General features: G+C 50.5%; 2 protein-coding genes and 1 long non-coding RNA gene across 7 annotated transcripts; 1 reads left to right on the top strand and 2 right to left on the bottom strand.

Annotated features, from left to right (window-relative positions):
• Positions 1 to 31585: 31585 nt before the first annotated feature.
• LOC116942235 (AP-3 complex subunit delta-1-like) lies at positions 31586 to 95320 on the bottom strand. Of its 5 annotated transcripts, none has more exons than XM_076065790.1 (34): positions 93438 to 95320; positions 79904 to 79999; positions 78431 to 78511; positions 76808 to 76888; positions 75467 to 75574; positions 74653 to 74782; positions 73607 to 73746; positions 72704 to 72777; positions 70646 to 70666; positions 66133 to 66182; positions 59990 to 60039; positions 57041 to 57089; positions 56191 to 56336; positions 55156 to 55304; positions 54176 to 54385; positions 52456 to 52705; positions 52033 to 52178; positions 51729 to 51897; positions 51211 to 51282; positions 50696 to 50765; positions 49034 to 49236; positions 46157 to 46236; positions 44610 to 44799; positions 44054 to 44176; positions 42503 to 42556; positions 41379 to 41438; positions 39580 to 40095; positions 38876 to 38923; positions 37508 to 37700; positions 36505 to 36593; positions 35974 to 36059; positions 34456 to 34577; positions 33837 to 33919; positions 31586 to 32606 (listed from the first exon to the last, which is right to left on the bottom strand). In XM_076065790.1, the coding sequence occupies exons 1-34, from the start codon at positions 93531 to 93533 to the stop codon at positions 32511 to 32513; spliced, it is 4131 nt and encodes a 1376-aa protein (XP_075921905.1). In that variant the 5' UTR covers positions 93534 to 95320; the 3' UTR covers positions 31586 to 32510. The 5 variants fall into 5 exon arrangements, with proteins under 5 accessions (XP_075921905.1, XP_075921928.1, XP_075921966.1 ...); XM_076065813.1 differs by having other exon boundaries at positions 44054 to 44173; XM_076065851.1 differs by having other exon boundaries at positions 59990 to 60018.
• A 6919-nt stretch (positions 95321 to 102239) lies between these two features.
• On the top strand, positions 102240 to 111307 carry LOC116943253 (guanine nucleotide-binding protein G(I)/G(S)/G(O) subunit gamma-10-like). The gene is made up of 3 exons (XM_032955961.2): positions 102240 to 102479; positions 109944 to 110096; positions 110780 to 111307. Exons 1-2 carry the CDS (start codon positions 102396 to 102398, stop codon positions 110067 to 110069), a joined length of 210 nt encoding a protein of 69 aa, XP_032811852.1. The 5' UTR covers positions 102240 to 102395; the 3' UTR covers positions 110070 to 110096; positions 110780 to 111307.
• A 1491-nt stretch (positions 111308 to 112798) lies between these two features.
• Positions 112799 to 113547, bottom strand: LOC142929887 (uncharacterized). Its single transcript, XR_012946007.1, has 2 exons — positions 113428 to 113547; positions 112799 to 113366 (listed from the first exon to the last, which is right to left on the bottom strand). It is a non-coding gene; the product is annotated as an uncharacterized LOC142929887 (long non-coding RNA).
• Between the last annotated feature and the right edge of the window lie 30632 nt (positions 113548 to 144179).

The following is a 144179-nucleotide window of genomic DNA, read 5'->3' as shown; positions in this document are numbered from 1 at the left end:
GCTTGTGCTACTGGGATAATCCGGCGCTGTCTTCAACACAACACCCACCAAACCCATCGCACAACCACACACAAGACAAAGATTTCCCTCGTGTGGCCTGAACAGACTGTAGGGGAAAGTGCTGCTAGCGAGCAGCACCTATGAAGGCCGGCACGGCACACGAGGGGGTGGGTGGCCAACACCACGCCCGGCCGCCTTTGTCTCCCCAGTGGTGATGTTTACACACCCCACCAGGTACTCATTTGAGGCCCAATCGACCTAGGGGAGGCCCGGGACCGGTTCAGATAATCGTCACCGGCGTTGAACATGAGCGGGAATCGAACTCGGGTGGCCGGGTTCGTAGCGGCACAACGTGCTAACCGCTACACGACCACACTCACACACAACCACACTCACACAACCACACACACACACACCACACACACACCACACTCACACACACCCACACTCACACACGACCACACTCACACACAACCACACTCACACAAACACACACATACACCCACACAACCACACTCACACACAACCACACTCACACACAACCACACTCACACAAACACACACATACACCCACACAACCACACCCACACAACCACACTCACACACAACCACACTCACACAACTACACACACACACCACACACACACCACACTCACACACACCCACACTCACACAACCACACCCACACAACCACACTCACACACAACCACACTCACACACAACCGCACTCACACACAACCACACTCACACACAACCACACTCACACAACCACACATACTCACACACAACCACACTCACACACAACCACACTCACACACCCACCCACACACACAACTGCACACAACCACACTCACACACAATCACACTCACACACCCACACACACACACCCACACAACCACACTCACACACAACCACACTCACACACAACCACACACACAACCACACAACCACACTCACACACAACCACACTCACACACAACCACATTCACACAACCACACACACACAACCACACACCAATCTACACAACCACACACACCCATACAACCACACTCACACACACACAACCACACACACATTCACACACACAACTACACACACACACAACCACACTCACACACCGACACATCCGCACACCCACACGACCACACTCACACAACCACACTCACACACCCACAATCACACACACAACCACACTCACACACCCACACAACCACACACCCACAATCACACACACAACCACACTCACACACCCACACAACCACACTCACACATCCACAATCACACTCACACAACCACACACCCACAATCACACACTCACACACCCACACATCCGCACACCCACACAACCACACACCCACACAACACACAACACACACAACCACACTCACACACCCACACATCCGCACACACACACAACCACACTCACACACCGACACATCCGCACACCCGCACAACCAATCTACCCGGCAGGTGCTCTACGAGTTCACGCCCGTGGTGGGCATGGTGCTGGCCAACGCAAAAATCGTCGCCTTCCTCCTGACGCGACGCCGACGCCAGGTCCTGGCGGACAGCGCCGGCGGCGGTGCCGGCGGCGGCTGCGGCAGCGCGCGACGCCTCGTCCGCCAGGTGCGCGCCGCCAAAGTGCTCGTCCTCCTGGCGCTCCTCTTCGTGCTCTGCTGGGGCACGCACGTCCTCGTGTCGATGTTCTTCGCCCTCGACAAGGTCGCCGTGCTCGCGGCCCGCGTCGTCGGAATGCTGCACTCGGTGTGCAGCCCGTACCTCGTCGTCGTCGGGAACCGCGGAATGCGCAGCCGACTCTGGGCCGCGCTCGGACGCGGAGGAGGAGGAGGTGGAGGAGGTGGCCGGGTCGGGGGGTGGTGGCGGCGGCGGTGGAGGTCGGTGGCGGTGGAGCCGAGCAGCAGGAGGAGTGGCGACGGCTGTGGTACCGACGGACGTGGTGGTGGTGGTGGTGGACGTGGTGGTGGACGTGGTGGTGGTAGGTCGAGGGTGGACGTGGAGCTGCCGCCCGTTCACGCGGACGGGCTACAGAGCTCCATCAGCTTCAGCCAGCAGCTGCGCATGGCGAGTCTGTGAGGCGGGAGGAGGAGGAGGAAGAGGAGAGAGGAGGAGGAGGAGATGGATCGCCGTGGCTGCGGATGACGGTCAGGGTGCAGTGGAGCAGCGGTCTTGAGTTTCCGATCGGGGAGTCGTCGGATCGACAGGGGGTGGGGACAAGCAGAGCACTGTGCCGTTACGGGCCTGTGTGCATGAACTTCTTTCGCACCGTGCGTAGCCAAACCGCGCTCATCGGAGGTGCGGTGGGGGGAGAGAGGGGAGGGAGGGGAGGGAGGCACAACAAACTAAGCACGGAAAGCACCTCTAAAGAAATTAATTTTCCATGTGGATGATTTTAAAGTTACAGAGCTCCGGCGGCGTCCAAAATATCGGACGGAAGACCGCGTTCCAGACGGACGCAGAAGCAGCGCATCCGAAAGCGCCGCGCGATGCGGTGACCACCATCCTTGTTCGACGCTCATGATCGGGGCAGTGTGTGCGTATGTACTTTGAACTTCTTTCGCACCGTACGTAGCAAAAACTGCGGTCATCGGAGGTGCGGTGCGGGGTGGGACAACAGCCTGAACACACAAAAAGAAGTTATAAAGAGGATTTGTTTTCAATCTGATCCAGGCACGCCGTGGCTGGGGCGATGCAGCCAGGGCCGGGTGAATGTTACGAGAATCCTGCATATCGCAAAACTATTTATTATTCTATGTAAAAAGAAAAAAAGATATATATTCGACTCAATGTAAATGCATCACTCTCTAGGCTCATTTCTTCAAACAAACTATTACATTATTTAAAAAAAAACTATCTTTAGCTGTTCAATCTGGAATGGGGGGGGGGGTGCAAACTTTAAATAAACTCTAAACTTTTTTTTATTTTTAACAAGGTAAGGCCCACTGATCGATAGAGCTCACGTTCTCTTCCAGAAGCGACCTGGCTATCACGAATGATGGCGAAACGAAGCGGCTCATCGTCACTCGGAAATTCACAACAGCCAAAGACTCGAGACGCGTGATTCTAAACGTGGAGGGGAAAAGCCGGAAGACCCGGAGGGAAATCCACGCGACCACGGGGAGAGAGAGAGACACCGCAAACTTCAAATATAGAGCAGCAGGCGTCAGGGTGGGGATCGAACCCACGACCTCCTGTACACCAGGCGAAGTAGTTAACATCTCCTAGCCACCGTGATGATGAGAGAGACACCGCAAACTCCAAATATACAGCAGCAGCAGCAGCAGGCGTCAGGGTGGGGATCGAACCCACGACCTCCTGTATACCAGGCGAAGTAGTTAACATCTCCTAGCCACCGTGACGATAATGATGAGAGACACCGCAAACTCCAAATATACAGTAGCAGCAGCAGGCGTCAGGGTCGGGATCGAACCCACGACCTCCTGTATACCAGCCGAGGTAGTTAACATCTCCTAGCCACCGTGATGATGATGATGAGAGACACGCAAACTCCAAATATACAGCAGTAGGCGTCAGGGTCGGGGTCGAACCCACGACCTCCTGTGTACCGGGCGAGGTAGTTAACATCTCCTAGCCACCGTGATGATGATGAGAGAGAGACACCGCAAACTCCAAATATACAGCAGCAGGCATCAGGGTCGGGATCGAACCCACAACCTCCTGTGTACCAGGCGAGGTAGTTAACATCTCCTAGCCACCGTGATGATGATGATGAGAGACACGCAAACTCCAAATATACAGCAGCAGGCGTCAGGGTCGGGATCGAACCCACGACCTCCTGTATACCAGGCGAGGTGGTTAACATCTCCTAGCCACCGTGACGATGACGAGAGAGAGAGACGAGCACCAATTGATCGAGGCTCAAAAGAAATCCGTCCCTTGGTGTGGACCAATCAGTTTCAAGGACAATGCATATATTATCATAGTATGTTTTTTTGTTTGCATTTTGACTGCAGGTATTGTGGTTAATGCAGACATGAATCCTCGTAAAAAAAGGTTTCAGTTATGTTGCCAGTAAAAAAGGGGAAACCCCTATTATCAGATTTTGGTACTGGCAAAGGAGGTCTAATGAAGTTTTCTTAACGTGGAAATTTATAGCAGCAAAATAATGTAAATAACATAGAGGCGTGTTTCACGAGGCTTTGCGGAGGTGTGGCCGCCAGGGCGATGGGGGTCAGGCCGGGTGTCTCTCGAAAGCAGTGGACGCCTTCGATGAGTGGATCTGGAAAGTCGACGTTGAGCGAACGATGATGCCCGCGGAGTTCCAGACGCCGGTGGCTGTGGCACGGAAACACAGTAACCATGCGCCTGGCTCCTTGGGTGTAGAGAGGAGGAGGAGGATGAGGGTGGCGCTGATGCTGATGCTGGGGGGAGTTCCAACCTCCGTGAGCTGTTAGTGCAGCAGGAGAGACAGGAGAGCGGGGAGAGACGCGGTGACTTCGCTACGGAGACACTAACCCACGGCATTGACCATGGGCCTGGCTGCTTGGGTGTAGAGAGGAGGAGGTTGAGAGTGGCTGTGGAGAGTTCCACCGTGATTTGGAAGTCGAGGGTGTTTTTTTTGTCCTGTTTAGATTCGACTCGGGTTCACCTTTGAGCTCGGATTCGCTTCTCAACATCGGCGGTCACTGCACGCCTTGGGGGGGGGGGCGATTCCTCTGCAGGCGAGACTCGCATCGCTTTGTGAGATTTTAACAATAAAAAAAACTGCCGTTGAATTTTTCCACACGATCCGTGTCCGATTTGCGCCACTCCGCGTGTCACACACTGTGTGTCACACTCTGTATAACACTCTGTATAACACACTGTGTGTCACACTCTGTATAACACTCTGTATAACACACTGTGTGTGTCACACTCTGTATAACACTCTGTATAACACACTGTGTGTCACACTCTGTATAACACTCTGTATAACACACTGTGTGTCACACTCTGTGTAACACTCTGTGTGTTACACACTCCGTGTGTCGCACTGTATGTCGCACTGTGTGTCACACTCTGTATAACACTCTGTGTGTCACACTGTGTGTCACACTGTGTATCACACACTAAGTGTGACACACAGTGTGTATCACACACTGTGTGTCACGCACTCCGCGTGTCACGCTCACCGTGTGTCACGCTGTCCGTGTGTAACGCTGTCCGTGTGTAACGCTGTCCGTATGTCACGCTGTCCGTGTGTAACGCTGTCCGTGTGTAACGCTGTCCGTGTGTCACGCTGTCCGTGTGTCACGCGCTCCGTGTGTCACGCGCTCCGTGTGTCACGCTGTCCGTGTGTCACGGACTCCGTGTGTCACGCTCCCCGTGTGTCACGCACTCCGCGTGTCACGCACTCCGTGTGTCACGCTGTCCGTGTGTCACTCTCTCCGTGTGTCACGCACTCCGTGGTGTGTCACGCTCTCCGCGTGTCACGCGCTCCGCGTGTTCCACCGGCACGCGATAGCCGCGACAGCCGCGCTCAAAGTCATTATTTGGTTCTCGAGCAAACGAACGCAAAAAAAAATTCCGTCAACCAGTTCGCAATCCTCCGGTCAGCGGTTTCGATTCGCCCGCGTTAATTCGATCTCACGGACGACGAAATAAAATCAAGTAACAACAACAAAATTTCACCTATCGCCTCGTGCCGAGTGGCCATCGAGGACACGCGAACACGACGCTCAACGGGGCTGAGCCCCGCGAAATGAAACCCGGCCCACTGACAAAGACGACGAAGTCGAGAAACTCGACGACGGTCCAACTCCAGAGGGCCCTTCTCGTCCCGACCAGGAGAAGGCGAGAGGCTGGGCGCGTCGACCCGTCGCGAAAGGGTTTTTGGACACGTACGGTGCGAAATAAGTTCGATCGTTCGTGCGATTCCCATCCATTCAGGGCGTAAACAGAAAGAATAATACAAAAACAAAAACACAAAGATCTCTCTATAGCCTGTGACAGACTGCAGGGGCAAGTGCTGTTAGCGAGCACCTACTAAGGCCGGAACGTTACACGAGGGGGTGGGTGGCCAGCACCACGCCCGACCGCCTTTGTCTCCCCAGTGGCGATGTTTACTACACACCGCACCAGGTCACTCATTTGAGGCTGAGTCGACCTAGGGGAGGCCCAGGACCGGTTCAGATAATCGTCACCGGTGTTCGTGGCCGTGAGCGGGAATCGAACTCGGGTCGCACGGGTTCATAGCGCAGCGCGCTAACCGTTGCACCACCGCTCCCCATGACACAACAAAAAACACGCAAATGGGGAGCGCGTGGCGCATTTTTCAGGGTGAAAACGTGGGATCCATTTGCGATGCAGCGGAAATGATCATCATCATTATTATTATTACACCCGGCACTTTGAAGGCCCCCCACCTGTAAACCGCACCACCACCACAACCACAACCACCGCCGCGCATCCACTCCCAATTAAACGCAAACCACCAAACAAAGACAAAGGTCCCCCGTGTAGGCTTAACAGACTTGTTGGGGGCAAGTGCTGTTAGCGAGCAGCACGAAGGTGGTGGTGGGTGACCAGCACCCGGCCGCCTTCGTCTCCCCAGCGGCGATGTTTTTACTACAAACCGCACCAGGTACTCATTTGAGGCTGCTCTGTAGAGCAGCCGTTTGCGTGGCGCGCTGTTTGGTCAGGAAATCGATTTCTGAGTCGAGGCTATTGGGGGAGGGGGGGGGGTGACCGGTCACGTGAATGAATTATTAATTCACATTGTGGGTGGGGCTAGCTAGGTTGGCGAATAATTCACATTGTATATGAATAATGCATTTGCATTGTGAATAATTCACTCACATTGTGAGTGGGGCTAGCTAAGTTAGTGAATAATTCACATTGTGCATGTATAATGAATTCACGTGAAATAATTGATAATTCACATTGTGAATGGGGTTAGCTAGGTTGTGGAATAATTCACATTAAGGATGGATAATTAATTCATAATGTTAATTAATTGTTCATTCACATTGTGAGTGGGGCTAGCTCGGTTTGGTTTGAATACATTTTTCCATTCACGACTACTCCACTCAGCTACCCCAATACAACATTAAAACGACGAGCGTCGCCCCTGATGCTTTCATCTAAACCCCGTACGACAGAAGTGAGAAGATGAAACGTCAATTGATTTATCAATCAATCCAAACGAACCACGCGTTACCCTGACGAGGGCAGATCGTAGCGTTGGAGGAACGACAAACGCCAATTTTGGAATCGTAAGAGCAATGCTTTTTAGGCTCATAATGCACGCGTAGCACCATCGATTATTACGTTTCATGAAGTTGGGTGGTGGGGACAGGAATCGGAACACCCGCACCTCTGATTAGCGCAGTCGGCTACGTACGGGGGCCACATACTGCCCGTAGACCAACACTGCCCGTAGACCAACACTGCCCGTAGACCAACACTGCCCGAGACTCAACACTGCTGGTAGACCAACACTGCCCGTAGACCAACACTGCCTGTAGACTCAACACTGCCCGTAGACCAACACTGTCTGTAGACTAACACTGCATGTAGACCAACACTGCCCATAGACTCAACACTGCCCGTAGACCAACACTGCCCGTAGACCAACACTGCCCCTGGCACCAACACTGCCCGTAGACCAGTGGTTCTTAACCTTGTTGGAGGTACCGAACCCCACCAGTTTCATATGCGCATTCACCGAACCCCTCTTTAGTGAAAAATAAAATGTGATTTTTTTCAAATTCAAGACATAGATATGTTTTTTACTGGTACACAAAATGAGCCGTGCATGAACATTACCTTGTTCAAAGAATAAAACCAACACAATGCATAAACTCACAACAAATTTCGATTTAAAGCTTTCGTGACTGCAATGATTCATCTTCTTTGGTTCTTTCGGTAAAGTCATGTAGAATGAGAATAAAATAATAAATTGATAAAATAAAATAACACAATAATATTCTCACGACGTTTCGGCCACAACACAAGCTGCCTTCATCAGGTGAAGGGGGCGAGACTGTCTGGTAGGACAGCGCTGGAGTGAGAGAGCCACGTTCAGATCACGGCTTTTAAGCTGTGTGAGAGGAACAAAGAGCCTTGACGAAGGAATTAGCATAAAATTTAGCATTGATATGGCTGAATGATTAGCTTGTGACTGGTCACAGAAATAGCTATGTTAAAAGTTAAAGCATACACATCCGCAGAGGCACCCATTGTTAAAAGGAATTAGCATAGAATTTAGCATTGAAATAGCTAAGTTAAGGCATACACATCCGCAGAGGCACCCCTTGACAATGGGATTAGCATAGAATTTAGCATTGAAATGGCTGAGTGATTCGCTTGTAACTGCTACAGAAATGGTTACGTTGAAGTCAGAGCATACACATTCACCGAGGCACTTAGTACAAATCAAACAGGAGAATTTAGCATTGAAATAACTAGGCGAATGTAGCATTGAAATAACTGGGTGATTTGCTAGTGACTGGTCACAGAAATGACTACACATCTGAGCTATTCATAGTACTATATAGTGAACCAATACAAACTAAAATATAAATTACCTTCATGTTATCAATAAACTCTATATTCTCCAATCAGCTAAGCTACCAACCATAAGTCGTTATATATCACAATGCTATATGGCGAAAAAATGGGTGGATTCTTACCCTCAAATTTCCGTACCACGGATAGCTACGGGCCCCGTTCAGACGGACGAGTTCGTCCATGGTCGGAACAGAGGAGGGGGAGAGAGACAGCTGCGAAGCCCTAGTATACTCCATGTTGTAAACCATACCATTAACCGTGGTGTGAGAGGTATTAAGAGGCAATGCTGGCGAAAGAGCTGCGGTCTGAAGGTCATCGTAAAATTACAATTAATTAAGAACAGAAATGATTTAACACATCTTTCCAGTGGTTACTAAGCCTGAATCCATCTTCTCGGTTGAAATTGTCTCTGTGCTTGTATATGTGAATGGCCTCATGAACGAATCTCTCATGGTTGCCAGTTGGTTTGCAAAGAACCTCCGTCTTGGAGAAGTCAATGTCATGTGAGACAATTTCAACCGAGAAGATGGATTCAGGCTTAGTAACCACTGGAAAGATGTGTTAAATCATTTCTGTTCTTAATTAATTGTAATTTTACGATGACCTTCAGACCGCAGCTCTTTCGCCAGCATTGCCTCTTAATACCTCTCACACCACGGTTAATGGTATGGTTTACAACATGGAGTATACTAGGGCTTCGCAGCTGTCTCTCTCCCCCTCCTCTGTTCCGACCATGGACGAACTCGTCCGTCTGAACGGGGCCCGTAGCTATCCGTGGTACGGAAATTTGAGGGTAAGAATCCACCCATTTTTTCGCCATATAGCATTGTGATATATAACGACTTATGGTTGGTAGCTTAGCTGATTGGAGAATATAGAGTTTATTGATAACATGAAGGTAATTTATATTTTAGTTTTTATTGGTTCACTATATAGTACTGTGAATAGCTCAGATGTGTAGTCATTTCTGTGACCAGTCACTAGCAAATCACCCAGTTATTTCAATGCTAAATTCGCCTAGTTATTTCAATGCTAAATTCTCCTGTTTGATTTGTACTAAGTGCCTCGGTGAATGTGTATGCTCTGACTTCAACGTAACTATTTCTGTAGCAGTTACAAGCGAATCACTCAGCCATTTCAATGCTAAATTCTATGCTAATCCCATTGTCAAGGGGTGCCTCTGCGGATGTGTATGCCTTAACTTAGCTATTTCAATGCTAAATTCTATGCTAATTCCTTTTAACAATGGGTGCCTCTGCGGATGTGTATGCTTTAACTTTTAACATAGCTATTTCTGTGACCAGTCACAAGCTAATCATTCAGCCATTTCAATGCTAAATTTTATGCTAATTCCTTCGTCAAGGCTCTTTGTTCCTCTCACACAGCTTAAAAGCCGTGATCTGAACGTGGCTCTCTCACTCCAGCGCTGTCCTACCAGACAGTCTCGCCCCCTTCACCTGATGAAGGCCGCTTGTGTTGTGGCCGAAACGTCGTGAGAATATTATTGTGTTATTTTATTTTATCAATTTATTATTTTATTCTCATTCTACGTGACTTTACCGAAAGAACCAAAGAAGATCACAACAAATTACATACCTGGAAATCAATGTGACTTCTGCTGTTGCCTTTGAGAGATCAGTTCAGATATGCGTGGCTTCACCTTGGCAAGTGCCACTCTCATGTCATTTTCACAGCAAAGTCTGTTCCTTTTCTTCGTTTTTATGTCCAGCATCCTCGAAAAGGATTGCTCACAAAGATATGTTGTAACAAATGGTATAAAAAAAATCCAGGGCTTTCTTAGCAATAACTGGATACTTGTTCATTTGTCGACACCAAAACGTTGCGAGCGTTGTTGTTCTGAAGAGTTGCTGTTGAACCTGGCTCTGCTGAATTTCAATGATTTCGTCGAGGAATTCATCATTGACATCTGCTGTTTCAACAGCAAACGTGAACGGCTGTCTCACCCATGCTGGATATGACTCTCTTGTAGGGAAATATCCGTCGAGAGACTTTGCAAGCTCATCTAAGTGCGTGGCAATTGTTTGCTTCAGTTCCGTGGATACAGAAATATCTCCGATTCCAGACACATCTTCGATCTTACTTGCACAGTCGTCCAGAAGCGGGAAGTTTGCGAAGTTATTGTTCTCTGTTCGTCGTTTCCATAACGGTAGCTTTTTTTGAAAAGCCTTCAGGTGTTCTTCCGCTTCCATGATATTGACTCCACCACCCTGCATCTGCTGATTGAGATGATTGAGAGCTGCGAATATATCAGCCATGTACGCTAAAATGAGAATGAACTCAGGATTTTTGAAGCAATCTGCATGGCAGTGTTGGTGCTCTTGCAAAAACAGGGTTAATTCCACACGCATGGCAAAAACACGATTCAGCACCTGTCCCCGGGATAACCACCGAATATTAGAATGGAGCAGAAGTACCTCAAATTCAGAGCCCATTTCTTTACACAGCTCACTGAAGATGCGGTGCCTCAGAGCACTTTTTCGCACATAGTTCACACATTCCACCACAGTTTTTAATACTTCTGTCATTTTTGGAGGTAAGGTTTTTGTTGCCAACGCATGCCTGTGCAGAATACAATGCGTCACAATGATGTGTGGTGCATCGGCCTTTACTAGCGCACCAAAACCAGACTTTCTTCCCAGCATGACTGGAGCTCCGTCCGTACAAACTGCAGAAACCATATCCCATGAAAGATTGTTGTCTCTGAAGAAGTCATCCACAAGCTTCTTCACATCGGCTGCCTTCGTTGTTGTTGTTGTAAGAGGCTTACAAAATAAAAACTCTTCTTTTATCATGTCGTCTTTCACATAGCGTACAAAAACAGCAAGCTGGCTTAGATCAGAAACGTCTGTGGTTTCGTCGAGTTGAAGGCTGAATTTTGCCGGGCTTGAAATCAGATCCGCGACTACTTGAGCCAAGATGTCTTTACTCATGTCTTCTATTCTGTCACTGACGGTGTCATTTGAAAGGGGAATTTGGGATAATTTACCTTCGGCCGCTGTTCCGAGTATCAGATTCGCCATCTTTAATGCAGCTGGTTTCACAAGTGTTTCACCAATGGTGTGTGGCTTGCCCTGCTTTGCGATCAGGTAAGCAACTTCGTACGATGCTGTCAGGATCGGTTTGTTAACAGGTACAAATCCAAGAGCAGGCAGAGTGGCCCTTTCATCGAATCTGGCTCTCTTCACCCTGAATTCAGCAAGTGTTGTGTTCTTGTATTCCCCGTCTCCATGCAGCTTCAAGAAGTGTTCCTTTAGTTTTGCCGGTGCAAGACTAGAGTTGCTCAACTTGGCGTTGCAAATCATGCAGATAGGACGCTCACTCCCATCAGGTTCCGTGATACATGAGAATCCATGTTGTACATATTCGTCCGACCACTTTCTTCTTTTGCCCGACATAGTATGGATAAAATATTAAAGAAATCACACGACGTACGACAACAACAGTCACACGTTGACTACTGAGTACGCACTAAATTCCCCGCAACGCTGATTGGCCAAGCAGTGTAGCATGATCATCTGCAGCCAGTGATGGCCAAGCGGGCCGTGTGTGTCATCACAAATTTACACAATAATTCAAGTGTGTCCGGACCTCCGTGGCGGGGGCTCTGCCGAACCCCTGAGATCGACTCACCGAACCCCTGGGGTTCGATCGAACCCAGGTTAAGAACCACTGCCGTAGACCAACACTGCCCGTAGACCAACACTGTCCTAGACTCAACACTGCCCTAGACTCAACACTGCCCGTAGACTCAACACTGCCCGTAGACTAACACTGCCCTAGACTCAACACTGCACGTAGACTCAACACTGCCCTAAACTCAACACTGCACGTAGACTCAACACTGCCCTAGACTCAACACTGCCCGTAGACCAACACTGCCCTAGACTCAACACTGCCCGTAGACCAACACTGCCCGTAGACCAACACTGCCCGTAGACTCAACACTGCCTGTAGACCAACACTGCTCGTAGACCAACACTGCCCGTAGACCAACACTGGCCTAGACTCAACACTGCCCATAGACTCAACACTGCCCGTAGACCAACACTGCCCGTAGACCAACACTGCCCGTAGACTCAACACTGCCCGTAGACTCAACACTGCCCGTAGACCAACACTGCCCGTAGACCAACACTGCCCGTAGACCAACACTGCCCGTAGACGAACACTGCCCATAGACCAACACTGCCCGTAGACCAACACTGCCCGTAGGCCAACACTGCCCTAGACTCAACACTGCCCATAGACCAACACTGCCGGTAGACCAACACTGCCCGTAGACGAACACTGCCCATAGACCAACACTGCCCGTAGACCAACACTGCCCAAAGACCAACACTGCCCTAGACTCAACACTGCCCGTAGACCAACACTGCCGGTAGACCAACACTGCCCGTAGACGAACACTGCCCATAGACCAACACTGCCCGTAGACCAACACTGCCCGTAGGCCAACACTGCCCGTAGACCAACACTGCCCGTAGACTCAACACTGCCCTAGACTCAACACTGCCCGTAGGCCAACACTGCCCGTAGACCAACACTGCCCTAGACTCAACACTGCCCGTAGACCAACACTGCCCGTAGACCAACACTGCCCGTAGACCAACACTGCCCATAGACCAACACTGCCCGTAGACCAACACTGCCCTAGACTCAACACTGCCCGTAGACCAACACTGCCCGTAGACCAACACTGCCCATAGACCAACACTGCCCATAGACCAACACTGCCCGTAGACCAACACTGCCCGTAGACCAACACTGCCCGTAGACCAACACTGCCCATAGACCAACACTGCCCTAGACTCAACACTGCCCGTAGACCAACACTGCCCGTAGACCAACACTGCCCTAGACTCAACACTGCCCGTAGACCAACACTGCCCGTAGACCAACACTGCCCGTAGACCAACACTGCACGTAGACTCAACACTGCACGTAGACTCAACACTGCACGTAGACTCAACACTGCCCGTAGACCAACACTGCCCGTAGACCGACACTGCTGGTAGACCAACACTGCCCCGTAGACTCAACACTGCTGGTAGACCAACACTGCCCTAGACTCAACACTGCCCGTAGACCAACACTGCCCATAGACCAACACTGCCCATAGACCAACACTGCCCGTAGACCAACACTGCCCTAGACTCAACACTGCCCGTAGACCAACACTGCCCGTAGACCAACACTGCCCATAGACCAACACTGCCCATAGACCAACACTGCCCGTAGACCAACACTGCCCGTAGACCAACACTGCCCATCGACCAACACTGCCCATAGACCAACACTGCCCTAGACTCAACACTGCCCGTAGACCAACACTGCCCGTAGACCAACACTGCCCTAGACTCAACACTGCCCGTAGACCAACACTGCCCGTAGACCAACACTGCCCGTAGACCAACACTGCACGTAGACTCAACACTGCACGTAGACTCAACACTGCACGTAGACTCAACACTGCCCGTAGACCAACACTGCCCGTAGACCGACACTGCTGGTAGACCAACACTGCCCGTAGACTCAACACTGCTGGTAGACCAACACTGCCCTAGACTCAACACTGCCCGTAGACCAACACTGCCCATAGACCAACACTGCCCATAGACCAACACTGCCCGTAGACCAACACTGCCCTAGACTCAACACTGCCCGTAGACCAACACTGCCCGTAGACCAACACTGCCCATAGACCAACACTGCCCATAGACCAACACTGCCCGTAGACCAACACTGCCCGTAGACCAACACTGCCCGTAGACCAACACTGCCCATAGACCAACACTGCCCTAGACTCAACACTGCCCGTAGACCAACACTGCCCGTAGACCAACACTGCCTAGACTCAACACTGCCCGTAGACCAACACTGCCCGTAGACCAACACTGCCCGTAGACCAACACTGCACGTAGACTCAACACTGCACGTAGACTCAACACTGCACGTAGACTCAACACTGCCCGTAGACCAACACTGCCCGTAGACCGACACTGCTGGTAGACCAACACTGCCCGTAGACTCAACACTGCTGGTAGACCAACACTGCCCTAGACTCAACACTGCCCGTAGACCAACACTGCCCATAGACCAACACTGCCCATAGACCAACACTGCCCGTAGACCAACACTGCCCTAGACTCAACACTGCCCGTAGACCAACACTGCCCATAGACCAACACTGCCCATAGACCAACACTGCCCGTAGACCAACACTGCCGTAGACTCAACACTGCCCGTAGACCAACACTGCCCTATACTCAACACTGCCCGTAGACCAACACTGCCGTAGACTCAACACTGCCCATAGACTCAACAATGCCCTAGACTCAACACTGCCCTAGACTCAACACTGCCCGTAGACCAACACTGCCCGTAGACCAACACTGCCCTATACTCAACACTGCCCATAGACTCAACAATGCCCTAGACTCAACACTGCCCTAGACTCAACACTGCCCGTAGACCAACACTGCCCGTAGACTCAACACTGCCCGTAGACCGACACTGCCCGTCAAGGTCGCAGCGTGCAAAAGAGTCGGCGAAAATTACTCCGTCAATTGCAGAGCCGTGAACTTTCTTCGCTGCCTTTCACGATGTACACGTCTACCGAAAGGGGACTTCAAGAGGTTTATTTTTGGTGTCTAAAAAAAACAAAGAACTCCCCCCACCCCCACCCCTCCCTCCACCACCAACACATTTCCTCGAAAGTCACAAAAATGCGAGAAATTCCTCCCCCCCCCCCAAAAAAAATATAAGAACACCGCGATAACGATTCGAGAAATGTCTCCAGCGACCACTTTAAAGGGACGCGTGCCTGCTGCAGCCAGAGGTGACGACGAATCAATCGAAACGCGGTACTCACCGAGACAAGCTACCTACGAAGGCAATTAGCACCAACGCAGGCCAACACCATGTCCGGCCGCCTTTGTCTCCCCATAGCTGATTTTGTTTTGAACACACCGCACCGGGTTACGAATGTGAGGCTGACACGACCTAGGGGAGGCCCAGCACCGGTTCAGATCATTAATCGTCACTGGTGGTGTTCCGTGAGCGGGAATCGAACTCTGGTTACCTGGGTTCGCAACGCAGCGCGCTGAGCACTACATTGTACTACACCTCCCTCCATACACACACACTCACTCCGTGTCTCTCTCTCCCACACACACACAGACACTCACTCCGTGTCTCTCTCTCCCACACACACACACACAGACACTCACCCCGTATCTCTCTCTCCCACACACACACACTCACCCCGTGTCTCTATCACACACACAGACACTCACCCCGTGTCTCTCTCACACACACACACAGACACTCACCCCGTGTCTCTCTCTCACACACACACAGACACTCACCCCGTGTCTCTCTCACACAGACACTCACTCGTGTCTCTCTCACACACACACACACAGACACTCACCCCGTGTCTCTCTCTCACACACACACACAGACACACAGACACGCACCCCGTGTCTCTCACAGACACACACAGACACGCACCCCGTGTCTCTATCACACACACACTCACCCCGTGTCTCTCACACACACACACAGACACTCACCCCGTGTCTCTCTCACACACACACAGACACTCACCCCGTGTCTCTCACACACACACACAGACACTCACCCGTGTCTCTCTCACACACACACACAGACACTCACTCGTGTCTCTCTCTCACACACACACACAGACAGTCACCCGTGTCTCTATCACACACACACACAGACACGCACCCCGTGTCTCTATCACACACACACACAGACACGCACCCCGTGTCTCTCTCTCACACACACACAGACACGCACCCCGTGTCTCTCTCTCACACACACACAGACACTCACCCGTGTCTCTCTCTCACACACACACAGACACGCACCCGTGTCTCTCTCTCTCACACACACACAGACACTCACCCCATGTCTCTCTCACACACACACACAGACACTCACCCGTGTCTCTCTCTCTCACACACACACAGACACTCACCCCGTGTCTCTCTCTCTCACACACACAGACACGCACCCCGTGTCTCTATCACACACACACTCACCCCGTGTCTCTCTCACACACAGACACAGACACTCACCCCGTGTCTCTCTCACACACAGACACTCACCCCGTGTCTCTATCACACAGACACTCACCCCGTGTCTCTCACACACACACACACAGACACTCACCCCGTGTCTCTATCACACACACACTCACCCCGTGTCTCTCTCACACACACACACACACAGACACTCACCCCGTGTCTCTCTCACACACAGACACTCACTCCGTGTCTCTCTCTCTCACACACAGACATTCACCCCGTGTCTCTCTCACACACACACACAGACACTCACCCGTGTCTCTCTCACACACACACACTCACCCCGTGTCTCTCTCACACACACACACAGACACTCACCCCGTGTCTCTCACACACACACACACAGACACTCACCCGTGTCTCTCACACACACACACACAGACACTCACCCGTGTCTCTCTCACACACACACACACAGACACTCACCCCGTGTCTCTCTCTCACACACACAGACACGTGTTGGTGGCCACCCTGCAGTGTCAATGGCGAATGTGTTGAGGTGTTGTGCTTGCTGTCAATTTCTGCTTTTGCAACCACCGCCAACGCAGCAGCAGCATCACCCAATCACATTTCACTTTTTATATTGATATTCTGGGTCATGTTCTGCGTATTTGAACCTTATGGCGAGACCCCGGGGTCCCATAAGCCCCCGGCTCTCGCATAAAACATTATAATGTAAACATTATATTATAATGGCAACATTATATTATAATGGAAACAAAAACGTTTCTTTTTTCCACCAATGGGTTTGAAGGATGGTGGCAAGTGTTGTCTTGTTAAACTAATGCCTTTGAAACTGAAAACTACTTAACTGCGGTACCTCTATTTAAATACACGAGCGAAAATAATAATTTACACCCCTCTGTCAAACATCGTGTTTCTCAGTGTGGATTTGTGAACATACTTTATTAACGGTACATGAAAGAGTACGCGTTTTCAATGCGCTGTTCATATTGTAACAAGCGTTTGCCCCAATGTTACTCTACAGATTAACGGGTCGCCGCTCCTCTTATCCGCATCGATACGAGCGGTATGTGGGGACTATGGCTTAACCGCAACAAATAAAATAAAAACCTATCTGCACAGATGCATACGGACAAGAGGAGTAACATCAACCGGGAGGAATTCACGGTGCAACGTATCTCATCTGTTAAATATCTGCAGGTATTAGGATTGTCATCGAATGATCCTGGCTGCAGACATTTGGTAGGTCACAAACAATAATAATGAAGATAAGAGAACAGTTCCACTGTATCATGCAAACCGTGATGACAGATAAAGGACTTTAGTCGTGTAGGCAGTTTGAGCAGCTTTGGATCAGACTTATTATGATCCTTTTCTAGATTTGAAGCTTTCGTGACTACAAGGATCCATACTCTTTGGTTCTATTCGGTAAAGTCACGTAGGTAAAAAAATAAAACAACAAAAATCACGACTTTTCGGCCACAACACAAGTCGCCTTCTTCAGGTGAAGGAACAGAACTGTCGGGACGACAGTGATCCTGCCCGTACCCGAGCATGGAGTGCATTCGCTTGTCCAGCTCTTCTGCGCATTCATCCTCGCTGTTGCCGCTGCTGCTGGTGCTTGGACGGCACACGACACGACAACAGAACGATCCGCGGCCCGGTGGGTCGCGGCGTTTATGTTGGGCGGTGGGACGGAGTCGCCAAAAATACATCGATTAGATCTTGATTTAAAGCTTTCGTGACATTGGTTAATTACGATTTTGACGTCTGTTGATTCGAGACTCCGGGGTCCCGCCGCAAGGATCGTTTTAAGTCCTCTCATCCACGCGCTCCTCCGTCCGTCTCTCTCTCTCTCTCTGTGCAACTTGAACGCAATCTAATCGAGTAGTGCTCGTACGATTGGATTTGTGCATTGTGAGTCCTGGAACGCATTTGTGTCGGAGGAGGAGACTGGGGGTCCTTGTTCAATACACGTGTAGAGGTGTTAACTACTCACTGTTCGGTAACCTGCATTGCCACCAGGTATCAAGGAGGCAGTGCAGCGTTACCTCTGTGTACATAACGGTTGGGGTCAGGCGAGGTGAAGTGGATCGTAGCCACAGTTTGGTAAGAACCAATCAGACAGTTCCACGTGGGAATGTGGGATTGGTTAGACCTGGCCACAAACGGGTATAAGAAGGGTGAGCGCGCAGAGCGCGGGGAGTTCTCTCCCTACACGAAGACCGAAGCCCGGGCTGAAGCCTAGCTAGGACCCTGGACCCAGCCTTCCAGCCCTTCTGAGGGCTAAGGCTCGGCGTATCCAGTGGTCAAGACCCACCGGGCCAGCGGTGGGTCAGATAGCCTCCCATAGGTCCCAGCCGGAGGACTCTAGGCTAGCGGTGGACGTGTGAGTAAGTCCTGCCAAGATAGGAGGCTGTACCTCCTTAGGTTAGGAAAAGACTTGTGTGTAAGTCCTGCCAAGATAGGAGGCTGTACCTCCTTAGGTTAGGAAGAGACCTGTGTGTAGGTCACGCTAAGTCCGGAGGCTGTACCTTCTTAGGGTATCGGGTGAGGGGACCGTATACACCTTTGTGTGTTAAGGACTGTGTAAGAGAAGAATTACAATAAACAGTGTGCTTCATAAGAAGTTTATTCGTCATTATAAACACTACACAAACATCCTGGCTCCCGGCATGGGAACGTGGAGTGTTTTCACCACTGAGCCTAGGGCGGCCATAGGAGCGCCGCCCGACACTCGTGTTTATATGCGGGGGGGGGGGGGGTGAGGCAATTCGATTCCTGGAAAAATAATACATTCTGTTTCTCGATGGGTTCATTATCGATCCATTCATTGATCGAATTAAGGCCTCAATCCGCCAGCGAAGACATCGCGTTCTCAATTGCAGAGAGGTGCCGAGCTCTACGCACGTGTGTAGTGTACGTTGAACTTCTTTCGCACCGTACGTAGCCAACCGTGCTAATCGGAGGTGCGGGGGAAGGACAATAAACTGGGGGTCTCTGTGTGAATCTATGGGTCTCCCTCTGTGGGAGCCTATTGATCTCTGTGTGAGTCTATGGGTCTCTGTGTTAGTCTATGCATCTCTGTGTGAGCCTATGGGTCTCTGTGTGAATCTATGGGTCTCCCTCTGTGGGAGCCTATTGATCTCTGTGTGAGTCTATGGGTCTCTGTGTTAGTCTATGAATCTCTGTGTGAGTCTATGGGTCTCTGTGTTAGTCTATGAATTTCTGTGTAAGTCTATGAGCCTCTGTGTGAGTCGATGAATCTCTGAGTCTATGGGTCTCTGTGTGAATCTATGGGTCTCCCTCTGGGAGCCTATGCATCTCTGAGTCTATGGGTCTCTGTGTGAATCTATGAGTTTCTGTGTGAGTCTATGGGTCTCTGTGTGAGTCTATGAGTCTCTGTGTGAGTCTATGGGTCTCTGTGTGAGTATATGGGTCTCTGTGTGAGTCTATGAATCTCTGTGTGATTCTATGGGTCTCTGTGTGAGTCTATGGGTCTCCCTCTGTGGGAGGCTATGCATCTCTGAGTCTATGGGTCTCTGTGTTAGTCTATGAATCTGTGTAAGTCTATGGGTCTCTGTGTGAGTCGATGAATCTCTGTGTGAGTCTATGGGTCTCTGTGTGAATCTATGGGTCTCCCTCTGGGAGCCTATGCATCTCTGAGTCTATGGGTCTCTGTGTGAGTCTATGAGTCTCTGTGTGAGTCTATGGGTCTCTGTGTGAGTCTATGGGTCTCTGTGTGAGTCTATGAGTCTCTGTGTGAGTCTATGGGTCTCTGTGTGAGTCTATGGGTATCTGTGTGAGTCTATGGGTCTCTGTGTGAGTCTATGAATCTATGTGTGTCTATGGGTCTCTGCGTGAGTCTATGGGTCTCTGTGTGAGTCTATGGGTCTCTGTGTGAGTCTATGGGTCTCTGTGTGAGTCTATGAATCTACGTGTGTCTATGGGTCTCTGCGTGAGTCTATGGGTCTCTGTGTGAGTCTATGGGTCTGTGTGTGAGTCTATGGTTCTGTGTGTGAATCTATGGGTCTCTGTGTGATTCTATGGGTCTCTGTGTGAGTCTATGTGCGTTGAACTTCTTTCGCACCGTACGAAGCCAACCGCGCTAATCGGAGGTGCAGCGTTGAGTCTCTGGGGCAGTTTTAGAAGCACTGCGTCTCCATCCAGATCGATGGAGACCCTTGAAGATGCGTAGACATAACGGAGGAAGAACATGCAGACTCACACCGTTACGCACTCTGCACACACAGAGGGAGAACGGATTTACTCAGACACACATTCACAAATTCTTAACACACTGCAGAACGTGGAGAGAGAGGGAAAAAAACAATTTCACTATTTTTTCTAGATTTGAAGTTTTCGTGACTGCAAGGTTCCATACTCTTTGGTTCTTTCGGCAAAGTCACGTAGGTAGAAAAAAATAAAAAATATTTTTTTAAAAATAACTGAAAAAATAAAATTAACAAATGTATTTTTTTTTACATTTTCTTTCACCTACGTGACTTTTCTATTTGACCAGGTAAGGTCCCACTGAGCTACGTAGCTCTTATTCAGAATCTACCTGCCCATCACAAATGACAGCTCAACGAAGTGGGCTTATCATCATCATCATCACCACGTGGAAATTGATATTATACTGGTAAGAAACGTACTAGACTGGAAGCCCAACCGGGATTAATTCACAGGAAGCAGGTGATTAATTGTGTATGTCCGTGGATGTCTGTCCACGTGTATCCGGACACCCGGATAAAATGGGAGGGGTGGGGCTGGGTGGAGAGGGGAGGGTGGGGAGGGTGGGGAGGGGCTGGGGAGGGGAGGGTGGGGAGGGGCTGGGTGGGGAGGGTGGGGAGGGTGAGGCTGGGTGGGGAGTGGGGAGGGTGGGGCTGGGTGGGGGGTGGGAGGGGTGGGGCTGGGTGGGGAGGGGCTGGTCACCCCGTGGTGCCCTTATAAAACTCAACGTATAACCTACTCACGCCGGCTTGTGCCTGCCCTCACAGTCGGGCATATTTGCGGAATACACCACGTGGTGCCACCGTTGACCCTGGCCATTACCCGAGCAACCCAACGTTCCTACCAGCTCCCTCCGCAGGAATGTTTGGTGACGCCTCCTACTAATCACGGGGATCTTTAACGTCCACCGCCGAGATAGGAGACAGGTGGGGTGCCAAGCTCACTCTTCAAAAACCCGCAGTATTAACGAGGGCTGCCGCTGGGCTCGAACCCCGTGGGAGGTTCACGCTAGATTTAAGTACCACCTTGCACTCAGAGCTGTGCGTGGCCAGGGTTCGAACTCGGGTTGCTTGTGTTCTAGGGCAGCGCGCGAACCACTGGACATGGCTCAGACCAAACAAAGATCCGCCGTATAGCCTTGACAGACTGTTGGGGCAAGTGCTGTTCACAAGCGCACCTATGAGGACCGGCACGGCACGCGAGAGGCTGGATTGGCCAGCGCCACGCCCGACCGCCTTTGTCTCCCCCGGTGGCGATGTTTATTACACACCACGCTAGGTCCTCATTTGAGGCCGAGTCGACTTAAGGTGAGGCCCAGGACCGGTTCAGATGATCTTCACTGGCATTGGCCCGCGAGCGGGAATCGAACTCGGCTCGCCGCTCTCGCGCAAAGCCAAAGATCCTCCATATATCCTGCAACAGATTGTCCGGGCAAAGTGCTGTTAGCGAGCACCTATGAAGGCCGGGAGGGCACACTCTCTCTCACACACACATACGCCAACAAACGCAGACACACACACATTAATGCGACAAGCACGGTTACAATTAAGACGATATTATTTGATATTTAAGTACAGATGAAATACAAAAAAAGATAACTCTCTCTGCAATAACTTTACAGATTGGGGGGGTGGGGGGGGTGGGTGTTGTGGGGTGCGTGGGTGGTGTGGGTGGGGTGTGAGTGAGTGGTGTGGGTGGGTGGTGTGGGTGGGGTGTGGGTGTGCAACAAGGAATCTAGAGACCCCCCTGAAGGTCAGATAAGTGAACCATTGTTTACGGATTGTACCATAAGCCCCTTAAGGGAAACAAACACCCTGGAAAGCCTCTGGCAGCTGAGTCTCAGGACTCCTCCTCTCAAGAGGATCCTGCCCTCAAACATTTGGCCAAATCCCCACCGGGGAAAAGTGCGAATGTATTTATTGCGTACGAGCGTTAAAACACGACAACCCCGACGTCTAGATTTGAAGCTTTCGTCACTGCAGGATTCGCCATACTCTTTGGTTCTTTCGGTAAAGTCACGTGGGTAGAAAAATAAAATAAAACAAATTAACAGATCGCGGCAGTTCCACTGCTGGGTTATTTTTTTGCGCCTGAGGACGACCGCTTGTGCTGCGATCGAAGCGTCGTGATTTCTTATTTCCTGTTTTATTTTATTTTTCTACCCACGTGACTTTACCGAAAGATCCAAAGAGCATGGAACCCCAACGTCCTTACTCGGCGTACCTATTTACACTCGCGCGCAAGGGCCAGCAACCCCGCTCGCTGTACCGCCACCGGCACGCCCCCCACTCGCCAACCCTGCAGTGCCATCGTCTCGCCCGCCCGCCCGCCCGCTCGCTCGCTCGCTCGCAGAATCTCTGCGCGATCCACCAACCAACCCCACCTCCCCGTGAACCACCAACGCGGCGCCGGAGCGAATCCTTTGCAGAAAAGAAGGTATCGCGCGACAGGGCCGGTGTTCTTTTCATTGCAAGGCCAATGGGGGGCCCTGGTGGCCTTTAGTGCGGGCCCACGACAATCCACAAACAACAACAGTCGCCAATCGCTACTAAAGTGGCGGTGACGCCACCACGGCGCCTGTGCCAGGCTACGTGCACGTTGAGGCCACGTGAAGTGTCGAACGCCCGCCGGCAGGTCACGGAGCAGACCCAGCAGGTGCCAACGGGTCGACTGACTGAGATGACCGAGACGACTGGCTGATGCACCACCTGTGCCACCCTACTGTGCCAACTTGCTGCGTTTTAGTCCGCCGGGCGCTCCGCTCGTTGTTGTGAGAGCGTCGCTCCTCCGCCCTCCGTTGTTGTTGGCGGGCGACTGCCTCCAACTGCCCAGTAGCAGCGTCCTTCACAAAACAGTGACAGCAACATCCACCATCATCGTGCTGCTGTCAACCCCCCCTCCAACACCCCAAAAAAAATTGGTTTCCAATGTGTGTCGGGCACCTCGCACACTGCTGCTGTCTCATCGACCAAAGCGCCCCCCCCCCCCCCCCCCGACTAAAAATGAACAAAGAACACTGGGATAGAGGCGACAGCCCTGCACGATCGCCGCTCGCAGTGCTGCCCGTCACTGCTGGCTGGGGAAAGAAAATCAAAAACCCGGAGACCACAGACTGAGAGAGAGAGCGTGGGGTGGGGGGAAGTTCTTGACGGTATCCATGGCCTATGCCTTTTCACGACCTGGAAGGAGGTGGCGAGTACCCACACTTTAGGGGCCGTCCATAAATGACGTCACGCACCTTGGGGGGGGGGGGCGGGGTCAGACATTTGTGACGATGTGTGACGAGGAGGGGGGAGGGTTTGAGAACTGTGACGTCACATCAAAATGCGCAACTTTAAATAAATATAGACAACACGTTCCACTTAAGGAATTGGTAATCGTTTCTAGTGGACTTTTAGTAATGAATGTACTCGCTGGCATATGTGTGAATACTCTTTGGTTCTATTGGGTAAAGTCACGTAGGTATTTTATTTTCACCTACGTGACTTTACCCAATAGAACCAAAGAGTATGGATCCTAGCAGTCACGAAAGCTTTAAATCTAGAATATGTGTGAATGTTCAAACGGCACGGCTGTCTAAGTCACTACATGGTACATTTGCCCTCATTTCTCAGTTACAAGGTAAAACTGCAGCCCTGAAATTCCTTTCCTAATCAGAGGGAGCTTTAGAGGGTATGTGGTCTACACTTCCACACTGATCAAATGTCTTGGCAGAGGTGGGTGTACCCACACGTTACCCCACCACATGTTACCTACTAATCTACTAACTGGTGTACCCATTTATACTTCTGGGTGAACAGGCAAAGTGATGGAAGAAAAATGTACCAATTGTGTCAACTGCCGTGCTGGGATATCGAAACGAACTGGGACATTTTTTGACTTAAAGCTTTCGTGACTGCAGGGATTCATATTCTTGGTTCTTTCGGTAAAGTCACGTAGAAGGGAAACAATAAAATAATGAAAATATAAAGCAATACAATTTTCTTGCTGTGGTTTTCACACCTGATGATGATTGCTTGTGTTGCAGTCGAAACGTCGTGAGAATTTTATTGTTTTATATTTTATTAATTGTTTCCCTTCTACGTGACTTTACCGAAAGAAGCAAGAATACGTTCTACTTAATACACCGGGGGTATTACCTGCAGTGTTTTTTTGTATTTGTAACTTTGTGCACCACTGCTAACGCTGCAGTAGCAATCACCACCAGAAAATATGTTGAATGCACTTTTAAAAAAATTCCTATATCTCCCCCCCCCCCTCCCTTAGTGATGAGGGTTATGGGGCCGGGAGCTAGCTAGTTCGATCATTCGTGAATTCCATCAATTCAGGGGTAAACAGAAAGAATGATAAACACACACACACACAAATGGGGTGCACGTGCGCGCATTATGCAGCGTGAAAACGTGGGATCCATTTGCGATTGAGCGGAATAATAATTATTATTATTCCCGGCACTTTCAAGGCCCCCACTTGGAAACCGCACAAGCATCACCACCGCCGCCGCGCATCGTCTCCCATTTAACGCAAACCACCAAAGACAAAGATCCCCCGTGTAGCCTTAACAGACTGTTGGGGCGAGTGCTGTTTAGCGAGCACCTATGAAGGCCGGCACGGCACACGAGGGGATGGGTGGCCAGCGCCACGCCCCACCGCCTTTGTCTCCCCCAGTGGCGATGTTCACTACACACCGCACCAGGTACTCTCTGAGGCTGAGTCGACCTAGGGGGCGGCCCAGGACCGGTTCAGATAATCGTCACCGGTGTTGGCCGTGAGCGGGAATCGAGCGTCCAGGTTAGTTGCGCTGCGCACGAACCACTGCGCCACCGCTCCCCACCACCACCAACATCGTCGGATCCAATCAAATGGGGGGGGGGAGGAAGAAAAAAAACAGCCACGAAGGGCCCCGTTTAGAGAAAATCGGGACGCAATTTATCCCGACGCGGCGACATTCGGCGTTTAGCCAAAGTCCCCTCTTCTGCTCGGGCAACAACAAATCAGCCTTGAGCGAGAACCCTTCCGCTCCTTCCTCCTCTCCCCGTCAACCCGATTACGTCCTGTCCCATTATCGCTCAGCTCAAGCCTCTTCCCCACGTCCTGTCCCATTATCGCTCAGCTCAAGCCTCTTCCCCACGTTCGCTGAGACGACCTGCGAGTCGCAGGCCCGTTTGGTGCGCGTCCCCGTTCCGGACTCCTGAATCTCGGATCCCGTAAATTTTACATAGAGGAGGCGCGTAACAGCGCCGCTGTTTTTCTTTAAAAAAAAGACGTCGTTACTCACCGCAGAGAACTGTGGCGACACGACCGCTCCACACTCTTGGATAGCCGGCGCGCCAAACTGCGTCAAACACCCCCCCCCCCCCCCCCCCACGGCCGTTTTACTTTGGATTCCGTTCGGGGAAAGGGTTAAGTTATCTTGGTCCACGCCGTTACGTAGCCCCAAGGCGCTTATTAAGCTTCCCCTCCCTCTACGCATGACCCTCACCCGCCTCCCCGAGAGCACAGAGCCGAGAGACGGAAATCAATGCACGGAATTATCTCGCAAGAGATGTCAACTACCTCGCCTGGTATACAGGAGGTCGTGGGTTCGATCCCGACCCTAGCGCCTGCTGCTGCTGTATGTTTGGAGTCTGCGGTGTCTCTCTCATCATCATCACGGTGGCTAGGAGATGTTAACTACCTCGCCTGGAGTACAGGAGGTCGTGGGTTCGTGATGTTCGATCCCGACCATGACGCCTGCTGCATATTTGGAGTTCGCGCGTCTCTCGCTCGCTCGCTCTCGCTCTCTCCGTGGTCGCGTGGATTTTTTTTCTCCGGGTCCTCTCCGGTTTCCCCACAGCCGCATTGAGAATCGACATCACGCGCGCTCAAGAGGATTTGGCTTCCGCGATGGATGTCTCCTTTTCAGGACTGTTCCGTGACGTTATTCACTCAAGAACCACCGTCTCCGTATTCGCCGAGTGCATCGCGGCGGCTCTTTGAAATATCGAGGTATATTTCTATATATATACACACACGTGGCCAGATTTGCCGCCTGCAACAGTCGACGATCAGACGTGGCAACCGAGCCCTCTATTACGGCAACGTCATCGTCCACGTGACGGATCGAGAGACCGCTCGCGTGCACTGCCAACTCGGCGGACGAGCTGCGTCTTGCTGCTGGACAGGCTACGGGTGGGTCGGGAAGGGCTGTGGGGGGGGGTCACAGGTAGCACGAAACAACAACGTAGTCATCGTCGGCGTCGCACGCCACCGTTACTATCGACGACAGCGGCCAGCTTCGAGCGGTCCCCCCCCCGCCAGGTCTCGTTGGCGTGGCGCCGCTGGGGGGGGGGGGGCGAAACCCGCGGCGTCGCGAAGTCGCGAGATCGAGCGCTGTCCGGGGTGGATAAAATGAGGAACCGCTTTGCGGGAATTTGATGGGCGGCGGTTGGCGTATATCGGGGGCGAGACGGGTTCACGCCAACGCCGCTGGAAAGTGGAACCGTGGAATTTTGCGCCGACGAATGTGGCAGCGCCACACCCAATGCTTGTTCAAGCAAAGGAAGTCACACACACACGCAAGGCTTGTGATGAGCTACTGTTTTTTATTTTACCCCAGAAAAGTCTCGGCTGAGCCGAGTTTCTAGGAGCATTCCTGATTGTTAGGCATGTGTGGCAAATGTTCTTTATGTATATATTTTGTTTCTCAAGTATTGCAGCTCGGCGTGGGAGAGAACTCGGAGCCACCGGCAGAGAACCTACACTCGCCAAGACGGAGGAAGAGACCAACACTCGCCAACAAGCCGCACAAGATACACCCGCGAGCTACTTGCTGTGCTGTCTCACCAGGGCGATAATCTCAGCGCGCGAGCCACCAACCTCGCGCCCCCAACTCCCCGATGGAACGGAACGCGTCCCCCACTGCGGAGGAGATGGAGCGATGAAATCTGTTACGTGGGGGTTATTACCATCGCAGGATAGCGAGGGACGGTAGCGGCTTAGGGGGGGGGAGGCCTTCATCCAGCAGTGGATTGAACGTGGCCGACGCCGACGAGTGTCGTGAGATGCGACAGCATCTTGGACGCTCCGTGAACCGCTGTTATTATTGCTGCGAAGCTTAACATTGAAACCATAACCCTCGTGCGTGTTGCACGATGCCCTTCTGGGGAAGCGCTAACGTGAGATGGCGGGATGACGATGATGTAAACGTGGACCCTTTGGAGGGTGTCTCTAGACGAGCTGTGGGTTTTCTAGCATCGGGAAGCAAGCGATGGCGAAGGTGAGGCGTTCCGGTTCAACGTTGCCAACCGAGCGACCACCTCTCTCCGGCTCGGGGCCATTCGTTTTTGACCGGTGTCTGCCACTCTCATTCGACACGGGGGCATCTTTGTCTCCTACCCATGGGACGCGATGCGGGTGGGCGATGGGCAGCGACATCAAAATCTAATCGCGGTTTACCCCTCGATTTGCGAAGAGTTGCGGTTTTAGGGAATCCCGCGTTGACGCAGATTTGCGATATCGCGGAAGGCTTTTCGATGGACGAAATCTAGAATTTCCACCGGTCGACGAAGTTTTCGCTACAGTGGGGGGTTGGTGGGGGGGCGTAGCGTCGCTAGCCACCTGCGACAGTGTCACGCTGTGCCCCCCCGCAGCTCCACACAGTAAACGCCTCCACATCACCGCTCCCCAGTCATTCACACAACATGCGGCAGATCCTTTTGGCGAGTTCCCTGAAAAATGTTAATAATTATTCTTGTATTGTTAAAATCGCTTTAGAATACATTCTTCATTATTCTTTTTGTATTATGGGAAGTGACATAGGTGCATATAGGTTTAAGGTTAGGAGTTGAGTTAGAAGGACCGTCCGAATTTAATGGGAAAAGCCATCCCCCCCCTCGATTCACGAAATGTCATTGATTTTTTTGAAGAACGCATGTCCCCCCTTTTCGTGGAATCGAAGCGATACCTGCCAACTGCTCTGACGATCCACGACACAGGCGAAAACCGGCGCAACGGTGGCGAGACGTTAACCACCTCGCCCAACATACAGGTCGTGGGTTCGATCCCGACCCCGACGCATGCCTGTTGTATATTTGGAGTTTGCGGTGTCTCTCCCTCCACGTGGCCGTGTGAATTTTTCTCCGGGTCCTCCGGCTTTTTCACCTCCACGTTGAGGATCGACATCGCACGTTTGAGAGTATTTCACACCACGTAATTAAGCCACTTCCTTGAGCTATCATTTGTGATGGCCAGGGTCGCTTCTGAAAAAGAGCTATTATAGCTCAGTTGGGGCCCTTACCTGGTAAAAAAAAAATTAAAAAACTAATTTGACTGTATGCCTTAACTTAGCTATTTCAATGCTAAATTCTATGCTAATTCCTTTAACAATGGGTGCCTCTGCGGATGTGTATGCTTTAACTTTTAACATAGCTATTTCTGTGACCAGTCACAAGCTAATCATTCAGCCATTTCAATGCTAAATTATATGCTAATTCCTTTGTCAAGGCGCTTTGTTCCTCTCACACAGCTTAAAGGCCGTGATCTGAACGTGGCTCTTTCACTCCAGCGCTGTCCTACCAGACAGTCTCGCCCCTTCACCTGATGAAGGCCGCTTGTGTTGTGGCCGAAACGTCGTGAGAATATTATTGTGTTATTTTATTTTATCAATTTATTATTTTATTCTCATTCTACGTGGTGACTTTACCGAAAGAACCAAAGAAGAACTAATTTGACCTCTCGGGGGTCATCACGGCCACAACGCAAATCGACGGCCGCTAAAAACTTAAGGCGTAAGCAGCACACGGCCGTCACCGCGCGGAGCGACTGCAACGACGTTCACGCCGACGATGCCCCCACCGACAAACGCGACACCGGCACACGGCCGCGAAGCGAAAGTCATCAATGGACTCCGATCCAACCGACGGCGTCCAATAACGGCGAAGCCGGTATGAAAATAACAAAAACCTTTTTTTGCGTAGGGTGACGACGACGGTCTTGCAACGGCGAGGCTGCAAGATGCGGCTCGGACGCCACTGAAGGCGATCGGGAATTTTTTTATTATTATTATTGCATTTGTAGTGTCACAGGACGTCAGAGAGAGAGAGAGGGGGGGGGGGGGGGTAGGTACGCAGCCTTGAATGGCCAGCGACAGGAATTTGCTCGCGTATTTATTGATACGGATTTAATAACACGCTCCCCCCCCCCCACCCCGCTCCCCCCCCCCCCCCGCCACCCACCACCACAGGGGCTTTGCATAGTATTGCGGGTTTTTCATTCCCACGAAAGCATCGTGGCCTGAGCATTTAATGGTCTCGGCGCGAGACGAGAGGGGCGCGCGGCGTTGGGTCGTCGGGAGCTACCCGCGCTGCTTGGGGGAAAAACAACGAACGGATGAACGTCGAGCGAACGAATTGGGCGTTGGCGAACGGGCACGCGAATCCTTCGGCGTGCGTTCTTTGACTTCAACACTTCCGAGAGGAAAAGACGACGAATGATCATCAGGTTCACGAGCACAACGCGCTAATTAATGCAACGAACGAAGGAATGATTTGGGTGTTGCGAGACGCGAGAGGGAGATCGAGAAGATAGAAGGTTAAACAGTAATCGGGTGTATACCAGTGCCCTCCAGTCTATTGCATTTATGAATATCAAGTCCTTCCCCGCCCCCCCCTCCCCCCCCCATTCTCTTTTGGTGCCGTCTTAAATCAAATAAGAAATGGAGGCTAAAAAAAAACCGTGACACAAAAAAAATCAAACACAAACCGGAGAGAGAAAGAAAAAACTCGACTCTCCACCGTCGAGAGGAAGACGACAAAACGACAATCCGAGATGCCGTGACGCTTGTGGCACCCTGCTAGACGGGGGGACAAAAAACGAAGAACCTTTGAGAGACCCCCCCGGCTTCGTGGGGTGGTGGGGGGGGGGTAAGCAAAGGTGAGAAGGAAGAGCGGAATCAACGGGCAACGCCACAAAATTCGCACAATGGCCCTTGGTGTCCCCCGATTAGGGTTGCCTTCATCTAGCAGCGGAATGAGAATGGGCGAAGGCTGACGACGACGACGGTGACGGCGGCGGCTTTCCACCCAACATCTCTTCCGTCTTCGTGACCAACATCCGCGTGGTCGATCTGCTCATCCGTGTATTTTGCGAGGGCCTTAAAACAAAAGGCGCCAAAAACCCCGACATTTAACGACGCGTATTCCCCCTCCGGTGGCGGTGGGGGTGGCGGGGTCGATAAAACGAGTACCACATTGTGAGAAACCAACAGCTCTAGATGGTCTGCACCCCCTGGCCTCCCCCGCCACACCCCCCCCCTGCCATCGCAACACCCCGGCCTCTTACGAAGCCCCCTTGTGGAAGACTTAAACACCCACTTTTATTTCCCTCCACTGGCTCACCTGAGCCAGGGACCGCCGCCCACCCACCCCCCCCCCCCACTACCGACCCCCAGCCGGCTATTCGGAATACCAAACCTCGCGAGACTTCCCGTTCGGCTTCGGGGGGGGGGGTAGGGGAAATGGTGTGCGGAGGTACGGGGTCATGCGAAGAGGCTAACCGCCTCCACCCTTGCAGGGGAGGTGGTCACCTGCCAAAGCCTCTAGGGCAGCGTTTCTTCATGGCAAGGCCCACGGTGCCACTTGGCGGCCCCTGGCGGACTTTAAGTGCGGCCCACCGACGGTGCGGGTACCCCTCCACCCACCCGACAATAGACAAAATGTGAAAAGACACCCCCCCCCCCGACACACCCCCACACACCCCCACCCCCCCATCATCGTCACGCTGTCAAACCCCCGGGCGGAGCCCTCGCACTGATGCCTTAACTCTGAAAATGAGTGAAGAACACCGCTAAAGGGGTACCACCTTTGTGTGGTGGAGGAATGGACTGGAACTTCCCCTGCCCCCCACATCCCCCCCCCACCTACCCCCCAACTGGGCCGGGTGTCACGTAGTCCACCAAGCTAAGCTCTGCAAATGTGTCCTTGAGGTACGGAACGGCGTAACAAGGGCCCCCCTGAGCACCCCGCGTCGAGCTCAGAGCAGGCGCCGTCGATTGTACGAGCAGGCGTGTGCAGGGTTCGTGTGATGGGGGGGGGGGACCCGGATGGGTAGCGAATCAACAGGCACCCCCCCCACCCCTCCCCCCCAACCCTGAGATGTTGTGCACGGTGCACGGAGGAGGTACGAGGCTGGCGCGGGGGAGATGGCGCCGAGCCATGCGGCAGGTGCGGCCGTGGTGTCGCGAGCGTGCGGGGGGGGGTGCAGTGGGTGGTTACTTGGGTGAGTGTGTGGGTGCCTGAGTGAATAGGAAAGTAAAATTGTGGCTGTGTGAGCCGCGTGGGTCTGTGAGTGAGTAGAGTGGGCGGGCGAGTGCAGTGGGCGGGCGAGTGCCGTGGGCGGGCGAGTGCATGCGTGGGTGAGTGAGTGAGTGGGTGGGTGAGTGGGTGGACAGGTAAGAGTGTGGCTGTGTGGGTCGCGTTGGTCGGTGAGTGGGTAGGTGGACGAGTGAGACTGTGAGTCGGTGAGAGTGGGCAGATGGGTGGTTGAGTTGACGGGTGGGCGAGTGGGCGAGTGAGTGAGCGAGCGAGCGAGTGGGTAGTTGAAAGATTAATTAAATTGGCGAGGAGGAGGAAGGGGTCGCGGCATCGGAGGACCCCGGGCTCGGCACGCGCCGTCACGAGCCGCCGAGCGTGAGCTTGAGCTCATCCAGGACGTTCGACAGCAACGCGTGGTCGCTGCTCTTCCCGTCCACCGACACCATGGAGCCCTCCTGAGCCACCGGCCAGGGGGCGGGGGCGGCGGTGAGGGGGGGGGGGGAGAAATGGATCAATGCGTGCGGCCGTGGTCAGATGTTAATACACCTCGCCCGGTATACAGGAGGTTGTGGGTTTGATCCCGACCCTGACGCCTCTATTGCGTGCTTCTCCCCGTTGTTGCGTGGATTGTCTCCAGGTTCTGCGGTTTTTCCCCCCCCAGATTTAGATTCAACATCATGCGTTTTATAGTATTTGCCAGCTATAAATTTGCACGTGATAAGCCACTTCATTGAGCTATCGTCTGTGGGCACTTCTGAAAAAGGCCTACAACAGCTCATTGGGCCTTACCAAGTAAAAAAAAAGTTTATCTGAAGGCCCAAACTGCTGAAATTTACCACTCCCCCTCCCCACCGCATCTGCCACATGAGAGTAATGTTCTAATAATAGGGTTTTTCCCCTTTTTTCTGGCAACAAAACTGATACCTTTTTAACAAGGATTCATGTCTGCATTAACCACAATACCTGCAGTCAAAATGCTCGACCAGATGACGCCTTTTGAGCACCAATTGGGTCGAGGCTCAAAAGAAAGCCGTTCCTTGGTGTGGACCAATCAGTTTCAAGGACAATGCATATATTATCATAGTATGTCTTTTTTGTTTGCATTTTGACTGCAGGTATTGTGGTTAATGCAGACATGATTCCCTGCGAAAAGGTTTCAGTTTTGTTGCTAAAAAAAAAGGGGAAAAACCCTATTATTACATTTTGGAACTGGCAAAGGAGGTCTTATGATGTAGAGTAATGCTCATCGCGCAACAGTCAGACCCATATTTTAACCGTCAGAGTTGGGATTTAGCCAAATTGTATGCATGTATGTATGTTGAATTTCTTTAGCAGAGTATGCAGCCAACCGTGCACGGAGGTGCGTGGGATGGACAACTAAACGAAAAAAAAACACAGTTCTAAAAAAATTAGTTTTTTCAATATAGATTAAAAAATGCATAGCTCCAGTGGCTTCCTAATAATCGGAAGGAAGAGCGAAAGGAAGAGATGGCGAGCCAAAAGCCGCCGCTGCGAGGATGACCGGAGTTTGTTTGATGGTGGTTCCTGCTCATTGACGAGACCGGCAAGGCACTGGTGCTTCAAATTAAGTAGCGCTCGGCTCGTGAAGATGCAACAAAGCTCCCGACGACACGGGCTACAAAGTGACGCTCACGTGGATTCTGAGGACATGAGCAGGGACTCACCGCAAGCTTGAGCAGCAGACACACGGGGTGATCCTGGATGGAGCGGCTGTAGAGCGACGCGCAATTTCCCAAGCGCTCCACCACTGGCGGGACAAACGTCATCGTCATCACCATCTTTGTCATAGCAATCGTCGTCGTCATCATCACCGTCGGCATCACTATCATCATCGTCGTCGTCGTCGTCGTCACCGTCGTCGTCACCGTCGTCGTCATCACCGTCATCGTCATCACCGTCGTCGTCGTCGTCATCGTTGTCATCATCACCGTCATCGTCGTCGTCATCATCACCGTCGTCTTCGTCGTGATCATCACCGTCATTGTCGTCATCACCGTCGTCGTCGTCGTCATCATCACCGTCGTCGTCGTCATCATCATCACCGTCATCGTCGTCATCATCATCACCGTCGTTGTCGTCATCATCACCGTCATCATCATCACCGTCGTCGTCATCATCATCACCGTCATCATCATCACCGTCATCGTCGTCATCATCACCGTCGTCATCATCATCATCACCGTCGTCGTCGTCATCATCATCACCGTCGTCGTCGTTACCATCACCATCGAGCGAGGGAGGGAGCAAGGAAGGGGGGCGAGGGGGGGGGAGGGAGCCACTAACCGGAGAATCGGTGCAGGAGGCAGACGCGGGCAAGCAGCACGGCGAAAGGCTGCGTGACGCCGCTCGTGCGCAGCGTCGCCGACCTGAGCTCTCCGCCGCCCAACAGCTCCGCAAACGCCTCGCTGCACCGCCACAGGGCACACGGCACGGACCGCGAACGCGGTGACCTCCGTCGGACGGGTGTCTCCGGGCAGTAGACTGGCAAACCCGGACTGATACGGTATTTAGACAAGACTGAAGGACCGGTCCCGGTCCCCCGATAAGATCTCTTGGCGATAGAGCGACGGGTCTCTACCAGGGGGGGTCTCTCTCTCGAGAGCCGCTGTTCTTTTGAACTTTTTTTTGGGCTTCTGTACCCCCCCCCTCCTCCTTGCCGAATTTTGTTTTCAACCGAGTAACCCCCCCCCCCTTGCCTGACCCAACACGGTTCTGCGAAAGTAAATGTGTGAATAATGAAGATCAATATTTGAACCAATTGTGAGGTATATCCTAACTAGAAACTGCAAGCGAATTCCAAAAATTGAGAATGCAACGGACGCTCTGCTCTGCATGCGTGACGCAATTTGTTCGCGCTGGTTGGCTACTCGTGGAAACCCACATTGTGAACCATCAATGAGTTTAGAAAGGTCTTTGACATCGCTCTAGGTTACCATATATTGAATTGAATGTTATCGTAGTTATTTTATATTGGCAGATTCGTATGCGACTTAGTCACCAAACGACTCCCACGTACGATTATAATTTCACACATTTATAAAGTCACCTCGCGTACCCCCTGGGATAGTGCCACGTACCGCCAGGGGTCCCCCGCATACCCCTGGTTGTGAGCCACTGCTCTAGGCGATAGAATGATAAACTGGTCTTTGCCGGAGTCTTTCGACAAGACTGATAGACCAATCTCTACTGGAGTCTCTGGGCAACAGACAGGCAGGCAGACATAGGCAACATACAGGCAGACAGACTGGTCTCTTCTGGAGTCTCTAGGCAACAGGCAGACAGACTGGTTTCTTCTGGAGTCTCTAGGCAACAGACAGACAGGCAGACAGACTGGTCTCTCATGAAGTCTCTAGGCAACATACAGACAGGCAGACAGACTGGTCTCTTCTGGAGTCTCTAGGCAACAGGCAGAGAGGCAGACAGACTGGTCTCTTCTGGAGTCTCTAGGCAACAGACAGACAGGCAGACAGACTGGTCTCTTCTGGAGTCTCTAGGCAACAGGCAGACAGGCAGACAGACTGGTCTCTTCTGGAGTCTCTAGGCAACAGGCAGACAGACTGGTCTCTCATGGAGTCTCTAGGCAACAGACAGACAGGCAGACAGACTGGTCTCTTCTGGAGTCTCTAGGCAACAGGCAGACAAGCAGACAGACTGGTCTCTCATGGAGTCTCTAGGCAACAGACAGACAGGCAGACAGACTGGTCTCTTCTGGAGTCTCTAGGCAAGAGACAGGCAGACCGCTCTCCGTTGTACTCTAGGAAATAGCCAGCAGCACTGCTACCGATGGGCCGGGCGCCTCACCTGTGGCAGGAGGTGGTGAGAAGGTACGACGAGCAGGTGAATTGTAGCGTGAAGTCCAGCTTCTCGTGCGAGGAGCCATCCTCCGTCTGCACGCACACACAAAAAAGACCCCCCCCCCCCCGTAGAGCCTCTAACATACTATTGGAACAAGTGCTGTTTACGAGTAGCACCTATGAAGGCCGGCACTGCATACGAGGGAGGGTGGACGACTGAGCACCATGCCCAGCCGCCTTTGTCTCCATTGTGGCGACGTTTAGACAGCGCACCAGATGTGCATTTGAAGCTGGGTCGACCTAGGGGAGGCCCAGGACCGGTGCAGATAATCGTTGCTGGCGTGAGCGGGACTCGAACCCGGGTAGCCGGTCTCTTAGCGTGGCCCGCCCGAGTGCACGAGTATCAGTGCCGCGTCTCCGGGTGACGCTGCCCCCCCGGGCCGTTCGCGCGTGTGTGTGCGTGTGTGTGTGTGTGCATGTGCGCGTATGCGCGTGTGCGCGCGCCTGCGTGCGCGATCGTGCGTGCGAGGGGCCTCACCTTGACCATGAACGCGAGAGAGCCCTTGAGCTTCTGCGGCATCACGATGGACTGGACGTTGAATGCGACGTGCATCTCGTTCGAGACGCCTGCGGGAGCGCAGAGAAACATTGCGGTAACGTGAACGGTCGCCCGCCTCACGCGCACTCATCTGCGTGAAAGGGTTCGTGTGAGGGAGTGTGTGAGCGTGCGACCGCGAGAGGGTGCGTGCGAGTTCGTGAGGGAATTCGTGCGAGTGTGTCTGCGTAGCGGTTAGCAGCTAGCAGCTGCGCCACGAACCAGGTGACATGGGTTCGATCCCCGCATCCAGGCCAACAACACGGCCATCACAGGTGCTCGCTAACAGCACTTGCCCCAACAGTCTTGTTCAGGCTACTGCGGAGAATCTTTCGTCTTTGTAATTGTGCGAGGGTTTGTGTGTGTGTGAGTGTGTGTGCGTGCACGAGAGGGTGCGTGACCGTGCGTGAGGGAGCGTGCGAGCGCTCGTGCGAGTGTCAGTCCACACGGGCCGCTGCAGCTGGACAAAGGAGGTTCCACACCGGGACTTCGACATTCACCTCCACATTAGCACGGTTTGGCTACGTACGGTGCGAACGAAGTTCGACACATACACACACACACACACAGGTGGCTTGAGCGAGTCGAGGTGGTGGAGAGGCGAGTGGCGGAGGCATACATGGGCGAGTGACAACAACAACAACAATGGCAAACGACGCCGCATCGTTACCACTAAGCTGCTCAAAGTAGCCCCCTCCCGCACCTCCCATTAGCACGGTTGGCTACGTGCGGTGCGAAAGAAAGTTCAGCATACGTACGCACACCCCCATGGACGAACACTGCCCATAGACTCAACACGTACATTTAGGCTTCGGGCCCGCTGTACGCACGCTCGTTCAACGCCCGAGAGAGAGACGGGCGGCTGGAGGGGCACTGGGGGCTAAGGTGGAGGGGGCTGGGGGATTGGGAGGGTGTTAGGGGGGGGGAGGGTCGCAGTGGCGCTCACCGGCGGGCAGTTGGAAGGGGACCGCGATCCCATCGTGTGCCGTGGCGCCGGGCGGCCTCAGCAGCCTCATGTTGAGCGAGTCGAGGACGTTGAGCTCCATGGACTTGAGCTGGGCCTCGCCCTTGTTGGCCACGATGAGCGACACGACCACCTTGCTGCCGCCGCTGCTCACGTCGCCCTGGACGTCGTACGTCTACGCGCGAGCGGCGAGCGGTGGGGGTCGCGGGGATGAGTGGCGACGTGTAGGGACGAGACAAAGATCCTCCCCCCCCCTCCCCCTATCCTTTTACTGTCAATAGGAGCCCGGTACAGAGCGCAAACCGCGACGTGGGTTGGGGGTTGGGGGGGGTACAGAAACTCCGCAGACCTCAGTCACGAACACTATGGACACCGGGGTTTAAGGAAGCGGCTACTAATTTAAGACCGAGTCGACCTATGGGAGATGGGGGGGGGGGGGGGGGGCCGGGACCGGTCCAGGTAATCGCCGCTGGCATTGGTGGCCGTGAGCGGGAATGGAACTCGGGTCGCCGGGTTCGCAGGGCAGCGCGCTCTCCGCTGCACACCGCCGCTCCCCAGACGCACAAAGGCAAACGAAAGACGCGCGCATCGAATCCTGCACCCGTTACGAAGACTCGGGCTACCAGGCCGACAGTTTTACCTCTCCGCGCGGTGCGAACCACAACATACCTATTTTTAGTTTTTATTTTAGCAGGTCAAATTTTTCGGCGAGCGACCCAGTCACAACTGATAGCTCAAAGAGGTGGTTTAACACGTGCAATTTTATAGCGGGCAAATAAACGCTCTAAACTCGGAGAAAAAATGCACGCGGCCACGGGGAAAGAAGCACGCAAACTCCAAATATACGGCAGCACGCATCGTCAAGGTCGGGATCGAACCCACGACCTCCTGTATACCTGGCGAGGTAGTCAACATCTCCTAGCCACCGTGGCGCCCCCACTGCTACATGAAGGTCACCCCTAAGCCGTCACCATCCCATCGCTCTCGGTCTCTCGATGACAACAATGAACCCAGCTTCCCCGCGCCGTGTTGGGTCACCGGCATTGTTTAGTTACCATACTTCACCACGCTGGTGAGTGCAGTGCAGGTGGTGAGCCCGGGGATCGGTGCAGACACAGGGCTCGCCACTGATCTTAGCCGTGGTCTGAAATCAAACCTCGGATCGATTGATTCGTGGCGCAGTGCTCCAATCACCGCGCCACCGCTCCTCCCACCCCGAGGAGGTAGTGAACCTCAAGAGGTTCATCAAGACCCGGTAAAGATTCACGAAGATGTTCAAGTGTCTCTCTCTCTCTCTTTAAAGTGCTACAACCCAACCCTGAATTGTGGGGATCAGATCTCGGACCTTACCAACTTGAGGTGGGAGTTCTCGGCCAGAAGCTTGTATCTGGACATCGGCTGGGGAAATAAGCGACAGACCAAAAAACACGGAATATCAGACTCCATTTGTCAGATAAGAAGATGCTTCTGCATCGTATGTTTGTTGAACTTCTTTCGCACCGTACGTATCCAACCGTGCTAATCGGAGGTGCGGTGGGGGAAGGCCAACAAACTAAACATAAAAATTCGCTATAAAGAAATCGGCTTTCAATCTAGATGGGTTCAAAGTGCACAACTCCAGTGGCTTACTCATGTCGGAATAAAGGGCATTCCAGAAGGAAAGCGCACGATGCGGTGACCGCCTTTGTTCGATGGCCGAGCCAAAAGCCGCTGCTGCGAGGATGACCGGAGTTCGGGTGATGCTGGTTTATGCCCGTTACAAGATCAGCCAAAGTATTAACGCGTCAGACATTGTGCGTCCACAAACGTGGAAACTGCCCAACCTGACGACGCGCGCTACTCAGTGCCGGGCGATACAGGCTTCAACCAGGCGGGTGAGTTTTTCTCCAACGCTGAGACCGTGATGGCGGCATTAAGATGTAAAAAGTGGGCCGGGGCTGTGGGAGGGAGGGGATCGGCCAGCTAACCCCATTATACCGAGCCCTGTGGCGTGAGGTCGACCCCCGCGCGTTAACCCCCTTCGCCGTGGGACCCGCGCGCAATGCGAGGCTTACAGGCAGCGAGACGGGCAGCTCATCCCCGTTCTGCAGGGGGGCGGCCTTTCCAGGCGACGAGGCCTTCTCTTCTCGGCTCTTCGGGCTCTTACGGGACGACTCGCCATCCTCTTCCCGGCTCTTCCGGCTCTTACGGGACGACTCGCCATCTTCTTCCCGGCTCTTCCGGCTCTTACGGGACGACTCGCCATCTTCTTCGCGGCTCTTCCGGCTCTTACGGGACGACTCGCCATCCTCTTCCCGGCTCTTCCGGCTCTTCCGAGATGAGTTTCCGTCTTCTTCCCTGCTCTTCCGGGATGACTTACTGTTCCCGTCCCTGCTCTTCCGGCTTTTCCGGGACGTGTCCCCCTCTTCCTCGTGACTTTCGGAGCTCTTCCGGCTCTTCTGCGATGACGAACCCTCCTCCTTGCGGCCCTTTCGGCTTTTCTGGGGTGGTTCCTCCACCTCTTGCAAACTCTCCCGGCTCTCCCCAGGGGTCGTGACCTCCTCTTCGTCCTCCTCGTGCCTCTTCTTGCTCTGTAAAACGAACCAGAAAAGCCACCGTTGGCTAAGAGCGTTGAGAAGAGAGAGCAGAGTGGAGAGCTAGTGAGAGAGACAGCTAGTGAGAGAGACAGCCAGTGAGAGAGATAGCCAGTGAGAGAGACAGCCAGTGAGAGAGAGAGCTAGTGAGAGAGAGAGAGCTAGTGAGAGAGACAGTTAGTGAGAGAGACAGCTAGTGAGAGAGACAGTTATTGAGAGACAGCTCGCGAGAGAGACAACTCGCGAGAGAGACAGTTAGTGAGAGAGACAGCTCGCGAGAGAGACAGCTCGCGAGAGAGACAGCTCGCGAGACAGACAGCTAGTGAGAGAGACAGCTCGTGATAGAGACAGCTCGCGATAGAGACAGCTCGCGATAGAGACAGGTGGAATGAGAGGGACAGGTGGAGTGAGAGGGACAGTTAGTGAGAGAGACAGGTCGCGAGAGAGATGGCCAGTGCGAGAGACAGCTAGTGAGAGAGACAGCTCTCGAGAGAAACAGTTCGCGAGAGAGACAGCTCGCGAGAGAGACAGCTCGCGAGAGAGGCAGCTCGCGAGAGAGACAGCTCGCGAGAGAGACAGTTCGCGAGAGAGACAGCTCGCGAGAGAGACAGCTCGCGATAGAGACAACTCGCGAGAGAGACAGCTCGCGAGAGAGAGAGTTCGCGAGAGAGACAACTCGCGAGAGAGACAGCTCGCGATAGAGACAGGTGGAATGAGAGGGACAGGTGGAGTGAGAGGGACAGGTGGAGTGAGAGGGACAGTTAGTGAGAGAGACAGCTCGTGAGAGAGACAGCTAGCGAGAGAGACAGTTCGCGAGAGAGAGTTCGCGAGAGAGACAGTTCGCGAGAGAGACAACTCGCGAAAGAGACAGCTCGCGAGAGAGACAGTTAGTGAGATAGACAGCTCGCGAGAGAGACAGGTGGAATGAGAGGGGCAGGTGGAGTGAGAGGGACAGGTGGAGTGAGAGGGACAGGTGGAATGAGAGGGACAGGTGGAGTGAGAGGGACAGCTCGCGATAGAGACAGGTGGAGTGAGAGGGACAGGTGGAGCGAGAGGGACAGGTGGAGCGAGAGGGACAGGTGGAGCGAGAGGGACAGGTGGAGCGAGAGGGACAGGTGGAGCGAGAGGGACAGGTGGAGCGAGAGGGACAGGTGGAGCGAGAGGGACAGGTGGAGCGAGAGGGACAGGTGGAGCGAGAGGGACAGGTGGAGCGAGAGAGACAGGTGGAGCGAGAGGGACAGGTGGAGCGAGAGGGACAGGTGGAGTGAGAGGGACCCTACGTTGTCCGCGACTTCCGGCTCGTGTCCTGCTGAAGGCGCCGTGCTCTCTATAAACTCGTACTGCAAGACACAACGACAAAGACGACGATGAAGTTGCGCAACAAGTAACGTATGTTGAGCCTCTTTCGCACCGTACGTAGCCAAGCCTGCTAATCGGAGGTGCGGGGGAAGGACAACGAACTAACACACAAAGAGAGTTTCGATGCCGTGGGAAGGAGTGGCCACGCCGTGGTGGGAAGGCCTTCGCCCAACAGTGGATAGAACACGACCGATGATAATTAATTAGTTTTGCAAGCAGAATTTGTGAATGACGTCGAAGGTTCAGTACCTCCGGTCTCTCTCTCTCTCTTAGACACGTGTGGAATGGCACTGGAGTAAAGGGCTGGGCGGGCAATCGACAAGTCACGAGTTTAAATGCCGGTTAGGCGTCGACTCAATCCATCATCATCACATCATGTAGATGTAGTACCACTTAGTGGGACGGTGCTCTTCCTTCGGAAATACGAGCCACTACTGTGGAAAATGTGGAAATTACACCGCTGGTTTAGGGGCTGCATACGGAGAGGAGCACTGACCAATTTTGCTTGTTTGGGCAGGGAGAAAGGCGGACCGGAACATAGCTTGCCTTAAACTAAAAAGCCGCATGTCTACAGCAACACGTATTCTTAACCCTTTTCCCCGTTCCGATGACGTAACGTAACTGTACGTCATCGGAACGGAATGAAAACTAAAACAAAATAACTTCAACCGTACGTTTTCAGGTCAGAAAGACGTGCCGAGGGCTCCCACAAGGCTATGCGGGGAGGGCTGTGTGGCACAGTTTTGGCGCCAGCTATCACAGAGCGACGGTCGTGTCGCTACGGTTGTCTGCGGCGAGGACGGCGTCTTTAAAAACGACGGCGCTACTACGCCTCTCTGAATAAAATTCACGCTGAGCCGCTCGCGCGTTCCGAGATTCAGCGGTTGAACGGGACACCCAGAGTCGTCTTGGAATGGGAAAGGGTAAACTAGACGCACGTGCATTCTTAACTACAGCCACATGTATCATTAACTACAGGGACATATATTCTTCATTACAGGCACATGCAACCTTAACCACATGCACGTGCAGCAAGGTGAACTACCTTGGCTTTGGAGGGAGACACTGCGTCCGACAGCCAGAAATCCAAATCGTTCAGCTGTGGAGAGCAGAGACCACCAATACACACACACAAAGGTGAAGCAATGTGAGGTCTGTGCATGTGTGCTGCGTGTGGTGCATACAATGCGTTTGTGCTGTGTGAGTGTCATGCGTGCGTGATGTGGGCTGTGCATGCGAGGTGTGTGCTGTGCGTGCGGTGTGCGTGCTGTGTATGTGCGCTGTGTGTGCGCGTGGGTGTGCGTGTGCGTGCGTGTGTGGGGACCAGTAATGTATAGCGTTTAGCACGCTGCCCTACAAACCCGGCGACCCGTGTTCGATTCCTGCTCATGGCCAACACCAGTGACGATTATCTAAATCGGTCTTGGGCCTCCCCTAGGTCGATTCAGCCTCAAATGAGTACCTGCCACAGTGTGTGAACATCGCTACTGGGGAGACAAAGGCGGTGCTGGCCACCCACCCACTCGTGTGCCGTGCCGGCCTTCACAGGTACTCGCTAACAGCACTTGTCCCAACAGTCTGTTAAGCCTCTATGGGGGATCTTTGTCTTTATTTTTTGTGGTGTGCTGTGTGTGTGCACTGTGCGTGGGCGCTGTGTGCGTGTACACGTGCTGTGTGTGTGTGCCCGCTGCGTGTGTGTGCGCGCTGTGTGTGTGCGTGCGCTCTGTGTGCGTGTGCTGTTGCTGTGTGTGTATGGTCTATATCAGGGGGTGAGAAACCTCTTCCTTACCAACACCCAAAAGAGGAATTTAAATTTCCTTTTGTGTGCCGCACATTAAACACACAACTCACTATGTTGCAATGTCAAATCTGCCACGATGCTACACTATGCTAAAATCCCAGTAGCTTTGGTTTTAGTCCTAGCAAATTCCTGGCAAATGGAATCTCAAAACTATCATTCATTGAGCCTCTTATGGCTTAAACAAACTAATATTATAAGGAGAGCGTCTGTGTAAACTGCTCTAACAGCAACAACAGTTGGACACCCTACAGAGGTTGGTGGGGGGGGGGCGCAGAATGGTTCAGGATTCTTAAAAAATTGCGTCAGGATCACCGAGCCGGACACACACCTAATGGAATCCGGGCTTCAAACGCCTGCGATTAAACCGAGTTGGGTTCTCAAGTGATGGGCTCAGCCCAATTATGAAACGACTGAGTAAAGAATAATTAATAAACCATCGCATCAAATGCGGTTTCTCAATTGATTCAGCATTTATTTGACAGGTGACAAATAGCTACACAGCAGCAGGGTTCTACGGGGGAGGTTGCACCTCCACCTCGTGAAGACAAGATGTAATTGAAGGGGATCTCAGAACTAGCTCTGTGAAACCATCTTTCCGCAATATGTCATTCTCCAACAGGGGGGCGAGAGTTCCCAACGGAAATCTCTTCCCCCTCAAGCCACGGCGACAACGAAACAGCACGAACGCCACAAAACACACATCACCGTGACACTACAGGTTCGGTAGTCCTGACCTGAGAGGGGGCAAATGTACAGGGACCCAGAGGTCAAAGATCAAGTGGGCGAAGGTCGTACGTCTGCATTGGCGGGCGTGCTTGTGCCGCCCTCTCCCTCGCCGGCCGCCCCCCTGGGCTCCGGGTCATGCGACACGGCCACTGCCTTCTTGTCCCCGTGCGAGCCGTGCCTCTTCCGCTCCTTCTGCCACAAACCCCGCGTCAATGGTAACGACGATACAACGATGACGGTCATGATGCAACGATCACTGTTATGACAATCCAACACGAGTAGGTAAACGCACGGGTAAAGACTGCTCGATTCGATCATCGGGTTTGTTTCTAAGGCTGGGGGTCAGGTTTAGGGTTTCTGGTTGGAGTCAGGTTCAGGGTCGGAATCAGGTTGATGGTTCTGGTTGGAGTCAAGTTGATGGTTTATAGTCAGGTTTAGGGTTTCTGCTTGGAGTCAGGTCTATGGTTCTCGCTGGAGTCGGGTTTAGGGTTTTGGGTGGGGTCAGGCTTAGAGTTCTGCGTGGGATCAGGTTTAGGGTTCCGGCTGGAGTCGGGTTTGGCACGAGCATTAGGGAGTGCAAGACAGAATGAATGCGTCAAACGTCGGTGGGAAGAGAAGATCAAACCTTGTCCTTTTTGCTCTTCTTCCTGTCCTTGTCCTTGTCTTTGCCCTTGTCCTTCTCCTTGCTCTTCCTCTTCTCCTTGTCCTTGCCCTTGTCTTTGCTGCCCATCTTGCCCGGCTGCACGGGGCTCTCGCTGTCCGGCGAGACGATGCGGTGAGTCTTCACCGGCAGCTTGTCGCCGTCGGTCAGCGGCCTGGAAAGCGAGCAGAGGCATCGTCGTGTATCGCCCGAGAAAATACCCACGTGTCGCCTGCTTCACGGTGGATGCTAAAAGATCCCGCGGCGTCGTTCGCAAAGAGTGAGGCCACTGTGTACCGGCGTCACGGTCCCTATTTGGACGTATTGGCGGTACACCGGTGAAGCATAACACACCGGTCCCTCGCAAAAGAGTTCTGACGATGTTGCTGCTGCCCTTGGGCGAGCTGCAGAACTCTCTATCAGAAGTTGCCTTAGATGCAGCAGCTGCTTTCCCTTTCGAACGCGTGACGCGAGTCGTAATCTTTCGATGACACCGTCCGCCGAGAAACGATTCCGGAAAACGATTCGGGGAACCGTCCGACCGAGCCTAGGGCACGGGGAGTCAAATCTGGCTTTGGAACACGGAGCAGCCGATTGTCATCAGGCTGGGTGCTTGCGATAATGCAACAGACTGTGAAGCTTCGTGTTCAGCTGCTCATAAACGTTTGTCTTCCGACCGCTTTGACATAACGAGATCTTATTTTGACACACCACCACGCATGATTTTCGGACTGGGGTTGCGAATCGCGGGAAACTAAATTATTATTGTGAAAAACGTGCTTTTTTATATATATATATACCGTGCACCCGTATGGCACCAATACGTTCATATGCCTAATTTGAATGACAGTCCGCAAATTACTCGGTCGGGATATTACATCGAAAATCATGGGGGGCCCCCCCTGCAGATAAAACTTGTCAGGACTCTCGTGCAAAGCAAGTCGTGGGAGTCAAGCGAGGCTTTCTTGGGTTAACAAGCGTAGCAGTAGTAGTAGTAGTAATAAAGGTGAGTTGGGAGTGCTTGTGAAAAAACAGAAGCTGACGATGAAAAGCGACGCGTATGCTCATTATCAAATTCTATTTTCCCCACAATTAGCACCGCAGCCTGCTCTCACTCGCTTCCTTTGTTTAAATACTGTTTCCGAGGATGAACACGCTGGTTGTTTACGATCGTGAAGGGGCGCCGTGGTGGCGAGATGTTAACTACACTCACCTGGTATATAGGAGGAGGTCGTGGGTTCAATCCCCGACGCCTGCTGTATATTTGGAGTTTGCGTGTCTCTCTCTCCCCTGTGGTCGCGTGGATTTTTTTTCCGGGTCCTCCGGTTTCTCCCTCCACATTTACAATCAACGTGCGTGTTTTGGCTCCTGCTATAAATGTCCACATGATGATAAGCCACTTTGTTGCGCTATCGCTTGTGACCAGGTCGCTTGCGAAAAAGAGCTGTAAGGGCTCAGCAGGCCTTACCTGATCAAAAAAAAAATATATGTTCCAGTTTAGTTTTAGTTTAACATGAAGTGAAAATACTCACTTGTCCAAATCCATGTCCAGAGCTCTGTAGGGGTCTTTGGGGTCGAACCTCTTATCTTCATCGTCACTGGGGAGGGCGTCCTGGGTCAACACGAACATCGCAGAGCTTAGCCGGGAGACGTCTCCCGGGGGGAGACGGGCGCTGCGCCAGTGAGCAGCGATTTAATTTAAAAAACTACGGCGGTGGCATGGGGATGAAGCGGCCCAGCAGCATGAGTCACCGCCGCGGTGCTGAATGTTTGTTCACCGCATCAGGCGCTGGCTTAAAGATGAGTTGGCTCATGGGGGACGGCTAGGCCATGTTCGGGTGGGGGGGGGAGAAACTCCAAAGCGCAACGTACACAAAGACAAAGCATCCCCACCTTCCTATAGCCTTTAACAGACTGCAGGGGGCAAGTGCCGTTCGTGAGCACCTACGAAGGCCGGCGTGTCTCTCCAGGACTGATGCTTACACACTTGCGCTAGGTACTCATTTAAAACTGAGTCGACCTGGGGGGAAGTCCAGGACCGGTTCAGATATTCGTCACCGATGTTGGTTGCGAGTGAATAGGACATTGGAATTAGAATCTTTATTTATCCTGGAGAAATCAGATGAGCTATGAAGCTCTCTTTCACAGATGTCCAGTAGGGGCGAAAGTAGCCATCGAATGGGTTTATAGCGCAGTGCACTAATGACCGCTCACACACACACACTCTCTTGCAAATGTTCATTCACACGTGCACATCCAAAAACAGATAAACACATATCGCCTCTCACAAGCACACACCCCTATGCGCACAGTAAACAGACCTCCAATTACACAAAGATCCCCCGTGTAGCCTTTAAAGGACTGTTTGGGCAAGTGCTATTAGGGAGCACCTATGAAGGCCGGCATGGCACACGATGAGGTGGGTGACCAACACCACGCCCGGTCGCCTTTGTCTTCCTATTGTAAATGTTTACACACCGCACCAGGTACTAATTTAACGGCGGAGTCGACCTTGGGGAGGCCTCAGAACCGGATCTGATCATTGTCACTGGTGTTGGCCGTGAGCGTGAATCGAACTCGGGTCACCGGGTTCGTAGTGCAGCGTAGCGCTAACCGCGACACTACCGCTCCCCACAAACGCACGCTGTTAATTGGCTGAGCACGAATCGACTTCGGGTCGCCAGGTTCGTAGCGCAGCATGCTAACCGCTTCCCTACCGCTCCAATCACACACCCAGCAAGAGACGCACGCACATGCACAACCGACCCATCCACATACACACAGGCACACATCCTCAACAACAACAGCCGTCTTTCCCTATGAAGTGGCGGTGACGTCACCGCAGCTCTTGTGCTAGATTCGGTGCACCTTAAGGTCACGTGAAGTACGTATAAAACCACGGAATATCAGAGCAGCGAGGGAGACTCCATTTGTCAGGTAAGAAGATGCTTCTGCATCGTATGTTTGTTGAACTTCTTTCGGACCGTACGTAGCCAAACGTGGTAATTGGAGGTGTGGGGGAAGGACAACAAACTAAACACAAAAAGCAGTTAGAAAAAAAATGTCAATATATTTTTAAAAATGCATAGCCCCAATGCCTTTCTAATATCGGAAGTATAAACGTTCCCGACGGCCACAGAAGCGCATCTTAAAGCGCGCGATGCAGTAACGACAAGAGGTCGCGGGACAGACCCAGATCTTGTGTGTTGACCAACTGAGATGACGGACAGATGCCTCCACCTGTGATCCTCACTGTGCCACCTCGCTGCATATTATCCGCGTGCACACACCAGGTCGCCTTTGCAGACGATAAATTGTTGCGTTTGTTCCATCTCCTGGTTAAGTGAAAGGGGCCTCACTGATCAGCCTGGCACTAACCCACAAAGATCCCCCCCCCGTATAGCCTTAACAAACTGTTGGGGCAAGCGCTGTTTGTGAGCACCAATGAAGGCTGGCACAGCTCACGAGGAGGGTGGGTGGCCAGCACCATGCCCGGCCGCCTTGTCTCCTTCGCACCACACGCATGCACATGCACACGCACGCACACACGCATGCACGCGCATGCACCACCCGGCAGTGACATCATCATGGCGCTTGTGCCAGGCTATATGCATGTTAAGGCCACGTGAAGTATCGAACACCCGCTGGCAGGAGGTCACGGGAAAGACCCAGGTGCCATGGATTGAGATGACTGGCCGATACACCACCTGTGCCCCCTACTGTGCCGACCTGCTGTGTTTTAGCCACCCGGTGTTCCGCTCGTTTTTGTGAACGTCACTCCTCTGCCCTCCATTGTTGCTAGAGGGCGACTGCCTCCAACTGCCCAGTAGCAGCATCCTTCTCGAGCCTCCTCCACAGAGGCCGATCTTGACACCGCTGGTACCAGTCATTGGTAAGTCCACTCAGCTCCACGTCCTCCTGTACCACATCACTCAATCTCTTCTCTAGCCCCTGGCACGCCCGTTTAGCCCCTTCTATCCGGCTGAACAAAAACTATTAAGGTGGCTGGGCATGCGGGCTACATGACCCAGCCAACGCAGCCTTGCCTTCCGGAGGAGCTCACCAATGGGACTTTGTCCAGATCTTTCAAAAATGTATGAGCTCCTCACACAATCCAGCCTGGTTAAACCCAGGATCGATCGTAGGCAGGCCAGCCTAAATGTTTCTAACCGCCGAAAATGTTCCATTCGGGGGATCCACGTTTCGCAAGCATAGAGAAGGGAGAGCATGACTGTGGTCGAGAAGACCCGAAGCTTTGTGTGGTGCAACAGACCGGGTAGCTTGCACACGCACACACGCACACGCACACACACGCACACACACACACACACGCGCGGGCGCACATGCGCACGCACACACACACGCGCGGGCGCACACACGCACGCGCACACACACGTGTGCGCAAGCACCTCGGGCATCTCCTCGGTTACGATGTCGACCGTCTGCGCCGGCGCGATGTCCTCCTCGCTCTCGGCCGTGTGGTGCCGCCGCCTTCGCCGCCGCCCGTCCTTGTCGCCCTTGCGACGCGGCTCCCCCCCGCCCGCCGCGGTGCGCTGCTTCCGTCGCCGCTCCTCCTCCTGCCGCGCCAGCTGCTCCGACGACGCGTGCAACCCTGGGCGGGCCGATTGGCGAAACGCAAAACCGCGTGTCGTCCGACGCTCGTCGTCCCCCTCTCGAAGTCGGCAAGGCTCAAATTATTGCAACTCGCTACTCTACGGGACGTCTGGCAAAAAAAAAAAAGCATTAACAAAGCCGTCGTGTGTACAACATTCTCTGGCTCGTGCCGTGACGGGTAATGGAAAATTCCAAACGTGTCCGTCCGGTGCTCGCCGAGCTGCATTGGTTTCTGGCAGCCGAAAGAATACGTTAAAAGGTCGCGCTCATTACACACCGAGTGCTTGCCATGAATGAACCACAACACAACTTGCTGATCTCGTCAAAGACGAGCATAAATCGTCACATGAACTCTCACGGTCATCCTCGTAGCACGTCCGAAAGCGCATCGTGCGCTTTCAGACGCGCTTCTGCGGCCACCGGGAATGTTCTTCCTACGGATATTAGGAAGTTTTTAAAGCTAGATTTGAAACGAATTTCTTTAGTTGAGTTTGTTGTCCTTCCCCCGCACCTCCGATGAGCATAGTTGGCTTCGTATGTTGCGAAACAAGTTCAACATACATACACACAAACAAACAGAAGAGGAGGTCTTTGACTTGACGTCACGGGAAGCTCGTGGATAAACAACCTCAATTATAATTTTGTGCCCATCTAAAATCCGTATCTTCGAGAGAGGGTCCTCGCTCGTAACATTTGGCACCGATTCAACAAGAGAAACACTGCGTGTTGAAACCGGTACTGAGTTTTGTTATGCTCCAACTGAATCAATGCCACTGAAATCGTGTAATTCCAGAAGGCCACGCGGCTGATGGATTGTGTCAGAAATACTTGAAAAAAATGTTCACGTGAAAGTTGCTATTTTGGGAGCCATGGTGGCGAGATGTTAACGCCCTCGCCTGGTGTGCAGGCGGTCATGGGTTTGATCCCGACCCAGACCGCCTTCTGTATATTTGGAGTTTGTGTGTCTCTCGCTCCGTGGTCGCGTGGATTTTTCTCCGGGTCCTCCGGTTTTTCCCTCCACGTTTAAAATCAACATCACTCGTTCATCGAGCATTTGGCCGCTATACCATTTTCACGCTATAAGCTACTTGGTTGAGCTATCATTTGTGATAGCCAGGTCACTTCTGAAAAAAAGATATTCATAGCTCACAGTGTGCCTTACCTGGTGAAATAAATAGTTTAGTTTATAGTTTAGTTCATTCAAACGACAGCCACAGACAAAGGAGGAGGCCGGCTATCCTGGCGGAGACCCTCACCTGTCCTGGATGACGACCGACCCCACCTGCTTCAACTGCCGTTCGGCGAGACTCGGGATGAGGCCATCATGCGCAGAGGGCTGTCGTGGATCAATATAACGGGGAGAGCACACGTGCGCGCTGGCACGAGGGAGAGACAACCGCACGCGCAGGGCCCGCGGGCTGCATGTTGGCGAAGGCGGGAGGGGGGGGCGCGCCTACCTGGCATTTTGAGCGGCACGGCGAGGTCAATCTCCACGACGGGGATGTGATTCACTCCTGGCGAGGAGTTCTAGAGGACAAAAGGACAAAGGCAAAGATCCCCCGTATAGCCTGAACAGACTGTTGGGGCAAGTGCTGATTGCGAGCAACTATGAAGGCCGGCACGGCGCACGAGGGGGTGGGTGGCCAACACCATCCCAGGCCATCTTTGCCTCCACAAGTGGTGATGTTTACACACCGCAACAGGTACTCAATTTGATGCCGATAATCGTCACTGGTGTTGGTCGTGAGCGCGAATCGAACTCGGGTCGTCGGGTTCGTAGCGCAGTGTGCTAACCATTACGCTACCGTTCCGCTGCGCCCACCGACACAAAGTACAAAGATCAGCAGCACCATGTGATGGCCAAATGTGTGCACACATCCATAATGTGAAGACATCACACGTGAGGTAGTAAGCGGCTCACTAGCACTCTAGTACACGGGGGGGGGGGGGGGAGGCGGGGTCGGTTACGGACCTTTTGGTGGGAGGGAGAGCTCTTGATGTAGTAGGGATTGCTCTCCTGATCCCGCTTGCGCTGCTCCCGCATCTGAAGGTGGAGGGAGGGACAAAAACACGCAGTCAGTTCAGCTTCTCACGATGCCGAGTTCCAGACCGCAAAACTTCCCACAATGTCTCGCATGCAGCAAAACATCCCACAATTCCGCGCCGACGTCATTGGAACGGAACCGGAAGAAGTAAACTAAAATAACTTCATCGGTACTGAGGGTCCCAAGAGGCCATGCAGGCGATGCGTGCGACACAGTTTGGTGCCGGCTATCACGGAATGCGGTCGTGTCGCTGCGGTCCTCTGCGGTAACAATATCTTTAAAAACAGCGGCGTTTCGCCTCTGTAAATAAAACTAACGATAGCCGCTTGCGCATTCCGAGATTCGGCGGCGAACGGGACCCCATCCTGCAACTTGCAGTCGTCTCCGAAAGGGTTAATAAAAGCTATCCATGGGGGGATATCTTTGTTCTTTGTGTGCAAGTTGCCTTGTTCATCTCGTCCTTGCTGGGCTCCGGCTGCCGCGGTTGACTCAGCTCGTTGTGATCCTCCAAGATTGCTCGTCTCCGCTTGCCCTCGTTCTCCCCGTCCACCCTGTCCTCCTCGTCCTCCTCGCTTCCCGACGAGGGCTCATTAATCCAGCTGTCCAGGTCCAGCCTGGACAACGACAACGACGACAACAATAACAACCGCTGTTCGCCACTAAGCGGTGGCGGTGATTTCACCACGGCGCTGGTGCAGGGGGTAGTGCAAGCGTTATAGGCGTGGTTAGGGTCAGCACTGCGGTCTCACCCGTCCGGGATGGGGACTTTCTTCTGGGCCTTGGGCGCCACGGGGTTGAGTTCCCCGGAGAAGAGGGTAGCTACCTCCGCCACCACAGCCACTTCCTTCTCGTGCAGCTTCTGCACGTAGCGCACCAGCTGCAGCACGCCCGACGCCTGCACGCGGCACACACAACACACGCCGCCGATTAGCATGGCTGGGCTACGTACGGTGCGAAAGAAGTTCAACATACACACCATAATACACGAGCCACTTCATGAGCGAGGTGCCGAGGAAAACCGAAAAATAGACAGGACACAGGCGACACGCACACCGCACCAATGCCACCCACCCCCACCCCGCCCCCCCCCCCCCCTCCAAAATCTCGTCGGATCTCAGAAGCCAAGCAGGGGCTGAGCGCTGGACAGGCGCTCGCACGCGGTGACGACTCACCCTCTCCTGCACCTCCAGGTCGCCGTTGTTCACAAACGGTGGCAGGCGGTCGGCCATGAGGCTGACGAGGTCGGCGAGGCCGCTGCTGGCGTCGTCGTTGGGGTCGGGGTCGCGACCCGACAGCGACCCCAGCAGCCAGGCGAAGAGCTTGGCGGAATTGTGCACGTACACGGCCTGGACGTGGCCGGGCAGCGTGCACACGCGCGGGCGCAGGAGGGCCTCAAGGGTCACACGCGGCTCCTCCAGGTGCCTGCAATCAGACGAAGGTCAGTCTCTTGTCCTTCCCCGCACCCCCGAATAGCACGGTTGGCTGTGCACGGTGCGCGCAAAAGAAGTTCAACATGCATGCATGCATGCATACGGAAGATCCCCCCACCCCCGCCCCCAACTGCCGCCACGTAGCCTTTTAGGATCGGTGGGAGCAAGAGCTGCAAAATATTTTTTTATTCCACATCCTCCCTCACGTAATACATTGCAACATTGTGACGTTTCCGGGCGGTGATACGAGGACCATCGACAGTATCAGGCACACCGGACTCACTAGAGCAGGGGAGGGGGGAGGGGAGGAAGGGATTTTCTTTGGGGGAGGGGTGGGAGGTTGGACGGTCATTGCCGTTCTGGGTTCAGGTGTTTAAGGGGCAAGAGCTGTGAGCGATGGGTGGGTGGGAGGGTGGCTAGCACCACGCGCGGCCACCTTCGTCTTCCCCCAGTGCTGATGTATGCACATGGCGCCAAGTGCTCATTGAAGACTGAGTCGACCCAAAAGGAAGGCCCAAAGGACCGGTCAAAAGAAAATTGGTCTTGACTTAAAGCTTTCGCGACTGCAGGAATTCATACTCTTTGGGTCAATATTTACTCTTTGGGTCTTTCGGTAAAGTCACGTAGAGTATATATTGGTCTTGAGCGGGAATCGCCATTCAGCAGGCTAAACACTATGCTACCGCTGTGCACTATGTGACTGCACACGTGGGTCAGCGGTTGGGCAAGCAGATATACAACTTGGGTCACCGCGGGGCCATCAGGAATGTGGGTAGAAAGGGGAAACTAAAACTAAACTATTTTTTTTTATTTTACCAGCTAAGGCCCCACTGAGCTATGTAGATCTTTTCCAGAAGTGACCTGGCCACACATGATAGCACAACGAAGTGGCTTATTGTGTGGAAATTGATAGCAGCCAAATACTCCATGAGTGCACGTCGATTTTAATTGTAGAGGGAAAAAACCAGAGGACCCGGAGAAAAATCCACGCGACCACGGTAAGAGAGAGAAAACTCCAAATATACAGCAGGCGTCAGGGTCGGGATCGAACCCACCACCTCCTGTATACCAGGCGAGGAAGTTAACATCTCCTAGCCACCTTGGCACCCGAAGGGGAAAGGGGAAATGTGAGTGAGGAGTCCTGTGGTTGGCGGGGGGGCAAGCGGAGATGGGGGACACGCGAAGACAGAAGGGGGACGTAGGCCGTAGAGGTGGGGGGTGGGGGGCAGGTCAGAGGGTACCAGTGAGTCGGGTCGTTTGAGGGGAGACACGGGGGACATGCAAGGACAGAAGCAGGGGGAGAGGTGTGCGGAGGGGGGGGGAAAGCGGAGACGGGGACACGCGAAGACAGGAGAGGGACGTGGGGCACAGAGGTCGGGGTATGGGGGGACAGGGGCGGGGGAGGCAAGGGGGTACACACAGGGCGGGGGGCGCGGGGGGGGGGGGGGAGATCGCTGCTCACTCTGCAAACTCCCCGCAGATCCAGGCGGCGGCCGAGAGGACGTCGGCGAGCCCTCGCTGGGGACCCTCGTCCAGCAGCAGCGCCATCTGCCGCACGGCGAAGGGGCGCACGGCACGCACGCGCACCGCCACGTCCTGCAGCTGCGAGGCGACGCGCGGCCCGTGCCGCGTGCCCTTCAGCCGAGTCAGCTCCACCAGCACGCTCACGTACCTACACACATACACACACACACACACCCGCTCACGTACTTACCACACACGCTCACGTACACACACACACACGCACACGCTCACGTACCTACACACATACAAGAGAACGTACACACACGCTCACGTACTTACACACACACACACGCTCACGTACCTACACACACACACACACGCTCACGTACTTACACACATACAAGAGAACGTACACACACACGCTCACGTACTTACACACACACACGCTCACGTACTTACACACACACACACACACGCTCACGTACCTACACACACACACACACACGCTCACGTACTTACACACACACACACGCTCACGTACCTACACACATACACACACGCTCACGTACTTACACACACACACGCCCACGTACTTACACGCACACACACGCTCACGTACCTACACACACACGCTCACGTACCTACACACACACACACATGCTCATGTACCTACGCAACAACAACAACCGTCATTCGCCACTAAGTGGTGGTGATGTCACCACGGCGCTTGTGGCTGGATATGTGAACGTTGAGGCTACGTGAAGTGTTTGAATGCCCGCTGGCAGGAGGTCACGGGAAAGGCCCGGGTGCCATTCGGTCGTCTGACTGAGATGACTGGCCGAAGCACCACCTGTGCCCATCACTGTGCGTTTTAGCCGCCTGGCGCTTCGCTCGTTTTTGTGAGTGTCGCTCCTTACTGCACGTGCGTGGGCAGGCGGGGGGGGGGTGGGGGGAAGGCGAGGGCGGCGGGGAACTGACCACTCAAAGTTGGTGACGTGCTGATAGTTGGACTGGCTGCAGATGTCGATGATCTTGGTGAGCAGCTCGTCGCGGTAGGTCGTGCCCTCCGCCTTGTCCACGTGAGACATCAGCTTCTTCACGATCTCCATCAGGTTCTTCTTGGAGACCTGCGGCGAGTGGAGAGGGCAGGGAGGGGTGGGGGGGGGGGCACGCGGGGGATGCGATCATTGTCGGCCCCAAAACAGAGCAATGACCGGCCAGACAATACGATGGGCGGATGAAGTGGGGGGGGAGGGGTCACAGGTGAGGTCGCCAGGTAATAGTCAAGACAGACCCGACTCTGATGGACTCTCCGAATAATAGCCAGCTAGACGTACCTATCTGGTGGAATCTCTCGACAAAAGACAAACAGACCGGTCTCCGATGGGGTCTCTTAGCTGATGGACTTTGAGGTACCTACTGGTCCTTGATGGAGTGTCCGAACAACGTAAAGACACACCGGTCCCTGATGGGGCCTATTAAACCACAGGTCTCTTGGAGGATCTCAGACCAGTCTCTGATGGGGTCCAGATATAAACAAAGACAAATATCCCCCAGATAGCCTTTGACAGGCGGTTGGAGAAAGTGCTGTTAGTGAGCACCTAAGAAGAGGCTGGCAAGGCACCACGTCTGGTCACCTTTGTCTCCCTAGTGGCGATGGTTACACCTGCAACTAGGTACTCATTTGAGGCCGAGTCGACCTAGGGGAGGCCCGGGAGCAGTTCAGATATTCATTGCTGGTGGCGGGGAGCCGGAGTTGAGCTCGGGATGCAGGATTTGTAGCGCACTGCGCGTTAACCACCACGCTACCGCTCCCTACTGGAACAACAACCGCCATTCGCTACTAAGTGGCGGTGACGTCACCACGGCGCTTGTGCCAGGCTATATGCACTTTAAGGCCATGTGAAGTGTCGAACACTCACTGGTAGGAGGTCAAGGGATAGATCCAGGTGCCATGGGTAGACTGACCGAAATGACTGGCTCCCCACGGCACGCACACACGCACGCACGCACCATGCCGTAGAGCAGGTCCAGGGCACGTAGGCGGATCGACTCGTCCTTGCCGTCCAGGCACTGCAGGATGAGGTCCTTGTGCGGTTGCACGGCCTTGGGGTGCGAGATTAGGATCCTGGACATGGCGAGCAGCCCCAAGTACTTCACTGGCTCAGGGGGGGGAAAAACACAAAGACGGACAAAACCGGTGAGCCCTCGCTCATAATCAGAATATTTATTTATCCTGGAGGAATCTGATGAGCTCTAAAGCTCCTTTTCACAGATGTCCAGTAGGAGCGGATCAGAACGTTACAACAATGAACAATTCAAAAGCACGATAGGCGTGCAAAGTATAGGAAAGGTAAACAAATCACTAATACAAAAATATATACGAAACTAAACTATTTTACGTAGAAGGGAAACAATAAAATAATAAAAATATAAAACAAAAGAACCAAGAATATGAATCCCTGCAGTCACGAAAGCTTTAAGTAAAAATGTAAACGATTTCATTTTAGCAGGTAAAGCTCACCGAGTATTTAGCTTCTTTTTCAGAAGGGACCTGGCCACAAATGATAGCTCAACGAAGTGGCGGCTTATCACGTGAAAATGTATCATAGCAGCCAAATAATCTAAATCATGTAAACGCATATTTCTAAATGTGGAGGGAAACACCGGAAGACCCGGAGAAAAAATCCACGCGACCACAGGGAGAAACATGCAAACTCCAAATAAACAGGCGTCACTGTCGGGATCGAACTCACAACCCTCCTGTATACCAGGCAAGGGAATAAACATCTCGTCACTGAGGAGTCACCACGTCTAAAGGAGTCATCGATTCGGTTTACGAGCGAGAAGAACGACGACTCACAGTTCTGGTCGGAGTCTTCGATGAGAATTCGTAGTTTCTGCACACAGAGCTGAGGGAACGGGGTTATCCGCACACACACACACACTCCGTTAAACAAAGACAAACATCCCCTGTTCGCCTTCAACAGACTGTTTGGGCAAAAGTGCTGTTAGTGAGTAGCACCTATGAAGGTCAGCATGGCACACAAAGGGGATGGGTGGCCAACACCACGCCTGGCGATGTTCACATTGCACCGAGTACTGATTTGAGGCTGAGTCAACCTATGGGAGGCCGAGGACCAGTTCAGATAATCGTCACTGGTGTTGGTGACCCTGTCAAGAAAACAAACACTATTGTTCTCCATAATTGCTCGCGAAAGCCTACGTGTTAAACTGACTATTGTTCTCCCGTTTATTTTGTCACTCGTCGCTATTGTTCTCTCCTTTGTTCTGTATCTTGACGCTATTGTTCTATGTTCTGTATCTTGACGCTAGTGTTCTCTCCTTTGTTCTGTATCGTGTCGCTATTGTTCTCTCGTTTGTTCTGTATCTTGTCGCTATTGTTCTGTATCTTGTCGCTATTGTTCTTGGTTGTTCTGTATCTTGTCGCTATTGTTCTGTATCTTGACGCTATTGTTCTATGTTCTGTATCTTGACGCTAGTGTTCTCTCCTTTGTTCTGTATCGTGTCGCTATTGTTCTCTCCTTTGTTCTGTATCTTGACGCTATTGTTCTATGTTCTGTATCTTGACGCTATTGTTCTCTCCTTAGTTCTGTATCGTGTCGCTCTTGTTCTATCCTTTGTTCTGTATCTTGTCGCTATTGTTCTCCTATGTTCTGTATCTTGACGCTATTATTCTCTCCTTTGTTCTGTATCATGTTGCTACTGTTCTCTCGTTTGTTCTGTATCTTTTCGCTATTGTTCTCGTTCGTTCTGTATCGTCGCTATTGTTCTGTATCTTGTCGCTATTGTTCTTGGTTGTTCTGTATCTTGTCGCTATTGTTCTGTATCTTGTCGCTATTGTTCTCTCCTTTGTTCTGTATCTTGACGCTATTGTTCTATGTTCTGTATCTTGACGCTATTGTTCTCTCCTTTGTTCTGTATCGTGTTGCTACTGTTCTCTTGTTTGTTCTGTATCTTGTCGCTATTGTTCTCGTTCGTTCTGTATCATCTCTATAGTTATCGTTTATTAGCCCCCAAAATAACACAATCTAATCATACAATTGAATGTAGATGTAGTGACGTAAATGGAGTCACTATGGCGTTTAGCGCCAGCTACTGTCACAAGAGTGGAACTGTGCGTCTTGAACCTCTCTCTGGTACCAGAGTAGCTATGGCATGCAAGCGGGCCCTAGGGGGCATGGTTCTGGTGATGACCAGAGAGAAGGCAAGTGAGGACGTGACAGTCTGGGTAAACCCGAGAGGGCACGTGACCGAGACAGGGTAGCGAGGGGGCCCAAAGGGTGGCTTGAGGGACACGTGGTGCTCGGTCGAGAACCTTCTGGCGAGATCCAGAAGGGGGCGTTGCCGAAGGCCGAGCGAGGCCACGCTCGGGAACATAAAAGGGAGGTCCCGAGAGCAATCGCGGCTGTCTGCTCAAATGTAACCCATCGGTGCTACGTCTCTTCGATCCTCGGTCTTCGGTCTTTACGCTTGGCATCGTGGGTCAGGCAGTGTGTTAGCCGACTGACCCGGTTATGTAGTTACCCCGTTGTGGTCTAGTTAACGTGTTGTTACGTTTAAGTAGTAGCCCTGTTGGGGCCGTGTAATAAACGTGTTGCCTCCAAGTTCAAGTGTGTGCCTCCGTGGAACCCACTACACAGGCATTGTTTTTAGAGTCTTAGATTACAAGATACAGTGAGTTAGAGTCTCTGAATTACAATTGCAATCCAAAAGTAATTCCTTGCTTTTAAAGGGCCAGGCTATCACATTAGACATATTTTGACACGAAATATGGCTTGGGGAGTCTTGGCTTTAGCAGTGGTGGTTTCATCATCACAGGATGCAGACAGAAGGCATTGAAAGTATGGCATTATGATGGGATAGTGATTAAAAGCGTCGGGATTACAAATGTAATTCAGAAGTAATCCTTTGCTTTCAAACAAATTATGTTATGAAAACTCAACACATTCATAAATAACACTGCAATGGCTCTTCTTCATATCATAATAATTTCTACCAAGGGTCCATTGCACCAAACGTCGTCTTTACGTATTTTTATCCCGTTTAAGGCCGCAGTGCTATTCAGAACCAGAATATTTCTTTATACTGGAGGAATCTGATGAGCTATAAGGCTCTTTTTCACACATGTCCAGTAAGTGTTGATGTTTATTGTTGTTAATTGTGCTTGTACACCACTGCCAACGCAGCAGCAGCGCCATCACCAAATTGTTGAACGGGGAAATGCATCACACCACGGAAGCATTGAACAATGTGAACAAAATACTCCGAAAGTCCAGGATTAAATTAACATTGCATTTTAAGCAATAGCCCTACAATTGCACATGACAGGCACAGTAATCGACCTCTAATGTAGAGAGCGTGCATGCCATAGGAGAATGGTGTACATACCTTGCATCTGGATGTACCGCACTCAAAATAAATGAAAAATATAAAAGAGCAAAGTCACATTTCAAAGGAGGGAAGAAAATGGTCACGGTCTCGAGGTCGAGTCTCAGTCGGAGCGGCACTGAGCGGGGTTAGAGGTCAGGGGCAGGTCAAAGGGGGGTTAATCGTCCAGATTCAAATATATACGAGTGGCCACGTGCGAGGGTCAGAATTAAGATCATTGTGGGGAGGGGGGGTGGTGGGGGTGGTCAAGGGAGGGGTAATGGGAAGTGTTCAGTCCGGGTCAGAGTTCAGATCATTGGGTGGGGGGAGGGGGGTCATGGGAGGGTTTCAGTCCAGGAGGTTATATTTATATGTCAAGGAGGTATTAGGGTCAAGGGGGTCGTCATCATCTTTCCTTTACCTGGATGCTAGCATTGTGGTCCGGGATCCCTGAAGATAAGGAAACGAGAACTGTGGTCATGACACGGAGGGAGGCAAGGAGAGAGCGGGGAAGGGGGGGGGGGCGCGAGCGTTAGTGAGAGACCCCCGCTCCCGTGCCAGCAGCTAGGAGGACAGGAGACGCGCCACGGCTATCGTCCACACACACACACACGTGTGCATGCGTGCGTGCACGCTTGCACACAGGCACGGGGCTAGAGTGGGCCATAGTTCCAGGGAGGCTGGGGGCCTTCCTGCCTGGGCTACTTGGACTGTCTGATTAGCGAAGCTCAGTGGGCTGGGGGGGTCGGGTCGTGTGGCACAAAGTAGTGCCGGCTCTGCGGCATTTTTTATTATTTCGATTACGTTTTTGCTGCTGTGAATTTCCACACAATGATAAGCCACTTCGTTGAGCTATCATTTGTGACGAGGTCACTTCTGAAAAATAAGCGAATAGCTAAGTGGGCTTAGTAAGATTTAAAAAATGTTTAGTTTTATCCTCCGGTATAAATAAATATTCTGATAAGCTGAGAGGGGCATTGTGGGAAATACCCACCATGCCACGAATTTAACTCCGGGGTGGTGGTGGGGGAGGTTACCTGTGGCCCATGGGCTGGATGTGGCCCAGAACTTAATTTAATAAGACCCAAGGCCATCTGAGGCCCTACCTCTTCAAAATGGCCCACAAACGATATTTTTTCACCATTGCAGGCATCTTACCCGCACGAATCAGCTCTTAGAATTGGGAATATTTTCAACCTGACAAACACTGATTTCTAATTTTAGAGCAGTCACACCTCTCACTGCAAGGCTCTCTTGCAGTGCCAGATGTAACCGAGGTGCGTGTGAAAACGCGTGGCACCGCCAAGGTATTTAAAACCCCACTGGGCTTTTAAATACCTTCCAACTCTAGTCTCTGTGTGCGTGGACGATACCGAAGATGCGCCGTGCAATCATTCGACAGATAGAGTTCACACACTCGTCTCGACCACCACATACTCTCGGCCCCAGGTCCGACCGGGCCTAATCAAATGATTTATTTGAGCCCTGCCCAGTAGCGGGCGTCAGCCACTGGTTGCTATCGGGTGTGCAGGCTGTGCAACTGCGCCGGCACCTACAGGCCTGGGGGGCGGGGGGATGGGGACTCAGGCACCGGGCTACGAAAAAGGAGAGAAATTTGACCCATTTTTATTCCTTGTACCAGGGCGGCCCGTGCCAAAAATGGGGGGTTAGCCGAACGGTATCCGAATTTCATCCATGGGTCGCGGAATCCCTTTCGTGACCAATTGTACAATGCATGCATTAGGCTGAAGGAAATATGGAAACGATGTGCCGAGCACACGTGTTAGAATTGGGGGTGGGTGGGGGTGATCAGAACGGACCGAGGGAGAATTGGGGTGGTCGGGTGAGTTGCGAAGGCATCTGTTGTTGCACAGAAAGTCTCGAAACGCGAACCGAGCGGCGATTGGCCAGAGAGACCGACAGACATCGTGCACATTTTTTTACGACAGCGACACCGTCACCTTGAATCACCGTGAGCCCAAAGCGCAAAGCCCTGGCTGCGAAGCAAAGCAAAACACTGCTCCAAGTTATAATCGGCCACGCACCCAACACCTAGGACCCCTCTAAGTCGGGACTCACCGAGGCTTTCCGGGACAAATTCGTGACATTATTTTATTGGTGGAGTTATTATCATTACTCTTTTGGAAAAAGAAGAGCAGCGGTCGTGCACTGGTCAAAGCGCTGTGCACCACGGCCAGCATCGGTGGAAAGTGACACCCAAGCAACAGTCTTGGGCTTTTGCTCCTGTCAACAACCCACCCACAATAACCAACGTGGTGAGCTATAGTCAAACAACCTCCTACGACGTGGGTGGGTGGGGGGCCACAGCCATTATGAGCCTGTGCAAGACACCCTGCGCCAGGTATCAAACCCAGGCTCGGAGATGATTGAGCTCAGTGCTCTCAGCAGGAAGCTAAAAATTATAAAGAGAAGCGTGGCAATTTTTTTGCAGCCAAGCAAGCGCAGTTGGATTTAGAGAAAGGCGAGAGGGAGACAGCCACACGGTCGGACAAACCAAGCGTCGTCAGCAGCCAAAAGAATCGGTGAAGGTTTACGGCAGGGGCAGCAGCAGCAACAACAGCAGCAGCAGCAACTTATATCACGACAGCAACAACGACATTCCTCCAACGTCATTCGCACATGAATTCACCCTGTGAGCAAGTCCGAATGTTTGTTCATCACGCACTCTTACGAGTCCAGTCCATCGCCAATGCCCCATGTTGGCCGCACAGGGTAAGCTCTTTTGGAATAACGACACCGGTTTTAAGACCGTTGCAAAAAAATAATAACTAGCTCAGACTCGAGGATGGATCCCGAACATCGACCGGTCATTACTGGTAGAGTGGTGCTGCGGTCAGAGCGAACAACCCTCACACGAGGAAGGTCGTCTTGGGGGGCGGCTGGGCGGTGGGAGGGGTAGGGTGGGGGGGTGGTGGGGTCATGGGGTGGGGGGCTGGTGAGAGTGGTGGGGTGGTGGGAGTGCTGTGGTGGTAGGCTGGTGTCGTGGTGGAATGGGGGGCTGTTGGGGTGGTGGAGTGATGGGATGGGGCTGCTGGGGTGGTGGGCGTGGTGATGAGTGGTGGGGTGGGGGGCTGGTGGGGTAGTGGAACAGAGGGCAGGTGAAGTGGTTGGAGAAGTAGGGTGGTGGGGTGGGTTGTTCACAACAAATCAACAAAATGAGTACCCCCACATATATGAATGTACCGCAACCCACCACCACCACCACGGGAATGTGTAATTTCCACCAATTACTGAGGATGTCAACGTCGCCAATGCTGGTTTGCTCAGGCAGACTCTGCTGTAACTTACACAGCATTACAATACACAAGCACGTGTCCATTACGTGGCTAGGGCTCTACTGCGCGCTGTCAAAAGCAGCCCTCCACCCCTCCCGTTCTCCCAGCACAGACGCAGCCCCTCAGTTGGGGAAGAGCCCTGGAAGGAGGCATAGCAGGATGTCCCGATACTATTTTTTTTATTTTACCAGACAAGGCCCCACTGAGCTATGTAGATATTTTTTTTCCAGAAGCGACCTGGCTATCACAAATGATAGCTCAACAAAAGTGGATTACCGCCGTGTGCAAATTTACAGTAGCATCCAAATACTCGAAACGCGTGATGTTGATTCTAAATGTGGATGGGAAAACCGGAGGACCCAGAGGAAAATCTATGCAAACTCCAAATATGCAGGCGTCAGGGCCGAGACCAAACCCATGACCTCCTGTATTCCAGGCGAGATCATAAACATCTCGCCACCATGGTGCCCCACTGTCTGCATGCCGTCTGTATTCTTTCCGTCGTCACCAATTTCATCCCGATTGTGCTTTTCGGCGTCATGTCAGGAGTCGATAAAGTCGGTTCTCTTGCAGAGCAGTTCAACTATTTGTGGTAGAGAATGGCCCACAGAAGTGGATATCATAGCGCTGCCTCCTGAGATCCTTGCATATGAAAGAGAATTGTTCGTCGAATGGCACTCAATCTTACATTGTTTGATACAGCACCACGATATAATGCATTATTTTTATTGAATTATATTTTGCCATCCTAATTCTGTTACTCTAGTCCAGGGGTGGGGAACCTTTTTTCTGCCAAGGGCCATTTGGTTATTTATAACATCATTCGCGGGCCATACAAAATTATCAACTTCAAATTTAGCCTGTTATATTTGGTCAAACATTTAATTAACTCGCCCCTAATGCGATGGCTGGAACTGCTTCTCTTTGGCGAGGCGTGTGATGATGTTAGCTGGTATTGACGATGTCGCTACTCGCAACTGCTTTCCCAGGTTTGCTCCTAGATTTATTGAATTTCGAGTCCCGCCTGCGGTTGCCTTGGCAGGGCCACACCAAATGATTTTGCGGGCCTCACTCGGCCCGTGGGTCGGACGTTCCCCACCCCTGGTCTAGCCAAATGGGGATCTCATCTACAGCTGGGCAGGCAGCTTCAACGAGTGGCTCACTCGCTGTTTGCGCATCTTTAGTAGTCAAGTCTGGACCGAATCCCATTATGTTTCATCGACCGTTATTAATGAGATGAGGGCCCACTGTGATTCTCAATATTTCATTGACAAGGGATACCGTAACTAATATTGTAACGGTCACTTCATAATATTGCAATTGTAATTACTTTATATTCTTAGTTTTTTCGGTAAAGTCACGTTGAAGGGAAACAACAAAATAATAAAAAATATATAAAACAATAAAAAAAATTCTCACGACGTTTCAACCATAACTCAAACGGTCGTCTTCAGGTGTGTTGGTTTGCATGAATTTATTTTTAAACGGCGCATTTATTTATTAATAAGAAAAAAACGTTAGCGCCACACGCAACGATTTGGCAGTTTATTTAGGACTAGTCCATCTATATTCTGAAAAGAGGAGGGGGGAGACGAAATTTTGATTGTTCACGCTTACAGTGGCTTTCAGACAGCATACATTATAAAAAATTTCGTCTCCCCCCTCCTCTTTTCAGAATATAGATGGACTAGTCCTAAATAAACTGCCAAATCGTTGCGCGTGGCGCTAACGTTTTTTTATAAATAAATAAATGCGCCGTTTAAAAATAAATTTATGCAAACCAACACACCTGAAGACGACCGTTTGAGTTATGGTCGAAACGTCGTGAGATTTTTTTTTATTGTTTTATATATTTTTTATTATTTTGTTGTTTCCCTTCAACGTGACTTTACCGAAAAAACTAAGAATATGAATTACTGCAGTCACGAAAGCTTTAAATCAAAATGTAATTACTTTATCGTAACTGTAATCAGAGAACAGCTTTTATAATCACTGTCATGTAATGAGCAGGCATGTGCCGTCCAGCAGATGCAGCATCTCATCTTCAGCACGCGTCGTCCCGTGTTTGTACGCATGTACGTACGGAGAACTTCTTTCGCGCCGTACGTAGCCAACCGTGTTACTCGGGAGGATGCGGAGGAAGGCCAACAACTAAACACAAAAAGCAGCTCTGAAGAAGTGAGTTCTCAATATAGACGATTCAAAAGTGCATAGCTCCAGTGGCTTCATAATATTGGCAGTAAAAAGCGTTCCAGACGGCCGCAGAAGCGCATCTGAAGGCGCGCGATGCGGCGGCGACCGTCTTTTTGTTCGACGGCCAGCCGGCAGCCGCACGTAGCCGGCCGCGCTAATTGGAGGTGGGGGAAGAGAACGGAAATGTGTCTGCCGTACCAGTCCCAGTCGCGTCCGCGGAGCCTGACGGAGCAGTTTCGTTTGCCCCGTCCTGTGCTCCACCACCGTCGTGGGTTCCGTGGCCGAGTTTCCCACGTCACTTCGCTACGTGTTTGGTATCTTGCGTGTCCCATGCACCCCCCCCCCCCCCACCGTGCTCCATCCCCCCGATTAACTGTCACGTGCCCCCACCCTGTGCCCCCCCCCCGTTTGACGCGTCCTGTTTCTGCCCCCCCCTCCCCCCCCCGTGCCTCACCCCACCCCAAAGTGTCACACGTCCACCCCCCTTGCTTTGTGGAGTCATCTACAACATTAACAGTGCTTCGTGTCTCATCTCCACCCCCCCCCACCCCTTGTTTCGTGTGTCCAGCTATCTGTGCCACGGGGGCCCCCTTTGTGCGAGCATTTGTGGCCAGGTCGCTTCTGAAATATAAGCTCATAGTTCAGTGGGCTTTACCTGGCAAGATAAAAAAAAAAGTTTAGTTTTATATATATGTACAATTTAAAATTTGTTTACCTTCGCAATACTCTGCACTCCCTATCGTGCTTTGTTTGTTGTTGTTGTTGTAGCGTTCTGACTCAGCCCGGACTGGACATCTGTGAAAAGGAGCTTTACAGCTCATCGGATTCCTCCAGCATAGCAGTTCTGATTCCCTGTTCAGCGTCATGTGCACCCCTGATCGCCGTGTCCTGCGCCCTGCTATCTCTACCACGTGTCCTCTCTGTTCAGTGTTCTGTTAACCCTGCTGCCATGTGAGCCCCGCCCCCACCACAACCCCCCCCCCCGTCTTATTGCGGTATCATGTGCCGCCCTATTAACCGTGCCCACCACCCCCCCTCCCCGCCCCCGCAGCATTCTGTCACCGCGCTGCCGTACCTGCGATGACGGTGTTGACGCACTCGTACAGCAGCGACATTGCCGACGTGCTGCCAACACAGAGATCGGGGGGGGGGGGGGGCACTCGAGTTAGCAACCGATCAACGCCGAGCACAACGGGTGGTGACGCTAACCGATCTCCCGCCCGTCCACCCCCAGCGCGAACCGGCCTGCGCGGCTGCAAGCCAGGGGGTGGGGGTGCTTTAAGATGGAGGCGCAGCCACGACTGATTGCCGTCCGCGCACCCTACGGCAAAGCAGGGTTCTTCAACTGGAACTCCCCCCCCGCGGGCAACATCTGATCTGTGCAAGCTCTTGGAGCGGCTCGCCGAGAGATATGGCTCGCCCAGAGAAACGGTGTTCAGTTTATTGTCCTTCCCCCAACACCTCCAGATTAGCACGGTTGTCCAAGTGCGGTGCGAAAGAAGTTCAACATACGTACGTACGTATGGCTCGCCGAGACAAACGAAACAAGAGATAGAGAGACGTACGCATGTACGTTGGAACTTCTTTCGAACCGTTACGTAGCCAACCATGCTAATCGGAGATGCGGGGGGGGGAAGGACAACAAACTAAACACAAAATGAACAAGAGAGAGATAAGAAAGCGCTGTAGACAAGAGATAGACATTAGGAAGATAAGAGATAAATTAAAGTTAGAGATGAGAGTGCAGTGCCACAAGTGATATAATTCAGTGAGAAGCAAGAGAGATGAACAACGGATAGACAAGAAACGACTGTAGTTACGGCTTATCGTTAATGAAAGATAGTGGTCACATGCTCCACGACGTAGTGACATACGATCGCCACTTGGCCTGCCAGTGCAGGCACAGTTTTTTTTTGTTGCGATCCAAATAAAGTTGAAGAACCCCTCTCTCGGATGATGATGTGCGTCCGCGTGCAACGCTCGCTCCGCACGCCTGCTTCGCGCGCGCTGCCCAAATCACCGCTCTTCCTGGCACCGAGTCGCCGGACGTGTCAATTCTGGGTCACCGAGTCGGAGGTCAGGGGTCGGACACCAAATTACGCGCGTGCGTTTGTTGAGCTCCTGCTGCAACGTACGTAGCCAACCGTGCCGATCGGAGGTGCGGGACAAAAACAACTCGATCACGAAATTGGCTTTGCGCCTGTTTAAATGGCTTGGCGCCTGTATTAAATGAGCGTCAATTCAGGGAGACGTTCCACTTACGGTGTTTTGGGGAAAACGGCTGCGGCGTCAGGCGACGCGGTTTTTGCACGTTCCCGCACGCTCTGCTACGAGACCCGTTACGTTTAGCCGCACGGCAGTCAAGCCGGCGTTTTTTTTTCTCCCACTTCTCAAAGAGTCGGACTGCGTAGAAACGACACGGGACACAAACATTTCATGCGGTGGCCTGTTGCTCCGTCACTTGCGACGGGGCCTAAATCAGTCAACTCGCGAACACTTGAGGACCGCCATTGAGTCACGGGTAGCCAAAAACCCAGATTCAAACTCAGCATTCCCAGCAGTGCCAGCTTGGCTATACCTGCGAAGCCGATTTACAATCGCGGGCCGCAGAAACAAACCCAAATTCGAAACCTACAATATCAGCGGTACAAGCTTGCATGTCTCTGACCTCCGAGCAGCGCACCCACTCTGCCAGCCACCTCATTCTATCTAGATTTGAAGTTTTCGTGACTGCAGGGATCCATACTCTTTGGTTCTTTCGGTAAAATCACGTAGCAATCATCATCAGGTGTGGTTTTCCCACCTGATGATGATTGCTTGTGTTGCGATCGAAACGTGGTGAATTATTTTTTTTTTTAACTTATTTTTGTATACCTACGTGACTAATACCGAAAAAAACCAAAGAGTATAACAGCCACCTCATCTTTTTTTCTGAATCTTTCACGTGTTTTTTTTGTCTCCTAATATTGCTCTTGTGCTTCGGCAGGGTGACCGGAATTTGGAGACTGAGTTTTTTCAGTGAGCAGACTTAAACTAAGCAATTTTATTTATTTATTTTACCAGGTAAGGCCCAGACTGAGCTACATGTAGAGCTCTTCTTCAGAAGTGACCTGGCCACAAACGGATGGCTCAACGGAGCGGCTAATCGCGTGGAAATGTATCGCAGCCAGAAAAAGCTCAAAACGCACGTCTCTAAAAATGTGCAGGGAAACACCGGAGGGGGAGAACATGCAAACTCCAGGGTTGGCATCGAACCCACAACCTCCTGCATACCAGGCGAGGTAGTTAACATCTCCTAGCCACCGCAGGCAGCGAGCGAGCGGGCGGGCGAGATGCTGAGCGCAGTGGCTGTGATTAATGCTAACGACAGCATAAAAGCTGCAACTGCAGCAGCAGCAATGCAGCCTGGTGTAGTAATAATCTCTGGCCGACTAAAACACGACATGGATTTCGCTTAGGCCACCCGATCCAAAATCAATTATGAAACACTGTAAACCACCGTGCCCAAATATAAATAACTAAATATTTTTTTTTAAACTTTTTATTTTACCGGGTAAGGCCCACTGAGATATATAGCTCATTTTTTAGAAGGGACCTGGCCATTACAAATGATAGCTCAACAAAATGGCTCATCATTTGGAATAGTTCTAGCAATAGCCAAATACTCCAAACACGTGGATGTTGTTTCTAAACGTGGAGGGAAAAACCGGAGGACCCGAAGAAAAATCCACACGACAAAGGGGGAGAGAGAGAGAGAGAGACACGCAAACTCCAAATATACAACAGGCGTCAGGGTCGGCATTGAACCCACGATCGTTCTGCATACCAGGCAAGGTAGTTAACATCTGGCCACCGTGGCGCCCCATTACTTAGCTATGCGCGAGCCACCAGAGATTATGGCGCACGTAATGCCCGCAAACAACGCAGGGTCAATTTGTTACGGGATGAAGGCCTCCTCCACCATGCCGCGCCAGTCATGGTTGCCGTTTCGATCATACTTCACCGCGCTGGTCAGTGCACTTTGGGGGTAATGGGGAAACCGGTTAAGATAATGGTCAACACCGATAATAGCTACGGGCCTTCGTTTGAAGTCGGGTTATGCCAGATTACGGTGATTATTTGATTGCCCATGGCGACTTAATCCACCTTGGTGATGAATAAATATTTCATTACATGGCAGGGGGAATGTTTATGAATTCGGCCGGGCAGCACCGCCAGTCACTTCCTGGACGCTGGTCGGCTTGGCCTATCATCATCATCACCATCGTCATCATCCCTCCAGTGTCGATCAAATGAGCACCACGTTGCGCTTTCGCGACCAATATCATTAGTTACGAGTGCAGCACACCGGTGTGTTGGAGAGAAAATCCACATTTAAATGTTGTGGATTTGCTCTCCAACACACAACCTGTGTGCTGTACTAGTAACGAATTGACATGTTCCGTTTACGTGACAAACCTTGGCTGTGTCGGGTGGTGGCGGGTTTAACCCAAATAAACCTATATTATGGAAGTCAACAATGTTCGTCTTATGAAGAAACTGCCCCTCCCAATCCCCATATGGTGATGCAATTCTAGTCAATTAAACCCTTTCCTTAGACGTGAGCAAGTTGCAGGATTGGTGTCCCGTTCACCGCCGAATCTCGGAACGGGCAAGCGGTTTTAGCTTTAATTTGATTTAGAAGCGGCGTAGTGCCGTTGTTTTTCAAGACATTGTGCTCACCGCAGAGAACCGTAGCGGCACGACCACACTCTACGATAGCTGGTGCCAAACTGTGCCACACGCCCTTCCACATGGCGTTTTACCGATGACGTAAACATACGTACATGTACGTCATTGGAATTGGAAAGGGTTAATGGCTCAACACATTGTTATCACCATACCTATACGCTGTGGCCAACCATGGCATCGTAGCTATCAGATACAATGCCGGCGGGTATCGCACAGCCCGAGTACAGTCAACTCTCAATTATCTTGAGTAACGGAGGAAGAGGGGGCAGCTCGGATGACTCGAAGAGCACGGACAATTCCAAAACGTTTGCACATTAGGCTATGCGAACATATGTCCTGCACACCTAAAGTAGGACTTGAGGCGAAAAATGTTCTCGTTGCTTTTTTAAAGCGTTCAGTTGCCTTACAGACGTGTTTGCGGTCACGCAGGCACAGCTACAGACCCTCGGCGAGCGAGGAGCAGCCAATAATGAAACCATGCAAGTAAAAAAACATCTCAGGCATATTAACTCGCAAGCTCAATAATCTGCCAGTGGATCATCGATAGTTAAACTGTACTGCACATTGCGGGGGGGGGGGGGGGTGGTAACCCATCCGATAGATGGCCACACCAAAGCCCTCCTTGGGCTTGGGAAAGAGGCACGACGGGACCAGGCTGCAAGGGGCCGTGAAGCTCAAGCGACGCGCCACGACGTGGGATAGCACGGCAGGAGGGAGAGACGGAAGGATGAGAGCGTGGTGGAGTAGAGGAGGGGGGGGGATGCACTACTCACGGACGAATAGAGAGAGGCTCGGGGGGGGGGGTAATGAGTGAGAGAGAGAGCGGGTGAGTTTCTGCGTCTCAGCAGCATACTCACATTGTCGAGACGCTTTGCCGGCTAATGCAGGCACACACGCACACACACACACGCACGCACACGCATAGGTCCACGGACATACAGGCACGCGCGCACACGCTCGCGCACACGCTCGCGTACATACAGGCACGCGTGTACAAACACGTGTGTACAAACACGCGCAACAAAATCGACCTCAGCGGTAACGAGCGAACAGGGTGGAGGGGAAGGGAGTGTTACAGAGAGACAGCGATCACGACAACAGCAACGAGGAGCGCGCGTGTGCCGCGCATAATATCGGCGAGCACTCAGCGTGCACGTGTTCAACTAAAGGTGTAGGTGTGTGCGTGTGTTGTGGGGAGCGGTGGTGTAGCGGTTAGCGCTACGCTGCGCTACGAATCCGGCGACCCGAGTTCGATTCCAACTCACGGCCAACACCAGTGACGATTATCTGAACCGGTCCCGGGCCTTCTCTAGGTCAACTCAGGCTCAAATGAGTACCTGCTGCGGTGTGTAAACATCGCCACTGGGGAGACAAAGGCGGTCGGGTGTGGTGCTGGCCACCCACCCCCTCGTGTGCCGTGCCAGCCTTCATAGGTGCTTGCTAACAGCATTTGCCCCAACAGTCTGTCCAAGCTATAGGAGGGGATCTTTGTTGTGAGGAGCAGTGGCGCAGGGGTTAGCATGCTGCGCTACGAACCGGACGACCCAAGTTCGATTCCCGTTCACAGTTAACACCAGTGACGATTATTTGAACTGGTCCTCGGCATCCTGTTGGTCGACTCGACCTCAAATGAGTACCTGGTGCGGTATGTAAACATCGCTCACAACAACGAGCGGAGCGACGGGCGCTAAAACATAGCAAATTGGCTCAGTAGAGGGCACAGGTGGTGCATCTGCCAGTCATCTCAGTCAATCAACCCGTGACCTCCTGCCAGCAGCGAGCATTGTACAGTTCACGTGAAGGGCCTAAAAGTGCACCTAGCCTGGCATAAGCGCCGTGGTGATGTTAGTGGCGAACGGCGGTGGTTGTTGTTGTAGGCAGCGGTCTATACCCATCTCGTCTGTGTGCGTGCGGCGTGCGCTGGACATCTGTGAAAAATAGCTTCATAGCTGATCGTATTTCTCCAGGATAAGCTAATAAATCTTATTCTGAACCATGAACAATCTATTTCTTATTCTTGGTTCTTTCGGTAAAGTCACGTAGAAGGGAAACAATAAAATAATACAAATATAAAGCAATAACATTCTCACGACGTTTCGACTGCAACACAAGCAATCAATCATCATACCTGATGATGATTGCTTGTGTTACAGTCGAAACATCATCACACCTGATGATGATTGCTTGTGTTACAGTCGAAACGTCGTGAGAGTTTTATTGTTTTATATTTTTATTATTTTATTGTTTCCCTTCTACGTGACTTTACCGAAAGAACCAAGAATATGAATCCCTGCAGTCACGAAAGCTTTAAATCAAAATCTATTTCTTGATGACAAGTGCCTCCACAAGTTGAGACCATCTCATGGTCCTGCAATGTAAACACAGCCTGTGTCTGTAGCTCCTGTGCACGAGCCGATTTCGACGCTCCCATCTCTTTGGTAGATTTGGTCTTCGCGGTTCTGTTACCTCGGTCGGCTGCCGCTCGCTCAATCGACATTTTCGACCACCAAGCGTCGCCTGCCCAAGCCCACCGACTTTTTTGTCAACAGTCAATGCGACATCTCGAACCCATGGTGCGTTCTCCGATCCACGCGTTCCACATGCTGCTTCTCAGTACGATTCCAAAGCATGCAGCTTGGCGTGCATGCAGCTTGGCGTGCATATATTCGTGCATATATTTTTCAAGTGTTGTTTTTTTTTACAACCTCCAGGTCTCAGAAACCATACCTCAAGCGATGTTTCTATATTTTTTTTTTTTTAACAAACGGCAGATCTCAGAAACCATACGCAAAAGGCCGGTTGAATCAGTGTGGACACAGGTGTCAGTGCGCGCGCACGCGACTGTGCGTCGGTGGGGTATGCACACACAAGCGTGGGGCTGCGCGTTTGCATGCCCCGTCGTGAACGCCACTCACCTGTGAATGAGGTTGGTGAGAGGCTCGATGAGTTTCTTTCCCAGCCGCGGCTCCAGGGGAGTGAGCGACGCAAACTGCAAGCACAGAGAGAACGCAAAACACCAAACAGCCCCCGGGCGTTCATTTCCGGACCGAGTTGACCTACGCGTTGGGGGCGGTCCCCCACCGGATGTCCGTCGTGGGTCCATTCGCAATTGGGGGAAACGAACCCAAAAGCGGAATAAACACGAGTCACTTCAGGAATTCATCTGCTTGGTTCTTTCGGTAAAGTCACGTAGAATGGAAATAAAATAATTAAAATAAATAAAAATAAAATAAAATTCTCACGACGTTTCGGCCACAACACAAGTGGCCTTCTTCAGGTGAAGGTACAGAACTGTCGGGACGACAGCGCTTTGTCGTGGCCGAAACGTCGTGAGAATTTTATTTTATTATGTTTCATTTTTATTATTTTATTTCCATTCTACGTGGTGACTTTACCGAAAGAACCAAGAAGATGAATCCCTGCAGTCACGAAAGCTTTAAATAGAAATTTCACTTCAGGAAGTTTAACACGTAGGCCTTTCGCGACTGATACGATCCACAATAGAGGTTTTTCTGGGTGTGCTGGACTAGTCACGAATTGGCAAAACTTACGAATTGGCTGTGTCGGGTGGTGGCGGGTTTAATGACACATTGATAAATTCACGCAAACTAACCCAACAGAAAAAAAAAAACCTGCACTACGGATGATATTGGTCGCGAAAGCCTACGTGTTCAAGTCGCTACACTACCGATCCCCACAAATTAACCCCCAAACACCAACGTGGCGCGGGGATGGCCTTTACGCAGTTGCAGTCGTTATTTGATAATTATTCCAAGGAGGTAAGGTAGGCGAGCGGCGGTGGAGAGGGGGGATCTCACCAGTTTGATAATCTTAATGAGGACCCAGTTGTTGGTGGACGAGGTCATGAGCTTGAAGAACAGCGGCGCCAGCGAGAGGTAATTCTTTGGGTTCCTCCGCGCCAGCTCACAGATCACGTTCATCGCCGCCGACTGCACGCCTACGCACGCAGGGAGCGGACAGCGCCGCCGAGCCGTCACCGTGGTTACGCGACAGGCGGCGCCGGGCCCCACCACCGTCGCCGGCCCGAACGCAGGGCTCAGTTAATTGAGGGCGGAGGTCGTTGTCTTGAGAGAGGACCGTTTGGGTTCGGCAATTTAAACACGTAGGAGGCTTTCGCGACCGGTATGATTCACAAGCCAAGGTTTTCTCGGGTTAGATCGCGTAAATGTGTGTTGTTAAACCCGCCACCACCCGACACGGCCAACCGGTGTGCTGAAGTAGTAACTAACTGGCAGGTTTTGTTTACGGGACAAACCTTGATAATTGGAGGCGTCGGGTGGTGGTGGGTAAACGACACATTATTGTTTGGGTCGGCATTAAGCATGAAGTTCAATGTTTGGAGTCAGGGGTCGGGGTCAGTCTTACGAGGTTGGGGTGAGGTTTAATTGGCACGGTTGGCTACGTACAACCGCGAAAAAAAAGTTCAACATACATGCATACAGTAATAGGTTTTACCCTTTTAACTGCATACAATTCAAGTGACCGGGTCAAGTCTGTGGCGAGATGTTAACTACCTCGCCTGATATACAGGAGATCATGAGTTCTATCCCGAACATGACGCCTGCTTTATATTTGGAGTTTGCGTGACCTCGCTCCCCGTGGTGGTGTGGATTTTTATCCGGGTCCTCTGGTTTTTTTCCCACCACATTTAGAATCGACATGCGCTGACTGACCATTTGTGGCCAGGTCGCTTCTGAAAAAATAAGAGCTACAGAGCTCAGTAGGCCTTACCTGGTAAAATTCAAAACAGTTTAGATGTGTCAGCTAATATGTCGTGTCTATATGGGGTCGCGGTGCTCCGGGATCGCGAGGGGGTGGGGGGAGGGGGGGGGTCAAGCCGTGCCTGGGTCTGGGTCCTCCAGTTTCTCCTTGAGACGAGGGAATGCCGGGCGGAGCGACTCGGGGTACTTGAGGAACACCTTGTACATGATGAGCACCGCCTTCTTGCGGATGTACGGGCGCGTCGACGACATCTGCAGCACATCACGCGGAAATCCCCCGTGTGCCCTTACAATCGCACCTCAGATTAGCATGGTTGGCTACGTACGGTGCGAAAGAAGTTCACCGTACACGCATACGTACGTCATCGTCACTAACCTGCTTCCCTTCCTTCCTTAAAACAACCCATCTCTTCTCCCTAGCCCAGGGGTCGGCAACCAACGTAACAAGAGGAGGTTTTTGTTTTTCTAATTCGGTAAAAGACTCAAGAGCCGCCAATGCATGCGAATACGCCACACGTGCGTTTGGAGCAATGTTCTTCACTGCAAGGCCCGCGGGCAACTGGCAGCCCCTGGTGGCCTTTAAGTGCGGCCCCTGACAATACACAAACGTGACAATAACCCCCCATCAACGGGCTGCTGTCAAACCCAATAGTTTCAAATGTGTGGCGGCCCTCACACTGATGTCTTATCGGCGAAGTGGCCCCCCTCCGAAAATTAGAGAAAAAACACCGGTTTAGATTACTTGGCTGCTACTACAACAAGCCACTACATCAAGCCATCATTCATCAATTCTGGGCCCTACCTGGTCAAAAATAAAAACAGTCCCAGGGACCTGAACCTAGAAAATCTGGTTTCCGGTTAAGTTGCTCGGATAAAGACATCGGCTCCTGAGAGGGAGACCAGACGCCCGCGCAGCGCCAAGACCGGGACTCTCACCAGGGTCATGATGTCGTTGGCGAGGTCGCGGGCGAGGTCGTGGGTCATGAAGCACGCCATGCCCGTGAGCGCCAGGCCGGCGTCGTACTGATTTTGACTACTCAGGTCCTGCATGACGAGCGAGCGTTACCACACGCACGTTGTTGTCACACACGCGAGACTACACACGCGCAATTGTATTTTCACGCACACGAGATGTGAGCACAATTTAACGAGACCTAAAACAAAGAAGTGACAAACTTGATTTGAAGCTTTCATGACTGCAGGAATTACTCTTTGGTTCTTTCGGTAAAGTCACGTAGAAATAAAATAAAATAAATAATAGAATACGACGTTTCGATTGCAACACAAGCAACCGTCATCAGGTGTGAATGCAAGCTCGGAGAGACACACAGACACAGAGAGAGAGAGACAAACACAGAGAGACACAGAGAGAGAGAGACACAGAGAGACAGACAAACACAAACACGGGGAGACACATACAGAGAGACAAACACAGACACGGAGAAACACACACAGAGAGAGAGACAAACACAGACAAGGAGAGAAACACATACACAGAGAAAGAGACAGAGAGAGACACACATCCAAAGAGAGAGAGACACATACACAGACACACATACAAAGAGAGAGAGACACATACACAGAGAGAGAGACACATACACATAGAGAGAGACACATACACAGAGAGAGACACAAAGAGACACACAGAGACAAACACAGAGGAGAGACACACGTGTGTCTGTCCTCTGCGTGTGTCTCTCTCTCTGTGTTTGTCTCTCTTTCTCTGTATATGTGTCTCTCTATGAGCTTGCATTCACACCTGATCATGGTTGCTTCTGTTGCAATCGAAACGTCGTATTCTATTATTTATTTTATTTCTACGTGACTTTACCGAAAGAACAAAAGAGTAAAGAAATAACAATCGAGTTACTCAATCACATACGTCCTGATTTTAAAGACAGTCACTGCATCGTGCGCTTTTAGATGCGCTTCTGCGGCCGTCTGGAACGCTCTTCCGATATAGCAACTCACTGAAGCTATCCCCCTTTTAAATATAGATTGAAAACGAATTTCTTTAGCACTGCTTTTTGTGTTTAGTTTGTTGTCATTCCCCCCGCACCTCCGATTAGCACGGTTGGCGAGGCATGGTGCAGTTGGCTACGTACAGGACCAGGTAAAGCCCATTGAGCGATAGAACACTTTTTCAGAAGCGACCTGGCTGCAAATGAAAGCTTAACGAAGTGGCTTACCACGTGCACATTGTTAAACATACGAAGGCAAAAGTTGATTGTATTGAGTGTGGCGAGTGATGATTGTATTGAGCGTGGCGAGCGTCACCTTGCGGATCATGTTGGTTGTGAGCATCAGGACGTCGGTGCCCTCGTGGAACGACTGCGATGCCGCCATGTATCCAATGCGCTGAGACATGCAAGCAGCAGAGAGAGAGAGCACGGTGATTACAGCTATGTATTATTACTATAGCTAATGTATACACACATTGTGTGTATACAAAGACAAAGATCCGCCGTGTAGCCTTAATAGGATGCAGGGGCAGATGCTGTGAGCGAGCAGCACCAATGAAGGCCGGCACGGCACACGAGGGGGTGGGTGGCCAGCACCACGTCTGGCCGCCTTTGTCTCCCCAGTGGCGATGTTTACACACCGCACCAGGTACTCATATGCGGCTGAGTCGACCTCGGGGAGGCCCGGTTCAGATAATCGCCACTGGTGTTGGCCGTGATCTCGGGTCTTGCTCTCCACTCACACACGCTCGCACACATAGTATATACACGCACACATTCACATTACACACACAGTATGTACACTCATGCAAACACACACTCTCACCCAGGCCACAAACATACGCTAAGAGGTAAAGGGGCAGCCCTGCAATTTGCTTGCTCAGGCCACTGCTGGCGGAGCACTCGAGGGATGCTCTGGGGAGCCCCTCTACAGCGGCACTGGCTGGTGCAGGCGCTCCCCCGCAAGGCCGTGGAATCGCTCCGCAAAACTGTTGCATGTGTAGTGGCATAGCGCTGGCTGCTGGCGAAAAAGGGGAACTGCGGTGTGCGGCAGAACTCGAGTCAGCAGGCCACGATATATACGAGAGGGGGACATCTAGGGGAAAGGTCACAGAAGGGGCCCATCGGGAAGCCCCGGGAACCCACGAGAATGTTCCAGAAGGGGGGCGTGGCCGGGGCGGAGCAAGGCCACGCTGAGAGTATAAGAGGGGCCCCCCCTGTGCGGAACCTCGTGGTTGTTGCTGGGAGTGGGATCCCCCGTCGTGCTGCTCAAGTCTAGCGTCGTCACCTTCTCGTCGTCATCACCATCTCCTCGTCGTCACCATCTCCTCGTCGTCCTCTCAGTCTTCGTCATCCCGGGGCGCTGCTAGTCAGACAGCCTACCAACTGTTCTAAGTAGTGCTGCCGACAACAGAAGGTCTTAATAATAATAGTGTGCACCCACATAGGGGTGTGTGTTATCCCGATGGTGCTTGTTAAATAAAGAAGTGGCCCCAAGTCTTACTGTCTCCGAGTTGAGTCACTACACATGCATGTGAGATTTTTTTTCATCATTCACCACGCGCAAATATTTTCACCGCGCCGCAAAAATGCGCTCGGGTTTTGACAGCGACAGTCTGCGGGTCCAGGAATCTTGGGAACCACTGCTCTGCTGTGCTCAAAATAATGACCATGGTAAATATGAGTGAGCTATACGCTGAATAATACAGCGAAGAGCTTTACGAAGCCTCCCTCTGCGAGTCTGTGCGTTGAACTTCTTTCGCGACCGTACGTAGCCAACCGTGCTAATCGGAGGTGCGAGACGAGCGGGTGACCTCTGGACCACGACTCCAGGGCACTCACCATTACCCCACGGCAGCGCCTCTCCAGTGTGTACACACGCACACAAGGTGTTTACGACTGCACGGTAATGATTCAGGGCAGCTGCGCCTCCCCTCACCTTGTGCGTGAATTTCGCTGAACTCATGACCTCGATGACGTTGAAGGCTGCCCAGCTGATGTCGTAGCCCTGCATCTGAAGCTGCACGTCATCGACATCACCACCACCATCATCGTTATCAGCATTATCAGGATCAGTAGCGACATTGTGATCAACATCGTGGTCAACATTCGCAGCAGGAATAGCAGCAACATCGGTAGCAGCATCGCCAAGTGTCAGCATCTTGGGCCTCTGAGTAGCGATTGGACATTGACCTGTCATTTTGGAAATTTTATCGCGTTGTAAATTGTTTATTTACTATTATGAACAGCAGGAGTTAGAGCTGCAATGGCAACGCCAACAGCATCATTAACAGCATCATCAGGAGCACGAACATCACCAATATCATCAGCAAGCATCATTATATTATTCAGACCAACGACACAAGACAAATATCTACCATCAAGCCATAGACTCTTGGGAGAAATGCTTCAAATGAGCAACAGTGGAAGGCCGGCACAGTGCACGATCGGGTGATGTGTGGCCAGCATCACGCCAGGCCGCCTTTGTCTTCCCAGTACCGATATGTATAAAACACATCAAGTATGTACTTCGCACAATACATAGCCAACCGTGCTCATTCATCAACCACACCAGGTACTCACTGAAGGCTGAGTTAGTTGACCTTGGGGAGATCCTAGAACGGTTCAGCCATCATGTGTCACCGATAGGTTACCCATGGCCAGGTATCAAAAACCAATGTCGCTGGGTTTGCAGCACCATCCTGTGGTTACTTCTCACTCTCTAGAAATTGCAAGTAGGTTTCCCGGAAGGTCATTCTCATCGGGACTGCACGTACAGTTGGGTCTCACCTGTAGCACCACATTCTGTCTCGTTCGCGCGCACAGGATTTAAAATCGATTCCCCCACCACTCGTGGAATTAAATCAATAGCTAACCATCGAATAAAGAGTCACCGCAACGCACGCTTTCACGATACGTTTCTGCCGGTCATCTGGAACACTCTTCCTTGCAAAATGACGAAGCCGCTCTTTAATCTAGATTTAACAATAATTTATTTAAAACTTATTTTTGTGTTTAGTTTGTTGTCCTTCCCCCGCACCTCCGATTAGCACAGTTCGCTAGGTACGGTGTGAAAGAAGTTCAACATACATACAGCGGTGAGTGTGTGGTAGTGAGTGTAGTATAGTAATCAGTGTGAAGGAGCGACTATGTAGTAGTGTGTATTGAGTGTGTAGTAGTGAGTGTATTTAGTGTGTGGTAGTGAGTGTGTAGTAAATTGAAAACTCATTTCTTTAGAACCACACTTTGTGTGTAGTTTGTTGCCCTTCCCCCACACCTTCGATTAGCACGGTTGGCTACGTACGGTGCGAAAGAAGATCAACATACATGCATACATACGTATCGCGAGCGTGGGAACCGGCTGTAACCATAGCCTTGCGCGAGCTCCTTCACGGGGACGGCAGGGACTCACGTAGCTGAGCTTGGCGACTGCGTTGGCCTTGACGGCAATGTTTTCCTGCCTCAGCTCCTGCTTGATCTCCTCGATGCATATTGCTATGTACTTGGGCTGCAAAGACACAGGACAAACATCCGCCATATAGCCTTAACAGACTTTTGGGGCAAACTCTGTTAGCGAGTAGCACCTGTGAAGGCCGGCACGGCACACGAGGGGGTGGGTGGCCGGCACCACGCCCGACCGTCTTTGTCTCCCCTGCATTGATGCTTTTACACACCACACCAGGGTCTCACTTGAGGCCGAGTCGACCTAGGGGAGGGCCCAGAACCTGGTTCAGATAATCGTCACTGGTGTTGGCCATGAGCGGGAAGCGAACTTGGGTCGCCGGGTTCATAACGCAGCACGCTAACCATTGCACTTAGGCTGCATAGACAAAGATCCCCCGTATAGCTTTAACAGACTGTTGAGGGAAGTGGAGGTAGCGAGTAGCAGCACCTATAAAGGCCGGCACGGCACACGAGGGGATGTGGTGGCCGGCGCCACGCCAGACCGCCTTTGACTCTCCGGCATCGATGATTTTAAACGCCGCACAAGGGTCTCATTTGAGGCCGAGTCAATCTAGGGGAGGGCCCAGAACCTGGTTCAGATAATCGTCACTGGTGTTGACCGTGAGCGGGAAGTTAACTCGGGTCGCTGGGTTCGCAGCGCACTAACCGTTGCACTTGGGCTGTACACACACACACACGCGCAAGGCAAAAACACAAGCAAGGTGGCCCGGCGCCTCAAGAGGTCAGAGCGATGAGCTGTCACCACCGAGATCCTGGGTTTCGACTCCAAGCACCGCCTGTGCATACAGTTCACAACACAAACGCGCATTCGTCTACGACAAGGTATTTAAGGGTAAGAAAAACGTTTGAAGCAATGGCCCTTCTTCATAACACAGGTGCTTCATAGGCTATGAAAGAAGGACCATTGCCCCAAACGTCATCTGTTATCTATGTTTCCTTTCAAGACCACAGTCTTATGCGTCGATGTATTTTGTTATCGTGCTCGCGAGTCGCTGCCAAAGCAGCATCGCCAAGAAATCTTCGCGGACAGTTTGACTCTCCCCGAACCTTAAAATCACATAGCGCTATCCCTGTCATGCACGTACATATCTCTCCATACCACAGACATAAACGGGGGTTTATATCAAGGTATTATCCACTATTAAAGAATTATAATTAGACGAGGTGACCGGGTGGAGTCGGAGACGCTGAGCCGGCACTGCTGAGATCCTGTGCGTGAATATGGGCGTCAGCCGTCACCGCACTGCGGTGGCGAGATGTTAACTACCTCGCCTGGTATATAGCTAGTGGGTTTAATCCCGACCCTCACACCTGTTGAATATTTGGAGTTTGCATGTCTCTCTCTCTCTCTCCCCGTGGCCACGTGGATTTTTCTCGAGTCCTCCGTTTTTTCCCTCCACATTTAGAATCAACGAGCGTTTGGAGTATTTGGCTGCACTACATTTCCACATAAGCCACCTCGTTGAGCTACCTTTGTGTCCAGGTCGCTTTTGAAAAAGAAATACACAGCTCAGTGGGCCTTTACCTGGTGAAATAAAACTAGTTTAGTGTTTAGTTTATTACATTGGGCTCTCAAGTGTAGCGAGAATTGATGGTCTCGGCCCAGTCACCAATAACTGCACGCAAAAAAGCATCACAATCAATGGTGGTGCTGCTGCCCTAACTTTGACTCACTCTAAATTTAAAACTCATTTGTTTACATCTGCGTTTTCGTATTTAGTTTGTTGTCGTTCCCCCGCACCTCCCATTAGCACGGTTGGCCACATAGAGCAGCGAAAGAAGTTCAACATACTTACAGCTGTTGGAATTTAAAATGATAGGCTTGACCATTATGCTACGAACATTACTACCGGACATCACTGAAAAAGAGCTTCATAGCTCAACGAATTCCTCCAATCTAAATAAAGATTCTGATTACGCTCTGTAGCAGGGAAGATGGGTAAGTATTGCCATGTACTACTGCGGGGATTCAGAGGTGCCATGAAGGGATTTGCGAAGAAGTTCTGTAGTATCCGCTTCCAAGGGCTGCACTCCAATATGGAAGGGGATTGCACTGCTCTGCAGATTCTCCATCTCATGGCGTCACACTGTTGTTAACCCATGTGTAATAAATTTAGGAAGGCTAAATATTACACAGTAAAAATATTAAATAATATCGCAATGCTGCATACTAAAAACATTCGATTGTCCTGTGATTGAACCATTCTATAGCATCTATAAGGATCTCAGAGGAAGCTCTATTATATCCGCCTCTGTGGGCCATTCTCTACCGCAAAGAGTTGCACTGCTCTGCAAGATTACCGATTTTCTCGACTCCTGACACGATGCCGAAAAGCACAATCGGGATAAAATTGGTGAAGGCGTAAAAAACAGACAGAGACGTAGTCACAGCATGCACACAATGCAGAGAGTGGGGCGCCACGGTGGCGAAATGTTAACTACCTCACCTGGAATACAGGAGGTCGAGAGTTCGACCCCGACCCCGCATATTTCGGGTGTGCATGACTATCTCCTCGTGGTCGCGTGGATTGTCTCCGGATCGTCCGGTTCTTCCCCTCTACATTTAGAATGAACAAGCGTTGTTGATACATTTGCCTGCTATAAATGTCCACATGATGATAAGCTACGTTGAGCTACCATTTGTGTCCAGGTCGCTTCTGAAAAATAACTATATACGATAGCTCAGTGGGCCTTACCTGCTAAAACAAAAACAGTTTCAGTTTTAAGAGCCACTGAGATGCCCCCCAGGGGACGTGGGGCATTGTGAGACACCCGTGCCACGTTTCCATGAGTACCGTGAAATAAATAAATAAAAACTTTCATTTTTTATACGACGTCATTCACGTCAATAACATCCCATAACGCTCCCTCTGTGCTTGGACCGGGCTGGATCTGCGAGTTCCTGCAGCGGTCACTACAGCCCAATCCAATCCATGCGTTCCTTTCCGTCTCTCAGTGCGACTGAAACAAAGAGTTCACCTCTCCACGCTTGTTTGCACACACTTGTCAAGTTTGGTTTCCATTTCCTTCGTCCATTTTCTCTGTCTTTTGGATCCGTATGTCGCAGCGGGTAATCCGCACCAATTAACACATTCCTGCGGAGGGAGCTGGTAGGAACGTTGGGTTGCTTGGTCAATGGCCAGGGTCAACGGCGGCACCACCACGTGGTGTATTCCGCAAATATGCCCGACTGGGAGGGCGGGCACAAGCTGGCGTGAGCAGGTTAAACATTGAGTTTTGTAAGGGCACCACGGGGTGACCAGCCCCTCCCCACCCAGCCCCACCCCTCCCACCCCCCATCCAGCCCCTCCCTCCCCACCCAGACCTACCCTCCCCATCCAGCCCCTCCCCACCCAGCCCCTCCCTCCCCACCCTCTCCACCCAGCCCCACCCCTCCCATTTTTGGATGCACGACGAATGGACACAATAATCCCCTGTGGGCTGGTGTAACCAGGAGGTTCCTACCAGTAAAAACGTTTATTCATTGGACAAACACGACAAAAGATCACCTATTATAGATTTGAAGCTTCCGTGACTGCAGGAATCCATACTCTCTGGTTCTTTCGGTAAAGCCACGTAGGTAGAAAAATAAAATATCTTATTTTACCGAAAGAACCAGAGAGTATCACCTATTATAGTCTACTGGGGGCTGTTAGAGCAAGAGCCGTTAGCGAGCACTTACGAAGGCCGGCTCGGCGCACAAGGGGGTGGGGGGGGGGGGGTGATCAACACAATGCCGTGGCTACTTTTGTCGTCTCAGCAGTGTTTTCCTGTTAACACACCACACCATTTAAGACTGAGTCGACCTAGGGGAGGCAAAGGACCGTTTAAACCATTTGCCTCCCCTATACGTTAGCAGGGGCCGGGAATTGAACTCGAGATGCTGGGCTCGTGGCGTGGCACGCTAACCACTTAGGCTTATCGCTCCTCGATCTTTCTCCTTTAGACACGCTGCCATAACTGCTTTTCACTATTAAGCACGGGTAATAATTTGCTCGACATTCTATAGATATAATCATCTGTGATTTCACAGACAAGAGTATGAATGTGTGAAGGGCCTGGCAGGCTGGACAGGGTCGAGGGACAAGGAAAACAGTTGTGCGAACGATTCCTTTGAGGTTTTGTCAGCGGCAAGGCGAGACGCATTCTCAGGGGAGCGACAAGCGGACGTCTTTACATCTTTATTCTCGGCCCAGGGAACACGCGCGCGTGTGCACGCAGCAACGGTTCTTATCCGGTTACATGCAGCCCACTCCCCGTGACCACACCGACATTAATTTGCAATGAGCCAATGAGCCGGGTGCTGCCAAAAAGTTATCTGAATAGCCGGGGAGTGTTGGTGTTTGTCCCTCTGGTAAGTGTCTATTGTTTCCAGTCACTCCAGTTTCCCCACCTTGCAAAACTATGACGGGTGGGGAGGGGGGGGGGCAAAGATAACAGTGGGCTTGTAACAAATCGACCTCCCAAGGGATAGCCATGAATTGTCATGATTCAGGGATTGCGGGTCCATGTAAAAATTGGATCATATCCGCCTCGATTTAACTACCCCCAATGTATTGCTTCTCATTTCACTCCGCCTCGTTGGTGCAATTTCGTTCACCCCATATTGTTCACAGATATTCTGAATAATGAATCGTCACATACAAGACGAAGCATATATAATAAGATTAGATGTTGATGAAATGATGCAGAATTAAATGTCCACGAAACACCCCAGAGTAGACCCGAGTGAAAATTACATTCGAGACTAGATTAATGGATTAAAGTATATTCTTGCGGTCACAAAATAAGTATCGAATTGAATGTTAAAAAATAACGTTTAGAATTAATATGTATGAATAGTTTGTTTTTTTATACCATGCAATTCTCTAGCCGTAGCAGATAATATACAAAATCTGGAAAGTGTGCAAAAAAGAACGGGGAGAAAGATTGGTGGTGAGATGTTAACTCCCTCGCTTGGTATGCAAGAGGTCGTGGGTTTGATCCCGACCCTGACAATGCCTGTATATTTGGAGTTTGCATGTTTCTCCCCGTGGTCACGTGGATTTTTCTCCAGGTCCTCTGGTTTTTCCCCTCCAAATTCAGAATCAACATGCGTTTATAGAGTATTTGGCTGCTAAAATATCCATATAAGCCACTTCGTTGAGCTATCAATTGTGGCCAGGTTACTTCTGAAAAAAATCTATATAGCTTACCGGGCCTTACCTGGTAAAATAAAATTAAGTTCGTGTTTAGTTCTAGTAACGCTTCGGAAAACACTGACAAGACAGAAGCACGTGGATTAGAAAATATAAGTGAGAGCCATCACATGGACTGTTAAGAAATGCAACACAAAACTCATTTTCAATAACACTGCCTTGAAAGGAATATGGATATATAATAGTCCAAGTGGGCTTGGGCAGGAAAATTCGCTAGAAAGGACGATCGCTAGTGGTCAAGGCCAATAAAGGAGTGGGAATAAAAAAATAGGTAAACAGTTACAGTTTCATTTATTTGGAATAACACTGTGAGCTATTCGGCTCACAGGAATGTCATGCCTTGAGTGAAGGCACTCTATTCATATAAAATTAGATTATATTTTATCCCCCGTAGCAGGGCGAGCGGGAACATTCTGCCCCGTAGTCCGTGGATCAGAGGTCACTTGAGGATATCTCAGAAGGAGTTCAATAGCATCTGCTTCTGCAGGCCATTCTCTCACACGAAAAGGGTGCATTGCTCTGCGAGATATTTGAATGGATTATGTCTCATCACATGATACTGATAGCACAACTGGAATGAAATTGGGGGGGGGGGGGGGGGGGGGAAATGCATTAAAATGATTTATAAAAGACATATTAGCCCTCCCAGTCCCTACACAAGGTGAGATTGAATCATCCGAACGGACACACGGCTACTATTACTCATACAGATAGTAAACTAAAAAGCTGAACGAAGGAACGTAATCATTTCAAAGTACGTCTCTTCATACAATCCACTATGCCGTTGCAGATTGTGGGGTTTATTTGACCGCACTTCACCAGGCTGGTTGGTTGAAGGCGGGGGGGGGGGGGGTGAGAGGAGGTGTGAGAACAGAAGCATCGCGCAACAACAAATTTTCCTGCATTGCCCCTCTGCCACCCACAACACAGACAAGTGGTCATGTTTACCCGAGCGGATTTGTAAACTTGAACCGACGAGGGAAAAAAAAACGAAAGTAAGGAGGCAGAAATGGCTCTTGGTCTTGAGCACAGCGAAGAGAGAACAGCCAACCTGTAACCGGACTGCCCCTGTCGCGAACGGTGGCGCAGCAGTTAGCGCGCTGCGTGCCAACCTGGCATGCCCGGGTTCGATTCCCGCTCACGGCCAACACCAGCGACGATTATCTGAACCGGTCCAAGGCCTCCCTTAGGTCGACTCAGCCTCAAATGAGTACCTGGTGCGGTGTGTAAACATCGCCACTGGGGGAAGACAAAGGCGGTCGGGCGCGATGGAGGCCACCTGCCCCCTCGTGCGCCGTGCCGACCTTCAAAGGTGCTCGCTAACAGCATTTGCCCACAGTCTGTTAAGGCTACACGGGGGACCTTTGCCTTTTTTGCCGCCCCGCAACTGCCCGTGTGTGCTCCCAGCCGCCTCCCCCCAAGGGCAGGTGTCATTTTCCCCACCGCATGAATCTTTAACCAGGAGGAGGTTTCAAGTCGGCGGACGACGGAGCCGCCTGGCCGCTCGCTCACCTCGCTCCCGACTTCTGCAGAATCAGCGCAACTCAGGCTTGCGCGCATCCCTCCCCCAACACCCGCGGGAAAAAAAAGTTCATTCCACAAATAGTACGCGGGTCGAGATTATTAACAATGAGCAAAAAAATTTGGTTGGGTGCGCCACTGTGCACCTTCTACGAAATCTGCATTCCCCTGCTTTAGCCCTGTGCTGGTACAGTTTAACTTTTGATTGTATGCATTTGGGTGATTTGTTGAGCTTTTTTTGTACAGTTTGTTGCTGTAACGCGCTTACCCCGTGCCCCATACTTGACATCTGTGAAGCTCATCACATTCCTCCTGTATAAATACGTTTTATGATTCTGAACATAAACATTCTGATTACTCTCTGTGGCAGGGAAGATGGGTAAGTATTGCCATGTACTACTGCGGGGATTCAAAGGTGACTTGAAGGGATTTGAGAACTAGTCAAACCTTGGATTGCGAGTAACTTGGTCTGCGAGTGTTTAGCAAGATGAGCAAATATTTTTTTGATAAACGAGCGAGGGTCTTGCAATACGAGCACTACACGCTTTGTACTGCCGAGCGTCACGTGATCACAACTGATATACGAGTGCGTTGGATTACAAACACGTTTCCGGAACGAATTATGCTCGCAATCAAAGGTTTGATAATAGTTTGGTAATATCCGCTGCCACGGGCTTTGCAGCGTCTGTTTACGAATTCCATCAGAGACCGGTTCTCTCAGTCTATTGTCTAGAGATGCCATCAGAGACCGGTGAGTCAATCGGTCTACCGCGGTGAGATACCATCCAGAGCTTACAGTCAAACATATTGTCAAGAGAGCCCATCGGAGATCAAGCTATCGGTCTAAGGTCTAGAGACCCCCAACAGTGACTGGTCCATCAGTCTTTAGCCATAAAGGCCCCAATTATACATCAGAAATTAAGTGGCTAATTAACGACCTCTTTAGTCACGTGACAGAATAGCAATAAAACTATTGAACCCAACCCATGCACAAAAAAGCGAGGTTCAAGCAAGAAAAAAAATCTCACTCCATTTGTCATTAACACTGCCATATAACAGAATAGAATACAGGAGGCTAACGTTTCGGGCAAGGGCCCTTCTTTAGAGCAGAGCGAGAAGACAATAATTGAATGACTTGCACGTGTTAAATGTAACATGCACTTTGCAGTGACATTTTAGAACACTGAGAAATGTGAAGCTGATATAGGAACAGCTGTGAATTGCCATGCAAGTAGTTTACCGGTCAGCAATGGGTAACAATAAAACGCTTTAACAAAAATCACGAAAATAAACGCGTGTACTGACTTCAACCAGATACTATGCAATCACTCGTGACTGAAAGACAGCATCTTCAGTTGAGGAAAAAAACGCAATAATTGTCAGTGACTCGAAGGTTGAATTCATGGGTAGTGGTGGCACACACATATAATCAATCCATCGCTCGGGAGGGAAGGGTTTGTGAATAATATTTTCTACTTATAACTCACCAAACAGTTCTTCGATATTTCGATTTAAAGCTTTCGTGACTGCAAGGATTCATCTTCTTTGGTTCTTTCGGTAAGGTCACGTAGAATGAGAATAAAATAATTAAAATATAATAAATGAATGAGAATTGAATGAGAATAAAATAAAAATTTATTTTTATTATTTTATTCTCATTCTACGTGACCTTACCGAAAGAACCAAAGAAAAGTTCTTCGATAACTCTCGTACAGAAACACTCAAGGAGGCGCAAGGAAGCACAAACAGGAAGGAAGCCGCGCAGTGACCTGGAGCCAACAATTGCCCAAGCTCTATGGTCCTCTATATACGGAGGTGTTTTCAGCCGATTAATGAGTGTTTACATGTGGGAGGAAACCGACGCGTGCGAGGGGGTAACACTCTAACACACACACGGAGATTTTTGTGAGGGTTCCAAGCCCGTTGGTGGCTGCAGTGTGTCCAGGACATAGCAGTACAACAAGTGGGTTCAAAAACCCATCTGTGCGCATCTTCCTTCCCTTGCTAAAAAACTGTTCTTAATTTGCCAAACCCTCCAACTCTGGATGCGGACCCTCAGAAAGTATGCATCTTGAGAAGTTGATGATTTTCTGATATAGATTACAATATTATTACTATTATTGCAGATTGAAGATTACCGTTAAATATGTTTACATTAATTGTCATATTGTACTGATTGCAAGGCACTACGGAAAAATAGAGGCAACCTCAAACTTGCGCCCGGTGTCAAAAAAATCATATATAAATGATCTCACACACACACACGGCAACCAGATTAAAAGACGCACACCCTCAATTTTTGCTGGTAAACTCAAGGGGGCGGGGGAGGGTAAAAGTGCATCTTACAATCTGGAGCATACGGTATTGTCTGCAGAAAAAATACCACACGTATTATACAACTTCACGGCTTGGTTGAGGGGCCATTGGGGGGATAAGTGTTTGAATGGGGGAGGGTAGGAAAAGTCACATGAGCATTTCCCACGTGTTTAAGCCGCTACTTCCTGCGACTGCATGACAACCGCATTATCATCGTTCATATATCGATTACATAAAATGGTACCAACAGCGTATATGCATAGTCGTGAGAGCCCCGTTGGTACAGAAGAGCCTCGTTCTCACAAATAGGATAACCATTACAAATGTAACGAAGCTCAAAATTGACATCATGAATTGTTTCTGTGGATGTTACAAAGCACGATGATTACAGTTATTGGCCCTTTGTAACTCCACTTGTGGAAGAAGGCCTCACTCCGCCGTGTCGGTCGTCTGACAATACTTCACCGCGCTGGTCGGCGAAGGTTGGCAAAAAGCGGCGCACAGAACCATTGCAGGTATCACTTCGCCACTGACACTGGGAATCTATCTCAAGTGGCCAGGTTCAGTGAGCTCCGATTAGCACGGTTGGCGATGTACGGTGCGAAAGAGCTCATACACTCAACCTGTCAGAGCGTAATTTAAAAATACAATACATTTCAAGCTACAGTTATGTGAATTAATTATTGGTTTGTGTTCATCTCCAGAAGTGACCAGAGCCAGTTGCGGATCATTTGCATTCTCATGCCAGTGGCCAAATCTAACCACGATATGATCACTGGCGACTTCCCATCCATTTAAACTTTGATCCTTACCCTGTGTATCGATAGTTCAATGTTATTGTGCCATTTTATTTAGGGACTACTAGCGTCTGTTATCTTGGTGTGGGGTCTGGGACTGTTTTGTTGTTGTTTTTGCTACCGTGCCGAAGCCAGATAAAATGGGGCTTATATAATTCATGCGTTTATTATTTATTCATATCGTATTGCTGTTGTAACTTCTTTCTCACCCGCTCCATATTGGAGATTTGCGAACAAAAGTGCTTCGTAAGCTCATCGGATTCCTCCTCCACAGTCCAAATAAAGATTCTGATTCTGAACTGCACCCCATTTTACCATCCACTTAAGAATGAAATAAGTCGACCCCCAAACTGGGACTTAAACTCACACCGTATCGCTTTTTGGGAGTCGGCTACTCTAACCACACTGCCATCAGCCCATGGACTGGTATATAATACGGGTTATATAGTATCAATGCGTCATCCTATTTCACAGGGGTCTGCAATAACACCAGAACTGCAGTTGTTCACCCAGGAAAAGTCTTGCCAAAGCTACAGACACACCTGATTGTATTTTAAGGACTGTGTGTTTTGCGTGTGGAAATCGTGGTGTGCATACAAGGGTGGGAAGACTCAAATATCCACCCATATAGATTATATATCCTACTTGCTGTGCTGTCTCAGAAAGTACTTTACTCCTCCTTAGCCAACACAAAAATATCTATTTTCAAGGTCTTAAAATATTACAATGCTTTGTTTACACTAAAACATGTTCACAAAGTCTAAAAACAATTCCTCAGGTGGGTCTTGTTTGTAATATTTACGCAGTGCAACGCACACGTTGATAAGTGTATAGATATTCTTGGTTCTTTCGGTAAAGTCACGTAGAAGGGAAACAATAAAATAATAAAATATAAAACATTTAAATTATCACGACGTTTCGACTGCAATACAAGCAATCATCATCAGGTGTGAAAACCACAGCAAGAAAAAAATGTCTTGCTGTGTTTTTTTATTGTTTCCCTTCTACGTGTCTTTACTGAAAGAACCAAGAATATGAATCCCTGCAGTCACGAAAGCTTTAAATCAAAATGTAAGTTTATAGATGTATTCTACCTGCTTTTGGCCTATGGTTTTTGAGATCTGGCGTTTGTCAAAGAAAATATAAAAACAACACTTGACATATGGTTTCTGAGGCCTGGGAGGTTGTAAAAACAACACTTAAAATATATATGCACGCCAATCTGCATGCTTGGAATAATACTGAGAACCAGGATGTGGAAAGCGTGGATTGGAAAACGCACCATGGGTTCGAGATGTCGCATTGACTGTTGACAAAAAAGTCGGTGGGCTTGGGCAGACGACACTTGGTGATCGAAACTGTCGATTGAGCGAGCGGAAGCCGACCGAGGTAACAGACCCGCGAAGATCAAATCTACCAAAGAGATGGGAGCGTTGAAATCGGCTCGTGCACAGGAGCTACAGACACAGGCTGTGTTTACATTGCAGGACCATGAGATGGTCTCAACTTGTGGGGCCATTTCTCATCAAGTAATAGATTGTTCATGGTTCAGAATAAGATTTCATTGCTTATCTTGAAGAAATCCGATGAGCTATGGAGCTCTTTCGCATGTGTTCAGTCGGAGCGGGTCAGAAATGTTACAACAACAGACAATACAATAAAAACGATAGGCGTGCACAGTACAGAAATAGATAAACAAATCACGAAAACAAATCTAGAAATAGACAAAAACACTTTTTTATTTTACCAGGTAAAGCCCACTGAGCTATTAGTTCTTTTTCAGAAGGGACCTGGCCACAAATGATAGCTCAACGATGTAGCTTAAACGAAGTAGCTTATCGTGTGGAAATGTATAGCAGCAAAATACTGTCATTTAAACGCTTATTGATGCTGGCCATGACGTCGTCTTTAAAAGGAAAAGCTGTTTCAGTATAGAACACGAACGCTTTAATTACACAAGAAATGTAACCCTCGTCTTATAACGTATTTGCTCAGGAGGATACTGCCATATGGTGTTATAATTTTAGGTATTGATGAAGTTGGCACACTTTTAACTTAAGAAATTACATGTTTCTGAAGCATATGTCCCAGCAAACAGGATAGAATGATTTTTTAAGTATTTTAGGTATTATTGCTATGTTACTTTTCATTAAATCTTGACTTAACTTTTCATTTTTTGAGAATAGGGTTTCCCCTTTTTTCTGGCAACAAAACAGGTGTTAAGATGTTGAAACACCAAACTTTAAACACCAAACTGAAACCTTTTACAAGGAATCATGTCTGCATTAACCACAACACTTGTGGTCAGATTGCAAACAAAAAACGTACTCTGATCATATATGCATTGTCTTTGAAACTGATTGGTCCACACCAGAGACAGCTTTCTTTTGAGCCTCGTCTCAAAACGGTGTTAGACCAGAGGACGCCAAAAGGCGTCACACAGCACAAAGGTCAAGCATTATCAGAGTAATGAGAGCTCGGGGTGAGCATCTACATCATGGGACCTCCTTTGCCAGTACCAAAATATGAGAATAGGCTTTCCCCTTTTTTCTGGCAACAAAACAGGTGTTAAGATGTTAAAACACCGAACTGAAACCTTTTTACAAGGAATCATTATTTACTTTTCATTGTCAAGTTCGGATTTCCAAAAGCACAGAGACCCGCTCTCATCTGCCTCTTTTAACGAGTATATCAGTAAACAACCACACGGTCTTACGGGTTAAACACTCAATTAGTATTTCACTTCAGTTTATAATCCAAATCATTATTAAGATTCTGCATTGTCGTATAAACAGCTTAAGGTATTTGCTTTCAACGAAGACTGACAGTTAAAGCTATCCAAGTATATATACTTTAAAATACATATATATTTCTTTCATGTGTTATCTACAACAACATATGTTAAAAGAAAATTTGCCACTGCTAACTTTCTAAAACGATTTAAACACAATAAACGTGGCAGCCCAAACCCTAAGGATCTGACACGTCTCAATTTCCTGAACCCCAATACTGTACGGAACTTGAAAAATAAATAAATATCAGCAAACTGGAGTTTACAAACCCTCGCAACGTATAAGCACGGGGCATGCGCGCCAATTTTTTTTTACTGTATAAATCACACTACTTTTTTCGGAAAGCAAACTTTAAAACAAGTTTTCAAAAGTAGCGAACTAATGACTTCCCCTACACCGACTAGGCCGCGAGTGAAGCATCGCCGTCTCCTAGTTCGGCTGCGCCTCTGGTCCCTCCCAACCCGGCAGGCCACTCCATTAGACCACTCACCGATATCGGGACGGGGGAAAAAAACAATAATCAATTAACTCCCCCTCCAAGTTACACAATGGCAACATCCTCGCATCGCTCCAGCTTGTAACGCCACCCTAATTAACCCATCCGATCTCACAAAACCGCACACCTTTAATTACCACAAAGAACCTCTCACGAGCCTCCGACCAGGCCACAAGTGAAGCACCGACCTCGCCTGCCGAACCCCGCCGAACGAAAGCACACCCTAACCCCGCAAACCAACCCCAGGACAACCACCCCCCCCCTCCCCACCCCGTCCACGCAACAACTCTCCCCTCTGTCCCTCTGCCCACCCCGGTGGGACACGGAACCGCCACAGCAGCAGCAGCAGCGAGCGACTCACCTCGTCGTCTTTGTGGTTCCGAATGCCTCGCACGAGATCTTGCAGACTCTTGTCGAACATCCTGTCCAGGCTGCCCTTCACGATCTTCAACGCCATGGTCGGTGCTCTCTCTTTCTCTCTCTCTCTCCGTGTGTGTGTGTGGCCGGCCGGCCACGAGGGGGAGAGAGGAGGGCCCCCCCTCTCTCTGTTAAAACGACGGGGATGGCTTCACAGATGACGGACGGCGAGAGTTGCTTCTTCTATAACGTTGGGAACGGGAGAAACTCGCCGCGTAGCGACGGTTGTTGTTATTGTTGTTTGTCAATGAACTTTCTACTGGGGAGAGGGGGGGGAAGAGGGCGTACGGTCGACGACAGAAGAGGAGGATGATGATGATGAGGCGAAGCTTGTGCGTTTGCTATTCACGGCGCAGACATCGGGGCGGACGCGGGAGTTAACAGAAGTTAAGAGGGCAGGCGAGGAGGGTATCGCAGTGGTTATTAAAGTAACGGGGGGGTGGGGTGGGGAGTTAAGAGGTTTGTAATCGTACGGAGGGGAGACGCGAGACGCCGTGGTACACGGGGTCACGCGAGTGCATACACGACGGACGGGATTGTTGTGTTTGATAGCGAACCCGACGGGTGCCTATTGCTGCGTAACACGAGCAGCTAAGAAGTTACATCAAGCTCCGGTAATTGTAGTAAAAGTCAATCGATCTCAAGACGCAATCTGCATTACGAGGCGGAGGGGAGGGAAGGGAGGCCAATGATTCTCCCTAAGCGCTGACGGGGGCCCACTTGAACGTGCGCTTCGCTGCAAAATGTGATTAGAACACTTTGTTTTGTTTTGTTAACGCAAACCGCTCGCTAGCGAGGGACGTGCAAAAAAATAGTGAAAATTACACTCTTAAGGATACGATCAACGGGACAAGGAACCAGAGCTTTGCGATATTGTTTCTTCCAACAGCGAGTCGGAGTGAAACCACCACGCATTGGATGAGGCAACTAAGGCGGCGGTCGGTAACAACAAGAGATGGGTGTTGCTGTCAATGGACCGGGATACACTCTACCCGGGAACACGAGACCCGAGTTCTGAAGTTCGAGGAGTGTTTGGGCGACTCTCGTCGGCAGAGCCGACAACTTAGCAACGGCGATAGAAGGAGAGCGACGATGCTGAGGAGCGGAGTTGGCAACCAGGTTTGCAGTGACAATGAATAAGAAGAAGAACGTGGGTTTGTCCCACACGGATTAATGCAGCCAGCCGGACCGAATCTCTTGCTCCCCCCCACCAACCCCCACTGGATTCCTCCTACTCCTGCTGCTGTTGCTGCCCCTTCAGCTGGTGCCCGCTCCTCCTTCACAGATGTTGTTGCTGCTGCTGCCCCTCAGCTAGTGCCCGCTCCTCCTTCACAGATGTTGCTGCTGCTGCCCGCTCCTCCTTCACAGATGTTGCTGCTGCTGCCCCTCAGCTAGTGCCCGCTCCTCCTTCACAGATGTTGCTGCTGGTGCCCGCTCCTCCACAGATGTTGCTGCTGCTGCCCCCTCAGCTGGTGCCCGCTCCTCCTTCACAGATGTTGCTGCTGCTGCTGCCCCCTCAGCTAGTGCCCGCTCCTCCTTCACAGATGTTGCTGCTGGTGCCCGCTCCTCCTTCACAGATGTTGCTGCTGCTGCTGCCCCCTCAGCTGGTGCCCGCTCCTCCTTCACAGATGTTGCTGCTGCTGCTGCTGCCCCCTCAGCTAGTGCCCGCTCCTCCTTCACAGATGTTGCTGCTGCCCCCTCAGATGGTGCCCGCTCGTCCTTCACAGATGTTGTTGCTGGTGCCCGCTCCTCCTTCACAGATGTTGCTGCTGCTGCAGTGAAGATGGCGCGGGGCGGAGGCGCCAGTCAGCTGATGCCGGTCGCGTCAGCAGCCGCGAGTCTCACGGGGTGGGGGGGGGGTGTGAGCGGGGGGTGGGGGGGGTGAGCGGGGGGTGGGGTCACGCCAATCCACCTCTCACGGGCGTGATAACCTCTGGGATTCTCACGCATCTCACGGGCGTGAGTGTCTGGGCATCTCACGGGCGTGAGTGTCTGGGCATCTCACGCATCTCGCGGGCGTGAGACCCATTGGGCATCTCACGCATCTCACGGCCGTGAGTGTCTGGGCATCTCACGCATCTCACGGGCGTGAGTGTCTGGGCATCTCACGCATCTCGCGGGCGTGAGACCCATTGGGCATCTCACGCATCTCACGGCCGTGAGTGTCTGGGCATCTCACGCATCTCACGGGCGTGAGTGTCTGGGCATCTCACGCATCTCGCGGGCGTGAGACCCATTGGGCATCTCACGGCCGTGAGTGTCTGGGCATCTCACGCATCTCACGGGCGTGAGTATCTGGGCATCTCACGCATCTCACGGGCGTGAGTGTCTGGGCATCTCACGCATCTCGCGGGCGTGAGACCCATTGGGCATCTCACGCATCTCACGGCCGTGAGTGTCTGGGCATCTCACGCATCTCACGGGCGTGAGTGTCTGGGCATCTCACGCATCTCGCGGGCGTGAGACCCATTGGGCATCTCACGCATCTCACAGCCGTGAGTGTCTGGGCATCTCACGCATCTCACGGGCGTGAGTGTCTGGGCATCTCACGCATCTCGCGGGCGTGAGACCCATTGGGCATCTCACGGCCGTGAGTGTCTGGGCATCTCACGCATCTCACGGGCGTGAGTATCTGGGCATCTCACGCATCTCACGGGCGTGAGTGTCTGGGCATCTCACGCATCTCGCGGGCGTGAGACCCATTGGGCATCTCACGCATCTCACGGCCGTGAGTGTCTGGGCATCTCACGCATCTCACGGGCGTGAGTGTCTGGGCATCTCACGCATCTCGCGGGCGTGAGACCCATTGGGCATCTCACGGCCGTGAGTGTCTGGGCATCTCACGCATCTCACGGGCGTAAGTATCTGGGCATCTCACGCATCTCGCGGGCGTGAGACCCATTGGGCATCTCACGCATCTCACGGCCGTGAGTGTCTGGGCATCTCACGCATCTCACGGGCGTGAGTGTCTGGGCATCTCACGCATCTCGCGGGCGTGAAACCCATTGGGCATCTCACGCATCTCACGGCCGTGAGTGTCTGGGCATCTCACGCATCTCACTTGCGTGAGTGTCTGGGTATCTCACGGGCGTGAGACCCATTGGGCATCTCACTTGCGTGAGTGTCTGGGCATCTCACGGGCGTGAGACCCTTTGGACATCTCGCACTTATCAAGGGCTTGAGACCTGTGGGCATCTCACAGGCGTGAGTCTCTGGGCATCATCTCACGGGTGTGAGACGGAGGCTTCTCACGCATCTCACGAGCGTGAAACTGGGAATCTCGCGGGCACGAGTCTGGGCATCTCACAGGCGTGAGACTGGGCTTATCACGCATCTCACGGGCGTAATTATCTGGACATCTCACGGGCGTGAGACTGAGCTTATCACGCATCTCACAGGCGTAATTATCTGGACATCTCACGGGCGTGAGACTGGGCTTCTCGTGCATATCACGGGCGTGATATTGAGCGTCTCAATGGCGTGATTCGGGACACCTCACGGCCGTGAGACTTCAAAGCATCTCGAGCGCATCACGGGCGTGCGATTCATGAATCTCACGCATCTCATGGGCGTGAGCCTCTGGGCATCTCACGGGCGTGAGACTTAAAGACATCTCACGTCAGAGACCAACATATCTCACGGGGGTTGTTAGACTCATGAATCTCGTCTCACAAGCGTGAGAGTTTAAATATTTTATTCTCACACACGATTGTACCGTATGTACTTCGTACCTAATCAATGGAATTGATTTCCCACTCTTCTCAATTCACACGACTCCCCTCCCACGCCCGGCCTAGATTGAAAACTCATTTATGTAGAACTGATTTAAAGCTTTCGTGACTGCAGTAATTCATATTCGTAGCTCTTTCGGTAAAGTCACGTTGAAGGGAAACAATAAAATAATAAAATAAATATAAAAATCTCACGACGTTTCGACCATAACACAAACGGTCGTCATCAGGTGTGGCGGTTTGCATTAATTAATTTATTTTTTAACGGTGTTTTTATTTATATAAAAAACGTCAGCGCCACGCGCTGACTTTACCGAAAGAGCTGCTTTGTGTGTTTCGCACGGTTGGCCACGCACGTACGGAGAAGCCACTGCTTTGAGTTTCAGCCTATTTTAAATTTCAACACGGATGATCCCGTTTAGCCAGTTTCTCGGCTGCCTTACAAGGGAAATCCGTGGTGCGTACGCAGAGCAGCAGCGACGACAAACATGCAATCACATAAATATTGCAGAGAACTCGGACTATTGTACAACGAGCGAACGAGGTATTTGGGCGGTCTTAAACCAAACACGCGCCAATAAAACAAAGTGCAAATATAAGGTTATAGTAAAAGGCGCAATAAAAAATAAAGTGACAGGTTTTGCAAGTAAACTGGTTGGTGCAAGCTCAAGTCACCCTCTGCTGCAACTGCCCGCCGTCAATCCGCTGCTGTACGAAAGCCATAACACCTTAAACAAAGCGACTTCAACCCGGGATGAAGCTTGGTAGATCTGAATAGAGTTCAAAAGAACTCGCAACGCAGAATGTCCCTGGGGTTTGATCTTGCACCAAGCTCATGGTCCACCATAAATCGCACCTGCTTCACAAAGCATTGCAGATGGGCATGCCTAATGCACAAATGGAAAATTAAAAACTCTTTTAAGTGCGCGACTTTGGTCATCCAGAACAAACCCTACAACATGCCGTGCTCCACCAATGCGAAGGAGACATCACAGCGATCCACTGCGCTTACGTCTGACGCGGTTGTCTGGCTTGGCTACCTGAATGTGAAATTGTAGTTGCTGCTCTGCCATTTACATCAGCAGCCATGCGAAACAAGAATAGGACACGTTCTATAGTGCCGTTGATTTCTGGCCGCTTGGTGTTGAGTGGAGGGGGGGGGGTTACAAAGCAACTGATTTGAATAAAAAAACATAAGTACATACCTTTCAACCCCTTATTAGTGTTTACCTTATTACAGACCAATTCAGACCTTGTTGGTCTCCCCATGCCCCTTATAAATCTCAACGTTCATCTTACAAAGTCCCATCACAAGAGGAGAAACACAAACAAATAAGCAATTACCACTACAATCCTCACCACTAGTACACTCACCACTAAACTCACCACCAGTACACTCACCACTACATACCCGGCAAACCCTTTTCAGTGCCTACCATATTACAGACCACTTCAGACCTTGTTGATCTCCCCGTGCCCCTTATAGATCTCAACGTTCATCCTACAAAGTCCCATCACAAGAGGAGAAACACAAAACAATTGCCGGCATTGAAACGGCTGCACGCCGTATGGACATGAAAACTCAATTTCCCTGTACAAGAATACTGACAAACCGTATGGGTTAAATCTTGACTTAACGCTTTCGTGACTGCAGGAATTCATATTATTTGAGTCTTTCGGTAAAGTCACGTAGATAGGTTCAAATGAAATAACGAAAAACTACGACGTTTCGATCGCAACCCAAGCGGTCGTCATCTCAGACTGGAAAAAAAATTCAAAAAAACTTTTTCAGCCTGATGGCGACCGCTTGCGTTGCGATCGAAACGTCGTTGTTTTTTTTGTTATTCTTGTTATTTTCTTTGAACCTATCTACGTGACTTTTACCGAAAGACCCAAAGAATATCAAACCGGGTTGTTTAACCATACTTCGCCTTGCCGGTCAGTATCGACGTTGGAGCACGAGACTTGCAATGCATATTGTGCTGCACTGCCCTCTGCCGACAAAGTAGCCTCCAAGCACCAATAAAAAAGTATACGTTAAATATTAATATTCTTGGTTCTTTCGGTAAAGTCACGTAGAAGGGAAACAATAAAATAATAAAAATCAATAAAATTCTCACGACGCTTCGACTGCAACACAAGCAATCATCATCAGGTGTGAAAACCACAGCAAGAAAATTTGAAAAAAGTGGCGGTTTTTTTTACGTTAGCACCACGGAGAGCGATGTGGCAGTTATTCAGATGGACGAGTCCATCTATTTTGATTTAAAGCTTTCGTGACTGCAGGGATTCATATTCTTGGTTCTTTCGGTAAAGTCACGTAGAAGGGAAACAATAAAATAATAAAAATATAAAACGATAAAATTCTCACGACGTTTCGACTGCAACACAAGCAGCAATCATCATCAGGTGTGAAAACCACAGCAAGAATTTTTTTAAAAAGTGGCGGTTTATTTTTAACGTTAGCACCACGGAGAGCGATGTGGCAGTTATTCAGATGGACGAGTCCATCTATTTTGACTTAAAGCTTCCGTGACTGCAGGGATTTATATTCTTGGTTCTTTCGGTAAAGTCACGTAGAAGGGAAACAATAAAATAATAAAAATATAAAACGGTAAAATTCTCACGACGTTTCGACTGCAACACAAGCAGCAATCATCAGGTGTGAAAACCACAACAAGAAAATTTGAAAAAAGTGGCGGTTATTTTTAACGTTAGCACCACGGAGAGCGATTTGGCAGTTATTCAGATGGACAAGTCCATCTATGTTCGGAAAAGAGGAGGGGGGAGACGAAAATAATGGATGCGGTCTGAAAGCCACCGTAAGCATAAACAATCAACTAAGACCAGAAATGGTTGATCAAATCCTTCCAATGATTGCTAAGCCAGAATCCATCTTCTCGGTTGAAATGTCTCTGTGTTTGTATATGTGGATAGCCTCATGGACGAATCTCTCATGGTAGCCAGATGGCTTGTAAAGAACCTCTGTCTTGGAGAAGTCAATGTCATGTGAGCCTACTGAATTATAACAGTGATCTGCCATGGCCGAGGTGTTGGTCCTACCGTGTTTTAGGTCTGCTTTGTGTTCACGAATGCGGTCTGAGACATGTCGTTTGGTTTCTCCAATGTAACTACTACCTCATGCCACGCAAACAAGCGCATGAGCGGCGCAGATAAACTTTTCCCCCTTGGTAAGATGGTGGCCGCTAAGCTATAAATCAGCCCCAAGTACTGTACTGAAGAAGCTTGATTCCATCTATCACTCGGCCTTAAGATTTGCATTGAACTGCCCATATAGGACTCACCACTGTGATCTCTACATTGGGTAAAACTTAACATCTCTTAATGTTCGACGGCTTGTGCACCAGATCTTATTTATTCACGATGTACTTACAAAAAAATCCGCAGACTACCTACTGGATCTCCTCTCTGTTTCAAAGAACAAATTTGACCTCAGGTCTTCACTCATCTACCAGCTTCACATTCCCTATTGCCGTACAAAAACCGGAGGAAGGGCCTTTGCTATTGATGCCCCCAGGGTCTAGAATGCTATTGCCAATAAACTGCAACTTGAATCACTACCTATGAGATCTTCACTCAAAACTGCTCTAGAGGAGTTGTACACCCCTAGCTGCCACTGCTATTCAGTGGCCTAAAATATGGCTCTAGATCAGGGGTGGGCAAATTTCTTGACTCGCGGGCCACAATGGGTTCTAAAATTTGACGGAGGGGCCGGGCCAGGAACAGATGGATGGAGTGTTTGTGTGAACTAATATAAATGACATGTAAACATCATTACATGAAACGATTTGGCCTTTAACAGGTAGCAAAGCATTTATTTGCAAGGCAATTTAACAAATTGCACGAACATGAACAATACAAAAACATATTCTTAGCTCTTTCGGTGACTTTACCGAAAGAGCTAAGAATATGAATTACTGCAGTCACGAAAGCTTTAAATCAAAATTTAATACAAAAACATGTCGTAACTCCCGGTCAAAGTGCGCCATCTAATGGGGAAATTGGGGCATTACAGGAGAAAGGTAAAATTTTACTTACTAATAATATTTGGACAAGGTCGGCGGGCCGGATTAAAAAGCCCAACGGGCCGTATAGGGCCCGGGGGCCGTACTTTGCCCATGTCTGCTCTAGATTTTGGTGTTATAATCAATTTATGTAGTTTATTGTTAAAAATTCGGTCACAGTCCCTATGATCACTTGTTACATTGCATTTATGGCTTTTATTTTGGTGATTTCGAAAACGTTTTTTTTGTTTTTGGCCATGTTTTTGTTTATTGTAGTACGGAGTTAGACTGATGGCCTTAATCTTAGTTGTCTTGTGGTTGTTGTTGTTGTTATTTGACTTGCATCCCACTGGGATTTTTGCACACAGCGTTGGTGTACGGTGCTATTTCATGAATATTTTGATTGTTTTTTTCCTGGATTTTCTGTTTGCACAGTCACATAATCACTTTAAGATTGTTTTCTTGTTCATGTTTTTTGTTTGTTGAGGTTGCACCCGATTCAAGAGCCGAACGGCTCACAGGGCTATACCAAATAAATAAACTATGAAGCACCCACCCCTTGGTAAGATGGCGGACGGTCTTTCCCTTCTCCATTGGTAAGATGGCGGACGGTCTTTCCTTTCCTCTCCCTTGGTAAGATGGCGGCCGCTAAGCGGACGGTATTTCCCCCCTTGGTAAGATGGCGGCCTCTGCGACCGTCTTCCTCCCCCTTAGTAAGATGACGGACTATAAGCGGTCACACCCCTTGGTAAGATGACGGACTACAAGCGCCACCCCTTCCGAACACCCCCTTGGTAAGTTTGTGACCGCTAAGCGGACGGTTTAGTCCCACCCCCCCCCCCTGGCAAGATGGCGGCCTCTAAGCGTACGGTCTATTCCTCCCCACCCCCCCTTGGTAAGATGGCGGCCGCGTTGCTCATCGTCCTCCATCACCCGCGCGGTGGGGGGTGATGGTGGTGAGGAGGAGTGGTGGGGGAGGGGAGGGGAGGTGCAGGCGGAAAAGGCGCGGCCGCGTAGGATTATCATCGTTCGTGGCTGTTGCGTGTAGAAGGAAGGAGGCGAGCGAGCAGAGAGGAGATATAACGAGAGAAGAGAGGAAGAGATAAAGGAAGGAAGGAGGAGGAGGACGAAGAGGAGGACTAAGAGATGTCGAACAACGCGGGCAGCATCTCGGCCATGCGGCGGCTTGTGGAGCAGCTTCGCGTTGAGGCGAGCATGGAGCGAGTGAAGGTGCGGCCCTGAGTTTCGTCATTCGCGGTTAACTTTACTTCTTCACTTTACCAGGTGATTGTACCATCGCCTCCTCGCCCCTCGCCAAATGAGGCTGTGAACGGTATAGCTATTTTTTTTTTAAAGAAGCGACCTGGCAAGTCACAATTTGATAGTTCAACGAAGTGAGGCTCATCGTCGTGTGAGCATGTATAAGCAGCAGTAGCCATATGAACTTAAACTATATATTTTTTTACCAGGTACGGGTACCCCCCCCACCAACTGAGGCGATATTGCGCTGTATATTTTTTTTTGTCCCCAAGAAGCGACCTGGCCACCAATAATTTGATAGCTCAACGAAGTGGGCGCACATCGTCGTCACGTGTAAATGTATAGCCAAGTAACTCTAAACGAGTGATGCTGATTCTAAACGAGTGATGTTGATTCTAAACGAGTGATGTTGATTCTAAACGTGGAGGGAAAATCCGCGGGGGTGGTCGGGGGGGTGAAAGATAGAGACGCAGCGAACTACAAATGTACAGAGCCGGGCGTTCAGTTGTCGGGATCGCGAACCCCACGACCTTTCCCCTGGGGGGCCCGTCCCTTGTGAACCTTTCCCCTGGGGGGCCCCTCCCTTGTGAACCGGTCCCCTGGGGGCCCCTCGTGAACCAGTCCCTGGGGGGCCCCTCCCTTGTGAACCGGTCCTGGGGGGCCCCTCGTGAACCAGTCCCTGGGGGGCCCCTCCCTTGTGAACCGGTCCCCTGGGGGGGGCCTCCCTTGTGACCGGTCCCCTGGGGGGCCCCTCGTGAACCAGTCCCTGGAGGGCCGCTCCCTTGTGAACCGGTCCCCTGGGGGGCCCCTCCCTTGTGACCGGTCCACTGGGGGGCCCCTCGTGAACCAGTCCCTGAGGGGCCTCTCCCTTGTGACCGGTCCCTGGGGGGCCCCTCCCTTGTGAACCTGTCCCCTGGGGGGCCCCTCCCTTGTGAACCGGTCCCTGCCCCCCACCCTTACCCTCGGTCGACTTGGCCTCAACTGAGTACCCTCATGTGATGTGTGTGGGTGTTGGGGGGGAAATTGGGGATTCAAACGCGGCCGGGCGTGCGTTTGCCTGGCCCTCGCCACGGCCCTCGCCACGGCCCTCGCCACGGCCCACGGCCCTCGCCACGGCCCACGGCCCTCGCCAAGGCCCTCGCCACAGCCCACGGCCCTCGCCACGGCCCTCGTGTGGCCACCCCCGTTGCGGCCATCCCAAGAGGTGCTGACGGTAGCGCTTTGCCCTCCAAAACAACATTCCGTCAAAAGACGATACGGGGGGGGGGCTAGCTTTGTGTAATTGTCATCGGCCGTGGTCTATCCACCGCTGGATGGATGATGCCTTCCTTGCTGTGGCTAGGGTGGGGGGTCTCAAACTTTATAACTGTCAACCACCTTAACAGTGCTGCCTACCTTATTACAGACCAATGCAGACCTTATTGATCACCCCGTGCCCCTTATAAATCTCAACGTTCATCCTACAAAGTCCCATCACAAGGGAGACGCACAAATATACGATTGTGGGTTTTTTTGCCCGTATTGAAACGGCTGTACGTCATATGGACCTGATAACTCAATTTCCCTGTACAAGTATAAGGTGTAAACCGTATGTGTTGAAAGGTATGCTATGCACTACACTATACACTACATTATACACTACATTATACACTACACTTTACCATACATGTCAACCCCTTATCGGTGCCCTACCTTATTACAGACCAATTCAGACCGTGTTGGTCACCCCGTGCCCCTTGTATCTCTCAACGCTCATTATACAAAGTCCCATCACAAGGGAGAAACACAAACACATGGACACATTTTTTTTGCATTGTATTTTTATACGGCTGGACCTGAACTCAATTTCCTTTACAAAAGTTACGGGGTTAACCGTATGGGTTGACAGGTATGCTGTCCCTATCACTATCCTTAGCACTATCCATATCTGACATACATGTCAACCCCTTATCAGTGCCCCTACCTTATTACAGACCAATTCAGACCTTATTGGTCACCCCATGTCCCCTTATAAATCTCAACATTCATCCAACAAAGTCCCATCACAAGGGAGAAATAAACAAATATATAGGTTTTTTTACCGTATAGACCTGAACTCAGTTTGCCTGAACAGGACTACGGGATAAACCGTATGGGTTGACAGGTATTAAACTTAGGCGGTTTTACTGTCCGGTTGCGCTAACCACTGCTGCTTCCGTTTAATTAACTAAATATTTTACAATACTACGTGACTACCGTAGTAACACATTCCTGCGGAGGGAGCTGGTAGGAACGTTGGGTTGCTCGGTCAGTGGCCAGGGTCAACGGCGGCACCACGTGGTGTATTCCGCAAATATGCCCGACTGTGAGGGCGGGCACAAGCCGGCGTGAGTAGGTTAAACGTTGAGTTTTATAAGGGCACCACGGGGTGACCAGGCCCTCCCCACCCCTTAAAATTTACTCCATACACAACAACAGACGCCACTAAGTAGCGGTGACATCACCACGGCGCTGGTGCCAGGCTAGGTGCACTTTGAGGCCACGTGAAGTGTCGAAGGCCTGCTGGCAGGAGATCACGGGACAGAGCCACCTGCCATGGGTCGACTGACTGAGATGAATGGCCGATGCACCACCTGTGCCCCCTACTGTCCCAACTTGCTGTGTTTTAGCCGCCCGGCGCTCCGCTCGTTGTTGTGAGCGTCGCTCCTCTGCCCTCCGTTGTTCTTGGAGGGCGACTCCCTCCAACTGCCCAGTAGCGTCCTTTACGAGCCTCCTCCATACACACACCATACACTGCACATCATACACCACACACCCTACGTACAACTACCCTGTATAAACATACACATCTGCTTTAACCATGAAAGCCTCAAAGACTTTAATTTGGCCTCCTGCATTGGGATGTTTGCTTAATATCACCCTCTGCTGAGCGTTCTTCCAGGTACCCCGAGCACTCGCGTTGCACCTCGCACGCAAACGTTGGTCGTCACACGACCTTTCTCCGGGCACTCCGGTTTCCTCCCAGACGAAGTAAATTCACAACATCGGCTGGCCGGCCAGCATCGGCCACCAGCGGCGGCGGCGGGGACGCTCTCGTCATCCTATCGAGAGCGTAAACTGCTCAAATTGGTCCCTGAAGAAGCTCGTCGATTGAAACGTCGGACGCATCGCGTCGAACAACAACCGCAAAGCACATTGGAGAGCTGTTCACCTCAACGGCAAAAACCTAGGCAGTAGTTCCGTTAATTATAAATATATTCGGATAATCTCGCATATAACCCAGATAATACCCACCACCCATACCAGGGAATAATGCAGAGACGGAGTTGTGAATCCCTTTGCTGCCCTGCCACCTCGCAGCCTTGCGGGGATGCTCGTCTCGCAGCTCGTGATGGATGAATCTCGGCGTGATCCGTTAACCCTGCTTTCCCAAAGCGCTGGAACGCATGCGCGCTGCACCACGCCAGGCCAAGGCTCGGTGTTTAGTTTGGTTCACATCGGCAGTAGTAATACGTGGCTTGAGACGGCGCCAGTCTTAAGTGTTCTTTCCATATATTGTTTGTTGTCTTGCTTCCCAATTTTGTTCCAATTGTGCTATATCAGTGTCATGTACCGAGATACAAATTTAGGATTATCACAGCGCAGTGTACAGCCCCACTGTTGTAGATTACCACCCACAGATGCCGGTGTCGCAGAACTGCTGTCTGAGAATCCTTCAAGTGATTTCTGGTCCACACAGTATGGAGGGCAGCAATTTTTATGCTCCGCTTTCTCGTTTCATTAATCTTTGTGATGTTCATGCTTTGCGTGGATGGTCACATCGCAGAGGCACCGATGCTGACGACACAGGGAGGGACCTCATCCAGCATTGGATTAATCGTGGATGATGATGATGAGGAGCTGTTTGTTCTGATTTGTGTCTTGCTTTATGCACGGCGGCTCCGTTACCAAGGCCTGAAAGTGAACGTGAAATGGCGCCTTACCTGCTGCGCCGAGAATGAAACTCGAGGCGGAAACGCAGAGTGGCAGCGGTGCCATGAGATGGTGGCGCTCTCTCATTGAGGCTTGATGGAATTATCACCGCACTGACTGGTCCGACAAGTTCTAATCTCTCCCCGTTCTGTTCCATCGACCGCCCAGAATCTAAACTAGCGAGGCGCTTGTATATATGTTGAACTTCTTTCGCACCGTACGTAGCCAACCGGAGGTGCGGGGGAAGGACAACAAACTAAACATAAAAAGCAGTTCTAAAGAAATTAGTTTTGAGTCTAGATTTAAAGCGCATTGCTCCAGTTGCTTCTTAATGTCGGAAGGGTGAACCTTCCAGACGGCCGCAGAAGCGCATCTGAAAGCGCCGGATGCGGTGACCGTCTTTGTTTCATGGCTAGACAAAAGCCGTTGCGAGAATGGCTGGCGTTCACGTGATGGGTTATGCTCCTTAACAAGATCAGCAAGGTATCGTGGTTCATTTATGGCAAGCACTATGTGCTTAAACAGTGCGACCTTTATAATGTATTTGTACGGCAACCGGAAGCCGATGCAGGCGAGCACTTAATGGACATGGTGGGATCTTGCAGTACCCGTAATGACACTTGCCAGAGAATGTTGTACACGCTGCAGCTTGGTCAAGTTTTTTGCCAGACGTCCCGTAGAGTAGCGAGTTGCAATAATCGAGCATTGAGCCACACCGTGTTTTCTTTAAGGCCGAAGCAAATTATTAAATAGATTGTATAAAATAAAACATCGATATATTCGAGCGGCCGGTTGACTCGGTGGGTGGAGCACTGAGCTGGCAACGCTGAGCTCCAAGATTTAAATCGAAGCGGCCCACAGGATTAAACCAGTGTCTCGGGTGTAGTGGGTTGAGGGTCTCGGCCCGATCGCCAATGACTTCACTAAAAAAAAAACACCACGTAAAATTTCGTTCAACACTTAATTTGCCCAAATTATAGCCACAAATACAATTCAAATATCAGCTTTATTGCAATGTGATGAACGTTACTCTTATATGTGGTGGGGTGGGTAGGAATGTGCTGCCCTCTTACTGTGTGGATCATATGTCACTTGAAGGGATCTCTAAACTAAACTATTATATGTTACCAGGTAAGGTTCACTGCGCTATATAGCTCTTTTTTCAGAAGCGACCTGGCTATCACAAACGATAGCTCGACGAAGTGGCTTATCGTGTGGAAATTTATCGCAGCTAAATACTCTTAAACGCGTGTTTCTAAATGTGGAGATGAAAAATCGGAGGACCCGGGGAAAAATCCATGTGACCACGAGGAGAACGTGTAAGCTCCAAATATACAGGCGTCAGGGTCGGGATCGAACCCATGGCCTCCTGTTGTTTACCAGGCGATGGGTGCCACGGTGGCGAGATCTCGGAGGTAGCTCTGTAATTCCTGCTTCCGTGGGCCTGCACGAGGCCGACCACAGAAGCACGCCCAGCGTGGTGCAGTTGCGCAAGCGATGACATCACCGGTAAGATGATGTCATCGCCTCCATTGGAGACCCAAACATCCCACCTCCTTTCCTGGCTTAGGCATTCCTCCTCGACACGACTGTAAAAACCATCAGCCGCATCAGAACATCATCAACAGGCCAATGCACACATCCTTCGTGAATGGAAAATTGTAGACAAGCCGCAGTAGTGCTATTGTGGCCATGCAACCCAAACCATGGACCATACAATAAACCTCTGCACTCTGTGCTCCTCCTGTGGAAGAATGGGGAAAAATTACGTGAACTATCTCCTGACTTCGTTATGGCCAGCAGACCTCCATGTTGGCATTTTAGCTCCCGAACATATTTCAATCTTGCGCAACAATAGATTCCGTAATGATTGACGGTGACATTCCATTTAAATCCCGCACCTCGAACATAACCGAAGCAATTGTTTGGGAAGCTGATGGTTTATTTGATTACTCGATAGTTGCAGCTCTGGTTCACTCTCTCTCTCTGCTGGACACTTTGGTTTCTTGCAAGCTTGTAATGCGGCGCTCTATAGGCGGGGTCGGTGGATCGCGCGCAGATCACCGTGCGTGAGGTTCGGGCACTCGTTTCAGGCTCGGTTGACTTCTGAGCGAGTCGCCCGCTGTGTGCTCATTTGCGGCGTATTCACGTCGTGACGGCCTCGGACCTGACCTCGTACCCCGGAAGCTAAGCCCGGAGTTGAGCCTGGATAGTACTTGAATGGGTCGGTGGAATCGTGCGTCAACTCGTTACCCTGGGTCAAGGGTCGGCAAGTGAAATAACAAGAAGAGCCATTTGTTTGGAATTTGGTCAACAAAAAAGCTACCATTCTCTAGGTCAGTGATAATAAAAAAAACAATGAGACGCATTCGTCAGTAACATTGCGTGCGGCCTTAAAAGGATAAAATAGGCAACGTTTCGGTCGATGTCCCTTCGTAATGGTTGGTGGGTTCTTAACCTGGGGTGTACGCACCCCCTGGGGGTGCGAGACATGGCCAGATTTTTTTAGAAGGAAAATTATCAAACACATTAAGCACAGACACTTAAGTAACAACTACTTTGTTTCTTCAAAGCTATATATTTATTGACATTTTTTTTTACGATTCACAACCAAAGGAGTGCAGGCTGCAGTAAAGGTTAAGAGCCACTGCTCTCGAGTCTAGAACTTGGCACTACCGATGAGCATCGTTGACTACATACGGTGCGAAAGAAGCTAAACTTATACGTACATACATCAGCACAAACTGAATACAAAAAGCAGTTCTCCAGAAATTGGTTTTCAATCTAGATTTAAAAGGGCGTAGCTTCAGCGGCTTCCTAATATCGAAAGGAAGAGCGTTCCAGACGGCCGCAGAAACGCATCTAATAGCGGCCGATGCAGTGACCGTGTTTGTAACAATAACACAGAGATAGGGGGGGCGATGACGTCACACGACACTGCCGAGGCGAAGGAGAGGGGGTGACGTCGCCTCGTGAGATTGGGCTGAGGTGGAGGAAAGGAGTGACGACGTTTGAAATGATCAGTTTATGAAATCATCATCATTGTCTCCGCATATTTGCCATCCTTTTTCCGCACCAGTTCCGCGGGTTCCCGCGAGTAACAATGCCGGTGCGAATGCTGCGGCATGCTGCCGCTGACGCTGCTCGGGAGCGGTGGTGTAGCGGTGAGCGCTACGCTGCGCTACGAACTCGGCGACCCGGGTTCGATTCCCGCTCACGGCGAACACCAGTGACCATTATCTGAACCGGTCCTGGGCCTCCCCTAGGTCGACTCGGCCTCAAATGAGTACCTGGTGCGATGTGTAAACAACCGCCGCTAGGGAGACAAAGGCGGCCGGGCGCGGTTGCTGGCCGCCCACCCCCCTCCGTGTGCCGTGCCGGCCTTTTACAGGTGCTGCTCGCTAACAGCACTTGCCCCTACAGTCCGTTGAGGCTACACGGGGTGCGTCTTTGTCTTTATCTTTGTTTTTGCTGTTGCCGCAGGTGTCGCAGGCGGCCGCGGAGCTGCAGCAGTACTGCCTCCAGAACGTGCACAAGGACGCGCTGCTCACGGGCGTCCCTGCTGCAACCAACCCGTTCCGCGAACCGCGCTCCTGCACCGTGCTCTAGGGCGCCACGCTGCAACGCGCACGGAACGTGCGTACCTTGGCGCGCACGCTGCACGCGCGCACTAGTGCATGAACGCGCGGTCGTACGCACGCACACATGCGATATAAATCGATAAATATTTTGTTGGTCAAGGGGAGGGAAAAGGAGATCATATGGAGAGGAAGTGTCCTTTTAAAGCGGCGGTATCGTCACGAATGATGTGTCCGAGTTTGTCATTCGCCCGCACTGGGCTTGTATTTTGTAATTCGCTGAAACCACCGCCTCGCCGGGAGAAATCCATGCGACAGCAATGAAACCACCGTGGGTTTCTGAGTTCGAACGTTGGCCCGAACAGACGCGCACCGTGTAACCTGACCCGTCTGGGAAGCGGTGTAGTGGTTAACGCGCTGCGCCATGGACCTGGATAAACCCGAGTTCGATTCTCGCTCACGGCCAACACCGGTGACGATTATCCGAACCGGTCCTGGGCCCTCCCAATCGTTCGACTCGGCCTCAAATGAGTACCTGGTGCGGTGTGTAACCATCGGCAATGGGGGGAGACAAAGGTGGCTGGGCACGCTACTGGCCACCGACCCCTCGTGTGCCGTTCCGGCCTTCACAGGTGCTCGCTAACAGCACTTGCCCCAACAGTCTGTTAAGGCTACACGGGGAGGGGGGGGGGTGGGGAATCTTTATTTGTTTTCTTTAAAAAAATGTTTTTGTCTTTTCAGACTGTGATGTTGCCATCTCCCGCGACTTACAGACAGACGTCCGCAAACAAGTTTACAAGACTCCGGAATCCAGCCTTTCCCAGGGTGGGGACCACTCCGGGATTTTGACAGCGCCAGAGCTTCGCGAAATCATGCTTCCCTTTTCTATAAAACGCACGCGGACGCACACACACGCACACACACACGCACGGTAGCACTGGCAGCGATGAACGTACGCAACCGGCTGCCCCCCACCAAACAGCCCCCACCCTCCTCATCCTCCTATTGCCCACGGTGCCATTTTCACACGACCAGCACGGCCGGTGTGTTCTCGTCAATTTTTTTTTTTTACGAATGAAGTCTAAAACGACGCATTTCTTAGCCAGTGTGATTTTTTTTACGGATTTTTATCTTTAAGTTGACTGACGGACACCCCCGCTAGAAGAACCAAAATAAAATCGCCAGGGTGGGGGGGGGAGCCGATCCCTTCTTCTGCTGCAGAGGTTTTTGTTTTGTTAAAATAAAGGTTTGTGCGTTTTCAGAGTTTGACATCACTGGTGCTGCCATCATGCGATTTTCTTGTACTTGGGGGCGACAATTCCGCGATTTTAGTTTTTTACGTCGGGGTGGGCGGGGGGTGGGGGATTGCTTCGAATGCAGGATTTTAAATTTAACGTGCGGTGCCTGTTAAAGTGCGGTTGCTTGCGTCGTGCGCATTGGCGTGAGGTCGTGGTGGTGTACGTGTTTGCGGCGAGCGGCAAGTCCGGTCGTTGGCGCACTGCGCTACAAAGCCCGGCGACCCGAGTTCGATTCCCGCTCACCACCGTCGATGTTGGTGAATGTTCTCAATCAGTCCTGGGCCCTCTACCTAGGACGCCTCGGCCTTAAATAAAGTGCCCGGTGTGGTTTGTAAACGTCAGCACTGGGGAGACAAAGCCAGCCCGGATGTGGTGTTGGTCACCCACCTCCTTGTACACCGTGCTGACCTTAAATAGGTGTTCACTTAAGGCTTCTGCCAACAGTCTATTGAAGGCTATACTGGGGATCTTGGTTCGTATGTGTGGCACAAGTGTGTTTGAGCGTGCCGGTAATTTCGCTGTGTGGGTCTTTGCTTGTTAATGTTCCAAGGTGGAAGGGTTACCAGCCCATTGCACCCATCCAGAGCCGTCGCTATACACACAAAAAACAGACCTCAAGAAATTAGTTTTCAATCTAGATTTAAAAGTGCCTGGCTTCCTAATATCGGAAGGGAAGAGCGTTCCAGACGGCCGCAGAAGCACATCGTAAAGCGCGACATGCCAGCGACCGCCTAGGTTCGGATGGCCAGCCAAAAGCCGCCGCCGCTGCTGCTGCGAGGATGACTGGAGATTGCGAACTGGAGCAGTGCAGCAAAATCTCACCGCTTGCTGAAGGTTTCCACGTCGGGTCTCGGGGCGCGGTCCTTGACCGACACTCCACTGCTATTCCCCCCCCACGTCTCGTACGTGCCACGATTGTACAATAACCACGTCGCCACGTCGAGCGGTGTACAATGCACGTTTTGCTTGCGCGATGCACGTTGTATCGCCTTGCGTCGGGTGCACGAAGACCGCCGCTGCTTCAGCGTTAACCAAAGTGGCTTGGTGAAACCCTCATCCAGCAGTGGATTGACCATGGCTGTTGGTAATTTTTGACGATTCTCCATCGAGTTAAATCGCTGTGCGCAATCGATGTTTTGAATGCCTACAAAACGCCCACGTGGCTCGGCCCGTCTGGAGTGTTCGGTCACGATTTAACGCGCGTGTGAGGGTTTTCTGTACGCGGGCATGGAACGTGCGTGTGGCACAAGCGGTACGATCGCGGAACCGTGCGTGGTACGAGCGCGGAACCGTGCGAGGTGGCGTTTAGGGAGAGCCCTTGTGCAGCCCTTGGTGCGCTGCGCTACCAACCCGGAGACCCGAGTTGGGAGTCCTGCTCACGGTTAATGTCAGTGACGAATAACCGGGCCTCCCCCTCGGGCGACTCAGCCGCAAGTTGGTACTTGATGAGGTGTGGTCATCGTAGGTGCTTCTCGTTAACAGCACTTGCCCCAGCAGTCTGTTAATGGCTTTACGGGGGATCTTTGGAGTAGTGCGTGTGTTCATTGACGTGCCATGTTATTCCTTTAATAATATTTTGAACTCGAACCTTTACATCCATTTGGGGAAAAAATATAATTGCAAATATGATTTAAAATCATGGCCTGCAGTTACGCTACCAATATTGTTTATTACAAAAAAGATGTATTTTTGTGCTCATCTTTGTAGCCAAAATACGTTTCGTCAGCGTTAACAATCGGAAACGGCGAAGAACGTCGAAATTGTTCGTATAGACACCAAAGTGTTTCTCTTATCAACGGAAAACTTCGTAATCTTAAACTCGCCTTCCATGTGCCATTGCGTTAAACATCTCAGCCGGTTTAAAAAAAAATATTTCTTTACCTTAACGGGTACAGAAATTTGTCCCCTTTTTTTAAACAAATGTATTCCTGTGCGTGGCCTGAGAACGACGGTGTTGCTTTGTGTGGCCTGAAAACCACGTGGTCTTGCTTCGTGTGGCCTGAGGACCACGTGGTGTTGCTTCGTGTGGCCTGAGAAACACGTGGTCTTGCATTGTGACCTGAGTGACCACGTGGTCTTGCTTCGTGTGACCTGAGAACCACGTGGTCTTGCTTTGACCTGAAAACTACGTGGTCTTGCTTCGTGTGGCCTTAGTGACCACGTGGTCTTGCTTCGTGTGGCCTGAGAACCACGTGGTCTTGCTTTGACCTGAAAACTACGTGGTCTTGCTTCGTGTGGCCTTGGTGACCACGTGGTCTTGCTTCGTGTGGCCTGAGAACCACGTGGTCTTGCTTTGACCTGAAAACTACGTGGTCTTGCTTCGTGTGGCCTTAGTGACCACGTGGTCTTGCTACGTGTGGCCTGCTTACTGCAGAGTGTTCTGCGCTTGATCGCTTTGCTCCAGGGGGTGTCGTGTGGAAGCCTTGTTCAGCGCCACCTTGGCTGGGTTACACGGGGCAATATTAAATTATGCATAATTGTGTTCGTGGCAAAGCTGTGGTAACTCAACCGTGTGACGGAACAATGATTACTCCTTCACAGCCACCGTTTCGTTTCTTTGATCTGTTGCGTGGGGACCGATGAGAGCCGTCTGCGATTGGATCGAATTCGTCACGTACAAGTATGAAACCCGTGCACACGTGTTGTGGTTTTACTCTCCAACGCACCGGCGTGCTGAACGAGTAACGAATTGGCACGTTTTGTTTGCGTGATAAAACCTTTTTGATTGTGTTGGGTGGTAGCGGGTTGAACGACACATTCGTATTTACGCGAACTGACCCCAAAACATCCGTTATGGTGCTTATCCTGGTTATGAGTACAGTAGTTGTACGGGGCTTTTTTCAGGAAAGGATGTATACATTTAAAATGCAACCCATAAGGTTTTGTTACGAAGAATTAATCGGCACTCAAGTCCAGCAACATTTTTATTTAATCGCAAGTCCCTGTGCCGATTTCGCCCTGAACGGTGCTGTTTGTTGCTGGTGTTTTAAGGACCTTTTTGGGCCTGTGGCTCGGTTTAAATATACACGGGTGACACAAAAGTCATGTTCAGTTTGAACAAATCACGTAGGGTTATGAAATTTATTTTCACCAATGTTTAACAACGTGTAGAGGCTTTCTCGACCAATATCCATAAGAGGTGTTTTTTTTGTTGGGTTAGATCGGGTAAATATGCGTCGTTAAACTCGCCACCATCCGACACAGACAATCAGTAAGGGGTTTGTCACGTAAACAAAACTTGCCAACACGTTACGAGTTCAGCACTAACTGGTTTTGTGTTGGAGAGTAAACCCACTGCAGCATTTACAATTCGTTTCGCCGGTAATTGCAACCAGCATCGTCAGGAGGACTGCCAGAATTGTGAATAAATCCTCCTGTTGTTTCGGTCTTAAATATTTTAACGAATGTTCAAACTGACTTACGTTAATGCGTGCGCCGCGACATTTTCTTATTAGACGAGACAAAAGTTCATCTTCGTTGCTATTCCTATTCCATTTTTTTGATCGTCACGTGAAAAGGAAGAATAAAAAACAATTGATGTTAATAATGATAATAGGGCTACTATTAACTTAAAAGTTAAACAATTCACATGTTGTAATGCCAGTGTTAACATAGATTAAATAACCCCTTCGTGATTTGTTCAAATTAATACAACCCTGTATATTAAAAAAAAAATTGCCTTTAGCATTCGGCACAATAATATTTGTTTAAATTTTAATCCTCTGAATCTGGGAACTATTTGGTTGTATTTTTAAGAAGACGTTTTTTGTTCTTTTCATTTTGTTGTTGGCCAAAGCTGGTGATGTTCAGTTGGTAATTAGTCCCAAACGTTACACAGAATTAAATTAAAGGCCACGTTACCATCGGCCGGAGGGTCACGTTGCACTGACGTCACTGTGTGCCGTTTGTTCGCAAGCGCAGTGTGCCGGGTTGTGTGACACCTTGTGAATGCGTGCGCCTGTGTGCATGTGTTCGACTCGACCTCAAATACGAGTACCTGGTGCGGTGGAGTAAACATCGCCACTGGGGAGACAAAGGCGGCCGTGCGTGGAGCGGGCCACCCACGTGTGCCGTGTCGGCCTTCATAGGTGCTCGATAAAAAGGCACTTGCTCCTATGGTCTGTTGTGGCTAAATGGGGGAATCGCTATCTTTGTTGTGTTACTCAGCCTCAAATGAGTGCCTTGTCCAGTGGTGTGTAGTAAGCGTCGCCACTGGGGAGACAAAGGCGGTCGGGCGCGGTGCTGGCCACCCAAACCCCCTCGTGTGCCATGCGGGCCTTTATAGGTGCTGCTACTCGCTAACAGCACTTGCCCCCAACGGTCTGCTCAGGCTGTACCAGGGTTCTTTGCCGTTTGGTTTGGGCGAGAAGTGGTTACGTACTAACCCCGATGGCTTGAATTAAGTTCCTGGCCACGGCTAACCATTAATGGTGGTTATCTGCCTTAAATGTTCCTACTGCGGTGAGGAACCGAGGTGGCGAGATGTAATCTCCCTCGCTTGCTATGCAGGAGGCCGTGGGTTCGATCCCTGACCCTGACGCTTTTATATCTCTCTCCGTGGTCCCTTGGATTGATTGTTTCTCTTCTCTGAGGCCCTTCGTCTTTTCCCTCCACGTTTAGAATCAACATCACGCGTTCAGCGTTTTGGCTGCTATACATTTCCACGATGATAAGCCACTTCGGTTGCGCTATCATTTGTGGCCAGGTCGCTTCCGAAAAAACGGCAGTATATGTATGCATGTCGAACTAACTTCCTTCGCACCGCACGTAGCCGACCCGTGCCAATCGGAGGTGCGATTAGCACGGTTGGCAACGTATAGAGTGGGCCTTACCGTGCTGAGAGGATAGGAGGGGGGGGAGATTAAGTGGTGGAATTGCGATAACCCTAACCACCCTCGATCCCATTAAGGTCGTGTTGGTCTTAACGGGTGCTCGCAAACAGCGCTTGCCACAAGTCTCTACGGCTATCGGGTGATATCTGTATATTTGTGTTTTTTTTTAAGTTCATCCTCCCATAGGGGAAGGGGGGGTGGGTGGGGGGGGAACTCCCCCTCATTAAAATAATTGACTGAACACATTCCGAGCAGGACTCTCTCTCTACCTGACACGGAAGGCTTGAGGCTTGGATGAGGCTTTCCTGGATACAAGGCACACGCGATCGTTATTTTATGCGACCCGGTGGAGTCGAGGCTCGGTGTTTCCCCGCTCAAAGGGAGAAATTGGGTGGCACGCTCTGGCTCCACAAACGGCTCATGAAGCTGTGGCCGAAATTCAGTGTTCCCATGGCGGGGAGCCAGTTATGTGTCGTGCAGTAATTCATTATTTTTGTTGACTTGCTGCAAAGTGGTAACTATTTAACTGACCTCGGATAGGATGATGGCCTGAGTCAACCCCAGGGTCTGGGATCGGGACTCTTAAAAAAACTTTCCAAATGATGAAATGGTACTAACCGTGTCACCTGGACCGGTGAAGTGCGGATTAAGAGTGTCGTCTTAATTAATTTGGCTAAATACCAGCAATGGCCCGTTTCAAAAATCGGTTTTGACCTATCATGCGGCAACCGTTACTCCCACAAGGCAGAGCGGGCCGGAAAGGGCTGCCCTACATCGAGTTCGTGCATGTACGTCGAACTTCTTTCGCACCGTACGTAACCATCCGTGATACTCGGTGGTGCGGTGGAAGGACAACAGACTAAACACAAAACAGTTCGAAAAAAAATGTATCTAGACGATTGAAAAGTGCACCGCTCCGGTGGCTTCCTAATATCGGAACGGAAGAGCGTTCCAGACGGCCGCATAAGCCCATCTGGAAGTGCCGCGCGATGCGGTGACCCCACCGTTGTCTTTGTTCGATGACTCGGCCAAAAGCCGCCGCCGCCGCTGCTGCCGCGAGGATGACCCAGAGTGTCACGTGACGATGATTCATGCTCCTCGAGATCACCGACGAAGCATCGTGGTTCATTGGTTGTCGCTAAGTGCTTTGTGTGCGCGCGCGATTAAAAATGTGGGACTCCGTCGCTTTGAGAGTTTCCCCGGCGGGTTGTCCTGCCTCGCGAAACGACGCCGGTGCGAAGCGAAGGCTTTGTCATAAAACTTCTGTTTTTTTGTTTCGTTTAAACCGGCGTGAGAAGTCGCGAGCGTGTGAGCCGGGTCACCGAGAAATGGCAAAACAAGGTACGGCGACCCGAGGCGAATGGAAATTGTTAATGTATGAAATGCAATTCCGATAGCACATTTGCGCACGCGTGCGAGGGTTGTTAACCTTGTCGGGGAGGCTAGGCAGACGTGAATTGCCGTGCTGACTTAGAGGAGGATGAAACCCTCAGTTGCGTTGTGGCCTCCTCTTCCCACATTGTATTAGCCATGGCCACGGGTTTTAACATTGTTATATTATTACTGAATTTGATTGCTTTTTTTTGTCGTGAATAAAAGTCAATCCATCCCGCTCGTTCTCGCCGTGCTGGCGTGTGTGATTTCATCATCGGCAGGCCGATGCATACGTCCGGTGCGGGAGAAGAAGTTCTACATACAAACAAACAAACATCTCATTCATGAATAGAAAATTAAAGACGAGCCACAGTGGAGCGACTGTGGTCACGCAACCCAAACTGGACCATGTCGTAAACCCATAGAGACACAGCGACGTACATAGACACACACACACACCGAGATACATTAAAGACGAGCCACAGTTTGTGTGATTGTGGCGATGTAACACAAACCATAGGCCATACAGTACACCCATAGACACATAGAAATACATCAAGGACAAGCCCACGGTATTGTGACTGGTCACGCAACCCAACTATGGGTTATATAGTAAACCCATAGAGACACAGAGATAGAGACACTCGTAAATATATATATTAAAGACGAGTCTAGTTCACCATGGAAGTCCAGTTCACCGTGGAAGTCCAGTTGACCGTAGAAGTTCAGTATACCATGGGAGTCCAGTTTACCGTGGAAGTCCAGTTCACCATGGGAGTCTAGTTCACCATGGGAGTCCAGTTCACCATGGGAGTTTAGTTTACCGTGGAAGTCCAGTTTACCATGGGAGTTCAGTTCACCGTGGGAGTCCAGTTTACCGTGGAAGTCCAGTTTACCATGGGAGTCCAGTTCACCGTGAAAGTCCAGTTCACCATGGGAGTCTAGTTCACCATGGGAGTCCAGTTTACCATGGGAGTTCAATCACCTTGGAAGTCCAGTTCACCGGGGAAGTCGAGTTCACCGTGAAAGTCCAGTTCACCATGGGAGTACAGTTTACCATGGAAGTTCAATTCACCATGGGAGTCCAGTATACCATGGAAGTCCAGTTCACCATGGGAGTCCAATTCACCGTGGGAGTCCAGTTCACCTTGAAAGTCCAATTCACCGTGGGAGTCCAGTTCACCTTGAAAGTCCAATTCACTGCGGAAGTCCAGTTTACCATGAAAGTCCAGTTCACCGCGGAAGTCCAGTTTACCATGAAAGTCCAGTTCACCTTGAAAGTCCAGTTCACCGCGGAAGTCCATTTTACCATGAAAGTCCAGTTCACCGCGGAAGTCCAGTTTACCATGAAAGTCCAGTTCACCTTGAAAGTCCAGTTCACCGCGGAAGTCCAGTTTACCATGAAAGTCCAGTTCACCGCGGAAGTCCAGTTTACCATGAAAGTCCAGTTCACCGCGGAAGTCCAGTTTACCATGAAAGTCCAGTTCACCTTGAAAGTCCAGTTCACCGCGGAAGTCCAATTCACCTTGAAAGTCCAGTTCACCGCGGAAGTCCAGTTTACCATGGAAGTCCAGTTCACCGCGGAAGTCCAGTTTACCATGGAAGTCCATTTCACCGCGGAAGTCCAGTTTACCATGAAAGTCCAGTTCACCGCGGAAGTCCAGTTTACCATGAAAGTCCAGTTCACCGCGGAAGTCCAGTTTACCATGAAAGTCCAGTTCACCGCGGAAGTCCATTTTACCATGAATGTCCAGTTCACCGAGGAAGTCCAGTTTACCATGAAAGTCCAGTTCACCGCGGAAGTCCAGTTTACCATGGGAGTTCAATCACCTTGGAAGTCCAGTTCACCGGGGAAGTCGAGTTCACCGTGAAAGTCCAGTTCACCATGGGAGTACAGTTTACCATGGAAGTTCAATTCACCATGGGAGTCCAGTATACCATGGAAGTCCAGTTCACCATGGGAGTCCAATTCACCGTGGGAGTCCAGTTCACCTTGAAAGTCCAATTCACCGTGGGAGTCCAGTTCACCTTGAAAGTCCAATTCACCGCGGAAGTCCAGTTTACCATGAAAGTCCAGTTCACCGCGGAAGTCCAGTTTACCATGAAAGTCCAGTTCACCTTGAAAGTCCAGTTCACCGCGGAAGTCCATTTTACCATGAAAGTCCAGTTCACCGCGGAAGTCCAGTTTACCATGAAAGTCCAGTTCACCTTGAAAGTCCAGTTCACCGCGGAAGTCCAGTTTACCATGAAAGTCCAGTTCACCGCGGAAGTCCAGTTTACCATGAAAGTCCAGTTCACCGCGGAAGTCCAGTTTACCATGAAAGTCCAGTTCACCTTGAAAGTCCAGTTCACCGCGGAAGTCCAATTCACCTTGAAAGTCCAGTTCACCGCGGAAGTCCAGTTTACCATGGAAGTCCAGTTCACCGCGGAAGTCCAGTTTACCATGGAAGTCCATTTCACCGCGGAAGTCCAGTTTACCATGAAAGTCCAGTTCACCGCGGAAGTCCAGTTTACCATGAAAGTCCAGTTCACCGCGGAAGTCCAGTTTACCATGAAAGTCCAGTTCACCGCGGAAGTCCATTTTACCATGAATGTCCAGTTCACCGAGGAAGTCCAGTTTACCATGAAAGTCCAGTTCACCGCGGAAGTCCAGTTTACCATGAAAGTCCAGTTCACCGCGGAAGTCCATTTTACCATGAATGTCCAGTTCACCGAGGAAGTCCAGTTTACCATGAAAGTCCAGTTCACCGCGGAAGTCCATTTTACCATGAAAGTCCAGTTCACCGCGGAAGTCCAGTTTACCATGGGCAGGGGTCGGTAACCTGCGGGTCCGTGGCCAGCGCCGCTCATTGAGGACTGCTTCGTGACGTTATTTGCTAAGCACCACCACCACCGTGTCGTATTCATCACGTGCACCTCGTCTCTTGAAATATCGAGGAGTTCTTGGGCTTTTGTTGATACCGAATTCGCAACATAAATGCCTCTTCTTCTTGTTGTTTTCCGTTGCTCCACCGCTGGACTGGAGGGAGAGAGAGAGGGCGAATTTTTTGCCCCCAACAAACGGAAGTTCCCACCAGAGGGCGATATTGGCACATGCGTTCGGCACATCAACTCCTGCAAACTAAACCATGTGTTTTTTTATATTTTACCAGGTAAAAACCCCACGGGGCTGTCTTCAGAAGCGATCTGGCTATCACGAATGATGGCTCAGCCAAGTGGCTCACCGTCATGTGAGCATTTATACCAGTCGCCAAACAAGCTAAACTAAAGTTCTTTTAGTTTTTTTCTTCTTCTTGGTTATTTCGGTAAAGCCACCACGTAGAAGGGAAATAATAAAAATAAAACATAATAAAATAAAATTCTCACGACGTTTCGGCCACAACACAAGCGGCCGTCTTCAGGTGAAGGAACAGAACTGTCGGAAAGACGGCGCTTCAATGAACACCGCCAAGCTTGGCAGCGTCTTTTAAGCTGGGTGGGAGGAGCAGAGCGCCTTGACAAAGGAGTTTACATATCAACAGAAGAATTTAGCATTGAAGTAGCTGTGTTAATGTGAGAGATTAGCAGGGTGTTAAAGTCAGAAATTAGCATGTAACTGGGAAATTATATTAAACATTACACTGAAAGGTACTAAGATATTAGCAGGATGTTAAAGTGAGAAATTAGCATGTAACTGGGAGATTAGCATGATGTTAGTGTGAGGATTTAGCATGTAACTGGTCACGGAAGTGGCTATGTTAAAGTCAGAGTATACATATCAACAGAGGCATTTAGTATATACTTTTACTTTGCCAGGTAAGGCCCACTGAGCTCTACAGCTGTTTATTCAGAAGCGACCTGGCCATGACAAATGAGAGCTTTAACAAAGTGGCTCATCATGTGGAATAGTTCTAGTAATAGCCAAATACTCCAAACGCGTGGATGTTGTTTCTAAACGTGGAGGGAAAAACCGGAGGACCCGGAGAAAAATCCACCCGACCAAGGGGGAGAGAGAGAGAGACGCGCAAATTCCAAATATACAGCAGCAGGCGTCAAGGTCGGGATCGAACCCACGATCTCCTGCATACCAGGCGAGGTAGTTAACATCTCGCCATGGAGAGAGACACGAAAACTCCAAATATACAACAGGCGTCAGGGTCGGGATCGAACCCACGATCTCCTGCATACCAGCGAGGTAGTTAACATCTCACCATGGAGAGAGACACGCAAACTCCAAATATACAGCAGCAGGCGTCAAGGTCGGGATCGAACCCACGATCTCCTGCATACCAGGCGAGGTAGGTAACATCTCGCCATGGAGAGAGACACGAAAACTCCAAATATACAACAGGCGTCAGGGTCGGGATCGAACCCACGATCTCCTGCATACCAGGCGAGGTAGTTAACATTTCACCATGGAGAGAGACACGCAAACTCCAAATAGACAACAGGCGTCAGGGTCGGGATCGAACCCACGATCTTCTGCATACCAGGCGAGGTAGTTAACATCTCGCCACCGTGGCGCCCCATTACTAAGGGGCCGTACATAAATGACGTCACGCGATTTTGGACGATTTTTGACCCCCGCCCCTCGTCACACGGCTTCACAAAAAGTCAGACACCCCTCAAACATGCTTCAAATCCCTTTAAACTATTGTCATTGTAGTGCGTATTTAATGTGGCGCTGCACTCTGATGTTGTAGGAGACATTTATTTTAAAAAAAAAAGTCTATTTAATTAGGTAGAACGTGTTGTCTGTATTTATTTAAAGTTGCGCATTTTGATGTGACGTCACATTTCTCAAATCCCCCCCCCCTCATCACAAATGTCTGACCACCCCCCCTAGGTGCGTGACGTCATTTATGGACGGCCCCTAAAGCTCTTTATCACAGCTGTTCAGTCGGGGCGGGTATGAACGTGAACAACAACGAACAGTACACAGAGGGTTTGGTTGTTACGTAATGTAGGTTTCGGGGTGAGTAGTCTATAGTCCACGATCGGGTTCGCGTTGCAAGTAAAAATGTTATAAATAGTAGCCCGCAAAATACTGGGGGGGTGGGAGGGGGGCAAAGTTAATGTGTGGGTGTTGATGTCAGCACTTACATAAACTCTAATCGCCACTCGCAGGAAGTCTGGCTAATGGACAACTAAATTAAAGCTAAACTATAAATTGTTTTTTTTTACTTTTACCAGGTAAGGCCCCACTGGGCTTTTTGTAGCTCTCTTTCAGGAGCGACCTGACCATCACAAATACTGCTGGTAGGAACCTCCTGGTTACTACACCACCAGCCCACAGGGGGTTATTGTGTCCGTCCGTCCGTCGGGCATCCAAAAATGGGAGGGGTGGGGCTGGGTGGAGAGGGGAGGGTGGGGAGGGGCTGGGTGGGGAAGGGCTGGTTGGAGAGGGAGGGGCTGGGTGGGGAGGGTAGGGAGGGTGGGGAGGGGCTGGGTGGGGAGGGTGGGGAGGGGCTGGGTGGGGAGGGTGGGGAGGGGCTGGGTGGGGAGGGGAGGGGAGGGTGGGGAGGGGCTGGGTGGGGAGGGAGGGGCTGGGTGGGGAGGGGAGGGTGGGGAAGGGCTGGGTGGGGAGGGAGGGGCTGGGTGGGGAGGGGAGGGTGGGGAGGGGCTGGGTGGGGACGGTCGGGAGGGGCTGGGTGGGGACGGTCGGGAGGGGCTGGGTGGGGAGGGTGGGGAGGGGCTGGTCACCCCGTGGTGCCCTTATAAAACTCAACGTTTAACCTACTCACGCCGGCTTGTGCCCGCCCTCACTGTCGGGCATATTTGCGGAATACACCACGTGGTGCCGCCGTTGACCCTGGCCATTGACCGAGCAACCCAACGTTCCTACCAGCCCCCTCCGCGGGAATGTGTTAGCTCAACAAAGGTGGCCTTTATCGTCGTCCCGTGGACATTTAGAGTGAAACTGCTGGATTAGACTGGATTATTATAAATATAATCCAGTCTAACCCAGCAGTGGAACTGCAGTCTAATCCAGCAGTGAAAGCAGTAAAACTGCTAGATTATACTGGATTATTATAAATATAAAACTGCTGGATTATACTGGATTATTATAAATATAATCCAGTATAATTCAGCAGTGAAACTACTGATTCAGCAGTGAAACTGCAGCAGTGAAACTGCTGAATTATACTGGATTATTATAAATATAATCCAGTCTAATCCAGCAGTAAAACTGCTAGATTTTACTGGATTATTATAAATATAATCCAGCAGTAAAACTGCTAGATTATACTGGATTATTATAAATATAATCCAGCAGTAAAACTGCTGGATTATACTGGTTTATTATAAATATAATCCAGTCTATAGAGCAAATTGTTTAATAAATATAATCCAGTCTAATCCAGCAGAGACCAGCAGAGACTGGATTATTGTAAATATAATCCAGTCTAACCGCAACCGAAGCCTTGCGGTAAAGGTGAATCATTTTCAAATGCACAATGTTAATAAATGCGTAGTGGTTACTTACGTGCCCGTGCTTATTTAGTATTTGTTTCCGATGATTTACCTTCTAATAAAACAAAATCTGGCCACGTCTCGCAGCCCCAGAGAGGACACCTCGCGCTCCCAGGGAGTGCAGCGGTGGTTCTTAACCCAGGGGGTGCAGGCAATTGCAGGGCTGGGCAATTCACTTCTTACAATGAATCTCAAGGATCCATCGCACGTCTCCAGCAGCATGCAGTGAAGACATCGGATATGTCCATGGCTCCGGACTTTTCCCGCAATTGCTCACGGTCCCGTGGTTTGTAGCACTGAGTGCACGTGGTCCCGAGACTCGTGAGGCCAAACCAAGGCATGCAGTATTCATGAATCATGTGATCCAGGCCACAGACCCATGACTGAAAACTAATTTCTGCTTTTTTTCGCGTGTTTAGTTTTTGTTGTACTACCACCCGCGCACCCACAATTAGCACGTGGTGGTTACGCGCGGTGCAAAAGAAGTTAAGCATACATGCAGCGCATGGATGGAGATTGTTTAGATGATTTTGGTGCTGTAAACGTCCAAATGATGGGGCCACTTTGTTGAGCTATCATTTGTGGCCAGGTCGCTTCTGGAAAATAAGTGAATAACCTCAGTGGGATTTTCCTGCTTGGATAGGGATGGTTTAATTGCATGTGTGTGTGGGTGATTTGTCTACCTTACGATTTAAAGCTTTCGTGACTGCAGGGATTCATATTCTTGGTTCTTTCGGTAAAGTCACGTAGAAGGTAAATAATAAAAGAATACAAATAAAACATAATGTAATTAAATTCTCACGACGTTTCGGCCACAACGAAAGCAGCCGTCCTCAGGTAAAGAACAGAGCTGTCGGAAAGACAGCGTCCTACCAATCTTGTACTTTGCACTACGATCGCGTTTTTTGTACTGTTTGTTGTTGTAACGTTCTTACCCGTGTCCCTACTGGACTTCTGTGAGCAAAAAAGAGCTTTATAGCTCATCGGATTCCTCCAGTATTAATACATATTCAGATTCTGAATGGTCTGGTCAGCCAGCGATTCTGCTCATGCAGCCTATTCCATTGCCTCTCAGATCTGTCCAAACAAGTCGTTAGAGTCCACGATTGTCTCTGCCAGATTTTATCTGACAGGTTTAACAAGAGAACACATGGGTGCCACGTGTCTGTGAGCCTGACGTGTGTATGTGCAGTGCTGTGCCCAACGTTTCAAACTCAACAACTGTCGTTTTACGAAGGCAACAATAATAACTACTTCACTATTCGGCCCCAAAAATCACAAGGCATTTAAGTTACCCTCACGTAAAAAAAAACCTACGACACTCTCGTTCAGGCGCACAGCTGTTTCAACATGAAGGGTCAGCGCCCGAAACGTCACTCATTATATATTCCTTCCTCTACTATTTTACACGCTTTTTATTAACTCAAATCTTGTAACTCAATTTTACCTCCCCTTCCCAATGTGGTATCGACTGCAAACTTGGTAGACTTATGTCATACTGATGACAATACCATATTCTATCATGAAAAATGAAAAATATATTTTTTAACATTATTTTGTGTATGTTATGTTTCGGCTTGGGTCGAATTGTCCACGCTCAACTCACGTTGGCTGTAAATCACCACGGTCCCCTTACGTTATGGCAAGCTTCGGGGCTACTTCCTGGAGTCGTGGAGTTCTGACATTACTAGTACGGTACATTTCATTAAAGCGTGGTTTTAAAAAATATTTGTAAAATATTACTTTTTTTATTTACTACTACTACTGCTATTTTTTATTTTAGCAGGTAAGGCCCACTGGGCTATAGAGAGATATAAATATTTTTAGAAGCGACCTGTCCACAAACGATACGTAGCTCAAACGAAGTGGCTTATCGCGTGGAAATGTATAACAGCCAAATACTCTAAACGCAGTTTAACACGTAGGCTTTCGCGACCGATATTATCCACAACAGAGTTTTTTTGGGGGTCAGAGTTTTTTTTTACGTTATTTATGGACGGTCCCTAAACTCGTGCGACTCGATCGACTGTCACCAGCGCGAGCTGCCTCGGAGCAGAGCAGCGCGCGCCGCCCACGGAGAGAATAATGAGACGACGATGATGATGAGTCAGCTTTCAGTTTCCAGTTTATTTAGGTATAGCCCCTGTGAGCCGTTCGGCTCTTGAATCGGTTGCAACCGCAACAAATGGAAAAAAAAACACGAGCAAGAAAAACATCTTAAAGTGACTACGTGTGTTGACTGTGCAAAACAGAAAATCCATGGGGGGAAAAAACCCAGCAAAAATATTCCTGAGAAAAGCACCGTGTATACCACCAACGCTGTGTGCAAAAAAAAATCCCAGTGGGATGCAAGTCAAACAACAACAACCACAAGAAAACTTAGATTAAGGCCGTCAGTCTAACTCCGTACTACAACAAAACAAACATGTCCAAACAAAAAAAAAACGTTTTAGAAAATCACCAAAAAATAAAGCCATAATTGCAACGTAACAGCGATCACAAGGACTGTGACCGAATTTTTACAATAAACTACATATATAACATGTAACGCCTAAGGTAGATATTTTCATCTGTACGCCTCCAATACAAGCTAAAGGGTGCTTGCCGACAGGCTACAAAGCTGACATTTGGTGCACAGGCAGCTTTTATGACACAGACGAGAGGAGACGCATCTGAAAATCCGAGATGTTTTCAATTAAAAGGCCCCGAAATTTCGATTTTCAGTGCCCCGTATAAAACATGTTTGTGCGTTGGTGTCATTCAGGAACCGTTCAAGACGTAAGATTGCAATTGCTTTTTTGGTTCTTTCGGTAAAGTCACGTAGAATGAGAATAAAATAATAAATTAATAAAATAGAATAACACAATAAAATTCTCACGACGTTTCGGCCACAACACAAGTGGCCTTCATCAGGTGAAGGGACGAGACTGTCTGGAGGACAGCGCTGGACAGCGCTGGAGCGAACCCTGTCTGGAGGACAACGCTGGACAGCGCTGGAGCGAACCCAGCGCTGTCCTCCAGACAGTCTCGTTCCTTCACCTGATGAAGGCCACTTGTGTTGTGGCCGAAACGTCGTGAGAATTTTATTGTGTTATTTTATTTTATCAATTTATTATTTTATTCTCATTCTACGTGACTTTACCGAAAGAACCAAATAAGATGAATCCTTGCAGTTACGAAAGCTTTAAATCGAAAGATTGCAATTGCTTTTACCGTTTGATAGAGCGTTAAACAGCGAATCAAGTTAAAGCGAGAACCATTGATATTTCCGATGAAAGTAACAAAAAAAATACATCCGAATTCGATGATGTTCAAATCTGAATAATTCGAAAACGGTAAAAAGATAAGATAACTTTCCCCTCAGAGACTATTAAGTTAATCAATTTTTTGTTCTTTTTAATAATAAAACCGTTGAAAAAAATTAGGGAATCTTCAAAAGGGAGCGGTTTCTGATTGGGGCACGTCTTTAAATTACTCTTTGTTTTTTTCGGTAAAGTCACGTAGAAATAATAAAATTATATAATAGCATACGACGTTTCGATCGCAACACAAGCAATCATCATCATATATATCTCTCTGCGGTTATGTGTTTCCTCTACCTGATGATGATTGCTTGTGTTGCGATCTCTGCGGTTATGTGTTTCCTCTACCTGATGATGATTGCTTGTGTTGCGATCGAAACGTCGTATGCTATCATATAATTTTATTTTTCATTATTTCTACGTGACTTTACCGAACAAAAAAAACAAAGAGTAATTCCTGCAGCCACGAAAGTGCCTAATCAAGTTCCACGTCTTTAAATATAACAACGTTGAATGAAGTCAACTCTTTATTTTTGTTTTTGCGGAAAAATACAAATTGTTCGGAGTAGCTGTTAATGTCTGACCGTACATAGAAATTGTAACAAAACAAAACAACACACGTCAGGTTAATGATTATATTTATTGGCAACTTTTGCCTGGCGAAGACAGACTTTAACGAACGTGTTGAATAACAACAAGTCGTAGCTTTAAAATGCGTCACCCGTGTACGGATGACCAAGGAAGTAAGCGGCAACCCGCTGGGGTAAATGGACATAAACTATTGGTCTAAGGGCCAATTTAAAGAGGCGAATTTTGAAGAAGGGACTTCAATATATCTTACGATTCTGATTGTTCTTCTTTGGTTCTTTCGGTAAAAGTCACGTAGAATGAGAATAAAATTATAAATTGATAAAATAATTGATAAAATAAAATAACATGAAGGCCGCTTGTGTTGTGGCCGAAAGGTCGTGAGAAATTTTATTGTGTCATTTTATTTCATCAATTTATAATTGTATTCTCATTCTACGTGGTGACTTTACCGAAAGAACCAAAGAAGATGAATCCTTGCAGTCACGAAAGCTTTAAATCTAAAGATTCTGATTGTCTTATGGCAAATAAGTAATATTTTAAAAACACTTTTTTTTAAACCACGCTTTAATGAAACGTACCGTACTAGTAATGTCAGAACTCCACTACTCCAGGAAGTGTGCCCGAAGCTTGCCACGACGTAAGGGGTCCGTGGTCATTTACAGCCAACGTGAGTTGAGCAGTGGACAATTAGACCCAAGCAGAAACATAACATACACAAAATAATATTTAAAAATATATTTTTATTTTTTAATTATAGAATATAGTATTGTCCTCAGTGTGACATAAGTATACTAAGTTTGTAGTCGATACCACATTGGGAAGTGGGGTAAAATTGAGTTACAAAATTTGAGGATGCAACAACAACAGACAAGAGTGAGTTTATAAAAGCGTGTAAATAATTCTAGATTTGAAGCTTTCGTGACTGCAAGGATCCATACTCTTTGGTTCTATTCGATAAAGTCACGTAGGTAAAAAATAAAACAACAAAAATCACGACGTTTCGGCCACAACACAAGGCCACACAAGGCCACAACACAAGGCCACAACACAAGTGGCCTTGTGTGGCCTTGTGTTGTGGCCGAAACGTCGTGATTTTTGTTGTTTTATTTTTTACCTACGTGACTTTACCGAATAGAACCAAAGAGTATGCGTGTAAATAATAAAATAAAAAGGTTTATATTTTGTGTTTGAACATCTTAGCCGCTGTTTTATTGCCAGAAAGGGTAAATAAAAAAACTTTAATTGTTTTTCACACTTTGATACGGGCAAAAAAGTTATCCCAATGATACAGCTGCTCACCCCGAGCTATACATGCTCTGAAATCACGGCACCAAATTGGGTTCAACGATGACGTCACCCTGCTGCTGCTCTATTTAAGACCCGGGGCAGGTGGAGGGCTTCACCATTCTGGCGAATTGCCCGATGATGCTGGATGTAATTACCAGCGAAACGTCGTACTCAAAAAACTGTAAATGTTGTTGATTCACTCTTCAACACACCGGTGGGCTAAAGTAGTGAACTATTTTGTCTTTTATATTCTTGGTTCTTTCGGTAAAGTCACGTAGAAGGGAAACAATTTAATAATAATAACAAAAAATATTTATTATTTTATATTTTTATTATTTTATTGTTTCCCTTCTACGTGACTTTACCGAAAGAACCAAGAATATGAATCCCTGCAGTCACGAAAGCTTTAAATTTAAATTTATTTTGTCTTTTGTCAATGTGACACTTTTGTTTTACTGTTTGGCCGTGTCGGGTGGTGGAGGGTTACGACACATTTATAAATAACGCGATCTAACCCAAAAAAACCTTCATTATGAATTTGTGCTGTTCGCCTTTTTGCGTTCACTGGTCTGATATGGTAGAGACTAGGCCCTAATGAAGGCGCTCTCTGGTGTGGGCCAATCAGTTGAAAATAAAATGCCCCATATATGATCAGATCATGTTAGGTTTGCATGTTCAACACAAGTAGCACGTGTGGTCAATGCAGACTGGATCCCTTGCAAAAGGGGCCGTCCGTAAATGACGTCACGCGATTTTTGACGATTTTTGACCCCACACACCTCGTCACACGGCGTCACAAAAAGTCAGACCCCCCCTCAAATATGACGTCACAAAGCTCTGCCCCCCCCCCCAAAAACATATTTCTATTTTGAAAATGAAACATGCTTCAAATCGCTTTAAACTATTGTCATTGTAGTGCGTATTTAATGTGGAGCTGCACTCTGATGTTGTAGGAGTGTTGTTAGAACAACTACTGTTGTTATAGCAATTCTATATTTATTTAAAGTTGCGCATTTTGATGTGACGTCACATTTCTCAAACCCCCCCCCCCCCGCTTGTCACACATCGTCACAAATGTCTGACCCCCCCCCTCCCCCCCCTAGGTGCGTGACGTCATTTACGGACGGCCCCTAATACCTCCTGTTTATTGACAGCAAATGGTAAACCCTATTCTTATTTGTCGTACGATTCTGATCGTCTCGTTGGTAAAAGGCAAATCGTTGTACTCCAAATCTTGAGAGCTTCGCAATGGCAAAATCCAGAATAGCCCTGCAGGAACAGGGCCTTGACCTCGGAGTACTTATAACGGTCGTGAGATGTTAACTACCTCGCCTGGTATGCAGGAGGTCGTGGGTTCGATCCCGACCCTGACGATGCCTGCTGTATATTTCGAGTTTGCGGTGTATTTTTCTCATCATTATCAGGGTGGCTAGGAGATGTTAACTACCTCGCCTGGTATACAGGAGGTTGTGTGTTCGATCCCCACCCTGACGATTGCTGTATATTTGGGGTTTGCGGTGTCTCTCTCTCATGATCATCACGGTGGCTAGGAGATGTTAACTACCTCGCCTGGTATGCAGGAGGTCGTGGGTTCGATCCCGACCCTGACGATTGCTGTATATTTGGAGTTTGCGGTGTCTCTCTCTCATCATCATCACGGTGGCTAGGAGATGTTAACTACCTCGCCTGGTATACAGGAGGTCGTGGGTTCGATCCCCACCCTGACGCCTGCTGCTGCTGTATATTTGGAGTTTGCGGTGTCTCTCTCTCTCTCCCCGTGGTCGCGTGGATTTTTCTCCGGGTCCTCCAGTTCTTCCCCTCCACATTTAGAGTCGACATCACACATTGAGAGTTTTTAGCTGTCGGTATAAATTAATCCACACGGTGATGATCCACATCGTTGAGCTATCATTTGTAGCCAAGTCGCTTCTGAAAAAAGAGCTAAATAGCTCAGTGGACCTTACCTGGTAAAATAAAACGTCTAGGTTAGTTACAGGCGTCAGGGTTGGGATCAAATCCAGGACCTACTGCATACCAGGTGAGGGAGTTGACATCTCCTAGCCACCCTGTATATTTGAATGTCATCCACGTTCTCTCTCTCTTTATCTTTCATGTTTTTGTTCTTTTACGAATGCAAATTAAAGATACAAAAACAAACAGCTACATTCTTTGACGATGACTTCATCATTCCACAAAAACAAACACAAAGCTCCCCCGTGTAGCCTTTGACAGACTGTAGGGGCAAGTGCTGTTAGCGAGCAGCACCCGTGAAGGCTACCGGCACTGTGGCGCAGGAGGGGGTGGGTGGTCAGCAACCACCACGCCCGGCCGCCTTTGTCTCCCCAGTGACGATGTTTTACACACCGCACCAGGTACTCATTTGATGGCTGAGTCGACCTAGGGGAGGCCCAGGACCGATTCAGATAATCGTCACTGGGTGTTGGCCGTGAGCGGGAATCGAACCCGGGTCGCTACATTCTTTGAAAATGACTTCATCATTCCACTAAAACAAACACGAAGATCCCCCGTGTAGCCTGCAACAGACTGTAGGGGCAAGTGCTGTTAGCGAGCAGCACCTGTGAAGGCCGACATCGTGGCACACGACGGGGGGTGTGCGGTGGCCAGCACCACCAGGCCCGGCCGCCTTTGTCTCCCCAGTGGCGATGTTTACTGCACACCGCATCAGGTCACTCATTTGAGGCTGAGCCGACCAAGGCGCAGCGCTAACCGCTACGCTACCGCTCCCCCGCATTTTTTGACAATGATTTCATCATTATGAGACCTCCTTTGCCAGTAGCAAGATATAGTAATAGGTTGTTTACCCTTTAGCAAGATATAGTAATAGGTTGTTTACCCTTTTGTCTGGCACCAAATGTAAATGCTTACCCCGAGCTCTCAATACTCTGATAGTGCGCTGTTTTTGAGTTGTACGCCTTTTGGCGTCTTCTGGTCCAACACCAGTGGAGACTAGGCTCTAAGAAAAGCCGTCTCTGGTGTGGACCAATCAAATTCAAGGACAGTGCCAATATCATTATCGGAGTTGTCTCTTTTTGTTTTGCATTCTGACTGCTTGTGTTGTGGTTATTGCAAACATGATGCCTTGCATCAAGGTGTCAGTTTTGGTGCCAGATAAAAAGGTAACAACCTAGTACTAATGATTTCATCGTTCCACACACAAAAAAAACACGAAGATTCCCCGCATCGCCCATAACAACTCCACCTCCCCCACTCCCTCGGATTAATTTGTCCCTTAAACTGCAAAGGGGCCGTCCATAAATGACGTCACGCGATTTTTGACCCCCCCCCCCACCCTCGTCACACGGCGTCACAAAAAGTCAGACCCGACCTAAAATATGACGTCACACAGCTCTGCCCCCCTCCCCCCCCCAAAAAACATGCTTCAAATCGCTTTAAACTATTGTCATTGTAGTGCGTATTTAATGTGGCGCTGCACTCTGATGTTGTAGGAGAAAACATTTATTAAAAAGTCTATTTAATGAAGTAGAACGTGTTGTCTATGTTTATTTAAAGTTGCGCATTTTAATGTGACGTCACATTTCTCAAACCCCGCCCCCCTCCCTTGTCACACATCGTCACAAATGTCTGACCCCCCTCCCCCCAGGTGCGTGACGTCATTTATGGGCGGCCCCTTATCTGACGAGACAACGCGAGTCGGTTTGCCAGCCCCCTTTGGGATCTTTTGTTCATTTATCCCGGAGAAATCTGATGAGCTGTGAAGCTCTTAATGCCCAGTTCACCAGCATTAAGCCAAGCGCTCCTGATGATCATCATTGTTATCATTGCTACCCGCCGCTACTATATCACAGTCCTACGGTACAGTGTAAAACAAAATAGCAACGCGACACCCCTGAACACGAAACATCAGAGGACACGCTCTGCGATCCGGTCCAGCAATTGCCCCTCCACCACTGATCACGTCTGTGATCTCGAGTCACTTCAGCCTGGCTGTTGTGATGCGGGTGGCGGTGGTGGCGGTGGCGGCGGCGGAGCTCAGCCAAGGTCAAACGGAACCCCGCCAAGGTCAAACAGAAACCCCGCCAAGGTCAAACGAAACCCCGCCAAGGTCAAACGAAACCCTGCCATGGCCGATGTCAAAATCTTCCGGTTATCCTAGCAGCAGCAGCAGCAGAAGTAGCAGCGGTGGCGGCTTTTTGGCTCACCATCGGACAAAAACTGTGGTCGACCCCCAGGTTTCTAGATGGGGAAGCTGCTACTGCGGGCCGTCTGGAACGCGCTCTCCCTGCCGACATCAGGAAGCCACGGGGGGGGGGGGGTGGGCCCTTCAACATCCACACTGAACATTCGTTTCTTAAGAACTGCCTTTTGTGTGCGTTCTAGTCGTGAGTGTAGTGTAGTAGCGAGTAGTAGTGTGTAGCAGTGAGTGTGTATAGTAGTGTGTAGTAGTGAGTAGTGTGTAGTAGTGAGCAGTGTGTAGTAGTGTGTAGTAGTGTGTAGTAGTGTGTGGTAGTGTGTGGTAGTGAGTAGTGTGTAGTAGTGAGTAGTGTGTAGTAGTGAGTAGTGTGTAGTAGTGTGTCGTAATGTATAGTAGTGAGTAGTGTGTAGTAGTGTGCAGTAGTGAGTAGTGTGTGGTAGTGAGTAGTGTGTAGTAGTGAGTAGTAGTGTGTAGTAGTGTGTAGTAGTGAGTAGTGTGTAGTAGTGTGTAGTAGTGTGTAGTAGTGAGTAGTGTGTAGTAGTGTGTAGTAGTGAGTAGTGTGTAGTAGTGAGTAGTAGTGTGTAATAGTGTGTAGTAGTGAGTAGTGTGTAGTAGTGTGTAGTAGTGAGTGTGTATAGTAGTGTGTAGTAATGTATAGTAGTGAGTAGTGTGTAGTAGTGTGCAGTAGTGAATAGTGTGTAGTAGTTGTATTAGTGAGTAGTGTATAGTAGTGAGTAGTGTGTAGCAGTGTGCAGTAGTGAGTAGTGTGTAGTAGTGTATAGTAGTGAGTAATGTGTAGTAGTGTGTAGTAGTGTGTAGTAGGGCGTAGTGTGTAGTAGTGTGCAGTAGTGAGGAGTGTGTAGTAGTGTATAGTAGTGAGTAGTGTGTAGTAGTGTATAGTAGTGAGTAGTGTGTAGTAGTGTGTAGTAGTGAGTAGTGTGTAGTAGTGAGTAGTGTATAGTAGTGTGTAGTGTATAGTAGTGTGTAGTAGTGAGTAGTGTGTAGTAGTGTGTAGAAGTGTGCAGTAGTGAGTAGTGTATAGTAGTGTATAGTAGTGAGTAATGTGTAGTAGTGTGTAGTAGTGAGAAGTGTGTAGTAGTGCGTAGTGTGTAGTAGTGAGTAGTGTGTAGTAGTGTGTAGTAATGTGTAGTAGTGTGTGGTAATGTGTAGTAGTGTGTAGTGTATAGTAGTGAGTAGTGTGTAGTAGTGTGCAGTAGTGAGTAGTGTGTAGTAGTGTGCTGTAGTGAGTAATGTGTAGTAGTATGTAGTAGTAAGTAGGTGTGTGCAGTAGTGAGTAGTGTGAGTAGTAGTGTGTAGTAATGTGTCGTAGTGTGTAGTGTATAGTAGTGAGTAGTAGTGTGCAGTAGTGAGTAGTGTGAGTAGTAGTGTGTAGTAATGTGTCGTAGTGTGTAGTGTATAGTAGTGAGTAGTGTGTAGTAGCGTGCAGTAGTGAATAATGTGTAGCAGTGAGTAGTGTGTAGCAGTGTGTAGTAATGTGTAGTAGTGAGTAGTGTGTAGTAGTGTGTAGTAATGTGTAGTAGTGTGTAGTGTATAGTAGTGAGTAGTGTGTAGTAGTATGCAGTAGTGAGTAGTGTGTAGTAGTATGCAGTAGTGAGTAATGTGTAGTAGTGAGTAGTGTGTAGTAGTGTGTGTAGTAGTGAGATCTGGGCAAGGTCCCATCGGTGAGCTCCTCCGGCAGGCAAGGCTGCGTTGGCTGGGTCACGTAGCCCGCAATCCCAGCCACCGCATGCCGAAACAGCTTTTGTTCGGCCGGATCGAGGGGCTAAGCGGGCGCGGCACGGGCTAGAGAAGAGATGGAGTGATGTGGTACAGGAGGACGTGGAGCTGAGTGGACTTGCCAATGACCGGTACCAGCGGTGTCAAGATCGGCCTCTGTGGAGGAGGCTCGTGAAGGATGCTACTGGGCAGTTGGAGGCAGTCGCCCTCCAACAACAACGGAGGGCGGAGGAGCGACGCTCACAATAACGAGCGGAGCGCCGGGTGGCTAAAGCACAGCGGGTTGGCACAGTAGGGGGCACAGGTGGTGCATCAGCCAGTCATCTCAGTCAGTCGACCCGTGGCACCTGCTGGGTCTGCCCCGTGACCTCCTGCCAGCGGGCGTTCGACACTTCACGTGGCCTCAGGGTGCACATAGCCTGGCACAAGCGTCGTGGTGAGGTCACCGCCACTTAGTGGCGAATGGCGGTTGTTGTTGTTGTTTGTCTCTCTCTCTCTCTGTGTGTGTCTGTGTGTGTCTCTCTCTCTCTGTGTGTGTCTGTGTGTGTTGTCTCTCTGTGTGTGGCGAATGGCGGTTGTTGTTGTAGTAGTGAGTAATGTGCAGTAGTGAGTAGTGTGTAGTAGTGTGCAGTAGTGAGTAGGGTGTAGTAGATTGAAAACGAAGATCTCTTTAGCTTGTTGCCCTTTCCCCGCATCTCCGATCGCCACGGTTGGCTACGTACGGCGCGAAAGAGTTCAACAACATCAAAGGAAGTTCAACACGCATGTCGAACTTCTTTCGCACCGCAACGCAGCCAACCAACGCGTTTCTCGAGAGCCGTATGAACACGATTTGGCATTTCGATTTAAAGCTTTCGTGACTGCAAGGATTCATCTTCTTTGGTTCTTTCGGTAAAGTCACGCAGAATGAGAATAAAATAATACATTGATAAAATAAAATAACACAATAATATTCTCACGACGTTTCGGCCACAACACAAGCGGCCTTCATCAGGTGAAGGGGACGAGACTGTCTGGAGGACAGCGCCGAAACGTCGTGAGAATATTATTGTGTTATTTTATTTTATCAATTTATTATTTTATTCTCATTCTACGTGACTTTACCGAAAGAACCAAAGAAGACGATTTGGCATGTTTCATTTTGCAGCGGCACACACGCTTATAAAGAGAGTGTGTGTGGTAGTGTAGCGGGTAGTGTAGCGGGTAGTGTAGCGGGTAGTGTAGCGGGTAGTGTAGCGGGTAGTGTAGCGGGTAGTGTAGCGGGTAGTGTAGCGGGTAGTGTAGCGGGTAGTGTAGCGGGTAGTGTAGCGCTACGAACCCGGCGACCCGAGTTCGATTCCCGCTCACGACCAACACCAGTGAAGATTATCTAAACCGGTCCTGGGTCTCCCCTAGGTCGATTCAGCCTCAAATGAGTACCTCGTGCGGTGTGTAAACATTGCCGCTGGGGAGACAAAGGCGGTCGGGCGTGGTGCTGGCCACCCACCCCCTCGTGTACCATTCCGGCCTTCATAGGGTGCTCGCTGACAGCATTTGCCCCTACAGTCTGTTAAGGCTATACGGGGGATCTTTATCTTTGTCTTTGTAGCGCGCAGTGTAGTGCTACGCTGCACTACGAACCCGGCGACCCGAGTTCGATTCCCGCTCACGGCCAACACCCAGTGACGGATTATCTGAACCGGTCCTGGGCCTCCCCTAGGTCGACTCAGTCTCAAATGAGAGGCCGTCCATAAATGACGTCACGCGATTTTGGATGATTTTTGACCCCCCCCCCCTCGTCACACGACGTCACAAAAAGTCAGACCCCCCCTCAAATATGACGTCACAAAGCTCTGCCCCCCCCTCCCCCCCCCCCCAAAATAAAACGTGCTTCAAATCGCTTTAAACTATTGTCATTGTAGTTCGTATTTAATGTGGTGCTGCACTCTGATGTTGTAGGAGAAAACATTTATAAAAAAAAGTCTATTTAATTAATTAGTACGTGTTGTCTATATTTATTTAAAGTTGCGCATTTTGTCGTGACGTCACATTTCTCAAACCCCCCCCCTCCCCTCCCCTCGTCACACATCGTCACAAATGTCTGACCCCCCCCCCACCCCCCCTAGCTGCGTGACGTCATTTATGGACGTCCCCTGAGTACCTGGTGCGGTGTGTAGTTAACATCGCCAATGGGGGAGACAAAGGCGGTCGGGCGTGGTTGCTGGCCACCCACCCCCTCGTGTACCGTTACCGGCCTTCACAGGTGCTGCTCGCTAACAGCACTTGCCCCTACAGTCTGTTGAGCCTACACGGGGGGGGGGGGGGGTGGGGACCTTTATCTTTGTGTGTCAAGCTTGCATAGAAACCGTAAGACGCACGTGGAAACCCACCGATTTCACGGGTTCATTTGTAAGGTAGCCAAACCGTGCTGGCCGCAGGTACGCTGGAAAAGATAGCGACAAAGTGAAGGCAACTTTATTTATTTAAAAACAAAGAAACCACCTTCTTTGGTTCTTTCGGTAAAGTCACCACGTAGAATGAGAATAAAATAATAAATTGATAAAATAAAATAACACAATAATATTCTCACGACGTTTCGGCCACAACACAAGCGGCCTTCATCAGGTGAAGGGACGAGACTGTCTGGTAGGACAGCGCTGGAGAAATCGAAAAGAAACCACCGTTCTAAAGAAATCCGTTTCCAATGTTGTTCCTTCTGGTGCTTGGGGCGTTCTCTACGCGGGGCCAAACACCGGCAAGCTTCGTAGGCGGAGTTGCGCAACCGACGCAAAGATAACGACGGTATCGTCACTGTGTGTTTACGTTGTGTGTGTGTCTGTGTGTGTGTGTCTGTGTGTGTGTCTCTCTGTGTGTGTGTCTGTGTGTCTGTGTGTGTGTGTCTGTGTGTGTGTCTGTGTGTGTGTGTCTGTGTGTGTGTGTCTGTGTGTGTGTGTGTGTGTCTGTGTGTGTGTCTGTGTGTGTGTCTGTGTGTGTGTCTGTGTCTGTGTGTCTGTGTGTGTGTGTATGTGTGTGTGTGTCTGTGTGTGTGGGTCTGTGTGTGTGTCTCTGTGTGTTTACGTTGTGTGTGTGTGTCTGTGTGTCTGTGTGTGTGTGTCTGTGTGTCTGTGTGTGTGTGTCTGTGTGTGTGTGTCTGTGTGTGTGTGTCTGTGTGTGCGGCAAAACAACCCCCTACCTCCTCGCGGTGCCGGACGGGCAACTCTGTCGTGGACAGCGCTGTGGGGGGAGATCCAATTTTGATTGGCTCCTCCCCTCATGGCATATGTGTCCACCACAGGGGCTAAACGGGGGCTCTGGACGGGTGCGAGGGGCTGGTAACCCCTCCACCTTCAATTAATTACCACGAAACCACGAATTAAACTGAAATATGTAACAACTAAGCTTGTGCCGGAGGCCCCGGGGGGCCAGGCGTCTATGACGTCTCCTGGCCAAACCCCAATTGGCGGAGCCAGGAGATTGAATACCTACCCTCGGGGCTACTCCAGAAACAACGAAAAGCCACTACGGGTGGCCACGTGGAATGTTCGAACGCTCACTGCAGAGGAGAGGCTGCCACTCCTCTATCGGGAGCTGGACCAGTACCGCCTGGATCTATGCGGCATTCAGGAGGTCCGGTGGACCGGCTCTGGCTCCTGCCACCATGAGGGGTGGACAGTCCTCTACTCGGGGCAGCAGACTGCCAAACAACAGGGTGTGGGTCTTCTTTTGAACAAAAGAATGAAGGGGGCGTGGGAGCGTGGCGGTGAGGTGTGGGAAGCTGTAAGCCCCAGGCTACTTTGGGCTCGCCTTCCTATCAACCGGAGGCGAGGAATGGTGGTCGTGGTTAGTTATGCCCCCACCGAAGATGAACATCCGTGGAGGGATACAGGCAAAGCCGATGAGTCAGATGCCTTCTATGACCTCCTGTCACAGGTGCTGGCTAAAGTGGCCCCTCGGGATAGAGTCATCATGTTGGGTGACTTCAATGCCCGAGTTGGTCATGATACTGGCACCTGGTCTGGAGTGATTGGAGGGCATGGGCCAGATCAGCTCAATAACAACGGTAGGAGGCTGCTAGATTTTTGTGCAGCCCATGGGCTTGTAATTACCAACACGCTGTTCCGGCATCGGCGCATCCACACAACATCATGGATGCATGCCGGGTCCAAGCAAGAACATCTGCTGGACTACATAGTGACGGACCAGCGAATGCGAGCCCATGTCCTTGACACCAGGACCTACCGTGGAGCTGATCTGCCCTCTGACCATCGACTAGTCATCTGTAAGATGCGCCTGCCATTCTTCCACTCCGGTGGTGGGTGTACACCCAGGACCCCATTCCAACCTAAAGTGGCCTGGTCTCAGTTATCTGATGAAAGTTGCAAGCGAGAATTTCATCATCGCTTGCGGCTGGGATTGGCATCGTCCCCGACTCCTCCTGATGTCGAGGGTAAATGGGCGAGGTTTAGGACTGTGACTCATGCAGCTGCAATGGCTGCTTTGGGTACGCGGTCCAGACCTCCCCAGACACCCTGGATGACAGAGGAGTTGTTCAGGATGGTTGAGAAAAAGCGACAGGCCCACTGTCATCGGCTACAGAATCCCACGTCAGAGAATGAGGAGGCTTACCGCAGCCTTCGCTCGGAGGTTCGGAGAGCCGTGAGGCGCTGCAAGGATGGGTGGTGGTCGCGGGTTGCTGAGGAGATGGAGTCTGCCTCAGTGGCCCATGATCACAAATCTCTATGTAACTCCATCAAAAAAGTAACCTGCAGCGCCACACCTATTACCATCATTAGGGGAAAAAACGGTGATCCAATTTCCGACCCCCAGGAACAGGTTCGCAGATTTGCTGAGCATTTCTGTGAGGTCCTGGGGGAGGGAAAATCCCTCAGCCAGGAAAACATCGTGGCACAAAGTGAGGATGACCCTGCTGAGGCTGCGGTGCCTCAAATATTGGATGAAGTCACCCCCTGTGAGTGGCTGGCTGAGATGCCATCTGCTGAGGAAGTATTGAAGGCGATCCGGAGTCTGAGACCAGGAAAGGCAGCGGGCAGAGATGATCTCCCAAGCGAAATGCTGAGGGAGGGTGGCGTTTGTGCACAGACTGCCCTATATGACATCATAACAACAGTCTGGACCACTGGACGGGTTCCGCAGGATTGGAAGGATGCCCTGGTGGTCCCCCTTTTTAAGAAGGGTGGTCCCCCTTTTTAAGAAGGGGGACCACACAGACTGTAACAACTACAGGGGCATCTCACTCCTCAGTGTGCCGGGAAAGGTCCTGGCAAGGATTATTCAACATCGCCTTGCCAGTCACGATGAGGAGAGGCTTGCGGAGCCCCAAAGCGGTTTCAGGAAAGGGCGGTCCTGCACAGATGCCATATTTTCTGTCCGTCTGCTAAAGCAGAGGTGTAGGGAATTCCAGCAAGACCTGCATCTCTGCTTTATTGACCTGGTCAAGGCCTATGATACCATCAGTAGGCCTGGGCTCTGGGTCGTTCTTCGTGCTTTTGGAGTACCTGACCCTCCTCTCACGATCATTAAGGACCTTCATGATGGTGAGCGGGCCCGGGTAAAACTACATGGCCGGGAGTCAGAGCCATTCCCTGTACACCTTGGGGTGCGACAGGGATGTCCTCTGGCTCCCACATTATTTAACATCTATTTTGACCACGTAGTTCATGAAGCCTTCAATAGCTGTACCGGGGGAATCTCCATATGGTACAGATATAATGGGAGGCTTATCGATGCCCGGGTGCGGTCAAGGGATGGCTCCCTATTGCTCAACCACGTTATGTATGCTGATGATTTGGTAATAGCTGCTCAGTCAGAGGAGGAGTTGGAGACGCTGCTGCTGAGACTGGAGCGTGCCACTAAGAGGTGGGGCCTTACCATCAGCCCCACCAAAACTAAGGACCTGCCTGGGTATTTTGTACCATCGGACACTCCACCCCCACAACTCCCAATCGGTGATGGGGCAGTTGTGGAGAGAGTGGAGAGTTTCCCATACCTGGGCAGTGTGCTTATGACTGGCTCCAGTTTAACAGCAGAGGTCTCACTCCGAATCAGTCGAGCGGCAATATCTTTTCATCGGTTGCGTAACGCTGTGTGGAAGCTACCTGGTCTGTCGCTCCGCACTAAGCTTCAGGTCTTCTCGGCCACGGTCATTCCCTCCCTTCTCTACGCTTGCGAAACGTGGACCCCCCTAATGTAACATCTTCGCCGGTTAGAAACATTTAGGCTGGCCTGCCTACGATCCATCCTGGGTTTAACCAGACTGGATTGTGTGAGGAGCTCACAAATCCTTGAAAGATCTGGGCAGGGTCCCATCGGTGAGCTCCTCCGGCAGGCAAGGCTGCGATGGCTGGGTCATGTAGCCCGCATGCCCAGCCACCGCATGCCGAAACAGCTTTTGTTTGGCCGGATTGAGGGGGCTAAGCGGGCGCGGCACGGGCTAGAGAAGAGATGGAGTGATGTGGTACAGGAGGACGTGGAGCTGAGTGGACTTGCCGATGACTGGTACCAGCGGTGTCAAGATCGGCCTCTGTGGAGGAGGCTCGTGAAGGATGCTACTGGGCAGTTGGAGGCAGTCGCCCTCCAACAACAACGGAGGGCGGAGGAGCGATGCTCACAACAGCGAGCGGAGCGCCGGGTGGCTAAAGCACAGCAGGTTGGCACAGTAGGGGGCACAGGTGGTGCATCAGCCAGTCATCTCAGTCAGTCGACCCGTGGCACCTGGGTCTGCCCCGTGACCTCCTGCCAGCGGGCGTTCGACACTTCACGTGGCCTCAGGGTGCACATAGCCTGGCACAAGCGTCGTGGTGACGTCACCGCCACTTAGTGGCGAATGGCGGTTGTTGTTGTGTGTCTGTGTGTGTGTCTGTGTGTGTGTCTGTGTGTGTGTGTCTGTGTGTGTGTGTCTGTGTGTGTGTCTGTCCGGCAAAACAACCCCCTACCTCCTCGCGGTGCCGGACGGGCAACTCTGTCGTGGACAGTGCTGTGGGGGGAGTTCCAATTTTGATTGGCTCCTCCCCTCATGGCATATGTGTCCACCACAGGGGCTAAACGGGGGCTCTGGACGGGTGCGAGGGGCTGGTAACCCCTCCACCTTCAATTAATTACCACAAAACCACGAATTAAAGTGAAATATGTAACAACTAAGCTTGTGCCGGAGGCCCCGGGGGGCCAGGCGTCTATGACGTCTCCTGGCCAAACCCCAATTGGCGGAGCCAGGAGATTGAATACCTACCCTCGGGGCTACTCCAGAAACAACGAAAAGCCACTACGGGTGGCCACGTGGAATGTTCGAACGCTCACTGCAGAGGAGAGGCTGCCACTCCTCTGTCGGGAGCTGGACCGGTACCGCCTGGATCTATGCGGCTTTCAGGAGGTCCGGTGGACCGGCTCTGGCTCCTGCCACCATGAGGGGTGGACAGTCCTCTACTCGGGGCAGCAGACTGCCAAACAACAGGGTGTGGGTCTTCTTTTGAACAAAAGAATGAAGGGGGCGTGGGAGCGTGGCGGTGAGGTGTGGGAAGCTGTAAGCCCCAGGCTACTTTGGGCTCGCCTTCCCATCAACCGGAGGCGAGGAATGGTGGTCGTGGTTACTTATGCCCCCACCGAAGATGAACATCCGTGGAGGGATGCAGGCAAAGCCGATGAGTCAGATGCCTTCTATGACCTCCTGTCACAGGTGCTGGCTAAAGTGGCCCCTCGGGATAGAGTCATCATGTTGGGTGACTTCAATGCCCGAGTTGGTCATGATACTGGCACCTGGTCTGGAGTGATTGGAGGGCATGGGCCAGATCAGCTCAATAACAATGGTAGGAGGCTGCTAGATTTTTGTGCAGCCCATGGGCTTGTAATTACCAACACGCTGTTCCGGCATCGGCGCATCCACACAACATCATGGATGCATGCCGGGTCCAAGCAAGAACATCTGCTGGACTACATAGTGACGGACCAGCGAATGCGAGCCCATGTCCTTGACACCAGGACCTACCGTGGAGCTGATCTGCCCTCTGACCATCGACTAGTCATCTGTAAGATGCGCCTGCCATTCTTCCACTCCGGTGGTGGGTGTACACCCAGGACCCCATTCCAACCTAAAGTGGCCTGGTCTCAGTTATCTGATGAAAGTTGCAAGCGAGAATTTCATCATCGCTTGCGGCTGGGATTGGCATCGTCCCCGACTCCTCCTGATGTCGAGGGTAAATGGGCGAGGTTTAGGACTGTGACTCATGCAGCTGCAATGGCTGCTTTGGGTACGCGGTCCAGACCTCCCCAGACACCCTGGATGACAGAGGAGTTGTTCAGGATGGTTGAGAAAAAGCGACAGGCCCACTGTCATCGGCTACAGAATCCCACGTCAGAGAATGAGGAGGCTTACCGCAGCCTTCGCTCGGAGGTTCGGAGAGCCGTGAGGCGCTGCAAGGATGGGTGGTGGTCGCGGGTTGCTGAGGAGATGGAGTCTGCCTCAGTGGCCCGTGATCACAAATCGCTATTTAACTCCATCAAAAAAGTAACCTGCAGCGCCGCACCTATTACCATCATTAGGGGAAAAAACGGTGATCCAATTTCCGACCCCCAGGAACAGGTTCGCAGATTTGCTGAGCATTTCTGTGAGGTCCTGGGGGAGGGAAAATCCCACAGCCAGGAAAACATCGTGGCACAAAGTGAGGATGACCCTGCTGAGGCTGCGGTGCCTCAAATATTGGATGAAGTCACCCCCTGTGAGTGGCTGGCTGAGGTGCCATCTGCTGAGGAAGTATTGAAGGCGATCCGGAGTCTGAGACCAGGAAAGGCAGCGGGCAGAGATGATCTCCCAAGCGAAATGCTGAGGGAGGGTGGCGTTTGTGCACAGACTGCCCTATATGACATCATAACAACAGTCTGGACCACTGGACGGGTTCCGCAGGATTGGAAGGATGCCCTGGTGGTCCCCCTTTTTAAGAAGGGGGACCGCACAGACTGTAACAACTACAGGGGCATCTCACTCCTCAGTGTGCCGGGAAAGGTCCTGGCAAGGATTATTCAGCATCGCCTTGCCAGGCACGCTGAGGAGAGGCTTGCGGAGCCCCAATGCGGTTTCAGGAAAGGGCGGTCCTGCACAGATGC

Source organism: Petromyzon marinus, chromosome 1 (genome assembly GCF_048934315.1).
Source record: "Petromyzon marinus isolate PM22_M1 ecotype Great Lakes invasive population chromosome 1, UKy_Petmar_22M1.pri1.0, whole genome shotgun sequence".
Taxonomy (NCBI): domain Eukaryota; kingdom Metazoa; phylum Chordata; class Hyperoartia; order Petromyzontiformes; family Petromyzontidae; genus Petromyzon; species Petromyzon marinus.
Note: the sequence above shows the minus strand (reverse complement) of the source record. Positions and strands in the feature narration are given on the sequence as shown.

Excerpts from the sequence above, each read along its gene's own strand:
- LOC116942235 (XM_076065790.1), bottom strand. The coding sequence starts at position 93,533 with ATGGCGTTGAAGATCGTGAAGGGCAGCCTGGACAGGATGTTCGACAAG. Across the intron at positions 66,183-70,645 it reads CGGCAAAGCGTCTCGACAAT|CACGTCGGCAATGTCGCTGC; the intron begins GTGAGTATGCTG and ends CTGTGTTGGCAG. Across the intron at positions 52,706-54,175 it reads ATCTGCGGGGAGTTTGCAGA|GCACCTGGAGGAGCCGCGTG; the intron begins GTGAGCAGCGAT and ends GTCTGATTGCAG.
- LOC116943253 (XM_032955961.2), top strand. The coding sequence starts at position 102,396 with ATGTCGAACAACGCGGGCAGCATCTCGGCCATGCGGCGGCTTGTGGAG. Across the intron at positions 102,480-109,943 it reads CGAGCATGGAGCGAGTGAAG|GTGTCGCAGGCGGCCGCGGA; the intron begins GTGCGGCCCTGA and ends CTGTTGCCGCAG.